Source organism: Oncorhynchus masou, chromosome 19 (assembly GCF_036934945.1).
Source record: "Oncorhynchus masou masou isolate Uvic2021 chromosome 19, UVic_Omas_1.1, whole genome shotgun sequence".
Lineage (NCBI taxonomy): Eukaryota > Metazoa > Chordata > Actinopteri > Salmoniformes > Salmonidae > Oncorhynchus > Oncorhynchus masou.
Window position 1 is genome coordinate 19045290 of NC_088230.1, and position 121896 is coordinate 19167185.

General features: G+C 41.8%; 5 protein-coding genes across 18 annotated transcripts in view; 4 read left to right on the plus strand and 1 right to left on the minus strand.

Annotated features, from left to right (window-relative positions):
• The window catches only part of LOC135505941 (uncharacterized), an 11986-nt gene extending 6671 nt beyond the window's left edge, over nucleotides 1-5315 (plus strand). Inside the window, exons 1-11 of one of the 4 annotated variants that reach the window (XM_064925209.1) lie at nucleotides 1355-1491; nucleotides 2172-2191; nucleotides 2370-2564; nucleotides 2704-2909; nucleotides 3158-3202; nucleotides 3363-3378; nucleotides 3772-3972; nucleotides 4076-4278; nucleotides 4370-4405; nucleotides 4613-4658; nucleotides 4870-5315. In XM_064925209.1, coding sequence (XP_064781281.1) covers nucleotides 1484-1491; nucleotides 2172-2191; nucleotides 2370-2564; nucleotides 2704-2909; nucleotides 3158-3202; nucleotides 3363-3378; nucleotides 3772-3972; nucleotides 4076-4278; nucleotides 4370-4405; nucleotides 4613-4658; nucleotides 4870-4982 — 1089 coding nt within the window. In that variant the 5' untranslated portion in view covers nucleotides 1355-1483 and the 3' untranslated portion in view covers nucleotides 4983-5315. Of the gene's footprint in view, nucleotides 1-1354; nucleotides 1492-2171; nucleotides 2192-2369; nucleotides 2565-2703; nucleotides 2910-3157; nucleotides 3203-3362; nucleotides 3379-3771; nucleotides 3973-4075; nucleotides 4279-4369; nucleotides 4406-4612; nucleotides 4659-4869 lie in introns of those variants that run through there. The other 3 variants (XM_064925207.1, XM_064925206.1, XM_064925208.1) reach the window with 3 other exon arrangements.
• A 19512-nt stretch (nucleotides 5316-24827) lies between these two features.
• On the plus strand, nucleotides 24828-28781 carry LOC135505942 (uncharacterized). Of its 3 annotated transcripts, none has more exons than XM_064925210.1 (10): nucleotides 24828-24933; nucleotides 25676-25695; nucleotides 25864-26058; nucleotides 26198-26394; nucleotides 26643-26687; nucleotides 26848-26863; nucleotides 27256-27456; nucleotides 27560-27762; nucleotides 28105-28150; nucleotides 28389-28781. In XM_064925210.1, exons 1-10 carry the CDS (start codon nucleotides 24926-24928, stop codon nucleotides 28487-28489), a joined length of 1032 nt encoding a protein of 343 aa, XP_064781282.1. In that variant the 5' UTR covers nucleotides 24828-24925; the 3' UTR covers nucleotides 28490-28781. The 3 variants fall into 3 exon arrangements, with proteins under 3 accessions (XP_064781282.1, XP_064781283.1, XP_064781284.1); XM_064925211.1 differs by having other exon boundaries at nucleotides 27265-27456; XM_064925212.1 differs by lacking the exon at nucleotides 25676-25695 and having other exon boundaries at nucleotides 24834-24933.
• An 18330-nt stretch (nucleotides 28782-47111) lies between these two features.
• LOC135505943 (uncharacterized) lies at nucleotides 47112-75792 on the plus strand. Of its 5 annotated transcripts, none has more exons than XM_064925214.1 (18): nucleotides 47112-47719; nucleotides 49771-49906; nucleotides 65387-65581; nucleotides 65725-65921; nucleotides 66008-66070; nucleotides 66474-66493; nucleotides 67403-67596; nucleotides 67740-67936; nucleotides 68023-68076; nucleotides 68479-68494; nucleotides 69404-69598; nucleotides 69742-69938; nucleotides 70025-70078; nucleotides 70483-70498; nucleotides 71416-71610; nucleotides 71754-71956; nucleotides 72055-72092; nucleotides 73206-75792. In XM_064925214.1, the coding sequence occupies exons 2-18, from the start codon at nucleotides 49822-49824 to the stop codon at nucleotides 73285-73287; spliced, it is 2001 nt and encodes a 666-aa protein (XP_064781286.1). In that variant the 5' UTR covers nucleotides 47112-47719; nucleotides 49771-49821; the 3' UTR covers nucleotides 73288-75792. The 5 variants fall into 5 exon arrangements, with proteins under 5 accessions (XP_064781286.1, XP_064781287.1, XP_064781290.1 ...); XM_064925215.1 differs by lacking the exon at nucleotides 73206-75792 and adding an exon at nucleotides 72267-73198; XM_064925218.1 differs by lacking the exon at nucleotides 49771-49906 and adding an exon at nucleotides 47839-47851 and having other exon boundaries at nucleotides 47113-47719.
• Nucleotides 75793-82466: 6674 nt separating this feature from the next.
• On the plus strand, nucleotides 82467-89489 carry LOC135505947 (uncharacterized). Of its 3 annotated transcripts, XM_064925224.1 has the most exons (12): nucleotides 82469-82762; nucleotides 82875-83047; nucleotides 84018-84087; nucleotides 84176-84242; nucleotides 84345-84472; nucleotides 84612-84681; nucleotides 84782-84991; nucleotides 85253-85291; nucleotides 85460-85588; nucleotides 88356-88409; nucleotides 88525-88716; nucleotides 88853-89489. In XM_064925224.1, the coding sequence occupies exons 3-12, from the start codon at nucleotides 84079-84081 to the stop codon at nucleotides 89068-89070; spliced, it is 1116 nt and encodes a 371-aa protein (XP_064781296.1). In that variant the 5' UTR covers nucleotides 82469-82762; nucleotides 82875-83047; nucleotides 84018-84078; the 3' UTR covers nucleotides 89071-89489. The 3 variants fall into 3 exon arrangements, with proteins under 3 accessions (XP_064781295.1, XP_064781294.1, XP_064781296.1); XM_064925223.1 differs by lacking the exon at nucleotides 84018-84087 and having other exon boundaries at nucleotides 82467-82762; nucleotides 82952-83047; XM_064925222.1 differs by lacking the exon at nucleotides 84018-84087 and having other exon boundaries at nucleotides 82468-82762.
• Nucleotides 89490-91185: 1696 nt separating this feature from the next.
• coq8aa (coenzyme Q8A, genome duplicate a) lies at nucleotides 91186-121067 on the minus strand. Of its 3 annotated transcripts, none has more exons than XM_064925220.1 (15): nucleotides 120960-121067; nucleotides 107966-108123; nucleotides 107114-107509; nucleotides 106953-107019; nucleotides 101251-101313; nucleotides 98507-98632; nucleotides 96319-96404; nucleotides 95897-96037; nucleotides 95098-95179; nucleotides 94671-94764; nucleotides 93486-93627; nucleotides 93219-93326; nucleotides 92957-93022; nucleotides 92775-92861; nucleotides 91186-92586 (listed from the first exon to the last, which is right to left on the minus strand). In XM_064925220.1, the coding sequence occupies exons 2-15, from the start codon at nucleotides 108104-108106 to the stop codon at nucleotides 92293-92295; spliced, it is 1893 nt and encodes a 630-aa protein (XP_064781292.1). In that variant the 5' UTR covers nucleotides 108107-108123; nucleotides 120960-121067; the 3' UTR covers nucleotides 91186-92292. The 3 variants fall into 3 exon arrangements, with proteins under 3 accessions (XP_064781292.1, XP_064781291.1, XP_064781293.1); XM_064925219.1 differs by having other exon boundaries at nucleotides 101239-101313; nucleotides 120960-121066; XM_064925221.1 differs by lacking the exon at nucleotides 101251-101313.
• Nucleotides 121068-121896: the final 829 nt, after the last annotated feature.

Consider the following 121896-nt stretch of genomic DNA (forward strand, 5'->3'; position numbering starts at 1 on the left):
TATATGAACTAGATCCGTGCACGTTAAACTGCAGGACAAGATATCTTTTGACTCAATAAAACTGCCTTTTGTTACAACTGAAATCCACTCTGTCCAGCGCCCGTGATTTGGTCTCGACTCTCCAGTATTTAAACACTAACAACTCTCACCAACAGATGCACACACAGACATGTTGTTGAGCTGTATACTTACTGTCCCTTTGTGCATCTCTCTTTCAGATCTGCCATGCACTCCACCACAGCCACAGCCTCACCCAGAAGTGCATACACTGGGCTTATCAAGACTGACAAAGCAGAGATAGGTGGCTGACAAGGAAAAATAAAACAACATACACTCACATACTTATTACTCACAATGCAAATAATGTTTAATTAAATCAAATCAAATTTTATTAGTCACATGCACCCAATACAACAGTGAAATGCTTACGAGCCCCTAAAAAACAGTGCAGTTTAAAAAATATACGGATAAGAATAAGAGCTAAAAGTAACAAGTAATTAACCTATGAATGAAAGTTTACAACGTAGGTGCACAGGTTGAGAATTGACACATTCAATACTACTTTGCACACTCTTGCCTGCATAATGGCTGCTGTGGCTACTGGTAGCTAGCATGAGACGAAAAGGGAAGTTTTTACGTAAAACTAGCAGTATTTCAATCTTCTTGATAGAGCAATGTGGACGACGGTAACATTTGGAGTACAGTGGCATATCCCATCCCTGCATTGAGGTACGTTTTCTAATCATTATCTGCCGCAGGCTCCATGGTGTCTTGAAACCATGATTGCGTTCCGACCTCAGTGTAGGCAGTGTAAACAAGCACAGCTGAAGTCAGTATCTTCTGGCAAAGAGAAACACTAAAGTATTCATTCTCCATATTGCATACCTTTTTAGAGATGACTTCATTCCTGAAATGCCCTCTTCGCGGACACAACAAACAAGATTCTCATCTCATTCACCACAACTGAAAAGGGGACCTTTTCTTGCAGCCGACCAGTAGAAACTGGTTTTGTGTTGAGCAGACGCAAAACAGATTCCAGATCAGCTACTTCTACCCTACATGCATTCCCCCACATGGCCCCCAAGCCTTGTAGCTGGTCCAGAGACAGTGTCTAATTAACAACAATATCACAATTTAATCACTAATATGTGATTTCTGTATGAATAATACTCATAACGTTGGTGACAAGTTATATCATTTTTTATTTTATTTTTTACTTTTACAATGAATGTTAAAGAGGCTTTTAAGTTGTTTTACAGGCGAATGGTTAACTACGGCCAGTTGAATGCCAGATGAGAGAACAGGTGATGGTGCAGTTCTAAAAGCCTCCTATAGTGTCTCTTGAATATGAAAGTGAAACTGTTTCTGATAAAACCATCTCTTTTCCCTCAAGCTGTGTGCTTTTTCACTTTCCTCTGGGCATCAAAGAAGGTAGTCAGATAGTCTTTCAATAGTCATCATCCAAAGGAATTCACACACCATTATGGTTCAGTAAGTCAATTTTCCTCTTTACATTTAGCACTAACTTAGACATGATACAGTTAAAGGCGGATCTGATCTGTGTAGTTTTTGTTCAATTGATATCCAGACTTAAACATTGAAGACTGATAATAATTTCCTAGTTGATTTTTAAAATCTTTTTCCACTAATTGGTCTTTTGGAGAAACATATCAGCTTTTTTTTTCAATATTTGGTCTAAACTTCAGAATTAGTGTGCTTGTTAAATGAGGCCATTATGTATCAGTTTAGTTGTTCTTAGCAGTGCACCTGTCTGAACTTGTGCATTGCTCATTGTTCACCCTTCATTGAGTTCTTATTTAACACCACTATGCTTTATGAATAAGTCAAAGTGATGTGGTGTGTATAGGCTACTGGTGCAGACAAGAACATATAATGGGATTTATGAAGCTAGTTATATGGGTGTAAAATAGATGTCAGCAATGCACTTTCTTGTTTCCTTTAGATCACATGGACAAATAAAGGCAAGAGGGGAGGTGGGATTGAGACCGCTTATCTTATCTCAGAGGGATATGTCATGTCAGTGAAAGTGAAAGACGACTTGAAATATTTACGTTGTCTGCACACTGGTTGTTATATTATACAGTAATATATGTATTTTATTGTCTGTTACATGTTAATACATATTTGTTCCCTGTTTACTCCCCTTACATATCTACAATGGAACGCAGAGGTAATTATTTTAACAGGACACAGACCTACCACTTATTTAAATAATGTTTCAGGCCAGATCTCAGATTTTTCAGGCCATAGCTTATAGTTGTCTGGGCAGTGATCTAAACTAAAACATTGCTACTTTTAGTTTTAAGGTCTATACTTGACTTTTCTTTTTTTAATCCATTACAAAACAGAGGTGCCAAGGATGATGAGGTACTACACCATCACCACCGGCAATACTATGGATTCTCATATCCAGTTTATGAGACAACTTGGAGGAGGCTTCACTGAAGTGATGTCACCAGAGCAGAGTGATGTCATCATGGCTTTCTGTCCCATCGTCTCTCGTGCTGGTACTGATATTGAGGCAGCACAGCAGCAGATTCCAGGTAGCCAAACCTCAAAGTATCTTCCAAAACTATATTACTGTCTCTTCTATCTCCATATCAGAGTTGATCTAGATAGAACATGTGTCAGGTGGCTAATGACATGAATAAATGCTTTGTTTGTCCCTCATTCTTTTGACAGATGGTAAAGATGTCATTCTGGTAGTCCTGCATCACTATTTTAACCCAGACTGCACTGTACCTGACAGCAGCAGACTAGTGACCAGAAGTGATGTAATACTCACAGTGGACTGTCTGTTCCATGAGAGTAAGGGAGGACTACTGAACTGTCCTCGCAACAAAGCAGCAGTTGGTAACATTCTGAACCGGCTGAACAGGAAGCCAAAGGTAGTTCACCCATGTTCTGTGTATATCTGTCATTCAGTCAGGATCATTCATGAATTGGACACACAAACCAGACTCAGTTGGTTAGCAAAAACAGTGCATGCAAAAGCAGATATTTTAACTGAAGCATTTTATTACACAGGGTCCAAGAGTGTAAATAATTTGTTTTCATTTAAATATGAGTATTTGTTATTTTTAATGAAAGTATATTGAACCACTTTATTCAGTGTATTGCAATATTTTATTCATAGGTGGTAGATATCAGCATTGACATCCCTGATCACAGAAACAGTCCGGTATGTATATTTTCATTTTAGGAGTTGCCACTTAACAGCTGACAACATTACCAACAATTGTTAACCACTATATGGATGTTTTTAGTCTGATTCATAGTTAATTTTTTACAAAGTTTAAAGAGATCCATTTTTTATGTAATTTGTAACCTCTCTGTTGCAGCATACATTTCTTCGAGGTAAGTACTAACTATAAATCATACATTAATATGATGTATATGTACAATATCTACATTCCTTTGTCATATAAGATATTGGGGGATCAATGTTGATTCCTGTAAGAAAAACAGACTGCAAACTGATTATGTGGAAGCATTTTGACTTCAGTTGGAAAACCACATCCACCACTTTCTCATTTCCAAGAACTATTATGAAGGAACTGCCTCCCGTCTCGTTTCAGAGACATAGTTCATCTTGACTGGATTGCCATATTACCAAATAAGCACAGTGGACTACTAGTGTGTTCTTCCCCTTGAACTAGTTTGATGTAATACAATTAAACATATAAAGCATTATATCTAGATAGACAATATGAAGAAAATGTAGACATTATTCACACTATGTCTCTATAGGGATGTCAGGGATGGTGAGATTCTTCATATTTGTGGTTGGCAATACCTTGGGTGCTCATGTGGATTTGACAAGACATCTCGTCATCAGAGGAGGCTGTACTGAAGTGATTTCACAAGAGGAGAGTGATGTCCTCATGGCTTTCTGTCCCATCGTCTCTCGTGCTGGGACTGATATTGAAGCAGCACTGCAGCAGATTCCTGGTAATCTAGTCAGGGCAGGGTCAATCCATCCAAAATTAATTGGAAAAGGCAAACAAAATAAAATGGTAATGAGATGAAGTGTATTTTGTTTTCCTTTTGACAGCGGGTAAACCTGTCATTCTGGTAGTACTGCATCACACCTTCAACCCAGACTACACTGTACCTGACAACAGCAGACTAGTGACCAGAGGTGATGTAATACTCACAGTGGACTGTCTCTTCCATGAGAGCCAGGGACTATTGGAGTGTCATCGCAATGAAGCAGCAGTCAAAGAGATTCTGAAGAAGCTTAATATACATCCTGAGGTAAAAGCTCATCACCGTCATTTTTTCTCTCACTTTGTTAGTTATGTACTATGAGAGCTAAAGATAATGTTTTAATATTTCTTTCTTTCAGACTGATTCTGGATCTGTCTGTATGGGTCTGCTCATGGTATGAAAAACCAATGCAAATGACAAAATACATCAGCATTATACTGCATTATACCCTCTCAACCAATTTTTGTATTGGGATTTTTTTATATTTTTTATGCAGAGGTCTACTTGTTGCTTGTAATGTAGTAAATATACAGTACAAACGCCATACTATTCTGAGGATTCTGAAGCCAATGTGTCTTTTTCCAATTGTTTTAATTTCCAGATGGTGTGTTCCTGGATCCTTGATTGCATCTGGGCAGTCAGGCGTTGTAAGTCCATCATTAAGTAAAGCTAAATTCTACAACATTACACTATTTACAGTTGCTTATGTTCACATTATATTCATAACTAATAACTATGTAATCCATATGTAGTTGTTGGTAATTATGACATGTTTTTATAGAGGTTATATTGTTTGCATTTCAGAAACATTGACTGTATTGTGATAATTGTACTTTACTGTAGCTAACTGACATACAGCTTTTTATGTTTTCTACTCTCTTACAGGTTGCCAGAGATCACCATTTGTTGTTGGGCTCATTATGTTTATTGTTCTTTTGTGTTTGGTGGTATTTTTGATTGTTTCTTTCTAGAAACAATGAGGTTTATCATAACCTAATGGAAATGGAGCAAGTAGGTCTAAACAGCAACAGAGGAATAAACTGTAGACTACACAGACAACACAGATAAACTGACTTAATTATACATTAAAAATAATGAATACAGCCTAATAAAGCACCTACTCTTATCTATCTATCTCATGTAATATTGTAGGACTACTCTGATAGTATATTCTGTGTTGCACTTTGTTCTGCTTTGACTGCCCTTCTTTTAAATATTAAAGTCATTGAATTACAGTTGCTTTATGAGTGAGCCTTTGATGAAGCACAAATAGTCATCAAATCTAATAAAATGTATTTTATATAGCCCTTCGTTCATCAGCTGATATCTCAAAGTGCTGTACAGAAACCCAGCCTAAAACCCCAAACAGCAAGCAATGCAGGTGTAGAAGCACGGTGGCTAGGAAAAACTCCCTAGAAAGGCCAAAACCTAGGAAGAAACCTAGAGAGGAACCAGGCTATGTGGGGTGGCCAGTCCTCTTCTGGCTGTGCCGGGTGGAGATTATAACAGAACATGGCCAAGATGTTCAAATGTTCATAAATGACCAGCATGGTCAAATATTAATAATCACAGGCAGAACAGTTGAAACTGGAGCAGCAGCACGGCCAGGTGGACTGGGGACAGCAAGGAGTCATCATGTCAGGTAGTCCTGAGGCATGGTCCTCTGCGAGAGAGAGAAAGAAAGAGAATTAGAGAGGGCATACTTAAATTCACACAGGACACCGGATAGGACAGGAGAAGTACTCCAGATATAACAAACTGACCCTAGCCCCCCGACACAAACTACTGCAGCATAAATACTGGAGGCTGAGACAGGAGGGGTCAGGAGACACTGTGGCCCCATCCGAGGACACCCCTGGACAGGGCCAAACAGGAAGGATATAACCCCACCCACCTTGCCAAAGCACAGCCCCCACACCACTAGAGGGATATCTTCAACCACCAACTTACTATCCTGAGACAAGGCCGAGTATAGCCCACAAAGATCTTCTCCATGACACAACCCAAGGGGCTTACACTTGGACATCATTACACTTGGACATTAAGAACATGAACCTGTGTTGGGATAGGAGTGATGCTGCGTGGTTAACCAAGTATTTACCAGTTGTGAAGTTGTAAATACCAGTTTGCACTCGTTGAAAAATGCTGATTGGCTAATGACGAACAAGCTGCGTCAACCGTAAACTACAGCTATGCATAGCTGCAGTAAGTAGGCGTGCTGGGTGTGCTGCCGCACCCCCTGAAAAATTAAAATCCAAATATATATATTAACTCAGCAAAAAAAGAAATGTCCTCTCACTGTCAACTGCGTTTACTACAGCAAACTTAACAAGTGTAAATATTTGTATGAACATAAGATTCAACAACTGGTAGTTGCGTGGTAAGAAACAGAAGGAAAAAAACACAGCTAAATCAAAACCATCTAACATCTACAGCAGAGCTTTCGACACACAAATTCCTTTCAACATACCCGCTACTTTCAACATACCTACTACTTACATTTTGACACACCCACTTGCCCATATTCCAGTTCCCATATTGTTGCTGCAGCTTCACCTTTCCCGTTCTCTGAGATCACTCTCTTGACTGTAATGAAAGATACATCATCTGGCTTCCACCATAGAGGTACTATAATTTATGGCTACCACCTCTACTACATCCTTTAAATATCCAAAAACTCATCCCTCATTCATTGAATTGTTCCATTCATTAAAAAGGAGTAAAAGAGTACAAGAGCTTTCTATTGATGATAGTAGGCCTCATAGTGAAGGTGAAAGATTCTCATTGGAAACAGTCACACAGAAACAGTCACAGGTTGTTATGTAACTAATACTTTATTTCTATTTGTTTATTTTTCCTACAGAACCAGAATGGATAACACAAGTAATTTTCACTAGTACATAATGTCTTTAAATAATTTTGTTATTTATACTATTATAGTCACCTCCAAAATGATTGCCACCCTTGATAAAGATGAGCAAAAAAGACTGTATCAAATAAATAACACATACTGAGCTATATTGTATGCTCCAAAAATGTTTGACAAGTATTTTATACTAATACAATTGTTTAGAGAAAGATTTTATTTAACAAGTAAATATAGATGTCAAAATTGATGGCACACCTAAAGATTATTATACACTGAGTGTACAAAACATTCGGAACATCTGCTGTTTCCATGACAGGGTGACAGGGTGACTGGGTCCCTTTGAACGGGGTATGGTAGTAGGTGTCAGGCGTACCTGTTTGAGTGTGTCAAGAACTGCAACGTTGCAACGCCATCAAGAATGGTCCACCACCCAAAGGACATCCAGCCAACTTAACATAACTGTGAAAGCGTTGGAGTTAACATGGGCCAGCATCCCTGTGGAACGCTTTCGACTCCTTGTAGTTCCCATGCCCCGACAAATTGAGGCTGTTCTGAGGGCAAAAGGGGGTACAACTCAATATTAAGAAGGTGTTCCCATGGCTTCCTCTGCCACTGGGGTATAAAAATGACATAACAGGCATGTAAAATCCATTTGTCATCGATCATCATGGGGAAAGGCAAAGAACTCAAAAATGGAAAGAGAAATGGTTGTTGACCTTCATAAATCAGGGAATGGTCACACAAAACAATAGTTAAAAAGAACACAGTAAACAAAGTATCAATGTAAGTGTTTGTTATGTACTTGAGTGAAGACCCAAAAGCGGTTTAACAGAAACAGAGTTCTTTTAATGAAAAAACAGGAATGGCATAGATCCTCTTCCGACGTTGTCAATGGCACAATAGACTACCCGCAGAGAGGGCGACAAATTAAACATAAAGTCCCTCTGATGAATAGCTGGGTAGCGGCGACAGGCTGCAGGTCGCTCTGGGTCGGTGCGGGTCACAGAGGAACGGTGGTAGCTGATCACACGTAGCATATGATGAACTAGACACGGTGCAAACAAAAGATAGTTAGTAGTGTACAGGATGCACCTGCCAGGCAGACTCCGACAGGATAGGACTAGGAGGAAGCAAACGAGACGATAGCTTGCTTCTGGCATGAGAAACACAAACGAGAATCTGACACCGAAAGTAGCAGGAACAGAGAGAGAAATAGAGACCTAATCAGAGGGAAAAAAGGGAACAGGTGGGGAAAGGGTGAACGAGCTAGTTAGGGGAGATGAGGAACAGCTGGAGAAGGAGAGAAAGAGAAGGTAACCTAATAAGACCAGCAGAGAGAGACAGAGTTAAGAGAAAGGACAGGCACAGACATAATAAGACATGACAGTGTTATCAAGCAGGGACTGCTACCCAATCCCAAATTGACTCCTATCACCTAACCACTTCGGACTTCGTGTTCGTGTTCCCAAGGGATATTGGTTACTGCTAAAGAGTACTGCCTGCATTGATAGCTGTGCTTGCTGTGTATCTTGAGTGGAAACCTGCCATGAACTGCCATACTTCACAACGGGAATATCTACGAGTAGTGAGTAACCACAACGGTGTGATTCTTCGGGACTTTATGTGTGTCGTCATTTTTTTGAGCTCCAACGCGCGCCAACGGATTATTAAGCAAGATTTAAATAATTTGGACGTGGGTTGTGCACGACTCATTGGGGTTTATTCTTTTTTATTTATTTGGTCTGGTGCATTGAAAATGTAATAATACCCATCTTGAACCTTATGTATGTTGTCTTGGTGGAGTCATTTCCTGTTTCAATTTCATTTAATGCATGGGAAAGTATACCCTTATACAATAACAAAAACCTATAATCATTCCATCTGAAGTTAATACCATATTTGTCATCACCTGTAGATAGTTGACAAAAGGGCTTCAATATTATTTAGTCTGGAGATCAACATCTATTCTGGTAGTAGGACACTGTATTTTGATGTCCACATAGAATATAAAGGACATGGTGTACCAACCCTTATGAACACAGGATTAGCCCTCCTTGGTTCTGTTTTATTCAGTACAGCAGTGTAGTATTGTAGCAACTCGAGCAGTGTAGCAGTAGCAGTATTTCTGGGGCCACATCCACCATCATTGTCCACGAATAGCCACACAAAGACAGAGAACGCTTGCTTTGCAGTGACGTTGCAGCAAATCTACGCTCTGGATGCTGATATAATGTAACCTTTCTAACCGTGCACTGAATCAAAATCAAATCAAATGTATTTATAAATCCCTTCTTACACCAGCTGATATATCAAAGTGCTGTACAGAAACCCAGCCTAAAACTCCAAACAGCAAGCAATGCAGGTGTAGATGCACTACATGCGCTCAAACAACTTGGCTACACTGTAGCCACCTACTGATTTAATTGTTTGATACATTTACATTGTGAAATGTCTACCCGTACAGTACACTTCCCTTAGCAAGGTTACCTTCCATTTCTCGCTGTTTCAGTCTCCTTCTGTCATTCCGACCTTGCCGTTAAGCATGTTTACACTGAGCTGCACTGAGGTCAGAACACAATCATGGTTACATTAAGACACAGTGGAGTCCATGTGAGACATAGGTAGGAAAACGTAGGGATGGTATGTGCTAGGGGTGTGCCGACATGGCCATACTCGTATTTGTAATTGTATCTGTAAATTGACAGTTGATAGTCATATCGGATCGGATGACAGTCGTGATAAAAAAAAAAACTGTTTGAATATTCCTGAGTAGATGTTTGTAAAATTCCCCCCTGTACATTCTCACTGCAAAAAAGCTGCAGATTAGGAGCAGCGAGCGGAGGGGTGCTTGTCACGCCCTGACCTGAGATATGTGTTTTTTTTAATGTTGGTTAGGTCAGGGTGTGACTAGGGTGGGTATGCTAGTTTTGTATTGTCTAGGGTTTTTGTATTGTCTAGGGTTTTGTAATTCTATGTTGGCCTGATATGGTTCCCAATCAGAGACAGCTGTTTATCGTTGTCTCTGATTGGGGATCATATTTAGGTAGCCATTTCCCTTTGGTGTTTGTGGGATCTTGTCCATGTGTAGTTGCCTGTCAGCACTCGTTTGTATAGCGTTTCGTTTTTTTATTTTGTTAGTTTGTTCAGTGTTCATTCTCTTGATAAATAAGAATGTACGCACACCACACTGCGCCTTGGTCTGATCTTTATAACGAACGTGACAGTGCTTGTGCGTGTCCTCAAGTCACTTCGTCAGAACGCTCATCAGCATTTCATATATTTTCCCTACCCTTGCCCCGCTTGTTAGATATTATGCACATTGATAGCTTGATAGCAAACATCCTCACCATGTGATTTATCATAGTAGCAGGCAGCAGCCATCTAAATAGTGGAGGCTCCTCAGAGGAGGAAGGGGAGGACCATCCTCCTCAGTGAATAAAACTACACTAAATATATTCACATCACCAAATTATTTATTAAAACAAACTGTTTTGCAATGAAGGTCTACAGTTGCCTCAACAGCACTCTGTAGGGTAGCGCCATGGTGTAGCTGGAGAACAGCTATATTCTGTCCTCCTCTGGGTACATTGACTTCAATACAAAACCTAGGAGGCTCATGGTTCTCACCCCCTTCCATAGACTTACACAGTAATTATAACAAGTTTCAACGGACATCCTCCAACCTATTAGAGCTCTTGCAGCATGAACTGACATGTTGTCCACCCAATCAAAGGATCAGAGAATGAATCTAGTTGTCAAGGGATTCTTCTGTTGAAGGAGAGGCGGACCAAAACGCAGCGTGATTATTGTGATACATCTTTAATGAAGATGATAAATGAACAATATACAAAACAAGAAATGTGGAAAAAACCAATACCAGCCCTATCTGGTGAAACAAACACAAAGACAGGAACAATCACCCACAAAACCCAACACAAAACAGGCTACCTAAATATGGCCCCCAATCAGAGACAATGACTAACACCTGCCTCTGATTGAGAACCATATCAGGCCCAAACACAGAAACAGACAAACAAGACATCCAACATAGAATGCCCACACAGATCACACCCTGACCAAACAAAACATAGAACATACAAAGCCAACTATGGTCAGGGTGTGACACTAGTACATTACATTTAACATTTAAGTCATTTAGCAGACGCTCTTATCCAGAGCGACTTACAAATTGGTGAATTCACCTTCTGACATCAGTGGAACAGCCACTTTACAATAGTGCATCTAAATCATTTAAGGGGGGGGGGTTAGAAGGATTGCTTTATCCTATCCTAGGTATTCCTTGAAGAGGTGGGGTTTCAGGTGTCTCCGGAAGGTGGTGATTGACTCCGCTGTCCTGGCGTCGTGAGGGAGTTTGTTCCACCATTGGGGGGCCAGAGCAGCGAACAGTTTTGACTGGGCTGAGCGGGAACTGTACTTCCTCAGTGGTAGGGAGGCGAGCAGGCCAGATGTGGATGAACGCAGTGCCCTTGTTTGGGTGTAGGGCCTGATCAGAGCCTGGAGGTACTGCGGTGCCGTTCCCCTCACAGCTCCGTAGGCAAGCACCATGGTCTTGTAGCGGATGCGAGCTTCAACTGGAAGCCAGTGGAGAGAGCGGAGGAGCGGGGTGACGTGAGAGAACTTGGGAAGGTTGAACACCAGACGGGCTGCGGCGTTCTGGATGAGTTGTAGGGGTTTAATGGCACAGGCAGGGAGCCCAGCCAACAGCGAGTTGCAGTAATCCAGACAGGAGATGACAAGTGCCTGGATTAGGACCTGCGCCGCTTCCTGTGTGAGGCAGGGGCGTACTCTGCGGATGTTGTAGAGCATGAACCTACAGGAACGGGCCACCGCCTTGATGTTAGTTGAGAACGACAGGGTGTTGTCCAGGATCACGCCAAAGTTCTTAGCGCTCTGGGAGGAGGAAACAATGGAGTTGTCAACCGTGATGGCGAGATCATGGAACGGGCAGTCCTTCCCCGGGAGGAAGAGCAGCTCCGTCTTGCCGAGGTTCAGCTTGAGGTGGTGATCCGTCATCCACACTGATATGTCTGCCAGACATGCAGAGATGCGATTCGCCACCTGGTCATCAGAAGGGGGAAAGGAGAAGATTAATTGTGTGTCGTCTGCATAGCAATGATAGGAGAGACCATGTGAGGTTATGACAGAGCCAAGTGACTTGGTGTATAGCGAGAATAGGAGAGGGCCTAGAACAGAGCCCTGGGGGACACCAGTGGTGAGAGCGCGTGGCGAGGAGACAGATTCTCGCCACGCCACCTGGTAGGAGCGACCTGTCAGGTAGGACGCAATCCAAGCGTGGGCCGCACCGGAGATGCCCAACTCGGAGAGGGTGGAGAGGAGGATCTGATGGTTCACAGTGTCGAAGGCAGCCGATAGGTCTAGAAGGATGAGAGCAGAGGAGAGAGAGTTAGCTTTAGCAGTGCGGAGCGCCTCCGTGATACAGAGAAGAACAGTCTCAGTTGAATGACTAGTCTTGAAACCTGACTGATTTGGATCAAGAAGGTCATTCTGAGAGAGATAGCGGGAGAGCTGGCCAAGGACGGCACGTTCAAGAGTTTTGGAGAGAAAAGAAAGAAGGGATACTGGTCTGTAGTTGTTGACATCGGAGGGATCGAGTGTAGGTTTTTTCAGAAGGGGTGCAACTCTCGCTCTCTTGAAGACGGAAGGGACGTAGCCAGCGGTCAGGGATGAGTTGATGAGCGAGGTGAGGTAAGGGAGAAGGTCTCCGGAAATGGTCTGGAGAAGAGAGGAGGGGATAGGGTCAAGCGGGCAGGTTGTTGGGCGGCCGGCCGTCACAAGAAGCGAGATTTCATCTGGAGAGGGGAGAAAGAGGTCAGAGCACAGGGTAGGGCAGTGTGAGCAGAACCAGCGGTGTCGTTTGACTTAGCAAACGAGGATCGGATGTCGTCGACCTTCTTTTCAAAATGGTTGACGAAGTCATCTGCAGAGAGGGAGGAGGGGGGGGAGGAGGATTCAGGAGGGAGGAGAAGGTGGCAAAGAGCTTCCTAGGGTTAGAGGCAGATGCTTGGAATTTAGAGTGGAAGAAAGTGTCTTTAGCAGCAGAGACAGAGGAGGAAAATGTAGAGAGGAGGGAGTGAAAGGATGCCAGGTCCGCAGGGAGGCGAGTTTTCCTCCATTTCCGCTCGGCTGCCCGGAGCACTGTTCTGTGAGCTCGCAATGAGTCGTCGAGCCACGGAGCGGGAGGGGAGGACCGAGCCGGCCTGGAGGATAGGGGACATAGAGAGTCAAAGGATGCAGAAAGGGAAGAGAGGAGGGTTGAGGAGGCAGAATCAGGAGATAGGTTGGAGAAGGTATGAGCAGAGGGAAGAGATGATAGGATGGAAGAGGAGAGAGTAGCGGGGGGAGAGAGAGCGAAGGTTGGGACGGCGCGATACCATCCGAGTAGGGGCAGTGTGGGAAGTGTTGGATGAGAGCGAGAGGGAAAAGGATACAAGGTAGTGGTCGGAGACTTGGAGGGGAGTTGCAATGAGGTTAGTGGAAGAACAGCATCTAGTAAAGATGAGGTCGAGCATATTGCCTGCCTTGTGAGTTGGGGGGGAAGGTGAGAGGGTGAGGTCAAAAGAGGAGAGGAGTGGAAAGAAGGAGGCAGAGAGGAATGAGTCAAAGGTAGACGTGGGGAGGTTAAAGTCGCCCAGGACTGTGAGAGGTGAGCCGTCCTCAGGAAAGGAGCTTATCAAGGCATCAAGCTCATTGATGAACTCTCCGAGGGAACCTGGAGGGCGATAAATGATAAGGATGTTAAGCTTGAAAGGGCTGGTAACTGTGACAGCATGGAATTCAAAGGAGGCGATAGACAGATGGGTAAGGGGAAAAAGAGAGAATGACCACTTGGGAGAGATGAGGATCCCGGTGCCACCACCCCGCTGACCAGAAGCTCTCAGGGTGTGCGAGAACACGTGGGCGGACGAAGAGAGAGCAGTAGGAGTAGCAGTGTTGTCTGTGGTGATCCATGTTTCCGTCAGTGCCAAGAAGTCGAGGGACTGGAGGGAGGCATAGGCTGAGATGAACTCTGCCTTGTTGGCCGCAGATCGGCAGTTCCAGAGGCTACCGGAGACCTGGAACTCCACGTGGGTCGTGCGCGCTGGGACCACCAGATTAGGGTGGCCGCGGCCACGCGGTGTGGAGCGTTTGTATGGTCTGTGCAGAGAGGAGAGAACAGGGATAGATAGACACATAGTTGACAGGCTACAGAAGAGGCTACGCTAATGCAAAGGAGATTGGAATGACAAGTGGACTACACTTATCGAATGTTCAGAACGTTAAGCTTACGTAGCAAGAATCTTATTGACTAAAATGATTGAAATGATTCAGTACTGCTGGAGTAGGCTAGCTGGCAGTGGCTACGTTGTTGACACTACACTAATCAAGTCGTTCCGTCGAGTGTAATAGTTTCTACAGTGCTGCTATTCGGGGGCTAGCTGGCTAGCTAGCAGTGTTGATTACGTAACATTACGTTAAAAGAACGACAATAGCTGGCTAGCTAACCTAGAAAATCGCTCCAGACTACACAATTGTCTTAGATACAAAGACGGCTATGTAGCTAGCTAGCTACGATCAAACAAATCAAACCGTTGTACTGTAATGAAGTGAAATGAAAATGTGATACTACCTGTGGAGCGAGGCGGAATGTTGACCGGGTTGTTGAAGTTCAATTCGGAAGACGTTGGCTAGCTGTTGGCTAGCTAGCTAGCAGTGACTCCTACGTTAAGGACGACAAATAGCTGGCTAGCTAACCTCGGTAAATTAAGATAATCACTCTAAGTCTACACACTCTAAACTACACAATTACCTTGGATACGAAGACAGCAAAGACAACTATGTAGCTAGCTAACACTACACTAATCGAGTCGTTGAGTGTAATAGTTTCTACAGTGCTAGTGGACGTTAGCTAGCTGCTGTGCTAGTGGACGTTAGCTAGCTGCTGGGCAGAAAGCAGTGTAGACTACGTTAGGACGACGAAATACGATAATTACGCAATTATCTTTGATACAAAGACGGCTATGTAGCTAGCTAAGAAGAAATTGCTAAGATTAGACAAATCAAACCGTTGTACTATAATGAAATGTAATGAAAAGTTATACTACCTGCGGACCGAAGTGTAGATGTGTAGATGCGACCGCTCGCTCCAACCCGGAACGTGAATGTACTGAAGGCATAAACTATAGCTAGCCTGCACTGCAGTGCATAGCATGTGGTGAGAAGTTGACTCAAAGAGAGAGAAAGATAATAGTTGAACAGTTTTGAACAACTTAATTTTAACCAAAATGAAGGAGAAGCAAGATAGAAAAAGAGAGTTATATATTTTTTAATTTAAATATAATTTATCTAGTTTAGCCTACTCAAACACCCGGCTCAAACAGAGAGGGATGCTATGTTAGCTTTCTGGCTATGGCTATCCAACATTGGAATTCTTCAAGTCAAGGTAAGCTTTTGATTTTATTAATTTATTGCCACCAAGGCCCGCTAGTGTAACTGCAAAATTGCTTGTTGACTGTACACTGTACTGCATGATTGTAGCAGATTTACTAATGCTTTAGTTCTTGTAGTTCTCGTTGACTATGACGTGACAGAGATGTACGATATGTGTAGCAGTTAGCGGTCGTGATATGAAGGTTTGGCTTGGAAAGGTTTTTCGCCTGGTCAAAGACAGCTGATATTTTGTGCACTGAAGTCCACAATTAAATGGTAAAGGTGAGAGGAGGAGAGTGCGTAGATAGTTGCGCGAGGGAATTATATATACAATGAGCAAAGTGATCATTCTGTTTTTATGTGGCTGTTATGAAAGTGAATTGTGTTTGCGTGTGATCAGGGGTGCACCTACGTTATCGTAAACTTTTATTCATAGGCTAGGTTGTAGCAACCTCATGATGGGTACGGTAAAAATTCTAGTATAATGTTGTTGCCTAAACCTATCGATGTTACATTGAGTTGGGTGAATGGAATATGAATTACAGTCATCCAATATGCTGCCATGCTCATTAAAAAATTAATCTTAAACGGGACACCGACCGCCACTGAATCTAAATGATCAGACCAAAAACATGAAAGGAAAACTGATAGGGTGAAATTATGAAGCAAGTGGCTGGAGAAATACAGCTTCACTCTATCCAATCAGAGCAGGAGGATCAATGTACAGCCCGTCCTTGTTTTTACAGACAGCCAGTTGAGTTCTACAGAAATTTGCCCATATCTGTTATGGTACTCATTTTGTCTGACAATTCGGCACAATCCTAGTATATGCCACTGTACTCAAAATGTTACCTTTTCTACACTGATATATTGAGAAGATTGAAATACTGCTAGTTTTACAGAAAACTGCCCTATCAGTAGCCACCACAGCCATTTAGAATGGCAGTGTCAGCCAATCAGCTCCTTTGTTGTTCAACTCTACGAGATTACTTCAATCCCTCTTTGCGGAGACAACAAATGAGATTTTCAACTCCTTCACCACAACTGTAAAAGGGGCAGTTTCTTGCATCCAACCAGTAAGAACAGGTTTTGTGTTGAGCAGAAGCTAAACAAATTCCAGACCAGCTACTTCTACCCTATATGCATTCCTCCACATGGCCCCAAGCTTTAAAGCTGTTCCCGTGACAGTGTCAAACAATACTGGATGTGATTTCTGTATGAATAATACTCATAGCGTTGGTGACAAGTTATACTTTTTCCTTTTACAATGAATGTCATAAAGGCTTTTTAGGTTGTTCCACAGGCTAATGGTTAACTAGGGCATGCCAATCTTTAACCAAATGCCAGTTGAAAAAACAGGTGATGGTGCAGTTCTAAAAGCCTCCTATAGTGTCTCTTGAATATGAAAGTGAAACTGTTTCTGATAAAACCATCTCTCCCTCAAGCTGTGTACTTTTTCACTTTCCTCTGGGCATCAAAGAAGGTTCACACACCATTATGCTTCGGTAAGTCAATTTTCCTCTTTACATTTTAGCACAAACTGACACAGGATACAGTTAAAGGCGGATCTGTATCGTTTGTTCTATTTATATCCGGACGGATGATAACTGAGACGGATAATCATTTCCAAATTGATTGTCACAGAATGAGTCATGGCATCATTGGCTGCGTTTAAATAGGCACCCCAACATGGATCTTTTTTCGACTAATTGGCCTTTTGAAGAATCAGATCAGCTCTTTAGTCAATAATTGGTCAAAACTTCAGAATAGGTCTGCCTGTGTAAATGCAGCCATTATGTTGCAGATGAGTTGTTCTTAGGAGATCACCTGTCTGAAAACTCATGCATTGCTCATTGTTCACCCTTCATTGAGTTCTTATTTAACACCACTATGCTTTATGAATAAGTCAGTGATGTGGTGTGTATAGGCTACTGGTGCAGACAAGAACATATAATGGGGTTTATGATTCTAGTTATATGGGTGTAAAATAGATTGACTTTCACTTTTCACAGCAATTGACTTTCACTTGTTTCCTGTAGATCACATGGTCAAATAAAGGCAGGAGGGGAGGTCGGTGGGAGACTGCACAGCTTATCTCAGAGGGATCTGTCATAGTCAGAATGAAAGATGACTTGAAATATTTACACTGGTTGTTATATTATACAGTAAGACATGTATTTTATTGTCTGTTACTTGATTAATAATTTCTTGCCTGTTTATTCCCTTACAGATCCACAATGGAAGGCAGAGGTAATTATTTTAACAGGACACAGACCTACCACTTATTTAAATAATATTTCAGGCCAGATCTTAGTTTGGGATTATAGTGGTCTGGGCATTGATCTAAACCAAAACATTGCTACTTTTGTTTTAGGGTCTAATACTTTTCTATTTTTTGTCCATTACAAAACAGATGTGCCAAGATTGATGAAGTACTACACCATCACCACCGGCAATACTATGGATTCTCATATCCAGTTTATGCAACAACTTGGAGGAGGCTTCACTGAAGTGATGTCACCAGAGCAGAGTGATGTCATCATGGCTTTCTGTCCCATCATCTCTCGTGCTGGTACTGATATTGAGGCAGCACAGCAGCAGATTCCAGGTAGCCAAACCGCAAACTATCCTCAAACTATACTACTGTCAATTTTACCTCTTCTATCTCCATATCAGTTGATCTAGATAGAATGTATCAGGTGGCTAATGACATGAATAAATGCTTTGTTTGTCCCTCATTCTTTTGACAGAGGGTAAAGATGTCATTCTGGTAGCCCTGCATCACTATTTTAACCCAGACTGCACTGTACCTGACAGCAGCAGACTAGTGACCAGAAGTGATGTAATACTCACAGTGGACTGTCTGTTCCATGAGAGTAAGGGAGGACTACTGAACTGCCCTCTTAATGAAGAAGCCGTTAAAGAAATTAGGAAGAAGCTTGACATACATCCTGAGGTGAAGCATCAATTTATCAATATCTTCACTCTGTTGTTGGCAAATCTGAGTGGGTGGGGTTTGCACTTTTGGGATTATTGTATTGGTTCCATTTTGTCAGGTAAGCTAAATAAAGAAAAAAACTAATATGAGTTGATGATGTACTGTGATAACTTATCTTTTTGTGCTTCTTGCTTGTTTTTCTAAAGACCAAAGACCAGATGGACAGTGTGGTATGCCAATATCTTTTTCATTTGACATTTCTAACATATTATGCTATATCCTGTCTAATATATTTTTTCTTCTTTTTTTTCCAGTGGAGGATTTTCTCTGTCTGTTGTACAATAGTTGTAATCTTGGCCATTGGGACTTTTTTAAAGAAAATTATTTCAGAGAAATATGCTTAGCTTTTTGGCTGCATGTCTGTTCCAACAGTGAATCAATGATAACCTCACAACTGTGGAAGTGGGGCCAATTCTAAACATGTTTCCCAACAGATATACATTTTTCTGATGTGATATCCTTCAAAAATAGTAAAAGAGCATAGAGGACTTGCCACTTGCTTTGTGTCATTTCTCCCCACTTACGACAAAATACAAATGATCAAATTCAAAAGACCTGTAACCACAGTTACTGCCAGCTGGCTACTGAAGCTAGAGTTGTTCTTGCAGTAAATGTTTTCTATCCAATCAGGCAGTGAGCATTCACACCAATTATTATTTAAAGTTAATTCACAGTCAATTCTGGAGTTCACTGTACTTGACAGCAGCAGACTAGTGACCAGAACTGATATAATACTCAGTGTGGACTGACTGTCTGTTCCATGACAGCCAGGGAGGACTGGGATTGATACTGAAGCAGCACCCCAGTTGCCTGGCTACCTAAACTCCTTGCTCCGCCCAAATGCTACGCCACGCCTAAGGACGTTAGTTTCTGGATCTGAGTACCTCCCTGACAATTTCTAGAATGCAAACACATTCTAACCATTCTGATTGATGTTAGAAACCAATGGGTTGGGCCAGAGCCATTTTGACAGTTAGTCATTGGCTTTGATACTCTGATTGGTTAGAGATTATCCCATCACTGATTACTTTGTTTTGTACAACACCCCTCATTTTGACGTCACTACAAACAATGCTTACCCTACTAGCTAAGTAACTACTACGTAACTATTACTAAGATGACACTTGTCTATAGCAATTCATGGAACTGAACCGGTCACTTGATCAGAGTTTAGTGTAGTACTGCATCACACCTTCAACCCAGACTCCACTGTAGTTGATAGCAGCAGACTAGTGACCAGAGATTATGTAATGAAGACTGTTAACCTTCTGTTCCATGAGAGCAAGGGAGGACTACTGATGTGTCGTCACAATAACAAAGCAATCACAAATATTTTGAAAACAATAAAGAAACAGAAAGGAAGCAAGGGCGGTTGCTGCAGCATTTCCTTATGAAAGGTCCAAAGAGTATTTGTTGGTCCGTGGTTTGTAATGAGGAGCAAACAGACTCTGCACTTGACACATTTATGAAATGACTTAATCCTGTTACTAATATGAAATGCACCCTTAAAGAACATGACTGTAAAAATGGTTAAATCCCTGTGGATTGATGAGGAATTTAGAATTGGTATGGTTAAAAGGGATGAGGCAAGAAGGAATGGCAAATAAGTCAAATTTAGGCATGACATGCCAGCATCAAAACGCTGATACTACACATCCAAGTATATCTGCCCAAATTATGAAAGACAAGCATTGTCATTTTTAATTCTGTAAAGTGAGTGTGGAAGAAGTGAAATGTTTTGTTGTTGTCTATCAACAATGACAAGCCGCCGGGGTCTGACAACTTGGACTAGGATGCAGGAGCTGCTGAAATCATCAATAACTCGAGCTAAGGAACTCAGGGAGCTTATAGCTAACCAAGATAACAACAGAGAGGGAGCCTACCGTGTGGAAGGCATAATGAGAGGAACAGTAACCGAAGTCACCGAATCAATGGGGTCCATACACTGGACAACCCAGAGAGGGAAACTACCAGTGTTATAACTGCGGAATTCCCAGTCACTATGCCAGATATTGCACGAAACCACTCTCCCCGCAGCAACAACAATGGAGAGAAAGAGGACGTGGAGGAGCACCAGGAAGAGGGAGAGGAAGAGGAGGACCCTCTCCTAATCACATGCAGCAGCAACAGCAAGATTACAACCAACCACAGTTCCAAAGTATGGCAGGGAACACCATGCCCTGGCCATGTAGATGCCCACCACCCACGGCAGGAGAAGGGAGACAACATTTTCAACAGCACACTGAACCAACTATGATGTGTGAAGTTGAGGGTGTCCCCCATCAGTTCCTGGTAGACACAGGATGCACCTATTCTACTATCAAGTTCCCTCAAATACTACTGAAAGTGTAGTGGAAGTATCCACCAACCCTCCCTCTTCAACACCTGATCGCCCAGTAAGAATTATGATGATGCCACTCCTGCCGACGCCCACGCTGTCTGAAACCCAAGAAGTGTACTGGCTAAAGTGCCTATCCACAGGCCCTGCCACCCCTCACATCCAGTTTAAGTTCAACCGACTGAAAACTCAAATTTACACCATGCACCCGTATAAGACTCCCCAAGCTGATATCCATTGCACACTCAATGTAACAGAAACTGATGACTGCCCCTACACTACAGACTGGGACGAAGACATGATGCACCTGACCCCACCTATCAGGTGTTGTACCATTGTGTGTGGCCTAGAGGGGGTGGCAGCACCGGTCATCCTATGACCAAGGAACCTCCATGCACCCCTGGCCTGGAGGCCTGAAGCATTAACAGCCATAGCACTCCTGAAAACAGATCTATCAGCGGCAGCAGCGCTGATTGCACCTGACTACAACAACAAGTTCCATTTGGATGTTTCTGAAAATGAAGGATTCACCTCATCCGTTCTTTTCCAGAAACAAGAGGGGGAGAGAAAGGTATTGATGGAGGTAGGACAGACAACATGTTCCAGATAAGTTGCTGCAGTGGCAAAAGCTATTGTCATCCATTGGTGATCCACACCCATCATGGCGAGGCTGCATATCTGATGAGCAAAGAATTCACGTTCAGTGCTGAAAGAAAAACCAAGATCCAGAACAAATGCACACAGTCACATATCACGTTTGTGAACACCGACAAAAACATGGCTGAAGCACTCAACGCAGAAGAAGGACTGCCCCACTCTTGTGCTGAAAGAGCGGCACAAGAACTAAAACTGAGACCAGACCTGAAGAATGAACCACTGACTAATCCCGACCACTGGCTGTACACTGATGGCTGCTGCTACAATGGAGAAGAAGGAAACACAGCAGCCTATGCAGTGGTACAGCAACTCCCAGACGGCTCACATGTCACCCTTGAATCAGCCATCATCCCTCAACCAGCACCTGCCCAATTAGCTGAAATCATCGGATTGACGCAGGCCCTCATCAGAGGAAAAGGAAAGACTGTGAATATCTATACAGACTCAGCCTATGCCCATGGAGCAGTCCACACTGATGGACCCAGAACTTTTACGAGAAGCACATGGCCCCACACACGAAGGCAAACTAAAGACCCTTCAAAAGGTCTCGCACATCTGGTGGCACCCTCATATGATTAGAAATGACTGACTTATTTTGTGACGAATGCAACATATGTGGCAGCCACAACCCAAAGAAACCATATCAAAGACAAATGGGCTCATACCCAGTTTCTAATACATGTTTTCAGGACATTAGTACAGACTACACCTACATGGGTGCCGATAATGTAACCAAAGGGAAACGCTATCTCCTAGTTATGGTAGATAGATTCTCCAAATGGGTAGAAGCAATACCAACAGAAAAGGGGGATGCTAGGTCAGTCGTTAAGTGGCTACAAACCAAACTAACACCCAGGTATGGCAACTAAGCCTCACCAGGAGCAGGCACCCATCTCTCTCCTCATGAGATAATGACTGGAAGAGTCATGCCTGGTCCACCAAGGGAGGGAGGTCATATGCCCGCTCTTGATGTACAACAAATTGTAATGTCTGATTATGTGAAAAAACTGACGGTTCTCTCTGCAGCACTCTCTACCCAGGTTCACAAGGTCCAGGAGGGGGAGCTGCCGGGGGACACGCCACCACTGAAGGTAAAGGTTGGTGACTGGGTGAGGGTTAAAGTCCAGAAGAGAAAGTGGCTGGAACCCAGGTGGACTGGACCGTACGAAGTGAAGGAGGTTACTTCACACGCAGTCCAGGTCAAAGGTAAATCAGGCGCACCTTGGCACCACCTTACACATTGCACCCCAGCCCCAACTCCTTCCAGAACACTGACTGAAGTCAGAGCTGATTTGAGCGGCCTAAATTCGATTCCAAATGAAGACAATCCTTACTCAGGTGATGCGGCATCAAACTCCGCCTCCCCTGAAAAAGGAACCTCACCCAGTTAGAGGGACATTTCTCCCTCCCTGGGTGAGGCTGGGGATATCTGGCCCCTTATTTGTGATATTCTTACTGATATTTGGGGTGTCCCTGGTCACCTTCACATGGTTAATTGAACAACTATTTCACCCTGCCACATCACATACACTTACCCCTACCCATGTCCCTAACTCCGTTCCTGATATCACTCCCTCCAATCACTCCCGTCCCAAACGTAGCAATACACCTACAGACCCACCATGCACACCAGACAAGGTTAGAAGCACCACCTTATGTATACCCACGAATGCAACCACCAACATTTCACTATAGTTTTCACGTCTAGTAGACGTGAAGAGGTGGATTTGTCATGTATATATATGTAAACATTCATACACATAGCTCATATATTATACAGCGCTAAGCTAATCTGCCTGACTCAAGTCATTTCACGTACCCCTGCTAAAACAGGAACCAGGTCACTCTTCCGGAAATAAAACTACCCCCTCAGCTCTGATGTTTCACGACCCCCTCTGCTCTCCTGTCTCACTGTCCCCTGACACACAAATATCTTGTTGGATAAAACACACACATCCCCCTCTACTGGTCGAGTGCTCAGAGCAGAAGACTCTGCTCTGCACCAATGGGGCTACTGCTATGGCTAGAGCAGATCCGTCTATAACCCTTCGGGACCAGTCAGAAGACCGACACGACAAGACTCTACCTACTTTATTCTATGTATAAAAATGAATGTAAACCTTTGTATAGGTCTCTTTTTCACCTGACTCCTTACCGAGTTATATGAACTAGATCCGTGCACGTTAAACTGCGGGACAAGATATCTTTTGACTCAATAAAACTGCCTTTTGTTACAACTGAAATCCACTCTGTCCAGCGCCCGTGATTTGGTCTCGACTCTCCAGTATTTAAACACTAACAACTCTCACCAACAGATGCACACACAGACATGTTGTTGAGCTGTATACCTACTGTCCCTTTGTGCATCTCTCTTTCAGATCTGCCATGCACTCCACCACAGCCACAGCCTCACCCAGAAGTGCATACACTGGGCTTATCAAGACTGACAAAGCAGAGATAGGTGGCTGACAAGGAAAAATAAAACAACATACACTCACACACTTATTACTCACAATGCAAATAATGTTTAATTAAATCAAATCAAATTTTATTTGTCACATGCACCCAATACAACAGTGAAATGCTTACGAGCCCCTAAAAAACAGTGCAGTTTAAAAAATATACGGATAAGAATAAGAGCTAAAAGTAACAAGTAATTAACCTATGAATGAAAGTTTACAACGTAGGTGCACAGGTTGAGAGAATTGACACATTCAATACTACCTTGCACACTCTTGCCTGCATAATGGCTGCTGTGGCTACTGGTAGCTAGCATGAGGACGAAAAGGGAAGTTTTTATGTAAAACTAGCAGTATTTCAATCTTCTTGATGGAGAAATGTGGATAAAGGTAACATTTGGAGAACAGTGGCATATCCCATCCGTTTTCTGATCAATATCTGTCACTGGCTCCACGGTGTCTTGACATAACCATGATTGCGTTCCGACCTCTGTAGGCAGTGTAAACAAGCGCAGCTGCAGTCGGTATCTTCCGGCAAAGACAAACGCTACAGTATCAATTCTCCATATTGCAAACCTTTGAGATGACTTCATTCCTGAAACACCCTCTTTGTGGATACAAGAAACAAGAATCTCATCTCATTCACCACGACTGTAAAAGGGGCAGTTTCTTGCATCCAACCAGTAAGAACAGGTTTTGTGTTGAGCAGACGCAAAACAGATTCCAGATCAGCTACTTCTACCCTATATGCATTCCCCCACATGGCCCCCAAGCCTTAAAGCTGTTCCCGTGAGAGTGTCTAACAATACTGGATGTGATTTCTGTATGAATATTACTCATAGCGTTGGTGACAAGTTATGTTAGTTTTTCTTTTTTACTTTTACAATGAATGTTAAAGAGACTTTTTAGATTGTTTCACAGGCTAATGGTTAACTACGGCCAGTTGAATGCCAGATGAGAAAACAGGTGATGGTGCAGTTCTAAAAGCCTCCTATAGTGTCTCTTGAATATGAAAGTGAAACTGTTTCTGATAAAACCATCTCTTTTCCCTCAGGCTGTGTGCTTTTTCACTTTCCTCTGGGCATCAAAGAAGGTAGTCAGATAGTCTTTCAATAGTCATCATCCAAAGGAATTCACACACCATTATGGTTCAGTAAGTCAATTTTCCTCTTTACATTTAGCACTAACTTAGACATGATACAGTTAAAGGCAGATCTGATCTGTGTAATTTTTGTTCAATTGATATCCAGACTGAAACAACAGAAGACTGATAATAATTTCCAAATTGATAGGCACACCGTATAAGTATTAGTCATGGAATCATTGGTTGCGTTTACACAAATGACACAATAATCTTTTTCCACTAATTGGTCTTTTGATCAATCAGATCAGCTCTTTAGTCAATAATTGGTCAAAACTTCAGAATTGGTCTGCCTGTGTAAATGCAGCCATTATGTTGCAGATGAGTTGTTCTTAGGAGATCACCTGTCTGAAAACTCATGCATTGCTCATTGTTCACCCTTCATTGAGTTCGTATTTAACACCACTATGCTTTATGAATAAGTCAGTGTTGTGGTGTGTATAGGCTACTGGTGCAGACAATAACATATAATGGGGTTTATGATGCCAATTATATGGGCGTAAAATAGATGTGAGCTATTGACTTTTAGTTTCTTGTTTGCTGTAAATCACATGGTCAAATAAAGGCAAGAGGGGAGGTGTGTGGGAGACTGCATAGCTTCTCAGAGTGATGTCATAGTCAGAACGAAAGTGAAAGACAACTTCAAATATTTCCATTGTCTGCATACTGGTTGTTCTATTATACAGTGAGATATGTATTTTATTGTCTGTTACATGATTAATAAATATGTTTTCCCTGTTCACTCCCCTTACATATCTACAATGGAACGCAGAGGTAATTATTTTAGCAGGACACAGACCTACCACTTATTTAAATAATGTTTCAGGCCAGATCTTAGGTTAGGCTTATAGTTGTCTGGGCAGTGATCTAAACCAAAACATTGCTAGTTTTAGTTTTAAGGTCTATACTTGACTTTTCTTTTTTTAATCCATTATAAAACAGAGGTGCCAAGGTTGATGAGGTACTACACCATCACCACCGGCAATACTATGGATTCTCATATCCAGTTTATGAGACAACTTGGAGGAGGCTTCACTGAAGTGATGTCACCAGAGCAGAGTGATGTCATCATGGCTTTCTGTCCCATCGTCTCTCGTGCTGGTACTGATATTGAGGCAGCACAGCAGCAGATTCCAGGTAGCCAAACCTCAAAGTATCTTCCAAAACTATATTACTGTCTCTTCTATCTCCATATCAGAGTTGATCTAGATAGAACATGTATCAAGTGGCTAATGACATGAATAAATGCTTTGTTTGTCCCTCATTCTTTTGACAGAGGGTAAAGATGTCATTCTGGTAGTTCTGCATCACGTTCTTAACCCAGACTGCACTGCACCTGACAGCAGCAGACTAGTGACCAGAAGTGATGTAATACTCACAGTGGACTGTCTGTTCCATGAGAGTAAGGGAGGACTACTGAACTGTCCTCGCAACAAAGCAGCAGTTGGTAACATTCTGAACAGGAAGCCAAAGGTAGTTCACCCATGTTCTGTGTATATCTGTCATTCAGTCAGGATCATTCATGAATTGGACACACAAACCAGACTCAGTTGGTTAGCAAAAACAGTACATGCAAAAGCAGACATTTTAACTGGAGCATTTTATTAGACAGGGTCCAAGAGTGTAAATAATTTGTTTTCATTTAAATATGAGTATTTGTTATTTTTAATGAAAGTATATTGAACCACTTTATTCAGTGTATTGCAATATTTTATTCATAGGTGGTAGATATCAGCATTGACATCCCTGATCACAGAAACAGTCCGGTATGTATATTTTCATTTTAGGAGTTGCCACTTAACAGCTGACAACATTACCAACAATTGTTAACCACTATATGATGTTTTTAGTCTGATTCATAGTTAATTTTTTACAAAGTTTAAAGAGATCCATTTTTTTATGTAATTTGTAACCTCTCTGTTGCAGCATACATTTCTTCGAGGTAAGTACTAACTATAAATCATACATTAATATGATGTATATGTACAATATCTACATTCCTTTGTCATATAAGATATTGGGGGATCAATGTTGATTCCTGTAAGAAAAACAGACTGCAAACTGATTATGTGGAAGCATTTTGACTTCAGTTGGAAAACCACATCCACCACTTTCTCATTTCCAAGAACTATTATGAAGGAACTGCCTCCCGTCTCGTTTCAGAGACATAGTTCATCTTGACTGGATTGCCATATTACCAAATAAGCACAGTGGACTACTAGTGTGTTCTTCCCCTTGAACTAGTTTGATGTAATACAATTAAACATATAAACATTATATCTAAAAAGTGTGAATAATGTCTACATTTTCTTCATATTGTCTATGTCTCTATAGGGATGTCAGGGATGGTGAGATTCTTCATATTTGTGGTTGGCAATACCTTGGGTGCTCATGTGGATTTGACAAGACATCTCGTCATCAGAGGAGGCTGTACTGAAGTGATTTCACAAGAGGAGAGTGATGTCCTCATGGCTTTCTGTCCCATCGTCTCTCGTGCTGGGACTGATATTGAAGCAGCACTGCAGCAGATTCCTGGTAATCTAGTCAGGGCAGGGTCAATCCATCCAAAATTAATTGGAAAAGGCAAACAAAATAAAATGGTAATGAGATGAAGTGTATTTTGTTTTCCTTTTGACAGCGGGTAAACCTGTCATTCTGGTAGTACTGCATCACACCTTCAACCCAGACTACACTGTACCTGACAACAGCAGACTAGTGACCAGAGGTGATGTAATACTCACAGTGGACTGTCTCTTCCATGAGAGCCAGGGACTATTGGAGTGTCATCGCAATGAAGCAGCAGTCAAAGAGATTCTGAAGAAGCTTAATATACATCCTGAGGTAAAAGCTCATCACCGTCATTTTTTCTCTCACTTTGTTAGTTATGTACTATGAGAGCTAAAGATAATGTTGAAATCTTTAATTCTTTGACAAACTGAATCTGGATCTGTCTGTATGGGTCTGCTCATGGTATGACAAACCAAAGCAAACGACAAAATACATCAGCATTATACTCTCTCAACCAATTTTCGTATTGAGATTTTCTTCTTTTGTATTGTTGGTCAAAGTCCTATTCAGAGGTCTACATGTTGCTTGTAATGTAGTAAATATACAGTACAACCTCCATACTATTCTGAGGGTTCTGAAGCCAATGTGTCTTTTTCTAATTGTTTTAATTTCCAGATGGTGTGTTCCAGTGTCCTTGATTGCATCAGAGCAGACAGGCGTTGTAAGTCCATCATTAATTAAAACTAAATACTACAACATTACACTATTTACAGTTGCTTATGTTCACATTATATTCATAAGTAATAACTATGTAATCCATATGTAGTTGTTGGTAATTATGACATATTTTTATAGAGGTTATATTGTTTGCATTTCAGAAACATTGACTGTATTGTGATAATTGTACTTTACTGTAGCTAACTGACATACAGCTTTTAATGATTTCTACACTCTTACAGGTTGCCAGAGATCACCATTTGTTGTTGGGCTCATTGTGTTTATTGTTCTTGTTCTTTTTTGTTTGGTGGTATTTTTGATTGTTTATTTCTGGAAACAATGAGGTTTATCATAACCTAATGGAAAAAGAGCAAGTAGGTCTAAACAGCAACAGAGGAATAAACTGTAGACTACACAGACAACACAGATAAACTGACTTAATTATACATTAAAAATAATGAATACAGCCTAATAAAGCACCTACTCTACATATCTATCTATCAGGATAGTATATTAGTTTAAGATGGCATGACGCTCATGTAATATTGTAGGACTACTCTGATAGTATATTCTGTGTTGTCACTTTGTTCTGCTTTGACTGCCCTTCTTTTAAATATTAAAGTCATTGAATTTCAGTTGCTTTATGAGTGTGTCATTGATGAAGCACAAATAGTCAAACACTGTACCTGACAGCAGCAGACTAGTGACCAGAGGTGATGTAATACTCACAGTGGACTGTCTCTTCCATGAGAGCCAGGGGTAGGAGTGATGATGCGTTCTTAACCAATTGGGAAGGTGGTATTTACCAGTTGGCAAGTCGTAAATACCCGTTTGCACTCGTTGAAAAATGCTGATTGGCTAATGACGAACAAGCTGCTTCAACCGTAAACTAAAACTACAGCTATGCATAGCTGCAGTAAGTAGGCGTGCTAGGTGTGCTGCCGCACCCCCTGAAAAATGAGAATCCAAAAGTAAATATATATTGACTTAGCAAACAAAAGAAACGTCCTCTCACTGTCAACTGCGTTTATTTTCTACAAACTTAACATCTGTAAATATTTGTATGAACATAACAAGATTCAACAACTTAGACATACACTGAACAAGTTCCACAGTCATGTGACTAACAGAAATGTAATAATGTTTCCCTGAACAAATGGGGGGGTCAAAATCAAAAGTAACAGTCAGTATCTGGTGTGGCCACCAGCTGCATTAAATACTGCAGTGCATCTCCTCCTTATGGACTGCACCAGATTTGCCAGTTCTTGCAGTGAGATTTTAACCAACTCTTCCAAGGCACCTGCAAGTTTCCGGACATTTCTGGGGGGAATGGTCCTAGCCCTCAACCTCAGACGTGGTCCTAGCCCTTACCCCCAGACGTGCTCAATGGGATTGAGATCCAGGTCTTTGCTGGCCGTGGCAGAACACTGACATTCCTGTCTTGCAGGATATCACGCACAGAACGAGCAGTATGGCTGGTGGCATTGTCATGCAGGAGGGTCATGTCAGGATGAGCCTGCAGGAAGGCTACCACTTGATGGAGGAGGATGTATTCCTTGTAACGCACAGCATTGAGATTGCCTGTAATGACAACAAGTTCAGTCCACCCCAGACCATGACTGACCCTTCACCTCAAAATCGATCCCGCGCCAGAGTACAGGCCTCGCGTAACGCTCATTCCTTCGACAATAAACGCAAATCCGACCATCACAAAACCCCGACTCGTCAGTGGAGAGAACTTTTTGCCAGTCCTGTCTGGTCCAGCGATGGTGGTTTTGTGCCCATAGGTGACATTGTTGCCGGTGATGTCTGGTGAGGACCTGCCTTACAACAGGCCTACAAGCCCTCAGTCCAGCCTCTGATAGTATTTGACCTTTTCTCCACTGATATATTGAGGAGATTGAAATACTGCTAGTTTTACAGAAAACTGCCCTATCAGTAGCCACCACAGCCATTTTGGCTGACACTGCCATTCTATCAGCTCCTTTGTTGTTCAACTCTACGTGCCATTCTGGTAGCTATCATGGGGACGAAAAGGGAAGTTATTTGGAGTACAGTGGCATATCCCATCCCTGCATTGAGGTACGTTTTCTGACCAATATCTGCCGCCGGCTCCACGGTGTCTTGATATAACCATATTTACGTTCCGACCTCAGTGTAGGCAGTGTAAACAAGCGTAGCTGTAGTCAGTATCTTCTGGCAAAGACAAACACTACAGTATTAATTCTCTGTATTGCATACTTTCTTTGAGATTACTTCAATCCCGAAACGCCCTCTTTGTGGAGACAACAAATTAAATTCTCATCTCATTCACCACAACTGTAAAAAGGGGCAGTTTCTTGAGGCCAACCAGTAAGAACAGGTTGTGTTGAGCAGACGCAAAACAGATTCCAGATCAGGTACTTCTACCCTACATGCATTCCCCCACATGGCCCCCAAGCCTTAAAGCTGTTCCAGTGACAGTGTCTAACAATACTGGATGTGATTTCTGTATGAATAATACTCATAGCGTTGGTGACAAGTTGTACTTTTACTTTTCTTTTTTACTTTTACAATGAATGTCGTAGAGGCATTTTAGGTTGTTTTACAGGCTAATGGTTAACTAGGGCATGCCAATCTTTAACCAAAGGCCAGTTGAAAAAACAGGTGATGCTGCAGTTCTAAAAGCCTCCTATAGTGTCTCTTGAATATGAAAGTGAAACTGTTTCTGATAAAACCATCTCTCCCTCAAGCTGTGTACTTTTTCACTTTCTATAGGGCATCAAAAAACATAGGCTGATTGTCTTTCAATAGTCATCTTCCAAAGAAATTCATACACATTCGTACATTTATTGCTTCGGTAAGTCAAATTACCTGCTTACATTTAGCACTAACTGACACAGGATACCGTTAAAGGCGGATCTGTATCGTTTGTTCTATTTATATCCGGACGGATGATAACTGAGACGGATAATCATTTCCAAATTGATTGTCACAGAATGAGTCATGGCATCATTGGCTGCGTTTAAATAGGCACCCCAACATGGATCTTTTTTCGACTAATTGGCCTTTTGAAGAATCAGATCAGCTCTTTAGTCAATAATTGGTCAAAACTTCAGAATAGGTCTGCCTGTGTAAATGCAGCCATTATGTTGCAGATGAGTTGTTCTTAGGAGATCACCTGTCTGAAAACTCATGCATTGCTCATTGTTCACCCTTCATTGAGTTCTTATTTAACACCACTATGCTTTATGAATAAGTCAAAGTGATGTGGTGTGTATAGGCTACTGGTGCAGACAAGAACATATAATGGGGTTTATGATGCTAGTTATATGGGTGTAAAATAGATGTCAGCAATTCACTTTCATTTTCTTTGTTTTCTGTAGATCACATGGTCAAATAGAGGCAAGAGGGGAGGTGGTTGGGAGACTGCATAGTTTATCTCAGAGTGATGTTATAGTCAGAATGAAAAATGACTTGAAATATTTACATTGGTTGTTATACTGTGATATGTATTATATCATATGTTACATGATTAATATCTTTTCCCTGTTCACTCCACTTACATGTCCAGAATGGAACGCAGAGGTAATTATTTTAACAGGACAAAGGCCTACCACTTATTTAAATAATGTTTAAGGCCAAATCTTAGGTTAGGCTAATAGTTGTCTAGGCATTGATCTAAACCAAAACATTGCTACTTTTAGTTTAAGGGTCTATACTTGACTTTTCTCTTTTTTGTCCATTAGAAAACAAAGATGATAGATGATAAAGATGTCATTCCAGTAGTCCTGCATCACTATTTTAACCCAAAGTGCACTGTACCTGACAGCAGCAGACTAGTGACCAGAAGTGACAGTCCACTGTGAGTATTCTATGTTTTCATGAAAATCAGGGAGGACTACAGAACTGTCCTCACAATGAAAAAGCAGTTAAAAATATTTGGAGGAAGCTTGACATATGTCCTGAGGTGATGAATCAATTTATCAATATCTTCACTCTGTTGTTGGCAAATCTGAGTGGGTGGGCTTGCACTTTTGGGATTATTGTATTGGTTCCATTATGTTGGGTAAGCTAAATCAAGAAAAAAACTAAATATGAGTTGATGATGTACTGTGATAACTTATCTTTTTGTGCTTCTTGTTTGTTTTTCTAAAGACCAAAGACCAGATGGACAGTGTGGTATGCCAATATCTTTTTAATTGGACATTTCTAACATATTATGCTATATCCTGTCTAATATATTTGTTCTTCTTTTTTCCCCGGTGGATTTTAAGTGTCTGTTTGGGTATAGTGTCTGTTTGGGTATAGTTGTAATCTTGGCCAACTTTTTTTTAAAGAAAATTATTTCAGAGAAATATGCTTAGCTAGTTGGCTGCATGTCTGTTCCAACAGTGAATCAATGATAACCTCACAACTGTGGAAGTGGGGCCAATTCTAAACATGTTTCCCATCAGATATACATTTTCTGATGTGATATCCTTCAAAAATAGTAAAAGAGCATAGAGGACTTGCCACTTGCTTTGTGTCATTTCTCCCCACTTACGACAACACACAAATGATCAAATTCAAAAGACCTGTAACCACAGTTACTGCCAGCTGGCTACTGAAGCTAGAGTTGTTCTTGCAGTAAATGTTTTCTATCCAATCAGGCAGTGAGCATTCACACCAATTATTATTTAAAGTTAATTCACAGTCAATTCTGGAGTTCACTGTACTTGACAGCAGCAGACTAGTGACCAGAACTGATATAATACTCAGTGTGGACTGACTGTCTGTTACATGACAGCCAGGGAGGACTGGGATTGATACTGAAGCAGCACTGCAGTTGCCTGGCTACCCAAACTCCTTGCTCCACCCAAATGCTACGCCACGCCTAAGGACGTTAGTTTCTGGATCTGAGAACCTCCCTGACAATTTCTAGAATGCAAACACATTCTAACCATTCTGATCGATGTTAGAAACCAATGGGTTGGGCCAGAGTCATTGGCTTTGATACTCTGATTGGTTAGAGATTATCCCATCACTGATTACTTTGTTTTGTACAACACCCCTCATTTTGACGTCACTACAAACAATGCTTACCCTACTAGCTAAGTAACTACTACGTAACTATTACTAAGATGACACTTGTCTATAGCAATTCATGGAACTGAACCGGTCACTTGATCAGAGTTTAGTGTAGTACTGCATCACACCTTCAACCCAGACTCCACTGTAGTTGATAGCAGCAGACTAGTGACCAGAGATTATGTAATGAAGACTGTTAACCTTCTGTTCCATGAGAGCAAGGGAGGACTACTGATGTGTCGTCACAATAACAAAGCAATCACAAATATTTTGAAAACAATAAAGAAACAGAAAGGAAGCAAGGGCGGTTGCTGCAGCATTTCCTTATGAAAGGTCCAAAGAGTATTTGTTGGTCCGTGGTTTGTAATGAGGAGCAAACAGACTCTGCACTTGACACATTTATGAAATTACTTAATCCTGTTACTAAAATGAAATGCACCCTTAAAGAACATGACTGTAAAAATGGTTAAATCCCTGTGGATTGATGAGGAATTTAGAATTGGTATGGTTAAAAGGGATGAGGCAAGAAGGAATGGCAAATAAGTCAAATTTAGGCATGACATGCCAGCATCAAAACGCTGATACTACACATCCAAGTATATCTGCCCAAATTATGAAAGACAAACATTGTCATTTTTAATTCTGTAAAGTGAGTGTGGAAGAAGTGAAATGTTTTGTTGTTGTCTATCAACAATGACAAGCCGCCGGGGTCTGACAACTTGGATAGAAAATGACTGAGGATAATAGTGGACGATATTGCCATTCCTATTTGTGTCAATGGTGTGCGTACTGGGAGTGGAGTCAGGTGCAGGAGAGCAGAGAGTTGAGAAACAGGCGCACACTTTATTGAGGCAGGAGAAACCAACAGCCAATATGCAAAAGTGCAACACGCGCAAACAGTCACAATAATTATGTTCAAACAAATAAACATACCTCGTGAATAAAACACGGAACAAACAAACACTAGTCTAGCGCATCAAAATTGACATGTAACACAAACAATTACACACAAAGACATGAGGGGGAGCAGAGGAATAAATACATGTAGTGTGATTGGGGAATGAAAACCAGGTGTGCAGGGAACACGCCAAAACAAATGGATAAATGAAAAATGGAGCGGCGATGGCGAGAAAGCTGGTGACATCAACCGCAGAACGCCAACGGAACAAGGAGACGAGCAAACTCGGCGGAAGTCGTGACAATTTGCCATATTTTCAATTTAAGCCTACTAGAAAGTGTGTGCCCTCAGGCCTGGAGGGAAGCAAAAGTCATTCCGCTACCTAAGAATAATAAAGCCCCCTTTACTGGGTCAAACAGCCAACCAATCAGCCTTTCACCAACACTTAGTAAACTTTTGGAAAAAAATTGTGTTTGACCAGATGCTATTTTACAGTAAACAAATTGACAACAAACTTTCAGCATGCTTATTGGGAAGGACATTCAACAAACACAGCACTTACACAAATGACTGATGATTGGCTGAGAGAAATTGATGGTAAAAAGATTGTGGGGGCTGTTTTATTAGACTTTAGTGTGGCTTTTGACATTATCGATCATAGTCTGTTGCTGGAAAAACACAAGTGTAACGGCTTTACACCCCCTGCTATATTGTGAATAAAGAGTTCTGTCTAACAGAACACAGAGGATGTTCTTTAATGAAAGCCTTTCCAACATAATCCAGGTATGCTCTACCTTCTTAACAGCACTATTAACAAGGCAGGTCCTACCGGCACTAGTTTTGTAGCACCTGGACTATTGTTCAGTTATGTGGTCAGGTGCCACAAAAAAGGACTTACAGGCTGACTACACCGCTCACGTCACATGCGCGAGTGTTGTAAAATCATTTTAGTAATCTATATTATTCAATTATTGCACCCGCACTGCTTGCGCGCACCAACAAGCATCTGCCTTGCCAAGGGCTAAAATAGAAGTCAATTCTATTTCTGACGCTGATCACGCTGCAAGTCCTGCCTCTCCCATCTCCTCATTGGTTTATAGAAGCAGGTATTCACGTGCCATCTCCTCATTGGTTATACCCACATGGGTGACTGAAAGACGAACGAGGTCAGTGGTGGTAATGCACCTAATTTATGAAAGTTGCCAATCGCAATATAAAGTCAAGAGAAGAAAAAGCCTGGAAGGAGAGATGACTAGAAATGATTCTGTTGACCATTTTATATGTGGATTAATTGGTGGAGTAGAGGACCTTGTGCATTTCAGGTAAAATAACAACTCAATGTTTATATCCCAGGACAAATTAGCTAGCAACAGCAAGCTAGCTAAATAGGACAAATTAGTTAGCAAGTGCAAGCTGGCTAGCTAAATTGCCCAAAATGTTAAATGCTTTTCGACCTGTCCCCAAATTAATATGATTGGTTAAGAGTTTGTTTTGACATTTTAACCTGTGTTTCGTGATCGCATTTGGTGTGGGGGGACAAAATATATTTAAGCACGATGGCGCACTCACGCAGACGGTTTGGGTTTGGTGTTAGGAAAATTGCAATTGGCTCAGAACAGGGCAGCACGGCTGGTGGCCTTGGCAGCAGCTAATGGGGATCCATAATAAACACAAATACAAGAGACCAGGATGTGCACACTCACCTCAATATAAAATGGATGACAGAACCAACCTGTTATTAGAAGTGTGTGAGACAGTGTAATCAGCAGTAATACATAACACCACCCTAATTATTGGCTTTTTGGAAAGCATTCTGACAGTGAAAGACAAGCTAAAATAAATCAATTGTAAGAAGTACCCAAGCTATTTACTTGGGACTGATATTGAAGCAGCACTGCAGCAGATTCCAGGTAATCAATATGAACGCTTGCCCTAGATGTAGGGAGCTCATACGTGCCTAAAGGTCATTAAATATGACTGATATTGGATCATACAACAAATGTGGATAGCAGTAGTACACACAAAACACTATCCTGATAATGGCATGTTTCATCGAGCACCACACATTGTCTTGGCCTTTGCAGATAACGCGCAGAGGGGTGCGTGTGTGTCCTCAATTTGCAGCGGGCTGCCATGTTTGCTGTCACTTAGTCAGAATGCACATCAGCATTTAATATTTTTCTCTACTCTTGCCCCGCTTGTTAGATAATATGCACATAGATAGCTTGATAGCAAACGTCCTCACCATGCGATTTATCATAGTAGCAGGCAGCAGCAATCTAAACGATCAGACAGAAAACGTGAGGAAAACTGATCAGGTGAAATGATGTAGTGTTAGGAGAAAGTTAGAATAACAGATTGGCATGATTGTGGACTACAGGAAAATGAGGACCAAACACGCCCCCATTCTCATCAACGTGGCTGTAGTGTAGCAAGTTGAGAGATTCAAGTTCCTTGGTGTCCACATCACTAACAAACTATCATGGTCCAAACACACTCAGTCAGTCGTGAAGAGGGCACAACAAAACCTATTCCCCCTCAGGAGACTGAAAAGATTCGGCATGGGTCCTCAGATCCTCAAAAAGTTCTACAGCTGCACCATCGAGAGCATCCTGAATGGTATGGCAACTGCTCGGCCTCCGACCGCGAGGCACTATAGAGGGTAGTGCATACGGCCCTGTCCATCACTGGGGCCAAGCTTCCTGCCATCCAGGAACTCTCTACCAGGCAGTGTCAGAGGAAGGCTCTAAAAAACCCAAGTCATAGACTGTTCTCTCTGCTACCGCACGGCAAACAGTCCCGGCGCGCCAAGTCTAGGACCAAAAGGCTTCTTAAAAGGTAGACTCAGCAATATGACGTAGATGTAGATCGTTAACAGCATAGTGGGACAATATCTGCAACAACTAAGAGCATTGAAGGGCAAGGCTCAACTTCTGTTTTGGTCCTGTGGCTCTAACAGGGTGGAGTGAACCCATGCACATGCGCATCTTCGTTCATCTTAATATCTGCAGTGCTGCTCGTGGCAACTTCATTTAGCTGAGTCTGCCTTCAAGCATCCTAAATAACGCCATAGATTTACAGAAAAAAAGGCAACTTGAAAGAAAAACATGTCAAATCAAATTGCATTTGTCACACGCGCCGAATACAACAGGTGTAGACCTTACAGTGAAATGCTAACTTACAAGCCCTGAATCAACAAGGCTTTAAGAAGTTAAGAAAAATAAGTGTTAAATAAAACATTTAAGTAATAAATAATTCAACAGCAGCAGTAAAATAACAATAGCGAGGCTATATACAGAGGGTACCGGTACAGAGTCAATGTGCGGGGGCACCGGATAGCTGAGGTAATATGTACACGTGGGTACAGTAGAGTTAACTATCGATAGATAATAAAGAGAGTAGCTGCAGCGTAAAAGAGGGGTCTGGCTAGCCCTTTGGTTAGCTGTTGAGGAGTCTTAAGGCTTGGGGGTAGAAGCAGTTAAAACCTCTTTGGGATAGACATGCTGCGAGCTGCCCACCTTCACAACATCCGGTGAAATTCAAGCGTGAAATTCAAAAATACAAAAATCGTAATATTAAACATTCATGAAAATACAAGTGTACATGCATCATTTAAAAGCTTAACTTGTTGTTAATCCAGCCGCTTTGTCAGATTTCAAAAAGGCTTTACGGCGAAAGCATACCATGCAATTATCTGAGGACAGTGCCCAGCACACAAAATCATTAAAAACATTTTCCAAACCAGCAGAGGCGTCACAAAAGTCAGAAATAGCGATAAAATAAATCACATACCTTTGTTTGCAATCTCAAGTGTCCCAGCTACATAACAAATGGTCCTTTTGTTCGATTAAGTCCTTCTTTATATCCCAAAAAAGTCAGTTTAGTTGGCGCGCTTGATTCAGTAATCCACCTGTTCCCCTCGTTCAAAATGCATACAAAGTAATCCCAAAAGTTACCAATAAACTTTGTCCAAACAAGTCAAACAACGTTTCTGAACAATCCTCATGTACCCTAATATGTAAATAAACAATCAAATTTAAGACGGAGAATAGTGTGTTCAATACTGGAGATAAATAACGAAGTGCGTACCCTCATCCACGAGCGCCACAAGACTACAGTCAAAATGAGAGCAACCTCGAAAAACTACAAATTCCAGCTAATTTAAAAAAAACAAGCCTGAAACCCTCTCTAAAGACTGTTGACATCTAGTGGAAGCCATAGGAACTGCAATCTGGGAGAGTTTCCTTTGATTTTCCCATAGACAGACATTTGAATGGGTGATGACCTCAATTTTTTATTCTGGATGGATTCTCCTCGGGTTTTCGCCTGTCATATCAGTTCTGTTATACTCACAGACATTATTTTAAAAGTTTTAGAAACTCAGAGTGTTTTCTATCCAATACTAACAGTTACAGTGGGGCAAAAAAATATTTAGTCAGCCACCAATTGTGCAAGTTCTCCCACTTAAAAAGATGAGAGGCCTGTAATTTTCATCATAGGTACACTTCAACTATGACAGACAAAATGAGAAAAAAACATTCAGAAAATCACATTGTAGGATTATTAATGAATTTATTTGCAAATTATGGTGGAAAATAAGTATTTGGTTACCTACAAACAAGCAAGATTTCTGGCTCTCACAGACCTGTAACTTCTACTTTAAGAGGCTCCTCTTTATCCTCCACTTGTTACCTGTATTAATGGCACCTTTGGCACGTTTGAACTTGTTATCAGTATAAAATACACCTGTCCACAACCTCAAACAGTCACACTCCAAACTCCACTATGGCCAAGACCAAAGAGCTGTCAAAGGACACCAGAAACAAAATTGTAGACCTGCACCAGGCTGTGAAGACTGAATCTGCAATAGGTAAGCAGCTTGGTTTGAAGAAATCAACTGTGGGAGCAATTATTAGGAAATGGAAGACATACAAGACGACTGATAATCTCCCTCAATCTGGGGCTTTTTTGGTAAAAACTCAACTCGTCATGTTTGGAGGACAAAGAATGCTGAGTTGCATCCAAAGAACACCATACCTACTGTGAAGCATGGGGGTGGAAACATCATGCTTTGGGGTTGTTTTTCTGCAAAGGGACCAGGACGACTGATCCGTGTAAAGGAAAGAATGAATGGGGCCATGTATAGTGAGTGAGTGAAAACCTCCTTCCATCAGCAAGGGCATTGAAGATGAAACGTGGCTGGGTCTTTCAGCATTACAATGATCCCAAACACACCGCCCGGGCAATGAAGAAGTGGCTTCGTAAGAAGCATTTCAAGGTCCTGGAGTGGCCGAGCCAGTCTCCAGATCTCAACCCCATAGAAAATCTTTGGAGGGAGTTGAAAGTCCGTGTTGCCCAGCAACAGCACCAAAACGTCACTGCTCCATGCAGATCTGCATGGATGAATTGGCCAAAATACCAGCAACAGTGTGTGAAAACCTTGTGAAGACTTACAGAAAACATTTGACCTCTGTCATTGCTAACAAAGGGTATATAAAAGTATTGAGATAAACTTTTGTTATTGACCAAATACTTATTTTCCACCATAATTTGCAAATAAATTAAAAATCTTACGATGTGATTTTCTGGATTTTTTTCTCATTTTGCCTGTCATAGTTGAAGTGTACCTATGATGAAAATTACAGGCCTCTCATCTTTTTAAGTGGGAGAACTTGCACAATTGGTGGCTGACTAATACTTCTCTGCCCCACTGTATATGCATATCCTAGCTTCTGGGCCTGAGTAACAGGCAGTTTACTTTGGGCACCTCAGTCATCCGAACTTCCCAATACTGCCCCCTATCCATACAGAAGCTTAAAAAGTTCAGTTTCACATAAACATTTTTTTATAGAGTGCCGAGGCTGGGATTCAAACCATACCCTGTTGTCTGAGAGTGCAATGGTTCCCAACTCTACCTGCTGCGCTACCAATCAAGTGCAGTAATTTGAAAACATTTGAACTAGATTTCTAGGTACGGTGTCCAGTAGAGGTCGGGGTTTGAAAGAAACTTTGAATCGAAGAAAGCACCCGGAACCACGGCGAAATCAATGGGATCTTGCATTTTGCAACGCCCGGTTTGAAAATGCACGTGATCTAAATGAAGCTTCGGACGTCATTGACCATTTGATAATGTTACTTTAAAACGATCTTTGGTACCTTGTATCGGATCAGTAGTGCTTTCAAAACTGCTTCGGAGGTGCTGTATCAATCGTCCCATCACTAATTAAAAAACACAACCAACTCATTCAACTTTTTTATGGATCAGTGTCTCAATAGCTGTGGCTCAATATGCATAACATGATTAAAACAACAATTTAAACAACAACAAAAAAATTCAGTACAATAAGTGTCTTATTTGGGCAGAAAGCTTAAATTCGTTAATCTAACTGTATTGTCCAATTTACAGTAGCTATTACAGCAAAAAAATACCATGCTGTTGTTTGAGGGGTGCACAACAACAAAACCCTTTTCACCGTGACAGGTTTGATAGATTCACATTTGAAGGTAAATAATTTACTTACATTCTGAAATCTTTCTCTGATTTGTCATCCTAAGGGTCCCAGAGATAAAATGTAGTGTAGTTTTGTTTGATAAAATCATTTTTCATATCCTAAACAGGTCCATATAGTATGCACGATTGATTTTGTATTTCCACTTGTTCAACTTGCAAAGAAAGAAATCTGTGAAAATCTAACGCTAAACGTTGTTTCAACCAGTCAAATTACGTTTGTATTTATTCCTCAGACACTCTAAAAAGCCTACAAGTAGAGGATGGTAAGTGCTTTACAGAACAATGAGACTTAGGACTTGGGATCAGCAGCAGAATTTTGTGTAGTGTGTGTTCTGGATTCTGTAATTGTAAATAGAGTGTGCATTTAGATTTTTTTACTTTGTTTGTGGTTTGTAGTGTGTTTACTTATGACATTAGATCAGTGTTGGCTGCTAACTTGGCCATTATCTTAAATATTTCACTTCTGTGTTTGGAGACATTGGATCAGCATTCTTGTCGCGTCTCCTGTTTGTACACTTTATGTAGGGAAGCTAATGATCCGTAATGTATGACATTCCTAGGAGTGTGTAAACTTGTATTTTTTATTAGCATAGCATTTTTGTAAGTTTTCTATAATTAAGTTCTTGAAAATGTATCAATTTACCAATTCGGCCACTTGGGTAGATTTGGGCAAATCGTGAAGGACACCTGGGTGACTTCATTCTAAATGTCATGCAGCTTGAAGTTCTTGAAGTTATCATTCTGAAACTTTGCACATACACTGGTGCCCTCTTGTGGACACCATCTGAATGGTCACCAAAGATGATGGTACAAAAGTATTCTGGTATTTTCTTTTACCAGATCTAATGTGTTATATTCTCCTACATTCATTTCCACAAACGTCAAAGTGTTTCCTTTCAAATGGTATCAAGAATATGCATATCCTTACTTCAATGCCTGAGCTACAGGCAGTTAGAGCAAGGCTGCAGGCTTCCGAGCGAAGAGCTATCCCGACACTCACTGAGATATGTTTGGAGTTTGCCAAAGATTATCCATTATATTGACCAGGAGCCAGTTTCCCAAAAGCATTTTAAGGCTAAATTCATCTAATGAACATAGTAGCCTTAAGATGCTTTTGGGAAAACGGGCCCAGATACTTAAGTGGCCGCTCTAAAATCTTGAAATAGAAATATATATATATATATATAAATAAATAAATAAATAAATAAATAAATATATATATATTTATTATACACAGGGTGTGTAAACTGTGTAATGAAATACTTACTTGCAAGCTACCTCAACATAGCCCTTGATCATGACTCTCAATTCCATTACATTACATGTCACTGGACGAAGGCGTCTTCTGTAGGAGGGAGTTTTGTTAAGAGGCTCGACGCATGGTTTGAACATTAACACGCATTGCTTGAGGTACAGTTTTGCAAGCTTAAGGACCTTATTAAATTGATACACACCTTTATAGGGTTAGTGTTCCCACAACGCCATTTCTCCATGTTACAGGTTGTGTTTACGGAAAACAGATGGAAGACAGAGTCGACTTCCTGTGCTTGTAAGGCATGACGCTGGAGACAGGAAGCAGGTACAGGGAGAACATTTAATCAACTACAGAAATAAAACAGGACAGGACCAGCGTCTAGACAGGACAAAGTAGCGAAATCAATGCTGACACAGGGAATAACGTGAGGAACAGACAGATGAAGGGAAGACAATCAAATAATAATAATAATAATAGAGTTCAGGTGGGTCCAATGAGGCTCTGGTGCGTGTAACGAAGGGGACAGGTGTGGCCATCCAACAGCTGGGACATGCGTCTTTGGAAATGCTCAGGACCGGAAGCGATTCCAAATGGCAAAACATTAAAACAGTAACGGCCAAACGGTGTTATAAACGTTGTGAGTGTCCTACTCTCTGATGACAGCGGTATCTGCCAGAAACCTGAGCGGGCATCCAGCTTTGTGAAGACTTGTGAGCCATCCAACTGAGCCAGTGACTGCTCCACTGACGGTAAGATGTGTCTCTCTCTACAGAGTGCCTCATTCAAGTTAGTCATGTCCACACAGATCCTTATGTCCCCATTGGCTTTTGGGACCACTACCATCCCTGCACACCAGTCTGTGGGACTCTCTATTTTAGACACCGCCCCAATTTCTTCCATCCTCCCCAACTCTTCCTTTACTCTGGCCAATAAAGGGATAGGCACCCGGCGGGGGGTGGTAAGGGCATAGGGGACAGCATCCTCTTTCATGCAGATTTTGTAGTCACCTTCTAACCTTCCTAGACCAGAAAACACTGTGGGGAATTTCTTTTTGAAAACCTCACCTGGGTCCTCCAGTTCGCTCACTCTCTCAATGAGTTGCAATGCTTCAATTGCTGGCAGCCCCAGCAATGGTCTGGCTAGAGAGTCAATGACGAAGACAGGCTGGATGGCACTTTTGCCTTTACTCTACAGTTTAATCACCAACTGCCCTACCACTGGTAATATCTTATCACTGGGCCCGTACAGTTGTTTGTTTGTAGAGAGCAAAGGGCCATCTCTACTATAGCTATACAGCCTAGTTGGGATAGCTGTCACTGCTGCCCCAGTGTCTAGTTTAAATGACACAACCTCCCCATTGAGTGTAATGTCTGAATGCCAGCCTCATTGTTTTCCTTTACTTCTCCCAAAAAGATGCTGTCCTGCTGTACCTCCTCTGAGACCTCATGCATTTGCTTTAATCGACAGACAGCTGAAAAGTGTCCTCTCCTGTGACATTTCCTGCATTCCGCATCTCTTGCTGGGCAATCTTTCCATCTGTGGAAAGGGGATTGTTGATTTCTCCACATCTGTCTCTGTTCTCTGTTCCCCTCTGTTTTTTTTAGCTCAGTATGAAAATGCATTTATTTCCTCACTCTCTTCGCTCTGCAAGGAGCTGCTGTCGCGCAGCATCGTCTGCTGTCTTTTTACTGTCTCACTCTGCCGAACCTGGTTCACAGCTTTGGACAAGGTAAGCTGGGAATCCAACTGTAACTTTTCAGAAAGTGATATATTTCTTATTCCCACTACAATCCGATCTCGGATGAGCTCTTCCCTGAGCGCACCAAACTGACAATGTTCTGCTAGAACAGCTGTGATAAAACTGTCGGTGGTTTCACCCTGCTCCTGTTTGCGCATATTAAACCTAGCTCTCTCAAATATAATGTTGTGTCTCCCTACAAAATGTGTTTCAAAAGTCTTTAACGGCACTGTAGTTAAGTTTCTCTTCCTCGTTCAACGTTGAAGCATTTAATATATCCTCGGCTTCATCACCCATAGAGTAGATCAGTATATTAACTTGAAATGCCTAATTTTTCACGTTTAAGCCTGATGCTACCCTGTAACTTTCAAAGTGCCTGATCCATTTCGGCCAGTTTTGAATGTACATACAAACAAAATTCTCCAGGGGACTAATGCGAAATCCTTCATCACTAGCCACTGGCCTGTCCGTGTTTGCGCCAGAGCCCGTTGAACTTGGAGTCGCGAACCCTGAAATCCCGCCAGCTTCTTCGTCTTGCAACATGTTGCTTAGCAGTAACTTAGTCCTTGCTCGTTAGCTAGCAAAATAATGATATGCTCTGTTTTATCTCTAACACTGTGCCCTCCCTGCTTTGAAACAGCCTGAAAGTATGATTTACTTGGTACGTCCTTCACGTTTATGTGATTATTAAAACCACTTCTGACACCATGTAGTATGATCTAAAATAAGGACGTGCGACAACGAGGTTCTAGGGACTGCTGAAAAAGAACATGGATCCATACAGGGCTCTGTTAGCTTACAGAGTTACACCACTGCATCATGGGCCGTCGCCTGCAGAGCTCCTGATGGGCAGGAGGCTGCGTTCCTCATTGCCTCTCTCGCCGGCTCAGCTTAAACCCCGATGGCCTAACAGGAAGGCCATCGCTGAGAGGGACAAACATCTAAAACAAACGCAAACTGGGGACTTTAATTGGAGACACCGTGCTAAGGAGTGGCCAGAGCTGGCCGAAGGTCAACGTGTGTGGATTACAAACACAAAGACACCAGCAATAGTGCTGAGGAAAGCGGATGCCTCGCGCTCCTATGTGGTGGACACAGGCTCAGAAGAGGTACGAAGGAACAAAACACACCTCAGAGCTCTTCCAGATCTACCAGCCACACAGACCTACCAGCCACACAGACCTACCAGCCACACAGATCTACCAGCCACACAGATCTACCAGCCACACAGACTGAGGCCACAGAAAATGCACAAAAGGAGGGTGAAGGAGAGAGAATGCTCACGGAGCCACAAGCGCACCCAAAAAGGGATGTGAAGCCACCAGAGTGGCTGAAAGACTATGTTACGTGAAGAGAAAACATACTGTTGGAGACCATACCCAGCAAAATGAGACTGTACCTAAGTTAATGTTCATACTGTGTGATTTAATGCTTTCATACTGTTTCAGGATGGGAAGTAGCAGATTAGAGAATAATACTGGTTTCCAAATTGCAATTCAGTTATGCTTCAGTGGTTATGCATGTTGAGTTCTTATTCATGGGAGAGGGGAAGATGTAGTAGGATGTCCCTTGGGGGTATCCTTACCTAGGTAGGACATGTGAGGGTTAGGTTAATAAACATGCTGGAGCTAGAACCTCGTTGTCGCGCGTCCTTATTTTAGATCATACTACACTAGAAGCACAAGCATTTCGCTACACTCGCATTAACATCTGCTAACCATGTGTATGTGACAAATACATTTTGATTTGATTTAATTATGACAACTTCATAGGACATCCTCCAGCCTATCCGAGCTCTTGCAGCAGGAACTGACATGTTATCCACCCAATCAAAGGATCAGAGAATTAATTTAGTACTGAAAGCGTTAGCTACAGCTAACTAGCACTGAAGTGTATAAAATGTGATGAGTAGTTGACTCAAAGAGAAAGAAAATAGTTGAACAGTTTTGAAAATATTAATTTCTTCCATAATGAAAGAGAAGCAAGAGAGAAAGAGAGATTTTTTTCACACTATAAAAGTTTGTGTTTCTTACATTTACATACGACTAGTTTCTATTTTCTTAGCATGTTGGGCCTAAATTGTGTTAGCCACTAACACTAGTTAGCTAGCTAATAAATGTACTGATTCTGAGCAAATTTAGCCGCTGTACCTCCAGATTATACCAGGGATGGTGTGACCTAAATCAGCATGTTGTTTGTGCAACATTATCTTCTAAATCAAAGAGGACTACACAATGCATGAGTACATGAAGTAGCTAAGAGAAAACATTAAATGTAGCCAAAGATTATAGGGTCCCCTAGAAAACACTGACCATCACTTTGGTTCCTACCCTGTCACAATAACTCCTCCCTGGCATTTTCATTCGTTGGCATGTTAAACACTGTATTCAAAGTGCCCCCTATTATATTCTAACTATAGAATAAGAATAATCATTATATTTCCATGATTCCAACAGTTTCTCTAAATCTCAATTTTAAAATAAGGCCTAAATGGTTTTCCCATATCATGCTGCACTTTGTGGCAATGTGGAAATTATCTAAAATGAGTGCAGGGAGCATAAATGTATAAAATATTTTTGGTTTAAGTTGAAGTTAACAGTATAAAACAATCAGAATAGAGAAAGACCCATTGAAATCACTTAGAATGTATGTGTTGCCACCCTAGGTTCACACACAACTCATAAAACAAATGTAGAACTTGTATTATTCAAAAACATAAAATATATATTTTTTTATACCTGATAAGATATTTTTGGCCATTTTGCCAAGGCCTAGCTGACAGACTATTTTGATGATGTTATGACAAACTATTTTGAAAACCAGTCAAAACACACAGCTAGCTACTGTTACTGTACTTAATGTAGCTAGCTAGCTAAGTTGTTAGCCAACTCTACTAACGTGATGTAGCCTAATGCACTGATCTTACCTGCTACTACTAGATATTCCAATCGAAAACAGCAGACAACAAAACTTCTGATTTCAGAAAATGATAACATAAGCCGCTAAAGTTTAAAAACGTTACAGTTTTTACAGAGGAGAAGAGACGCTCCTCTTCTAGTTCCGGCCAATTCTATAACTATTTTCTCATTGGTCAATTATTGGTTACGTCTTGGTTGCACAGGCGTCTCAGATTGGTGAGTTGGTGATGAGTGCAATTATTGGTTACTTGTTGGTTACAGCTATATGATTTGTTGTCGCAACCAGAAATGTCCTTGACTCACCGTTGTCAGGGGGCGCCAAGGATGCTACTGACACTTGCACCATATATATATATTTTTAACTAAACCAAGCTAGACCCCAGGCTGTCGTTTCCAATGAGAACACATTATTCGTAAATTGGCTCTGGCTATGTACTCCGATTTCAGAGCGCTATTGTCTGAGTGTGCCAGAGCGCAGTATAATTGATGAATCGACTTCCGCTCAGCACCCGTTTTAGCCAATTAGCTTGGGTGCTTGACTGCGGTTGTGAGGTCAGAACGCTTGGATCAAGCCTACTCCTCGGTCAGATCGTTCAGTGACCGTGTGCGCAGTAAACGCTCTAAATTTACAAATGACAATCTGACAACGCTCTGAATTTACGAAAACCCTGAGCGCATTCTGGCACTCCAGATTTAATTTACGAACACACCCATGGTGAGCAGAGCCAAGCACAAGCTACCAACATCCTATTGGCGCGTTCTAGCATGTCTCTGGCTATTTCCATTAGGGAAAAAGCCTATTCTGTGAAGTAAGCGTGTGCAATAACACAATGTGCTTTTGCAATCCTTCTAAACAACGCGATTTTTAAAAACGTTTGCAAAGGGTAAAGTCTACCAAACTTAGTCCACTCTGTTCATAACAGAATGTCGGACAAAATCCATCTTGTTTCATCTTCCTGGGCTTCCTCTCACTACCATATTTGCGAGTGGCAACTTCAAGCACGTTTATACATCCGGTTAAATATCTGTCTCATTGTTCTATATGTGCGTTTCAAGAGTGAAAGTAAGAGCAGTACAGACAGACAGATCAAGTTAAAATAATACGACTTTGATCTGGTATTTGACGACGCTCTCATCTAAACCTGCTGTTTGTGACTACTTTGTTTATTTTCTGTCTTGGTTGACATCGTGACAATATTGTGCGGTAAGTAGCTAAACGAATTGATATTCTTGAATTGCACATCTTTTTCTTGCCTCAGCCACAATCGATGTAATTGGCTATGTATTTCAATAACAAGTGAAGCTTTCTGTGTTGCTTTGCAGGGTCCGTGAAATAGTAAGTCAATGAACTCACAAATTCATGTAGATTATTATGGTAAAACCAATCAATATTTGCATTTTGTATTGTTGTGACAAGAATGAGCTGTTGTGAAAGAAACCAATAAAAACGAATAGATCAATTATTTTGTCAGAGCAAAAGAGTGTTGGCTGAATATGCGTTGAACGTTATCCCCGACAAACGGGCTGTGGACACTTTCACTTTCTGATTACCCGAAATCCGGAGGATGTTTCAAGCGTGAAAGTAGAAGCAGTACAGACATGTTAATATCACTTTTGATCTGGTATTTCATGACCCTCTCATCCAAACGTTGGGACTAGTTTGTTTATTTTCTCTGTTGATTGACATCGAGAGAGTATTGTGCAGGTAAACAAATTGATATTATTAAATTGGACATATTTGTCTTGCCCCAACCACAATGTAATTAGGCTATGTACTGTATTTCCATGTATGGGTAGCTGCAGCACAATATGGCAATCTGAAGTATTGGCGAGTGGGTGTGTCGAAAGGAGTGTGTGTATGGAAATCAAGTCGGCTAGTTAGGCAGATTTGTTGCTACCGTTTTGCGTGGCTGATTGGGCTTGACGACGAGTAAATCGGAAACCACTGCAGCAGTGTTGTATCAACGTACTTGCCGATTTAAAGTGCTTCAAACTGGGTATCATGGTAGTGTCGCAGGCGGTAGCTAAGGTGGCCATTTTTTATCCACGGGATTTATTTAAAGTACAATAGCAGCCTGGCATACACAATAAATAACACATTTTGATAACCATCTATACTGAACAAAAATATAAACGCTTCATGCAACAATTTAAGGATTTTATTGAGTTACAGGTCATACAAGGAAATCAGTCAGGGGGGGGGGGGGGGTGTAGGCCCACCCTCTTGGGAGCCAGGCCCAGCCAAACAGAGTTAGGTTTTTTTTCCACAAAAAGGGCTTTATTACAGACAGAAATACTCCTGTTTCATCAGCTGTCCGGGTGGCTGATCAGATGATCCCGCAGGTGTAGAAACCAGATGTGGAGGTCCAGGGCTGGCGTGGTTACACGTGGTCTGCGGTTGTGACGTACTGCCAAATTCTCTAAAATGATGTTGGAGGCAGCTTATGATAAAGAAATTAACATACAATTATCTGGCAACAGCTCTGGTGGACATTCCTGCAGTGAGCATACCAATTGCATGCTCCCTCAAAACTTGAGACATTTTGTGGCATTGTGTTGTGTGACAAAACTGCACATTTTAAAGTGGCCATTTATTGTGCCAAGAATGAGGTGCACCTGTGTAATGATCATGCTGTTTAATTAGCTTCTTGATATGCCATACCTGTCAGGTGGATGGAATATATTGGCAAATGAGAAATGCTCACTAACAGGGATGTAACATTGGGGAGAAATGAGCTTTTTGTGCATATGGAACATTTCTGGTATCTTTTTATTTCAGCTCATGAAACATGGGACCTACACTTTATATTTTTGTTCAGTGGATGTCGCCTTGATACATACTTGCATGCATGCATGCATACATACATACATACATACATACATACATACATACATACATGCATACATACATACATGCATACATACATACATACATACATACATACAGTGCGGCAAAAAAGTATTTAGTCAGCCACCAATTGTGCAAGTTCTCCCACTTAAAAAGATGAGAGAGGCCTGTAATGTTCATCATAGGTACACTTCAACTATGACAGACAAAATTAGAAAAAAATCCAGAAAATCACATTGTACAATTTCTTTATGAATTTATTTGCTAATTATGGTGGAAAATAAGTATTTGGTCACCTACAAACAAGCAAGATATCTGGCTCTCACAGACCTGTAACTTCTTTAAGAGGCTCCTCTGTCCTCCACTCATTTCCTGTATTAATGGCACCTGTTTGAACTTGTTTTCAGTATAAAATACACCTGTCCACAACCTCAAACAGTCACACTCCAAACTCCACTATGGCCAAGACCAAAGAGCTGTCAAAGGACACCAGAAACAAAATTGTAGACCTGCACCAGGCTGGGAAGACTGAATCTGCAATAGGTAAGCAGCTTGGTTTGAAGAAATCAACTGTGGGAGCAATTATTAGGAAATGGAAGACATACAAGACCACTGATAATCTCCCTCGATCTGGGGCTCCACGCAAGATCTCACCCCGTGGGGTCAAAATGATCACAAGAACGGTGAGCAAAATCCCAGAACCACACAGGGGGACCTAGTGAATGACCTGCAGAGAGCTGGGACCAAAGTAACAAAGCCTACCATCAGTAACACACTACGCCGCCAGGGACTCAAATCCTGCAGTGCCAGACGTGTCCCCCTGCTTAAGCCAGTACATGTCCTGGCCCGTATGCTAGAGAGCATTTGTCTGTCAAATTTCTTGTTAATAACGCCTGAAGGTATATCGGTCATCTGTACAAACAATAGTACGCAAGTATAAACACCATGGAACCACGCAGCCGCGATAGCGCTCAGGAAGGCACGCGTTCTGTCTCCTAGAGATGATCATACCTTGGTGCGAAAAGTGTAAATCAATCTCAGAACAGGTAAAAAAGTATCTATATCCACAGTAAAACGAGTCCTATAATGACATTACCTGAAAGGCCGCTCAGCAAGGAAGAAGCCACTGCTCCAAAACCGCCATAAAAAAGACAAACTACGGTTTGCAACTGCACATAGGGACAAATAGCGTACTTTTTGGAGACATGTCTTCTGGTCTGATGAAACAAAAATAGAACTGTTTGGCCATAAGGTTTCTTGGAGAACTCTTGCCCAAGAATAACCTTGCATCGACAGTTCTTCAGAATTCTAAAATATTATTTAAATGTATAGAAAGCCTGCAGATGTGTCCCTTTCATAGCACACAGCAAATTGACCAGTGTTGATTTGTCAGTGTAACATTTCTAGTGTCGATGCAATAATTAAATTAACAATTAAATTAACACTCAGTGGTGTAAAATAACCCCACTGTTGGTGTTAATAGCCAGCATTGAACCAAAACCATGGCCATTATTATCATATTTCCCAGAATGCTCTTTTGCAGGTAGATTTTTAGAATAGTTTGTTTTAATATCTATGTTTTTGCATGTGCAGTACCAGTCAAAAGTTTGGACACACCTTCTCATTCCAGGGTTTTCCTTATTTTTTACTATTTTCTACATTGTAGAATAATAGAGAAGACATGAAAACTATGAAGTAACACATATTGAATCATGTAGTAACCATAAAAGTGTTAAACAAATCAATATATTTTACATTTGAGATTCTTTAAAGTAGCCACCCTTTGCATTGATGACAGTTTTGCACACTCTTGGAATTCTTTCAACCAGCTTTATTCTTTCAACCACATCACATGATTCCTGCCGCAAGCTCTGGACCATTACACCGGATCATCGCAGCTAGCTAGCTGTAATTGAGTGGCTACTGTTAGCTAACGCCTCTGTCCCGAAGCAAGCACGAGTTAGCCTTGAGCTAGGCCCATACCTCTTTTGCCAACTGGCCTGGACCCTTTATTGTCAACACGGAGCCCCGCCTATCCATCACGACTGGTCTGCCAATGTAATCGTCCAGTGTGGTTTCAACAGGATTTTTTTTATTTTTTTATTTCACCTTTATTTAACCAGGTAGGCTAGTTGAGAACAAGTTCTCATTTGCAACTGCGACCTGGCCAAGATAAAGCATAGCAGTGTGAACAGACAACACAGAGTTACACATGGAGTAAACAATTAACAAGTCAGTAGAAAAAAAGGGCAGTCTATATACATTGTGTGCAAAAGGCATGAGGAGGTAGGCGAATAATTACAATATTGCAGATTAACACTGGAGTGATAAATGATCAGATGGTCATGTACAGGTAGAGATATTGGTGTGCAAAAGAGCAGAAAAGTAAATAAATAAAAACAGTATGGGGATGAGGTAGGTGAAAATGGGTGGGCTATTTACCAGTAGACTATGTACAGCTGCAGCGATCGGTTAGCTGCTCAGATAGCAGATGTTTGAAGTTGGTGAGGGAGATAAAAGTCTCCAACTTCAGGGATTTTTGCAGTTCGTTCCAGTCGCAGGCAGCAGAGTACTGGAACGAAAGGCGGCCAAATGAGGTGTTGGCTTTAGGGATGATCAGTGAGATACACCTGCTGGAGCGCGTGCTGCGGATGGGTGTTGCCATCGTGACCAGTGAACTGAGATAAGGCGGAGCTTTACCTAGCATGGACTTGTAGATGACCTGGAGCCAGTGGGTCTGGCAACGAATATGTAGCGAGGGCCAGCCGACTAGAGCATACAAGTCGCAGTGGTGGGTGGTATAAGGTGCTTTAGTGACAAAATGGATGGCACTGTGGTAAACTGCATCCAGTTTGCTGAGTAGAGTGTTGGAAGCAATTTTGTAGATGACATCATCGAAGTCGAGGATCGGTAGGATAGTCAGTTTTACTAGGGTAAGTTTGGCGGCGTGAGTGAAGAAGGCTTTGTTGCGGAATAGAAAGCCGACTCTTGATTTGATTTTCGATTGGAGATGTTTGATATGAGTCTGGAAGGAAAGTTTACAGTCTAGCCAGACACCTAGGTACTTATAGATGTCCACATATTCAAGGTCGGAACCATCCAGGGTGGTGATGCTCGTCGGGCATGCGGGTGCAGGCAGCGATCGGTTGAAAAGCATGCATTTGGTTTTACTAGCGTTTAAGAGCAGTTGGAGGCCACGGAAGGAGTGTTGTATGGCATTGAAGCTCGTTTGGAGGTTAGATAGCACAGTGTCCAAGGACGGGCCGGAAGTATATAGAATGGTGTCGTCTGCGTAGAGGTGGATCAGGGAATCGCCCGCAGCAAGAGCAACATCATTGATATATACAGAGAAAAGAGTCGGCCCGAGAATTGAACCCTGTGGCACCCCCATAGAGACTGCCAGAGGACCGGACAGCATGCCCTCCGATTTGACACACTGAACTCTGTCTGCAAAGTAATTGGTGAACCAGTCAAGGCAGTCATCCGAAAAACCGAGGCTACTGAGTCTGCCGATAAGAATATGGTGATTGACAGAGTCAAAAGCCTTGGCAAGGTCGATGAAGACGGCTGCACAGTACTGTCTTTTATCGATGGCGGTTATGATATCGTTTAGTACCTTGAGTGTGGCTGAGGTGCACCCGTGACCGGCTCGGAAACCAGATTGCACAGCGGAGCCCTGCCTATCTAAGGTCTTCGAAAGCCAAGTCAACAATCAGGTCACTGACCATCTCGAATCCCACCGTACCGATGGTCAGTGACCTGTTTGTTGACTTGGCTTTCGAAGACCTTAGATAGGCAGGGCAGGATGGATATAGGTCTGTAACAGTTTGGGTCCAGGGTGTCTCCCCCTTTAAAGAGGGGGATGATTGCGGCAGCTTTCCAATCCTTGGGGATCTCAGACGATATGAAAGAGAGGTTGAACAGGCTGGTAATAGGGGTTGCGACAATGGCGGCGGATAGTTTCAGAAATAGAGGGTCCAGATTGTCAAGCCCAGCTGATTTGTACGGGTCCAAGTTTTGCAGCTCTTTCAGAACATCTGCTATCTGGATTTGGGTAAAGGAGAACCTGGAGGGGCTTGGGCGAGGAGCTGCGGTGGGGGCGGAGCTGTTGGCCGAGGTTGGAGTAGCCAGGCGGAAGGCATGGCCAGCCGTTGAGAAATGCTTGTTGAAGTTTTCGATAATCATGGATTTATCGGTGGTGACCGTGTTACCTAGCCTCAGTGCAGTGGGCAGCTGGGAGGAGGTGCTCTTGTTCTCCATGGACTTCACAGTGTCCCAGAACTCTTTGGAGTTGGAGCTACAGGATGCAAACTTCTGCCTGAAGAAGCTGGCCTTAGCTTTCCTGACTGACCGCGGGGACTATTCGATGCTATTGCAGTCCGGCACAGGATGTTTTTGTGCTGGTCGAGGGCAGTCAGGTCTGGAGTGAACCAAGGGCTGTATCTGTTCTTAGTTCTGCATTTTTTGAACGGAGCATGCTTATCTAAAATGGTGAGGAAGTTACTTTTAAAGAATGACCAGGCATCCTCAACTGACGGGATGAGGTCAATGTCCTTCCAGGATACCCGGGCCAGGTCGATTAGAAAGGCCTGCTCACAGAAGTGTTTTAGGGAGCGTTTGACAGTGATGAGGGGTGGTCGTTTGACTGCGGCTCCGTAGCGGATACAGGCAATGAGGCAGTGATCGCTGAGATCCTGGTTGAAGACAGCGGAGGTGTATTTGGAGGGCCAGTTGGTCAGGATGACGTCTATGAGGGTGCCCTTGTTTACAGAGTTAGGGTTGTACCTGGTGGGTTCCTTGATGATTTGTGTGAGATTGAGGGCATCTAGCTTAGATTGTAGGACTGCCGGGGTGTTAAGCATATCCCAGTTTAGGTCACCTAAAAGAACAAACTCTGAAGCTAGATGGGGGCGATCAATTCACAAATGGTGTCCAGGGCGCAGCTAGGAGCTGAGGGGGGTCGGTAGCAGGCGGCAACAGTGAGAGACTTATTTCTGGAGAGAGTCATTTTCAGAGTTAGTAGTTTGAACTGTTTGGGTATGGACCTGGAAAGTATGACATTACTTTGCAGGCTATCTCTGCAGTAGACTGCAACTCCTCCCCCTTTGGCAGTTCGATCTTGACGGAAGATGTTATAGTTGGGTATGGAAATCTCTGAATTTTTGGTGGCCTTCCTGAGCCAGGACTCAGACACGGCAAGGACATCAGGGTTAGCAGAGTGTGCTAAAGCAGTGAGTAAAACAAACTTAGGGAGGAGGCTTCTGATGTTGACATGCATGAAACCAAGGCTTTTTAGATCACAGAAGTCAACAAATGAGGGTGCCTGGGGACATGCAGGGCCTGGGTTTACCTCCACATCACCCGCGGAACAGAGAAGGAGTAGTATGAGGGTGCGACTAAAGGCTATCAAAACTGGTCGCCTAGAGCACTGGGGACAGAGAATAAGAGGAGCAGGTTTCTGGGCATGGTAGAATATATTCAGGGCATAATGCGCAGACAGGGGTATGGTGGGGTGCGGGTACAGCGGAGGTAAGCCCAGGCACTGGGTGATGATGAGAGAGGTTGTATCTCTGGACATGCTGGTTGTAATGGGTGAGGTCACCGCATGTGTGGGAGGTGGGACAAAGGAGGTATCTGGGGTATGAAGAGTGGAACTAGGGGCTCCCTTGTGAGCTAAAACAATGATAACTAACCTGAGCAACAGTACAGTGCCTTGCGAAAGTATTCGGCCCCCTTGAACTTTGCCACCTTTTGCCACATTTCAGGCTTCCAACATAAAGATATAAAACTGTATTTTTTTGTGAAGAATCAACAACAAGTGGGACACAATCATGAAGTGGAACGACATTTATTGGATATTTCAAACTTTTTAACAAATCAAAAACTGAAAAATTGGGCGTGCAAAATTATTCAACCCCTTTACTTTCAGTGCAGCAAACTCTCTCCAGAAGTTCAGTGAGGATCTCTGAATGATCCAATGTTGACCTAAATGACTAATGATGATAAATACAATCCACCTGTGTGTAATCAAGTCTCCGTATAAATGCACCTGCACTGTGATAGTCTCAGAGGTCCGTTAAAAGCGCAGAGAGCATCATGAAGAGCAAGGAACACACCAGGCAGGTCCGAGATACTGTTGTGAAGAAGTTTAAAGCCGGATTTGGATACAAAAAGATTTCCCAAGCTTTAAACATCCCAAGGAGCACTGTGCAAGCGATAATATTGAAATGGAAGGAGTATTAGACCACTGCAAATCTACCAAGACCTGGCCGTCCCTCTAAACTTTCAGCTCATACAAGGAGAAGACTGATCAGAGATGCAGCCAAGAGGCCCATGATCACTCTGGATGAACTGCAGAGATCTACAGCTGAGGTGGGAGACTCTGTCCAATGGACAACAATCAGTCATATATTGCACAAATCTGGCCTTTATGGAAGAGTGGCAAGAAGAAAGCCATTTCTTAAAGATATCCATAAAAAGTGTTGTTTAAAGTTTGCCACAAGCCACCTGGGAGACACACCAAACATGTGTAAGAAAGTGCTCTGGTCAGATGAAACCAAAATTGAACTTTTTGGCAACAATGCAAAATGTTATGTTTGGCGTAAAAGCAACACAGCTCATCACCCTGACCACACCATCCCCACTGTCAAACATGGTGGTGGCAGCATCATGGTTTGGGCCTGCTTTTCTTCAGCAGGGACGGGGAAGATGGTTAAAATTGATGGGAAGATGGATGGAGCCAAATACAGGACCATTCTGGAAGAAAACCTGATGGAGTCTGCAAAAGACCTGAGACTGGGACGGAGATTTGTCTTCCAACAAGACAATGATCCAAAACATAAAGCAAAATCTACAATGGAATGGTTCAAAAATAAACATATCCAGGTGTTAGAATGGCCAAGTCAAAGTCCAGACCTGAATCCAATCGAGAATCTGTGGAAAGAACTGAAAACTGCTATTCACAAATGCTCTCCATCCAACCTCACTGAGCTTGAGCTGTTTTGCAAGGAGGAATGGGAAAACATTTCAGTCTCTCGATGTGCAAAACTGATAGAGACATACCCCAAGCGACTTACAGCTGTAATCGCAGCAAAAGGTGGCGCTACAAAGTATTAACTTAAGGGGGCTGAATAATTTTGCACGCCCAAATTCTCAGTTTTTGATTTGTTAAAAAAGTTTGAAATATCCAATAAATGTCGTTCCACTTCATGATTGTGTCCCACTTGTTGTTGATTCTTCACAAAAAAATACAGTTTTATATCTTTATGTTTGAAGCCTGAAATGTGGCAAAAGGTTGCAAAGTTCAAGGGGGCCGAATACTTTCGCAAGGCACTGTATACAAGGCATATTGACATTTGAGAGAGACATACAGCGAGGCATACAGTAATCACAGGTGTTGAATTGGGAAAGCTAGCTAAAACAGTAGGTGAGACAACAACAGCTAATCAGCTAGCACAACAACAGCAAAATGGCGTTGACTAGGCAACGGGGCCGACAGATAAAACATAAACAAGCAGAATGGAGTACCGTGATTAATGGACAGTCCAGCGTGCATCAGCTATGTAGCCAAGTGATCAGTGTCCAGGGGGCAGGGAAGCTGGATTGGTGAGTGTTAACCAGGTTAAAAAAACTAACAATGACTAAATAGCTTGTAGCTAGTTAGCTGGTTAGCTTCTGGAGGTTCTTGAGTGTGTTCTAAAAATTAAAAATAATAGCGATTCCGTATCACATTGGGTGAGGCAGGTTACCGGAAGGTATAAACAAATTAAAAATCGAAAAGAGATAGAGAGTAATTATGGGCCCAGTGAGTGTTTGGGACGCGGCGATTCAGACGGTTAGCAGGCCTGTGCTAACAAGCTAACAGTTAGTAGGCCGGGGCTAAACAAGGTAGCAGTTAGCGGACCGGGGCTAAACAAGCTGGCAGTTAGCAGCCCAAAATAGCAAGCAAGGAGATAGCAAGGGTTAGAGAGTTTGGGGGACGTCGCGATGGGGTGAGTCTGTTTATTCCTCTTCATGCGGTGACATCGATAGACCGGTTGTGGGTCCGGGTATTGTAGCCCAGGAGTATGCTACGGTGGTAGGTATTGTAGCCCAGGAGTCTGCTACGGTGGTAGCACAGGGGCTCTGGCCGAGCTAGCTTCAAGCTAAGTGGGTGGAAACGCTAGCCAGGAGTAAATCATCCGGGGTTGTGATTTAGCTAGATAGCTAGTTGTAAAGATCCAGCTGAAAGATGTTCCGTTTGCGGTGGGAATCCGGGGATAAAAAATAAATAGATCCGTTATGCTCTGGTTAGAGTCGCGTTGTTTGAACTGGCGAGAGCTTTCCGAGCTAAAGGTTAGCTGATGACCGGTTAGCTGAAGACCGCTAGCATAGCTGGTAGTTAGCTGGCTAGCTTCAGTTGAGGGGTTCCCGTTCCGAAGTTAATATAAATACTTAGGAAAAATAGCTGCATTGGGTGAGGCGGGTTGCAGGAGAGTATTTGGAAGCTGAGGTTTAGCAAAATGTTTTAAAAGATATGCGAAGAAAAATATGTAAAAACGAAAAAAGACGATATATACATAGGGACACGACACGTCTTACTGCTATGCCATCTTTTCCGCTGCGATGTCGCCGAAGACCGATCTGCTAGCCCCGGCCCGCTAACTCTCATTTGTTGACTTCTGTAACCATAAAAGCCTTTGTTTCAGCACACTCCGCCAACCCTGATGTCCTAGCCGTGTCTGAAACCTGGCTTAGGAAGGCCACCAAAAATGCTGAAATTTCCATCCCCAACTACAACATTTTCCGTCAAGATAGAACTGCCAAATGGGGCGGAGTTGCAATCAACTGCTGAGATAGCCTGCCGAGTTCTGTCATACCATCCAGGTCTGTGCCAAAACAGTTTGAGATTCAATCTTTAAAAATCCACCTTTCCAGAAGTAAGTCTCTCACTGTTGCCGCTTGTTATAGACCCCCCTCAGCCTCCAGCTGTGCCTTGGACACCATATGTGAATTGATTGTCCCCCATTTATCTTCAGAGTTCGTACTGTTAGGTGACCTAATCGGGGATATGCTTAACATCCCGGCCATCCTACAATCTAAGATAGATGCCCTCAATCTCACACAAATTATCAAGGAACCTATCATGGACAACCCTAAATCCGTAAACACGGGCATCCTCATAGATATTACCCTGGCCAACTTGCCCTCTAAATACACCTTTTCTGTCTTCAACCAGGATCTCAGCAATAACTGCCTCATTGCCTGCGTGCGTAATGGGCCCGCGGTCAAACGACCACCCCTCATCAATGTCAAATAGCCCCTGTAATATGAAACTTTTTAGGGAAGTTAGGAACCAATATACTCAGTCAGATAGGAAAGCAAAGGCTAGCTTTTTCAAACAGAAATGTGCATCTTTTAGCACAAATTCTCAAACGTTTTGGGACACTGTAAAGTCCATAAAGAATAAGAGCACCTCCTCCCAGCTGCCTACTGCACTGAGGCTAGGAAACAACAAGCATTTTTCTACGATTGGCCATGCTTTCCACCTGGCTACCCTGGCCAACAGCTCTGCATCCCCCGCAGCAACTTGCCCAAGCCCCCCTCCTGCTTCTCCTTCACCCAAATCTAGATAGCTGATGTTCTGAAAGAGTTGCAAAATCTGGACCCCTACAAAATCAGCTGGGCTAGACAATCTAGACCCTCTCTTTCTAAAATTATCCGCCGCAATTGTTTCAACCCCTATTACTAGCCTGTTCAACCTCTCTTTCGTATCGTCTGAGATCCCTAAAGATTAGAATGCTGCCGCGGTCATCTCCCTCTTCAAAGGGGAGACACTCTAGAACCAAACTGTTACAGACCCATATCTATCCTGCCCTGTCTTCGAAAGCCACCGTACCTTCTCCGCTATGCAATCTGGTTTCCGAGTTGGTCATGGGTGCACTTCAGCCACGCTCAAGGTCCTAAACGATATCATAACCGTCATCGATAAAAGACAGTACTGTGCAGCTGTCTTCATCCACCTGGCTAAGGCTTTCGACTCTGTCAATCACTGCATTCTTTTCGGCAAACTCAGTAGCCTTGGTTTTTCAAATGACGGCCTCGCCTGGTTCACCAACTACTTCTCAGACAGAGTTCAGTGTGTCAAATCGGAGGGCCTGTTGTCCAGACCTCTGGCAGTCTCTTTGGGGATGCCACAGGGTTCAATTCTCAGGCCGACTCTTTTCTCTGTATATATCCTACCGATCCTTGACTTCGGCGATGTCATTTACAAGTAGAGTGCCTCCAACACTCCGACTCAGACTACATGCAATTTGCTATCACAGTGCCATCCGTTTTGTCACCAAATCCCCATTCACTGCCCACCACTGCGACCTGTATGCTCTCGTTGGTTGGCCCTCGATTCATATTCCTCACCAAAGCCACTGGCTCCAGGTCATGTATAAGTCTTTGCTAGGTAAAGCCCCGCCTTATCTCAGCTCACTGGTCAACAAAGTAACATCCACCCGTAGCACGCGCTCCAGCAGGTATATATTTCACTGGTCATCCCCAAAACCAACACCTTCTTCTTTGGCCGCCTTTTCTTCCAGTTTTCTGCTGCCAATGACTGGAACGAATTGCAAAAATCACTGAAGCTGGAGACGTATATCTCCCTCACTAAGTTTAAGCATCAGTTGTCAGAGCAGCTTACCGATCACTCCACCTGTACACAGCCCATCTGTAAATAGCCCACCCAACTACCTCATCCCCATATTGTTATTTTTTTTGCTCTTTTGCACCCCAGTATCCCTACTTGCACATCATCATCTGCACATCTTTCACTCCAGTGTTAATGCGAAATTGTACTTTATTTCGCCACTATGGCCTATTTATTGCCTTACCTCCCTAATCTTATTACATTTAGACACACTGTATATACATTTTCCCAACTTGTTATTGACTGTACGTTTGTTTATCCCATTTGTAACTCTGTGTTGTTGTTTTTGTCTAACTGCTTTGCTTTATCTTGGCCAGGTCACAGTTGTAAATGAGAAATTGTTCTCAACTAGCCTACCTGGTTAAATAAAGGTGAAATAAAAATAAAATATATTTTTTTAAAGGTAGTCACCTGGAATGCATTTAAGTTAATTTGTGGAATTCCTTTCCTTCTTAATACGTTTGATCCAATCAGTTGTGTTGTGACAAGGTAAGGGTGGTATGCAGAAGATAGCCCTATTTGGTAAAAGACCAAATCCATATTATGGCACGAACAGCTCAAATAAGCAAAGAGAAACAATAGGCCATAATTACTTAAGACATGAAGGTCAGTCAATGTGGAAAATGTCAAGAACTTTGAAAGTTTCTTCAAGTGCAGTCACAAAACCATCAAGCGCTATTAAACTGTCTCTCAATGAGGACCGCCACAGGAAAGGAAGACCCAGAGTTACCTCTGCTGCAGAGGATTAGTTCATTAGCGTTAACTGCACCTGTCAGCAATTGGGTGCAAAGTTATAGCGGAGTCAGAAGCAGGACACAGGTATTGAGTAACATAACTGAGTTTACTCAAAATATCAAGCAAAATTCCAAATAGGACCATACAAAAAACACTGGCACATAACACAACCACTAACGATATAAACAATCACGGACAGAACATGAATGTATGCCAGAGGGTTAAATAAGGAACGTGATGTGTAATAGAAACCAGGTGTGTGTGTAATACAGACAAAACAAAACGAAACTGAAACATGGATCGATGGTGACTAGAAAGCCGGTGACTTCGACCGGTGACTTCGAACACCACCCGAACAAGGAGAAGGGCCGACTTCGGGGACGTCATGACAGCACCTCAGAAATTGCAGCCCAAATAAATGCTTCACAGAGTTCATGTATCAGACTTGTCTCAACATCAACTGTTCAGAGGAGACTGCGTAAATCAGGCCTTCATGGACAAATTGCTGCAAAGAAACCACTACTAAAGGACACCAATAAGAAGAGACTTGCTTGGGCCAAGAAACACAAGCAATGGACATTAGACCAGTGGAATCTGTCCTTTGGTCTGATTAGTCCAAATTTCTGATTTTTGATTCTAACCGCCTTGTCTTTGTGAGATGCAGAGTAGGTGAATTGATGATCTCCATATGTGTGGTTCCCACTGTGAAGCATGGAGGAGGAGATGTGGGGGTGCTTTGTTGGTGGCACTGTCAGTTATTTATTCAAGTCACACTTTTTTTAGCTGCTTTTTGTTCTATGTTGCTATGTCTGTATGCTACGTCTTGCTTGTCCTATGTTGCTATGTCTGTATGCTATGTCTTGCTTGTCCTATGTTGCTATTGTCTATATTGTAATTGTTTTTAATAACCTGCCTAGGGACTGTGGTTGAAAATTAGTGTTGAATTTATTATGGATTTATTATGGATAAATGAATAAACAATATCCCCATTCTAAATAGAATTGTATCTAGGTAAACTTATACTCTGTTTTATAAGTAATAGACAATATGAGTTCATGAGAAGGAATTGTGTGACAGGACAAGGAGTAATAAAAAGTTAATGAACACCATTCCAACTAGGCAGGAACAAATGGGTTGTGGAATGTATAAACACATAAGGTCGTTAGCCTATGGTTGACCCAACTGAAACTTAGCTCTGGGATTTTTAGATAAGGCAGTGAGTGCATTCCTAGGTTTGCTGTTAATTATAACTGTCAGTTCAGTGGTGATCGATAATGTTGAGGGGTCAAAAGTTATCTGGGAGTGTGTTAGTAAGTTAGAATGAACTTTTCACCTTACTTTGTCCCGGTCGAGAGGAGGGGATTCTGTAAAAGCAGTGAAATTACGTCATTGTCTGTATATAAACTGCTGCACGTGATTAAGTGGCAGCGCGCTCCGAGAATAAATTCTATTACCTATTATTTAAAGACTGGTCTGCGTCTATTTTATGCAAACAAGAAATCTTACAAATTCTCATAAAATAGATTAAGGGCTTTCAATTGATGAAAGCACATTGGTATAATTAAATTATACTAACAATTAGCCGGCTGGCTAAAATCGGCACTTTTACTGAAACTTTGATTAATGTGCACTGTCCCTGTAAAAAAAAAAACCTCAACTCAACCAGCATGACTACCAGAGCATTTTGCAGCGATATGCCATCCCCTCTTGTTTGCGCTTAGTGGGGCTATCATTTGTTTTTCAACAGGACAATGACCTAAAACACACCTTCAGGCTGTGTAAGGACTATTTGACCAAAAAATAGTGCTGTGCTGCATTAGATGACCTGGCCTCCACAATCACCTGACTTCAACCCAGTTGAGATGGTTTGGGATGAGTTGGACAGCAGAGTGAAGGAAAAGCAGCCAACAAGTGCTCAGCATATGTGGGAACTCCTTCAAGACTGTTGGAAAATCATTTCCCCTGAAGCTGGTAGAGAAAGCCAAGAGTGTGCAAAGCTGTCATCAAGGCAAAGGGTGGCCTCTTTGAAGAATCTACAATATATTTGGATTTGTTTACCACTTTTTTTGGTTACTACGTGATTCCATATGTGTTATTACATAGTTTTGAAGTCTTCACTATTATTCTGCAATGTAGAAAATAGTAAAAATAGCAACCCTTGAATGAGTAGGTGTGTCCAAACTTTTGACTGGTACTGTATGTTGATTGATTAATTATCCTATGCTACTCAAATATAAATAACATACATTTTGCTTTGCTATTCCAATCTGTTACTTGGATGTTTTGCAACCATTACTGAAATTGTTGTTCCAGTTTAGATGTTTTAAAGGGGCAATCAGCAGCTGCTATCCCTATTGTTGGACTTATAAATGAATGACATGTACTCAATGAATCTTGAAGAATATAACTTATAAATGCCTCATGAGTTTAGTTGTCGTACCCATTCAGAACCCAAAATATAAGCTTGTTTTGTGGGTTTGTAAGCAAAGTAAACATGAACAAACACTATATAACCTCAAAACATGTTTAAAACTATCATTGTTATATCATGTATGGTCAGTCCTTGCATGCATAGCTTTGTATTTGAGAGAGGTTATATTTCTCCAGCCCCATCCCTCAGCTTCTTACCAAAACAGGGGGGATACTTTGCTACCGTTTCAACTACTGATTGCTGCTTTATGGCAGTCATTCTGAATGCAGGATACAGGTGAATAAAAGTTTCAAATGTTGGATATCACCTCTCTGTCTGGATTCCAATAGCAATTACACATCACTTTGCAAGCCAGCATAATGTGACTTGCAGGCCTGACGTGGGCTGTAAACTGAGTTTCAGAACACTATATTAGAGTCAAACTAGGCCCTCAAAAGAAGGCCTTACAAAATATGTATTGTCTTAATGAATAATATTTTAATGACGACATGTTCACTTATGATCTCACATGGTTAAGGCCACAGGTTGGAAAATTAATGAATGCAACAACCATGTCTCTGTCACTAGCAAACAAAGTCATGAGTGGTACTGGTAATTCAAAAATGTACTCGAAAGGCATCCTGGGAAATATGGAAATAAGGCTATTCAATTCCAGTCCTGGAGAACCAAAACATTTCTGGTTTTGTATTTTTCTTTGGTTCTTTTAAGAACCATCCAATTTATGGTTTTCAGAGACCCATAGGGGTGTCAAAGTCATTCCATGGAGGGCCTAGAGTCTGCTGGTTTTTGATTTCTCCTTTCAATTAAGACCTAAACAACCAGAGGAGGGGAGTTCCTTACTAATCAGTGACTTTAATTCCCAAATCAAGAACAAATGAGGAGAGAAGTCGCAGACACTCGCACTCTGTGGAATGAGTTTTCCCTATAGCATCACTCTCAAGAACCGCACTGCGAAGTTCCGCTATCTCCAATTTTATTGCATCGCTCTGTTCTCTGAACTTATCTTGCTGTACTCATTTTGGCAAGATCTTCTTTCCTTACATCATTTTGTCGGTGCTCATCAATTTTAGCAGACACTGCCTGTGAAGACTTAACAAGGGATTCCCGCAGGATAGTTAGATGTCTTTATTGTAGCTGAGGCTTCTAGTACAATTTAAGTTAGCCTACAACGCTGCCGTTTAGGGTCTCATGAGGGCATAACACAGCAGCTCACTGTCACCAGTAGCTTAACTGAGGTGACATCACCAGAGGAGAGTGTCGTCATGGCTTTCTGTCCTACCATCTCTCATGCTGGGACGGATATTGAAGCATCACTGCAGCAGATTCCAGGCAATTCAGTAATCTGACCAAATTCCTTTGACAGTTACTTTCTTCCATGTTTAGATGGGTAGAAATACAAGTAATTAACAATGGCAACAGTAACTTATGCATGTTATTACATTCAGCATACGTTGCTAGGCTACTCATATCCATGGTTAAGAGTTGACGTGTATTTTGTTTCCTAAACCTGTCATTCTTGTAGTGATGCACAAAGGTTGTGTCTGAAAACAATAAGCCTACTAGCTATCAGTTTGCGCTGGTCGTGGCGCTGTCCATTATCCTAAATAATTGTGCGCAGGTATATAGTTTGCGCTGATCGTGGCGCTGTCCGTGTTTCTGAATGTTTGCGAGCCCATAGAATGTTTGCCCCGATATCTACTGTAGTTTGTGCTGCTGTGGCGCTGGCATGGTGCTGAATGTTTGTGCACCAGTCGAACAGTTATGGTCCCCAATTGGTCAATCACACCGCGATATCACCAGGACTTTGCTAAAAGTTCCACTATCTCCAACTTTTTGCATCCCTCTGTTCTCTGAACTTATTTGTCCATGCTCATTTGAGCCAGATCCACTTTCCTTCCATTGAAAATGAATGGGCTCTGTCATTTTGTCGGTGCCCATCAATTTTAGCGGACATTGCCTGTAAGGGCACAGCAAGTGATTCCCGCAGGGTAGTTAGATGTCTTTATTGTAGCAGAGGCTTCAATACAATTGAAGTTAGCCTACAACGCTGTCATTTAGGGAACGTGCAACTGAGATCCATCATGATGGCAGGCTGTAAGACTCTTTGAATATTCTTATGTTGTAACTGAGGTGTCACAGTTGCTTAACCACATACTTAAACCATATCTTTATTATTCTATAGAGTTGAAGATGGAGAAGTTCTTTACCATTCTGACTGGGAATACTCTGGGGTCTCATGAGGAAATAAATCGCCGGCTCACTACAAAAGGTTTAACGAAGGTGACGTCATCGGCGGAGAGTGATGTCATCATTGCTTTCTGTCCCATTGTCTCTCGTGCCGGGACTGATATTGAAGCAGCACTGCAGCAGATTCCTGGTAATCTTGGCACCCAGAACCAAGTGTACTGTAACAGTCTGTCATCAGAGACTATTTCCAGATCAACAATATCCATAAAGAAACTTCTCAAAAAGTTGAATCTTATTCCAAATGCTCTTATTTGTCCCTCACTCTCTTGACAGCTGGTAAACCTGTCATTCTGGTAGTGAAGCATCACACCTTCAACCCAGACTACACTGTACCTGACAGCAGCAGACTAGTGAACAGAGAGGATGTAATACTCACAGTGGACTGTCTCTTCCATGAGAGCCAGGGACTATTGGAGTGTCATCGCAATGAAGCAGCAGTCAAAAAGATTGTGAACATAATGCTGCCAATGGTAATGTAGTTTATTCGGTGGGGTAATGCTAACACCAAGTAGCACCTCCCTGCATACTTACCTATACTGTGTATTTTAACTTGCAGAACGACTGGGAGATTATTGAAACCAGTGAAGCCAGTGACGCCCTTGAGCATAAAATCTTGGAGGTATTTTTTTCTAATTTCAGAGTTTGCTACTTTGCTCAACGGCTGATGTGAGTGTACAACTGTACAAAAATATACAATGTATTATGCTGGTGTCCAGACACTTTCCTAGGAATGATTAAATATATTTAATCTGGACTGTCAAGACCACATTAGACCACTTAGTTAAAGCCTGGGCATTAGCTCTGGGAGCTAAAAACAATCAATAAGCAATCAGCAGGGTTACTAATTACATGGCTACACTGGACCCCCTGTGACCTCCTCTCTGTAGCAACCCCAGCAGCTAATAGACATTGAATGGGTGATCAGAATGAGTCACAGCACAAAAAAAACAGTTAACTTTTATACAAAATTAAGAGAGTTTACTTTTTGGGGTATTTTCTGAACTTCTCTCTCTCTGTTGCAGCAGGATTCTCCAAAAGGTAAGTAAGTACATGTTATAGGACTGATATTGAAGCAGCACTGCAGCAGATTCCAGGTAATTCAGTAATCTGACCAAATTCCTCTGACAGCTACTGTCTTCCATGTTTAGATGGGTCGAAGTAAAAGTAAGCGACAATGGCAACAGTAACTTATACATGTTATTACATTCAGCATACGTTGCTAGGCTACTCATATCCATGGTTAAGAGTTGACGTGTATTTTGTTTCCTAAACCTGTCATTCTTGTAGTGATGCACAAAGGTTGTGTCTGAAAACAATAAGCCTACTAGCTATCAGTTTGCGCTGGTCGTGGCGCTGTCCATTGCCCTAAATAATTGTGCGCAGGTATATAGTTTGCGCTGATCGTGGCGCTGTCCGTGTTTCTGAATGTTTGCGAGCCCATAGAATGTTTGCCCCGATATCTACTGTAGTTTGTGCTGCTGTGGCGCTGGCATGGTGCTGAATGTTTGTGCACCAGTCGAACAGTTATGGTCCCCAATTGGTCAATCACACCGCGATATCACCAGGACTTTGCTAAAAAAGTTCCACTATCTCCAACTTTTTGCATCCCTCTGTTCTCTCTGAACTTATTTGTCCGTGCTCATTTGAGCCAGATCCACTTTCCTTCCATTGAAAATGAATGGGCTCTGTCATTTTGTCGGTGCCCATCAATTTTAGCGGACATTGCCTGTAAGGGCACAGCAAGTGATTCCCGCAAGGTAGTTAGATGTCTTTATTGTAGCAGAGGCTTCAATACAATTGAAGTTAGCCTACAACGCTGTCATTTAGGGAACGTGCAACTGAGATCCATCATGATGGCAGGCTGTAAGACTCTTTGAATATTCTTATGTTGTAACTGAGGTGTCACAGTTGCTTAACCACATACTTAAACCATATCTTTATTATTCTATAGAGTTGAAGATGGAGAAGTTCTTTACCATTCTGACTGGGAATACTCTGGGTCTCATGAGGAAATAAATCGCCGGCTCACTACAAAAGGTTTAACGAAGGTGACGTCATCGGCGGAGAGTGATGTCATCATTGCTTTCTGTCCCATTGTCTCTCGTGCCGGGACTGATATTGAAGCAGCACTGCAGCAGATTCCTGGTAATCTTGGCACCCAGAACCAAGTGTACTGTAACAGTCTGTCATCAGAGACTATTTCCAGATCAACAATATCCATAAAGAAACTTCTCAAAAAGTTGAATCTTATTCCAAATGCTCTTATTTGTCCCTCACTCTCTTGACAGCTTGTACACCTGTCATTCTGGTAGTGAAGCATCACACCTTCAACCCAGACTACACTGTACCTGACAGCAGCAGACTAGTGAACAGAGAGGATGTAATACTCACAGTGGACTGTCTCTTCCATGAGAGCCAGGGACTATTGGAGTGTCATCGCAATGAAGCAGCAGTCAAAAAGATTTTGAACATAATGCTACCAATGGTAAGGTAGTTTATTCGGTGGGGTAATGCTAACACCAAGTAGCACCTCCCTGCATACTTACCTATACTGTGTATTTTAACTTTCAGAACGACTGGGAGATTATTGAAGCCAGTGACGCCCTTGAGCATAAAATCTTGGAGGTATTTTTTTCTAATTTCAGAGTTTGCTACTTTGCTCAACGGCTGATGTGAGTGTACAACTGTACAAAAATATACAATGTATTATGCTGGTGTCCAGACACTTTCCTAGGAATGATTAAATATATTTAATCTGGACTGTCAAGACCACATTAGACCACTTAGTTAAAGCCTGGGCATTAGCTCTGGGAGCTAAAAACAATCAATAAGCAATCAGCAGGGTTACTAATTACATGGCTACACTGGACCCCTGTGACCTCCTCTCTGTAGCAACCCCAGCAGCTAATAGACATTGAATGGGTGATCAGAATGAGTCACAGCACAAAAAAAACAGTTAACTTTTATACAAAATTAAGAGAGTTTACTTTTTGGGGTATTTTCTGAACTTCTCTCTCTCTGTTGCAGCAGGATTCTCCAAAAGGTAAGTAAGTACATGTTATAGGACTGATATTGAAGCAGCACTGCAGCAGATTCCAGGTAATTCAGTAATCTGACCAAATTCCTTTGACAGTTACTGTCTTCCATGTTTAGATGGGTAGAAATAAAAGTAATTAACAATGGCAACAGTAACTTATACATGTTATTACATTCAGCATACGTTGCTAGGCTACTCATATCCATGGTTAAGAGTTGACGTGTATTTTGTTTCCTAAACCTGTCATTCTTGTAGTGATGCACAAAGGTTGTGTCTGAAAACAATAAGCCTACTAGCTATCAGTTTGCGCTGGTCGTGGCGCTGTCCATTGCCCTAAATAATTGTGCGCAGGTATATAGTTTGCGCTGATCGTGGCGCTGTCCGTGTTTCTGAATGTTTGCGAGCCCATAGAATGTTTGCCCCGATATCTACTGTAGTTTGTGCTGCTGTGGCGCTGGCATGGTGCTGAATGTTTGTGCACCAGTCGAACAGTTATGGTCCCCAATTGGTCAATCACACCGCGATATCACCAGGACTTTGCTAAAAGTTCCACTATCTCCAACTTTTTGCATCCCTCTGTTCTCTGAACTTATTTGTCCGTGCTCATTTGAGCCAGATCCACTTTCCTTCCATTGAAAATGAATGGGCTCTGTCATTTTGTCGGTGCCCATCAATTTTAGCGGACATTGCCTGTAAGGGCACAGCAAGTGATTCCCGCAAGGTAGTTAGATGTCTTTATTGTAGCAGAGGCTTCAATACAATTGAAGTTAGCCTACAACGCTGTCATTTAGGGAACGTGCAACTGAGATCCATCATGATGGCAGGCTGTAAGACTCTTTGAATATTCTTATGTTGTAACTGAGGTGTCACAGTTGCTTAACCACATACTTAAACCATATCTTTATTATTCTATAGAGTTGAAGATGGAGAAGTTCTTTACCATTCTGACTGGGAATACTCTTGGGTCTCATGAGGAAATAAATCGCCGGCTCACTACAAAAGGTTTAACGAAGGTGACGTCATCGGCGGAGAGTGATGTCATCATTGCTTTCTGTCCCATTGTCTCTCGTGCCGGGACTGATATTGAAGCAGCACTGCAGCAGATTCCTGGTAATCTTGGCACCCAGAACCAAGTGTACTGTAACAGTCTGTCATCAGAGACTATTTCCAGATCAACAATATCCATAAAGAAACTTCTCAAAAAGTTGAATCTTATTCCAAATGCTCTTATTTGTCCCTCACTCTCTTGACAGCTTGTACACCTGTCATTCTGGTAGTGAAGCATCACACCTTCAACCCAGACTACACTGTACCTGACAGCAGCAGACTAGTGAACAGAGAGGATGTAATACTCACAGTGGACTGTCTCTTCCATGAGAGCCAGGGACTATTGGAGTGTCATCGCAATGAAGCAGCAGTCAAAAAGATTTTGAACATAATGCTACCAATGGTAAGGTAGTTTATTCGGTGGGGTAATGCTAACACCAAGTAGCACCTCCCTGCATACTTACCTATACTGTGTATTTTAACTTTCAGAACGACTGGGAGATTATTGAAGCCAGTGACGCCCTTGAGCATAAAATCTTGGAGGTATTTTTTCTAATTTCAGAGTTTGCTACTTTGCTCAACGGCTGATGTGAGTGTACAACTGTACAAAAATATACAATGTATTATGCTGGTGTCCAGACACTTTCCTAGGAATGATTAAATATATTTAATCTGGACTGTCAAGACCACATTAGACCACTTAGTTAAAGCCTGGGCATTAGCTCTGGGAGCTAAAAACAATCAATAAGCAATCAGCTGGGTTACTAATTACATGGCTACACTGGACCCCCTGTGACCTCCTCTCTGTAGCAACCCCAGCAGCTAATAGACATTGAATGGGTGATCAGAATGAGTCACAGCACAAAAAAAACAGTTAACTTTTATACAAAATTAAGAGAGTTTACTTTTTGGGGTATTTTCTGAACTTCTCTCTCTCTCTGTTGCAGCAGGATTCTCCAAAAGGTAAGTAAGTACATGTTATAGGACTGATATTGAAGCAGCACTGCAGAAGATTCCAGGTAATTCAGTAATCTGACCAAATTCCTCTGACAGCTACTGTCTTCCATGTTTAGATGGGTCGAAGTAAAAGTAAGCGACAATGGCAACAGTAACTTATGCATGTTATTACATTCAGCATACGTTGCTAGGCTACTCATATCCATGGTTAAGAGTTGACGTGTATTTTGTTTCCTAAACCTGTCATTCTTGTAGTGATGCACAAAGGTTGTGTCTGAAAACAATAAGCCTACTAGCTATCAGTTTGCGCTGGTCGTGGCGCTGTCCATTGCCCTAAATAATTGTGCGCAGGTATATAGTTTGCGCTGATCGTGGCGCTGTCCGTGTTTCTGAATGTTTGCGAGCCCATAGAATGTTTGCCCCGATATCTACTGTAGTTTGTGCTGCTGTGGCGCTGGCATGGTGCTGAATGTTTGTGCACCAGTCGAACAGTTATGGTCCCCAATTGGTCAATCACACCGCTATATCGCTATATCACCAGGACTTTGCTAAAAGTTCCACTATCTCCAACTTTTTGCATCCCTCTGTTCTCTGAACTTATTTGTCCGTGCTCATTTGAGCCAGATCCACTTTCCTTCCATTGAAAATGAATGGGCTCTGTCATTTTGTCGGTGCCCATCAATTTTAGCGGACATTGCCTGTAAGGGCACAGCAAGTGATTCCCGCAGGGTAGTTAGATGTCTTTATTGTAGCAGAGGCTTCAATACAATTGAAGTTAGCCTACAACGCTGTCATTTAGGGAACGTGCAACTGAGATCCATCATGATGGCAGGCTGTAAGACTCTTTGAATATGCTTATGTTGTAACTGAGGTGTCACAGTTGCTTAACCACATACTTAAACCATATCTTTATTATTCTATAGAGTTGAAGATGGAGAAGTTCTTTACCATTCTGACTGGGAATACTCTGGGGTCTCATGAGGAAATAAATCGCCGGCTCACTACAAAAGGTTTAACGAAGGTGACGTCATCGGTGGAGAGTGATGTCATCATTGCTTTCTGTCCCATTGTCTCTCGTGCCGGGACTGATATTGAAGCAGCACTGCAGCAGATTCCTGGTAATCTTGGCACCCAGAACCAAGTGTACTGTAACAGTCTGTCATCACAGACTATTTCCAGATCAACAATATCCATAAAGAAACTTCTCAAAAAGTTGAATCTTATTCCAAATGCTCTTATTTGTCCCTCACTCTCTTGACAGCTGGTAAACCTGTCATTCTGGTAGTGAAGCATCACACCTTCAACCCAGACTACACTGTACCTGACAACAGCAGACTAGTGAACAGAGAGGATGTAATACTCACAGTGGACTGTCTCTTCCATGAGAGCCAGGGACTATTGGAGTGTCATCGCAATGAAGCAGCAGTCAAAGAGATTCTGAAGAAGTTTAATATACATCCTGAGGTATTCTATAATTTGTACACTATTTTAAATACAATGTGACTCTATAGAACACATTTTATACAAGGAGAACCAGTTTGAATTCCTTGTTATTTTTTCAGATTGCAGTTTCTTCCTTTGACCCTCGTATCATCATGCGGTAAGTATATTAATTGATATTATTGTTTACATGAACACAGGTCACATCAAGATAAGATGAAAGTACAATTTCAAATGTTATGTTAGCTTCAGTAATCAAAATTGAATTCTGCAAATTGATGCCACACTAGCTCCTAGTTGTACTAACTGTTAATTGTTCCTGGGTGTTTTACAGTGTGAAGAAGACAATGATGCTGACATTGCTTTTATGAATAACTGGAAGATTAAAGGGATACTTCGGGATTTTGGCAAGGAGGCCATTTATCTCCTCCCCCCAGAGTCAGATGAACTTGTGGATATGATTTTCATCTCTCTGTGTCCAGTATGAAGGAAGTTAGACCTAGTTTCATGAGCCAATGTTGACTAGCATTAGCACAATAACTAAGTCGACGTGTCAACGTTTGTTGAACGGATCAGACCAAGGCACAGCGTGGTATGCGTACATTCTCTTTATTAAAATAATGAACACCGAACAAACTAACAAAATAACAACCGAAACATGACGCTATACAATATTGTGCTGACAGGCAACTATACATAGTCAAGATCCCACACCAGAAAGTGGGGAAAAGGCCTGCCTAAATATGATCCCCAATCAGAGACAACGATAAACAGCTGTCTCTGATTGGGAACTATATCAGGCCAACATAGATATACAAAAACCCCTAGATCTACAAAAACCCTAGACATACAAAAAACTAGAGTACCCACCCTAGTCACACCCTGACCTAACCAAAATATATAGAAAACAGAGATATCTAAGGTCAGGGCATGACACTATGGGTTTCTGCTAGCATGCTATTCGATACCCATAGCCTTCCAGTCATTGCGCTAACGCTATTTAGTAATTGCACAAGCGCTAGTTAGCAACTTCCTTCAAACTGCACACAGAGACATAAAATTGTATCCACGAGTTCATCTGACTCTGGGGAAGTACATAAAGGGGCTCTTTGTCAAAACTCCAAAGTATCCCTTTGATGAAAAACATATCCAATGGATGTTTAGGATTTAGGATGACACAACAAGGGCCTGACTCTCATAAAGCTGAAGGATATTAGATTTATATCAGGACAAGATACTGTCAGTAACGTCTGATTTGGTTTTGTTTCTTTAGGTTGGCAAAAGATTGGTTGGCCAGAGTGACTTGGCCTACAACAGTTGAAGTGCCTGTTTGCAATCATGAAGTGCAACATTAAGATGAAGCACATTGCTCCCCAGCCTTTAAGATATAATAATGAGCGAATAAGTGGATTGAAGTCTGATTTTGAAAAATGTCTATTCATAGTCAAAACATTTGACAATTTAACCCTAGAAATATAACTAACTATAAGCATTAGAATATGCACTTATAGCCTAAGTGAGTCTAGAACAACTAAAGTGTGTTTTGTCAAAATTGCTTAATAATTAACTCCATTAATGTGGATAACTATAAAGATAATGTAATATAATGCTTGAGACAACTTTTGATGGGAGTATAAATAAATATACACTACCTGCCAACAGTTTTATAACACCTACATTCAAGGGTTTTTCAATATTTTTACTATTTTCTACATTGTAGATTAATAGTGAAGACATCAAAACTATGAAATAACACATATGGAATCATGTCGTAACCAAAAAAGTGTTAAACAAATCAAAATATATTACATTTTTTTTAGATAATTCAAAGTAGCCACCCTTTGCCTTGATGACAGCTTTGCACACTTGGCATTCTCTTAACCAGCTTCACCTGGAATGCTTTTCCAATAGTATTGAAGGAGTTCCCACATATGCTGAGCACTTGTTGGCTGCTTTTCCTTCACTCTGCAGTCCGACTTATCCCAAACCATCTCAATTTGATGCGAAATTCCATCACTATCCTTCCTTACACAGCTTGGAGGTATGTTGGGTCATTGTCCTGTTGAAAAACAAGTGATAGTCCCACTGAGCCCAAACCAGAGGGGATGGCATATCGCTGCAGAATACTGTGGTAGCAATGCTAGTTAAGTGTGCCTTGAATTCTAAATAAATCACAGACAGTGCTTTATGGTGGAAAATACACATGCGGAGATCATCCATTCACCCACACCACGTCTCACAAAGACACGGCGGTTGGAACCAAAAATCTCCAATTTGGACTCCAAACCAAAGAATACATTTCCACCGGTCTAATGTCCATTTCTCGTGTTTCTTGTCCCAAGCAAGTCTCTTCTTATTATTGGTGTCCTTTAGTAGTGGTTTCATTGCAGCAATTAAACCATGAAGGCCTGATTCACACAGTTTCCTCTGAACAGTTGATGTTGAGATGTGTCTGTTACTTGAACTCTGTGAAGCATTTATTTGGGCTGCAATTTCTGAGGCTGGTAACTCTAATGAACATATCCTCTGCAGCAGAGGTAACTCTGGGTCTTCCTTTCCTATGGCGGTCCTCATGAGAGCCGGTTTCATCATAGTGCTTGATGGTTTTTGCAACTGCACTTGAATAAACTTTCAAAGTTCTTGAAATGTTCTGTATTGACTGACCTTCATGTCTTAGAGTAATGATGGACTGTCATTTCTCTTTGCTTATTTGAGCTGTTCTTTCCATAATATGGTCTAGATATTTTACCAAATAGGGCTATCTTCTGTAACCCCCCCACCTAGTCACAACACAACTGATTGGCTCAAACACATTAAGAAGGAAAGAAATTCCACAAATTAACTTTTAAGAAGGCACACCTGTTAACTAAAATGCATTCCAGGTGACTACCTTATGGTAGTCAGTTGAGAGAATGTCAAGAGTGTGCAAAGCTGTCATCAAAGCAAAGGGTTGCTATTTGAAGCTCAAATATAAAATATATTTTGATTTGTTTAACCCTTTTTTGGTTACTACATGATTCCATATGTGTTATTGCATAGTTTTGAGGTCTTCACTAGTATTCTACAATGTAGAAAATAGTACAAATAAAGAAAAACCCTTGAATGAGTAGGTGTTCTTAAACTTTCGACCGGTTGTGTGTATATAAATATACATACTTTATTATGCTACATACTGTGATTTTGCAGACACAGGGTTGATCATAATCATGTGGCATTTCAATATAGCTGAAATTGTATTTTTGTTGTTGTTGCATTACCACATTATCCTGAAGTGTTTTGGCTCAATGGCAGCCCTGGCACTTGTGTGTGAAATAAAGAGAAATATAACTACTCTAACATCAACAGCTGTAACCTACTAAACCCACGTGGCATATAAGCTATTATTCAAGAATCAATAGATATATCAGGTTTGAAGGTAAGACCCAGGTACAGACAATGTTGAAGTAACAAAAGTGTATTAAATCGAACACGGGCAGGCAAAGGTACTGGACGGCAGGCAGGCTCAGAATCAGGTCAGGCAGAGGTCGGTAATCCAGAGTAGTGGGGCAAAGGTACAGGAAGGTAGGCAGCCTCAGAGCAGGCAGAAAGGTCAAAACCGGGAAAACTAGGAAACGGGCGCTATGAACAGGACAGGAACACGGGGAAAACCACGGATAGGTCTGAATGAACGAAACGAACTGGCAACAGACGAACCGAGAAGACCGGTATAAATACACAGGGGATAATGGGGAAGATGGAGGGGGTGGAGATAATCACAAAGTCAAGTGAAACAGATCAGGGTGTGACAAGGGGCCTATTAAATTACTATTCAACAGAATTGAATATCTCATTTTGTATCTTTTAATAAAAATGAATTAACACTTCTGAGGGAGTGTCAATTTGTGTCAGCTGCATGTATTTTTTCTTCATACTGTACAAAAAAGGAGCGTGGGCAACCCTTCTTTCCTCAAGCCTTATTTGAGGTCAATAACTATTGTTCATTGTGTTGAATTTCATTTAATCATAATGTAATCTGGGGTGGAAAATTCTAAACGTAATCCTTGGGACGTCCCAACTCTGTAACGGCAGATCTCTTCGTCTGAAGAGGAGTAAGGATCGGACCAAGATGCAGTGTGGTAAGTGTTCATGATGATTACTTTAATAAATAAACTGAACACTATGATATACAAAACAATAAATGTGAACATGAACGAAACCGAAACAGTACCGTGTGGCGACAAACACTCAAAAAGAAACAAACACCCACAAACCAACAGTGAAACCCAGGTTACGTAAGTATGATTCTCAATCAGAGACAACTAACGACACCTGCCTCTGATTGAGAACCATACTAGGCCGAAACAGAAACCAAACAGAAAAACAAACAGACTGCCCACCCCAACTCACACCCTGACCATAATAAATAAAGACAAAACAAAGGAAATAAAGGTCAGAACGCGACAAACTTTCATTACCCCATTGATTGGATGCTATACTTTATTAGACGTTGCGAGATGGAAATGTGTCTTCTGCTTTTATCCTAATCCCCCATATACACACACACACATGTACACACACATATACACACACAAACACACATTAGGTTGGAGAGGTTTTAGCAGCCGCAGTGCAGCACCCAATGAGCAGTTTAGGGGGTTTAGTGGCTGACCAGTTACCAACACCTGCGCCCAATGGTGGTTCAAGCTTGTATGGCTCCCTGGGCGAATCCCTCTCTTCAGCCCCTGTTAGGGTTCATTCCTGTTTCCTTGTCAATCATTGGTGAAATTAGCATTATGACAATATATTATATACCTTTGAGACTAATTAGTCTCGCAGCTTCAATCCTAATATTCTCCTCTGAAGTCAAATAGATTAGGCAAATCCCCTGGATCCATTTGATCCCAGGGATGGCCTGCTAAAGGGACAAACAACTTCTGAGGTTCCTGGAATGCTGGTGGGGTGAGCCTGTCTATACTCCCATTTCCTCTTGAGTCCTGGGAGAAACTACACGAGTTGAATAACAAATGGGATTAAAAGAAACCAAAAATGTACCAGTATCATTTTCAGCATGATTTGTATGAGCTTCCACCAACACCATCATTCCAGCATGTTCATGAGCAGTTACAGTCATTTTCTTACAAATATAAGCAGTAACCAAAATCCCCAAACCTCCCACAAGTATAGGAATAAACAATGAAAACAGAGTCAACAACTTTTCCCATCACATTTCCAAATTGAGCATTAAACCAGTCACCAACTTTGTCAAAAACAGATTTTGCAGATTTTGAGAGTTTTACTATGATCAGAAATCTTAGCAATTATTGCAGTCATATTCTCAGAGTCAGGGAGGAGCATAATACAATTTTCAGGATCAATAATACCTAGTACGTTACAGTGTCCTCCTTCCTTCGCCAAAAGCTGATCTAAAGCCAACTCGGCTGATTGCTTTCAGATTTTGGACATCTAACGAGAGTTGGCTTAAATTCATATGGGCCTGTAAATAATAGGTTAAATTGTTTACCCACTTTCCTAGGGCAGCCACACCCCAGGAGGGTATGATTGACATACCAAAATCTCACCCAGGTGTAGGACATGACCATAGGCTTCCTGATTGTCTAGGATGAGTCGTTTGCCACGCTGCAGTACCCCAGAGTTGGTTTTACCTGTCTCATTGAAAAGATCGGTGACCGGAATTCTTAACATGTACATTTCTGTTCTCCCCAAATAACAACACCCCCCCCCCCCCCATCCAGAAGGTAAAGTGAGATACCCCTTATCACTGCATAGCCACATCCATCCAAAAGGTGCTCCCATGCCTTCCTCTATCCTAGAGGTTTACACCTGTCACCTGTTGCTGTACATCTACTACACTAAAATCCCCATTTATCATAGTTTCTCCTATCACTATACTCTTCTCTCAGTTGACCCGTATGTACACGACAAGCTCTAGTATCTCCCATATCTTCCATCTACCACATTAGGTAAGTTTGTTCCCTTCTTGTGACCACCCCAACATACATATCCCCAAATGTTTAACAGTCTTTCTAGCCAAGCACTTTATTATACATAAAGCAACAGCAAAACACAGTAGTCCTACCAGGAGTGGAACAATCATGGCAGACAGGAACATCATTACCTTACCCATCACGTTTCCAAATACACCATTAAACCAGTGTCCACTTTGGTCAAAGATGGTGTTGTCAGCATTTCACAGAGTACCTCCTAATTTAGCCAGGTCATTTATAATAGCTGTCATGTTGTCAGAGGAGTCAGGAAGCAACATGACACAGTAATCCTCATTGTTTATTCCAAGGGACCTGTAGGCTGCTCTGTCTTTCATCTCGGGTCACTACTGCCTTCACATTTGCACAATTAGTGATAACTGAGTAAAACCCTGTACTATCAAATTAGTAAGGGCCTGCATGGAGTATGCCAAATGGTTAATCCCCGTACCCTTTACTACAACTCCTGCACCTGGAAAGATTACTAGGGCTGCCATCTCTACCTGAGACGGCACATGTCCACAAGCTTCATTATTTTGAGCCACTGCTCTTTTAGCTCTGCCAATCGATCTGAAACTAATTTGCAAAGAATTGTTCAGCAGCTCAGAAGCAAGTAATGTTGTTACTGTCAGTTCAGTTTCCCCCAGATAATAACACCCTCTCCATCCCATGGGGGGGGGGGGGATGTAGCCAATACCCCCACAGATCCAGAGATGATCCGGAGTTGTCCCCATGCCTTTGCTTATGTTTGACATATTTACCCTAGTTATCAGTTGTTGCCCATCTAGCACATCAAAACTACTGGTATCTGTTTTTAGGCCTGTGTAAGACAGGCAATTAGTGGTGTTTCCTACATCCACATTCCCTGAGTTGCAGATACAAACAGGGAAAGTTATTGTGGGTTTTAATCCTGTTAACACAACATCTCCTTTATCATTTAGGGGCTTTACACTACAAGTCAAATACTCTCCCCATTGTACTTTTGGAGGTCCCATGCATTTAATCAGATGGGAATTGTTGCCTGGTTGTACGCTAGGAACCTTCTCCTACCTTGGCCATTTAGTCTCAATGTGCCCACTCTCCTTAAATTCTTTAGCTGCATCTGTACTATTACCTAGTGCCTTATTGGATAATCCATTTTCCCATGTTACTTCCTTCCTCCTAGTGACCAACATCAGAATAGTATAATTGCTGTTTCTTTGTCGAACCCTGGTGTTGTTCCATTGCATAAAATTGAGTAATTAACAACCAAAATCATTCTTTCCAATTGGTACTGCCTGGGTTCCCGACAGAGAGGCTGTGGGGGTGGGTTTCTGGAGAATCATTACCTGTGTGCCAGATGTGTTCCCCCTCCCCTGTAATCCTATGTATGTCACTGATTTCCCCCATTTATTATTCTCCACATCCCCGTCCACAAAGGGAACAAGTAGGATTTGGAGAGCAATAAATACTCTGTATGTGTTTTTCCATGGTTGCGATTTTCTGGTTTCACAACCATAGTGTGTGTATGTGTATGATGGTGTCCTTGACATCTGATGACTCTTCAGGTTCTGTGGCTGAACCCTCTGTTGGTTCTTCTGACCTTTGGTCTCAGCCTTCTGCTCCTGTCCTTTGGCTCGGACCTTCTTCCTCCTTCAGATGTTCTCGGGGCTCTGCTCTCCCTTCCTCCAGTCGCTCATCCATGGCTTCCACTCTGGGAGATGCTTGCAATTGGAGAGATGATGCTAGCCGGACCTCTGCTCTACCCGCAGCGCTGTTGGTGTTACCATGGTTACCTGGAACAGACCCATCCATCGTGGTTGGTTTCATTTTCGCTTGTGGACCCTGAGTTTCACCCATTCTCCAATGTTTATGGGTAGCTCGTCAGGGTCTTCGCCTGGGATTGGTTCTGCTGCTTTCCTACTGTGAGAGAGGAGAAAACTTACAACAGAAGTTAGTTCCTTCATTTACTCAAGATGGTCGCACTATATCTCAGTTATGTCTATCTGTCGGTCAGTCATAGGTCTCACCCCTGGGGTGTTCATTGGTCGTCTTGGTCGCCTTTGTTAAGGATGCTGCACATTTTAATGGGGACATGGCCTATTTATTGCCTTACCTCCCTTATCCTACCTCATTTGCACATGCTGTATATAGACTTTTCTACTGTATTATTGATTGTATGTTTGTTTATTCCATGTGTAACTCTGTGTTGTTGTATGTGTCAAACTTTGCTTTATCTTGTCCAGTTCGCAGTTGCAAATGATAACTTGTTCTCAACTAGCCTACCTGGTTAAATAAAAGTGAGAAAAAAATAAATCCTAATGATATATCGTAAGAGTGTAGAGTAATAGTAATATGTTATACACCAGTGGTGGTGATACAAAGTAACATTTTATGAACAAATACGTTCAACCTATTCAAATAATTTCTGTCCTATTCCTAATTTTTTTATTCCACTATTGGGCCATTACCCAATAAACCCTGCCATAATCCATAGACAACCAAACAATGAAACATACAACGCACTATACATAAACAACTCAACTCATTCACTTGGTAAATCTCACACAGAATTACCACTATTCATAAACAACTCAACTCATTCACTGGGTACCTCTTCAAAATAAACACTACTATATAATAAATAACTAGTATTTATGTAATAGTCGCCCGCATTACAACCCAAAATAAAATAGATGATTAACGCTGAACCACCTCTTCAAAACCAAAATAACCAGTATAAAATGAGGTGATTATTATTTCTGAACCACCTCTCTTAAAGAAACTAACTAGTATTACAGTAATGATCTCTTCACATTACAACTCAAAATAAAATAGAAGTGTCACGTCTGCTCCCGCTCTTCCCTTCCCCTGGCGCTTGAGGGCGCCAGATTACCCACATCACACGTTCCTGCCATCCATCACTCACACCTGCCTTTCCTCGTCACTTGCATCAGCGTTATTGGACTCACTTATCACATGTTCATTTCCTCCCCTATATTTGTCCTTTCCCGTTCCCGGCTGCTGCATTGATTGCTTTTTTGTCTTAGTTTCTGTTCGCTGACGCTATGCTTGACTCGTTATATATGTCCGTAATTAAATGTTTTACTCCTCGTACCTGCTTCGCCTCTCCAGCATCATTACATTTGACAAGGAGAGATGAGTACCTCTCCAAAACCAAAACTAGCATTGATAATGGCTGCTCGCATTATGCACCCAATATAAAAATAGATGATCATTACTGAATCACCTCTCAAAAAATAAAAAGCTAGTATTTCAGTAACGGTCATTACTACCCAAAATAAAAATGTAAATCATTCATCCTATATTGACAACATGTATTTCACCAATAGTCCGTTACGTAATTTCTCCAAACTAAAATCTGACTATGTCATATTCAAAGTCTATGCTTTAGATTGAGTGAAATACATACATACAGGAAATACATACAGTGCCTTCGGGAAGTATTCAGACCCCTTGACTTTATCCACATTTTCTTATGTTACATCCTTATTCTAAAATGGATAAATAAATAAAAAATCAGCAATCTATACATGATACCCCATAACGAGAAAATTAACACAGGTTTTTCGAAATGTTTGCTAATTTGTTAAAAATTACAAACAGAAATGCCTTATTTACATAAGTATTCAGACCCTTTGCTATGAGATTCGAAAATGAGCTCAGGTGCATCCTGTTTCCATTGATCATCCTTGAGATGTTTCTACAACTTGATTGGAGTCCACATGTGGTAAATTCAATTGATTAGACATGATTTGGAATGAGGTCAAAGGAATCCGTAGAGCTCCGAGACAGGATTGTGTTGAGGCACAGATCTGGGGAAAGGTACCAAAACATTTCTGCAGCATTGAAAGTCCCCAAGAACACAGTGGCCTTCATCATTCTTAAATGGAAGAAGTTTGATGTCATGCCTTTTATTGACTCCTGGTATGTCATTTGATTTGCTAGTGAGCTGATAAATATCATCTCAATGGTGCAGACAAACTGTAAGTAATCAAGATCAAGAGGAAGGCGTTGCATGCCCGCTGCAATCTGTACAGGAGCTTGTCCATAATGTGTCTCCCCATCGCCTGTGAGGACACATACACATTGTAATTTGAAATAATGTCACCCAACCAGCTGGTATGTTAATAAGTGATCAGCAATGTTCAGAACATGGGGCCACTGGTCAGGCCGTCTGGTTAAGTAGCCAATATAAAAAAAATCCTAACTGGAGGCGCATTTCCTAAAAACAGCAGAGGAAAAGGGATAAATGGGCCCAAAATCTGTCTTCTCCAGCAGGTGGCGTGTTTTCGCTCACCAAGCGATGAACTTTTGTATGGAGGTCAATGAGAGGGTGTCAAATTTGGTTAACAAAAAAATTAATTATTTGCTACGTGCGGCTTTTGATTGAATATAAGTTCCTTAGTGCTTAGGTTGTTACGAGTGTACTGATATAAGTAGGACACGTGACATCCCGGTAACTTTGAGAAAAAAACACTTTATATAGGCGCTGTGCCTGTTATCACATTGGTATCTGCTCTCTCATTGGCTAGAATGGTCCACCTGGTCTTGCCTCGTCCCGACAGCACTCCTGTTTAAAATACATTTATTTTCATTGTTAGGGTGGCCAATGGAGTATCTGGTCAATATAATGGATAATCTGTGATATGTACCTTCATCGATTTCCGGCTACTTTCGGTTTACCACTCAAACGCACCCAGTGCCTACAAGTGTGACGTCCTGGATAAGCAGTTCCTGTATTATCCTTGCTATTCGGGATGCTTGGAACGTCTCAACTCTGACGTTACACCATTAAAGTTTATATTTTAAATGGTTATGATACTTCTTTTTACAGATCGATGTTAAGGTAAGGGTTATGGTTAAGGTAGGGGTTAGGGTTTAAAATGTGGACGTCCCAAGGATCCCGAACAGCACTAAACCTTTCTATTCTGTCTTTGGCTTTGCTTTCACTTTACTAGAAATCATGTCAGTACAATTTCTGGTAAAGGACACCGATACTTTGCTGTTTTTGACGTCCAACTCATCCAACCCACAGTCATTGCATTAAAAATACATCTAAAACCTGTGACGGTTTCGTATGGGCCTGTCTGATCTTGGCAGCGTGATAAAGTTCGATATTAAACAGCAGCAGGTGAGTTGCTATTCATAATTTTCATGCCTCGATTCGTGGCCTATGAATGATTAGGCACTAGGACAAACTCATTTTCACGATTTCACTTATATACTCAAAATCAATACATTGTAGCACGGTTTTTGGACTCATTCAGTAGTTTTACCAAATTAAGTAGATTCATGATGAAAAATAAAGTTAAAATTATAATTTATATTCCTAAAACATACATTAAAATTATACTGTTTCTGCTCCCTGATGTTATGGATTTTTGATTTATAGCCCAGTTTCAAAATACCGGTTTTAGATGTCCAAATTCATTGTCAATATGCTGAAATAAATCGTTATATGGAAGAAATGACATAACAATTAATCCCTAAACACACTACTCACTTATTTGAGGTAAAATGATGTGTATTTCCTGTAAATCATATGTGGTGAAAACGTTAGTTTGTTTAATGTAATACGTTCTGTATACCGTAGGGAATTTTGTGTAATATAAAATTGTCAAAATAATTAAATATAAGCTGATAAAAAACAATAACATATGTGTTATGGGTGTAAGATGGCACAGTGATGCCATCTGTTGGTAAATGTTCATTACTGCAACTCTTATGTTTTACCGGGGTGCTTGAGATACCCGGATGTGTTGTGTCATTCAAACAATATGTCTTACTACTTTATCCATGGATAGTTAAAAAAATGCCCCTAACCACAATTTAACCAGGTGCTCTAGACTAGAGCTTCTATAGTGACTGTGTGCCAGGCTGAATGTTTGACGTCGACTATACCTTGTCACTATTATTGGAATCGTAAATTCAATATCCAGGCTTAGCTTACTCAATATTTTGCAACATGTAAAACATTGCAGATAAATTGTATATTGTAGGCTACTTCACAATGCATGTTTTTTTCTGAAAGTGTTGTAATGTTGTAACGTGCCCAGACTAGTAAACATACCCTCCTTAATGCGCTGTTACCATAATGACAGGTCAGAGCAGCTGGGATCAAATCCTATTTTCCTACAGCAGCATCAGTGTGAAAGTACAAGTATGAGTCAGGTAACTACAATGACATTATACAGTAACATTAAGCAGCTGTGTAAACCTGTGAACAATGCTTTGGACTAATAAATAGTCTTCCTCCTAGGCAAGGACAATGAGTTTGGAAGAGCAAATCAGGAGCCTCTCACCAGTTGCAGCACAAGCCCTGGCAAGTAAGTTAACATGAAACACCATGGAACATCTGACTGAGCTTTATGCATTGTGTTGTCAGTCGTTGTCAACTGTGTTCCTAATTACATCGTTTGTTTTTATAGTTGCTGAAATTACAGATGACATTGACATTCAAGAGTTAACAAGAGCAGATCTGAACGAACTTCTGCCAGGCTTTCATCATTTAAAACTTAGAAAGAAGATCAGTGAACTTATAAATAAATCTAAACAGGTTGGTATAGCCCCAATAGCTTCTAAAGCTACTGTACCACTTCTGGAATCATTCACTAGTTACTAGAATGTTTGATTCAATGTGCGATTCCATTGGATGTACTAATTCCCCTGTTTTCTGTAATATTTCTGATTCTTAGAACACAGCTAAACCTATTGCTTTAGTTCTTAACAAGCTAAGGGAATTCCTTCCGGTTGATGTCATGGAGAGTAAGTCCCTTTTCAAAACAATTCAGCATAGCTGTCACCCAATACAGTTTTGGTGTATCTTTGGTTGTGATTGTATGCACTGGTCACTTTCTTCTTACAGATGCACTTGTTCCCGGGGGAGTGTTACATGGCTACTTACCTATTCTTAGAGATTTGGAGAAGCAGCTGGCCGAAGCCCTGTACTTCATTCAGGCACACGTTGGTTTGCTCGAGAGCTACATTAGAGAAGAGTCCATGGAGGCTCAGAGCAGTGCTGCATCTCCATCAGTTGACTCTGCTACAGCAGGAAACCAGCCATCAAATGTTGAGGGTAAATGACTTAACTGCTGTGTTAGCTGCAGCACAGTGGGTTTCATTCCTCATTCTTCATGAATCAAAAGACGGTAGATGATGGCATACAAATCATAAACACTGTAGAAGATTTCATGAATAGTATACTTTTGTTGAGAAGTTAAACATTCAAGGCCTAGGTTGGCTTCAACTAGTGGCACTGTAATGGCGCTCGAACACAGTCCTGTTTTAGCCTGAAAGAACCCCAGTTAACGGCACTAATCCTTCAATCTTTTTTTAGTCCAGAAAACATCTGTTAATCGCACCTCAGGATCATCAGGTAACGCAAAACCTTTAACAGGGCACTTTATTGTCAAAATGTAATAATTCTACAGATGTTATTAAACCCTTTTACAGCTTGCAAAGCTAACCACAATGACTTGCAGACTCACAAGAATGTGCTGCAATACTGTTGATTTTAATTCATAGTATTTTATGTGGTCCTCAGCCTTATGTGCCGCTGACAGCCAGCCCAAACAATACAGAACAGAAGTGTCTGGTGCGCCGAACAGACCCACCTTCAAAGAAACTCAAGATGAGACCTCAATGTCACACTCTCATACTTCAGGAGCAGCTGGTAACCTACAGTTGAAGTCGGAAATTTACACACACCTTAGCCAAATATATTTAAACTCCGTTTTTCACAATTCCTGACATTTAATCGTATTCAACATTCCCTGTCTTAGGTCAGTTAGGATCACCACTTTATTTATTTTAATAATAGTACAGAGAATGATTTATCAGCTTTTTATTTCTTTCATCACATTCCCAGTGGGTCAGAAGTTTACATACACAATTAGTATTTGGTAGCATTGCCTTTAAATTGTTTAACTTGGGTGAAATGTTTTGAGTAGCCTTCCACAAGCTTCCCACAATAAGTTGGGTGAATTTTGTCCCATTCCTCCTGACAGAGCTGGTGTAACTGAGTCAGGTTTGTAGTCCTCCTTGCTCGCACACTCTTTTTCAGTTCTGCTGACAAATGTTTTATGGGATTGAGGTCTGGGCTTTGTGATGGCCACTCCAATACCTTGACTTTGGAAGTTTGCTTGGGGTCATTGTCCATTTGGAAGACTCATTTACGACCAAGCTTTAACTTCCTGACTGACGTCTTGATGTTGCTTCAATATATCCACATTTTCTTTCCTCATGATGCCATCTATTTTGTGAAGTGCACGTCCCTCCTGCAGCAAAGAACCCCCACAACATGATGCTGCCAACACCGTGTTTCACGGTTTTTATTTTTTTATTTCACCTTTATTTAACCAGGTAGGCTAGTTGAGGACAAGTTCTCATTTGCAACTGCGACCTGGCCAAGATAAAGCTTAGCAGTGTGAACAGACAACACAGAGTTACACATGGAATAAACAATTAACAAGTCAATAACACAGTACAAAAAAGGCGAGTCTATACATTGTGTGCAAAAGGCATGAGGAGGTAGGCGAATAATTACAATTTTGCAGATTAGCACTGGAGTGATAAATGATCAGATGGTCATGTACAGGTAGAGATACTGGTGTGCAAAAGAGCAGAAAAGTAAATAAATAAAAACAGTGTGGGGATGAGGTAGGTGAAAATGGGTGGGCTATTTACCAATAGACTTATGTACAGCTGCAGCGATCGGTTAGCTGCTCAGATAGCAGATGTTTGAAGTTGGTGAGGGAGATAAAAGTCTCCAACTTCAGGGATTTTTGCAATTCGTTCCAGTCACAGGCAGCAGAGTACTGGAGCGAAAGGCGGCCAAATGAGGTGTTGGCTTTAGGGATGATCAGTGAGATACACCTGCTGGAGCGCTTGCTATGGATGGGTGTTGCTATCGTGACCAGTGAACTGAGATAAGGCGGAGCTTTACCTAGCATGGACTTGTAGATGACCTGGAGCCAGTGGGTCTGGCGACGAATATGTAGCGAGGGCCAGTCGACTAGAGCATACAAGTCGCAGTGGTGGGTGGTATAAGGTGCTTTAGTGACAAAACGGATGGCACTGTGATAAACTGCATCCAGTTTGCTGAGTAGAGTGTTGGAGGCAATTTTGTAGATGACATCGCCGAAGTCGAGGATCGGTAGGATAGTCAGTTTTGGGGCGTGAGTGAAGGAGGCTTTGTTGCGGAATAGAAAGCCGACTCTTGATTTGATTTTCGATTGGAGATGTTTGATATGAGTCTGGAAGGAGGGTTTACAGTCTAGCCAGACACCTAGGTACTTATAGGTGTCCACATATTCAAGGTCGGAACCGTCCAGGGTGGTGATGCTCGTCGGGCATGCGGGTGCAGGCAGCGATCGGTTGAAAAGCATGCATTTGGTTTTACTAGCGTTTAAGAGCAGTTGGAGGCCACGGAAGGAGTGTTGTATGGCATTGAAGCTCGTTTGGAGGTTAGATAGCACAGTGTCCAAGGACGGGCCGGAAGTATATAGAATGGTGTCGTCTGCGTAGAGGTGGATCAGGGAATCGCCCGCAGCAAGAGCAACATAATTGATATATACAGAGAAAAGAGTTGGGATGGTGTTCTTCGGCTTGCAAGCCTCCCTCTTTTTCCTCTAAACATAACGATGGTCATTATGGCCAAACAGTTCTATTTGTTTCATCAGACCAGAGGACATTTCTCCAAAAAGTACGCTCTTTGTCCCCAGTTGCAAACTGGTCTGGCTTTTTTATGGCTGTTTTGGAGCAGTGGCTTCTTCTTTGCTGAGCGGGCTTTCAGGTTATGTCGATATTGGACTCGTTTTACTGTGGATATAGATACTTTTGTACCTGTTTCCTCCAGCATCTTCACAAGTTCCTTTGGTGGTGTTCTGGGATTGATTTGCACTTTTCGCACCAAAGTACAATAATCTATAGGAGACAGAACGCGTCTTCTTCCTGAGCGGTATGACGGCTGCGTGGTCCCATGGTGTTTATACTTGCGTACTATTGTTTGTACAGATGAACATGGTACCTTCAGGCATTTGCAAATCGCTCCCAAGGATGAACCAGACTTGTGGAGGTCTACAGTTTTTTTTCTGACGTCTTGGCTGATTTCATTTGATTTTCCCATGATGTCAAGCAAAGAGGCACTGAGTTTGAAGATAGGCCTTGAAATACATCCACAGGTACAGCTCAAATTAACTCAGATAATGTCAATTAGCCTATCAGAAGCTTCTAAAGCCATGACATAATTTTCTGGAATTTTCCAAGCTGTTTAAAGGCACAGTCAACTTAGTGTATATAAACTTCTGACCCCCTGGAATTGTGATACAGTGAAATAATCAGTCTGTAAACATTACTTGTGTCATAATCCTTTAATGATATTTTGTAATTGGACACAATTATTGTTAAGAAAGTGTGTGATTTTAAATTAATACTTTCAGATAAGATGTCCTCATCTTGGTGGGATATTGAACCTCCAAATAAGAAACAAGCAGGTGAGACTAATCAATATGATACTCATCTTACCTCCTAATTTCTAAAAATACAAATATGGTGAATTATTATATTGGCGTTGTATAAAGTGTGAATTCATTTTTTTGTCTTGAACAGTTAAAGTCCATTCACAAGTCTGTGGAAAAACCCTGAACACTCACCTTGCACTCATGAAACAAGTGGATGATCTGGCAGTAGGACTAAAGCGAGAGGAGACCAAACCAGAAGACTGCCAAGTCATAATAGTCTTCTGTCCTATTACATCTCGTGTGGGAACAGACATTGATGCCGCCATGAGCAATGTTCAAAGTAGGAAAGCCCTTTAAGATTACAGCATGAAAGTAACTCAACAGGATGTATTGGTCCATATTGTAGAATGACTGACTCTAATGAAAAATACATTTTTACGTGGAAGTACTAAATATTTAATTGTCTCTCTCAACAGGTAACAAAGATGTCATTCTAGTGGTGATGCACCATACTTTTGATCACTGCTTTGTCACAAGCCAGAGATATGCATCTCACTACATAAACGTAGTGGAGGAAGTTAATGTTCTCTTCCATGACTCTTTGGGACTTCTGCGTTGTGAAACAAATGATAAGGCAGTGACTCTCATACACAAGGCCTTACTCAAAAACAGCAGCACTACTTACAAACGTTAAGTGCCCCCTGGTGGCAACAAAGTAGTGTCTGAAGTTTAACACGCAAACATGATTTAAAAACCTCATTCTACCATTTCAAGGCGTTGGTAATTCATTCTAGTTCAGAATAAAGCATGTCAATCTGTGTAGTCAACCAAATGAATGACTGTTGATACTCAAGCAGGACTAAATTAGATGTCTCACTGTAGAACAGCTGGTGTAAGGGAATCTTTGCAGTAGCTGACCTCCAAGCATGCCCTCTTAACACTACCAATCATGTGGGATGCCTCGTGTGAATTTCAGCTTTTCCTTCTTTTGGTATTAGAAGCACTTAATGTTGTTGGATGTACTTTTAACAAATGCTTGTCTATGTCACTACTCAATAAGAGATTGAAAAGTTGTAACTACAGTATCATTAAATTATATTTAATTTGCTTACAGATGTCCTAATCTATGAAAATAATTCAGAACAAGTAAGAAAGTGTTACATCAAATATTGAATAACTTAGTAAGAATGACGTTGATCTGTTTTTTCCCCCAAACTGTGATCAACAGTATATTCAGATCCCTTGACTTTTTCCACATTTTGTTACGTTACAGCCTTATTCTAAAATGGATTAATCTACACAATACCCCATAATGACAAAGCAAAAAATGTATTAAATAACGGATTATATCACATTTACATAAGTACTCAGACCCTTTCCTCAGTACTTTGTTGAAGCATCTTTGGCAGCAATTACAGCCGAGTCTTCTTGGGTATGACGCCACAAGCTTGGCACATCTGTATTTGGGGAGTTTCTCCCATTCTTCCCTGCAGATCCTCACTCTATCTGGTTGGATGGGGAATGTTGCGGAACAGCTATTTTCAGGTCTTTCCAGAGATGTTAGATCGGATTCAAGTCCGGGCTCTGGCTGGGCCACTCAGGACATTCAGAGACTTGTCCCAAAGCCACTCCTGTGTTGTCTTGGCTGTGCTCTTAGAGTTGTTGTCCTTTTGGAAGGTAAACCTTTGCCACAGTCAGGCCCTGAGCACCCTGGAGCAGGTTTTCATCAAGGATCTCTCTGTACTTTGCTCTGTTCATCTTTCCCTCGATCCTGACTAGTCTCCCAGTCCCTGCCACTGAAAAACATCCCCACAGCATGATGCTGCCACCACTATGCTTCACTTTAGGGATGGTGCCAGGTTTCTTCCAGGTGTGATGCTTAGCATTCAGGCCAAAGTGTTCACTCTTGGTTTCTACAGACCAGATAATCTTGTTTCTTATGGTCAGAGTCCTTTAGGTACCTTTTGGCAAACCTCAAGCAGGCTCTCATGTGGGCTGCCTTTTACTGAGGAGTGGCTTCCATCTGGCCACTCTACCATAAAGGCCTGATTGGTGGAGTGCTGCAGAGATGGTTGTCCTCCTGGAAGGTTTTCCATCTCCACAGAGAAACTCTGGAGCTCTGTCAGTGAAAAATTGGGTTCTTGGTCACCTCCCTGACCAAGGCCCTTCTCTCCTGATTGCTCAGTTTGGCCGGGCGGCTCTAGGGTCTTGGTGGTTCCAAACGTCTTCCATTTGAGTGTTGGAGACCACTGTGTTCTTGGGGACCGTCAGTGCTGCAGACATTTTTCGATACCCTTCCCCAGATCTGTGCCTTGACACAATTCTGCCTCAGAGCGCTACAGAGAATTCTTTTGCCCTCATTGTCTTGGTTTTTTGACATGCACTGTCAACTGTTGGACCTTTTTATATAGACAGGTGCCTTTCCAAATCATGTCCAATCAATTACATTTACCACAGGTGGATTCCAAGTTGTAGAAACATCAAGGATGATCAATGGAAACAGGATGCACCAGAGCTCAATTTAAAGTCTCATGGCAATGGGTCTGAATACTTATGTAAATAAGATGTTTTTTATTTTTAATACATTTGCGAAAAATTCAACAACCTGTTTTCGCTTTGTCATTATGGGATATTTTGTGCAGATTTTGAAATGTTTTATTTAGTCCATTTTAAAAAGTCAAGTGGATGAATACTTTCCCAATGCATCATTCATTCATGTTTCATGAGGAACTTGTCTCTGTAGATGGACTTAAAGCTAAATAAAATGTAAGTTGCTCATAGTTCTTATTTTCATAAAAAAGCAAAAGTGTTGAATCAAATATTTAATCACAACCCTTGTATTAAGAATGCCATTGATTAGAAAATGTAAAAACCATGTTTTTCAAACTTCTGATATCAATATAAAGAGACAAGCGTTATTTATTTCTAAATATCCTAGAAAAACTATAGGCACATTTGCATTTATTCACACCAAGTGATTTAGGATCACTTTCATCTTGCCTCAACTGTCTTTCCATCACAAAGTAAATGGCAAAACAGTTGTTAGTGTTTTCTAAACTGATACAAACCCTGCAGTTGTCGTCGTCGTCGTCCCCCCGATGATAAAGGAAAACCCACTCAACATGACACACAAACAACACTGGTGCTAAAACACTCCATTTTTGTGCTACAGGTCCAGAGTAAAGTAGATCAGTCAATGAGAACACATGTTCTTATTTCCTCTGGCACTGGAAGTAAACCCATCTCCCATGATCCATCCATCAACCACATCCAACTGATGTCTTGAAAGTGCCATCTCATTGATAAATCTACTATGATATTTCAGGTGGCCCGAAATGTAATGCCTTTCTTATAAGGACAGGCTAAATAGGAGATTGTCCTCAAATCTTCTCCCTCAACAGGAATTGGTCTGTACCCTGGTAACGTGTGTGCACTATGCATAAGTGTGACTTCAACTCCCTTTCACGCATTTGTTTTGTCCTCATAGGACACTAGCACTACTTCCACATTCTGGAAAATATAGGTGATCAACAGTAAGTAGGTCACTGTTCTTCAATACATTACCTTGTGTTTTATGCCCATTAGATAGTATCATGTCAAAAGAAACCAAATGTCTTGATTTCACAATCGCTTTAGAATTCTCGCTCGAGACACACATCATAGCATTCATCCCAGTTAACTCAACCTATACAACCAACCATCTCATACGTCTTGTGAATATGTTAATATACTCCAAATAACACAACAACAAATACAGATTCTTGTTCGGGGGAGGGACGAGGAAAAGTGGCATTAATATACATTCAATTTACAGCAGAGCAAGTCTGGCTAGGCTGGTTCAACATCCCTCCCTTATAGTCCACACCCTCTCTAACCCTGGTGCCGTTGCCCTGCGATTGGCCCTCTGCAGTGTCCGTCACTGGCTTGGTCGGTTGGGGCGGTCCCTCCAGTAGTTGTTATAGGCCTCCTGGAACATGTTCTTGCAGCTGAGCTTGGCGTCGAGGCGGGAGCAGATGAGGAAGGAGCCGCCCATCTTGCGGTGGAGGGAGTAGGTCTCCTCGGGGGGCGGGGTGAGGCGCTGCTTCAGCATCACGGGGATCAGGTTGTGGATGCGCTCCGTGGTGCTCTGGGCCCCAAAGTTAAAGGGCTCCGTGGAGGCGAAGGCCTCGCCCAAGATCATCACCGCATCCACATGGGCGTTCTCCATGGACTGAGGGACGTGCAGAACATACTCAGTAATAACCAGAGTGTGTGTGTGTATTTTGAAATTAAGTTAAGTGTTCACTACCAAGTTTATGCCATAGATTAATGAAGGGCCTTCTCAATTCATTTTGACTAAATAAAATGGTATACAGCATTATTGATGCATATGTGTTGAGAAAGAATGAAGTCATTCACCTTTGACTCATAACCGGTGAGGAACTTCATGTCTCTTGATCTCTTCAGAACCCCCTCTCTGTCTCCCTCTGCTGCGGACTTGATCAGCTGGTTAAAACAAGAAATAAAAGATGTCACACACATAGAAAGAAATCATTATGGTCAGTTATGTTTTGTTGGGGGGATATAGCCCAATAGCTCACCTCAATGTAGATGTCAGTGAAGTCTTCACTAAATCCTCTCGTTGCACCGAAATCTAACAACGCAACCTATGGATGAAACAGTAGCAATGTTTCGTTATTTGAAGCATTCAGCAAAATCGTGCTACTCGATGGGGGTTACTGTATAGACTTGACTCTACAGAAGACACGGTATTTACATTTAAACAGAAAGGACCTTTAGGAGGGTCATCAAAATCAGTGGACTCTAATGATGAAATTGATAAGAGTTAAAAGGCAGACTCACCCTGTGTGTCTGCGGGTCGTAGAAGAAGTTGGACCAGTTGGGGTCAGTCTGCATGTATCTGAACTCAAACAGCTCCCTCAAACACAGCTTCAGGATATTCTCACAGATCTGACAGAGAGAGAGAGAGAGACAGAGAGAAATCTCATTTTTCATTCTGCAGTGTGGCCACCAAGGGGCATTATTACACTGGTGTTTTGGTGTATGAGGCGACAGAGAAAGGAGGTTGTTGTGGTGGCGTTATTGAATAAAGTTGCAGCATGCGCTGACCTCGTTCTTGAGTTCCTGAGAGAGTTGTTCAGCCTGGTCCAGAGGGAAGCCTGGGACCAGCTCTGTGGTGAGGACGGCGTTGCTGCTCAGCTCATCTATTACATCTGGCACGTAGAAGAACGGGTGGTCTTTCAGCAGCTCCCTGTACCAATCACATGTATGCAACACTCGTCAGACACAGGAACAACAACATGCAGCTACTGCTGGATAAGTCAGCAATTAGGACTAAACGGGAGTATATGTACATTATTTGTGACAAAGATGCACAGGACCTTTAGTTTGCAAATAGCATTATAGTCCCACTATGTGAGTTTAAAATATCACATAGTAGGACTACACAGATTTATCAGTGCAGTGTAGGGCTCCTGAGTGGCGCAGCGGTCTAAAGGCACTGCATCTCTGTCCAAGAGGTGTCACTACAGTCCCTGGTTAGATTCCAGGCTGTATCACATCCGGCCGTGATTGGGAGTCCCATAGGGTGGTGCACAATTGGCCCAACGTCGTCAGGGTTTGGCCCGGGGTAGGACGTCTTTGTAAATAACAATCTGTTCTTATGACTTGCCTAGTTAAATAAAGGTTAAATAAAAATAAATTAAAATCAGTGAGCGTCCTCAACAACAACAGCTCAATGCATCGCCACAATCCCTCAAATAACCATCCAGAGTCTACACTAACTCCATGTGCTTGGGCTGTAGAAATCACTGTTTAATGGGGAGGGTGAACCATGTACTGTATGACTATGCATAGAAGGGAGAGGTGTCACTGTCCACGGTCAAGGTGAAAAGCATGTCATCCACAGCAGGTGTGTACTGTGTGTAACAGGAGCCCCCTCTCTGGACATAAACCCTCACCCTGCCTGCCCGTCAACAGATCATGGAACGGGGACATGAGGAGAGGGCATGCGGACGGAGTGCTTGTTGTCTCCTTCTATTATTTCTAGTATGTCTAAATTTAAAAGCTGGCTGCAAGCCAAATGGTGCACCTTCATATCGAAACCTAATGCTCCCCAGAGGGCTAGAGCGGCTATTCTTAGCCCCTGAAGGCCAACTTCATCCAAAATAGAGCAATTGTACCCCCTTCACTTTTCATTTCAGGAGCAGAGCAGTGACTTAGGTTAGATGATGAAAGTAGTTACAGGGAGGTGGTCTTTAAGAAGGAGCACATCTTGTTGTTTTCATTACTCACTTGAATTTCTTGGCACATTTGGCCTCTCTTATGTAATCACATTCCAGCGCCAGCTCTCTGCTCATCACCTCAATCAAATGCTCAGGGAAAAGACCTGTACAAAATTTAAACAGAGGGAGAGAGAGAGAGGGGGGGGGGGTTGATTATAATTTCTCTTCCACGTAGAGGATGTGTGCTCCAATCATTCCTGGCTCAGTGGAAGCCCTGACTGATGGGAACGAGTCACCCTACCGAGGACCAATGATGGCCTCTCTCTGCTGTCTGTGACACTGCATGATAGTGTTTGCTTATAGGGAGGGGAGGGGGGCTGGAACATCCCCATTATTGTGAGCCATGTCATACATGTGATTAGACTATGTCATGCTATGTCAGTTGTGTATAGTATGAGCCCACAAATAACCCATTCAATCCTTCCAGGGGTCATCACCTTCAGGCAGCGCATTGCTCATGGTGAGGAGGGTCATCAGGTTGTTGACGTCACTGTCGATGCTCTTAGCCACTCCGGGGTACTGCATGGGACAAACAGAGCAGGAGAAACAGCATGATAAAACAACCATGTTTACCAGTTTGACATAAACCTGCCCTGACGTGAAGACAAAACACTGCCATGACATTGTATATGGGACATGATAATGGAGCACTTAGCTCCCTTGTCTATATACAATTTGAGATAAACCTATACAGTTTATAACAACAAACATGCTTTCCATGCTGTAGGTCTTTTGACTGGTGAACATGTGGGAAGAGCTTACTCTAATACAATTTAGATAAACAATACTGAGTTGACACGCAAGATTCCCATGTGCTTAAAAAGTTGAATACATTAAAAAAATAGACTTGTTTGATTTCTTCTTGAAAAGACGAGCACTGCCTTAAATGCAGCCATGAGAACAGCAGAAAAGTGATCCGATTGCAGAGCGAATGCTGGTGGTCACTGCTGACATTCAACATCGGTCATCTCTACACTGTGGACCTCTACAATGTGACTATGCAAGATACCTTTAATGAGGTTGTAAAAAGCCTCTACTATGTGCGTTAATGTGAGCTTGTACTATTACCAGGGGGTTATTTAGGAGGGTGCAACGTTACATTTCAATCTGAACGTTCTGTATTGTTTCTAAATGAGAGTCTGTCATATAGAGTAGGGAATCATGTCCGCTCAGCTCTATTCCTTACATTTCTATCTGTAGCTCCAGAAGAAGCAGCAGCAGGTTTCTCTATCTCACCTGGATCTTCATGGCCACCTCCTTGCCGTTCTTCATTTTAGCCAGATGGACCTGTCCAATGGAGGCCGCAGCAAACGGCCGCTCCTCAAACGACTCCAGCTTGTCCCTCCAGTTAGGGCCCAGGTCATTGTTGATGGACTTCTGCAGGGACAGGAGCACAACCACACATAAACCAATGGCAGCTCCCTCAATAGTGTGTCTGTCACGGAGATGGGAGTTAGTCTTCAGTTATGGACCCTCATCAATTGACTGGGGTTCAACAGATCTGATCGTAATCTGTTTTTCACTTGTCTTACTGACTGACTAATGATTCAGAGAGCTGTGTGATACTCATTTGTTTTCCAGTACCTCTTTCTAGCAAGAGGCTAAAGGACTAGTCGGGGGGGGGGCTTAAGAGCAGGTTATTAAAGGTGAAACCTTACCGTCATCTGTTTGATGGGCATGAAGTCTGCACTCTGTCTCACACGCTCAAAGATCTTGGCCAGCTGGGGGTTGATGAAGGCATCATCTGAAGGCGATGGACAGAGGAGAGAGATGAAAGTGAATGACTGATCAAAGTAGAATCAGACTGACATCCAACAGTCAGAACAAAACATGAGACAAGCCATGTTGTTCCTGTCTGTCAACCTGTTCATTACACTATTCACCAATACAGGACATGAATTCACAGGTCTTAATCGCAGTATCCTGTTCAGTTCAACTCCAACACGTTGAGTAATAAATTAACAATCACAGGTCTAGAAATCATCTTTAAAACCTTGGTGCCTCTGAGTCTTTATCACGGTTCAATCACAGAGATTAAGTCCTTGCCAGTGTTCACTAAACGTCTCTGGGAGGCCAACACATTTGGCACAGCAACAATCTTCACATAGCTTTAGCTGGCAGTGCCTTAAAACGGTCCCTCAAATGTATTATAGCAACAACGATGACTTTAAATATTAACCAAAACAACGTGGTGGGAGCTGGGTTGCACAGCATTGTGGGAAAGATCTATAACCGGGTCACCATTCCGACAACAAGTGGAAAAAGGCAGCAGATGAGAATGGCAAACAGATGAAATAGAACCCAAAACACAGTGGTCAGTGGGGACCTGAGGTCTTTGCTTTCTGGTACGAATGGGGTAGATACTCCTGCCAGACCCGGCTGATTGTGAGTGAGGGCGACTTTAGTATTTAGTTAAGCAGAACACATTGAAGCGTCGGCTGCACTTAATAAATGAAGTAAGAGTGATTTGACCTTTGTCTTACTGTAAATTACAGTGATTATCATCATGTGTATTTGTCCTAACTTGTATGAGGACTGCTGAACAGACACGTTTTTCTGTTATGATTAGACAGCCATGGATAAATGCAACAACCTTCCTAGAATACCAAGCCAGTTTGAAAACCAGTTTTATCTGAAATCATTCAACACGTTTTAGAACAAAGGACATTAGCCTAGACACTATCAGTTTACACAGGGAAATATCAGCGGAAATATCAGAGGAACGGTCACTTCAAACTCAAAGGTCGCAGTTCTGACATAGTTGGTGGCTTATTTTTAGCCCTGGCAATGCCTTGGCTGTTGCTGTCCATCAATAGTAAATTTGGTACCTGTCACACAACTGACATGGGAATGGCGGGAGAATGCCATTTATTTATTTAACCTTTATTTAACCAGGCAAGTCAGTTAAGAACAAATTCTTATTTACAATGACGGCCTAGGAACAGTGGGTTAAACTGCCTTGTTCAGGGGCAGAACGACAGATTTTGACCTCCTCAGCTTGGGGATTCGATCCAGCAACCTTTCGGCTACTGACCCAACACTCTAACCACTAGGCTACCTTCCGCCCCCATTGCCCTGTGCATTGAGTTGCATTAATCTTATGCTGGGTCTGTGACACTGTTTACCAGCTAGCTGGAGCAGTTAGAAACCCTTTCTCCCCTATATCCTACACATTACAATGCTCAGGATTTGTGATCATCTCCATGGTGACCATGCAGACTTATAGGCAGGCTTGGCTGGATAGCGACTACTCAAATTAGGGGCTTGAGGGGTAAGCTTCCCTCTAAAGCTGTACCTGCGTGCCAAATTTAGAGCACTAATCTGACTCAGCGCCAGGCAGCGCTATGAGAGAGGTAACCGCTTTGCGTGCCAAAACTCAGAAGGGCGGGCAAGGCTGTGTGCAGGGGGCAATCTATTTTTAAAATCAGAACCCCACTCACATTCCCAAAAACAAACAACCCAGCCCAGATAGACAAGCAGACAAGTTGGCAAGCTAGGAGACCATTAAAAAGTCAATGTCAAGGGCAACACAGCAGGGTCCAGCCAGGCTAAAATAAGTGTTGTGTGTTGTTGTGATCTGACCAGAGGTGTGGTGAACTGGGAGATGCATGAATAGATAGATGCCAGTGAGGTGGGAGAGGCCAGAAATAACTCTGATCTACAGGGGCTGGAGGGAGGCCCAGTAGAGGTTATGAAGATGACTCATGAGTGCCGTGACACTAGGGATAAGGGTCATGAAGCCTGCCACGCTGCAGCACAGTAGACACAGCTGAAGAGGGCAGTAAAACAGAGGGAATGGCCCAGACACAAATAAAACACACAGGATCAAGGTTTGCCAGTAGTCACCTTGAATGCTGAGCATCTGGCCCAATTTGAGTGCGGCTCCGCGGACCTTGCACAGCGTCCTGACGATCCGCTCTGCGTTAGCCTCTGATAGGAACGGACTGGAGTCCAGAACGGCCTTCTTGTCAGCTGAGGGGAGAAATAACAGTCAGCTCTATGCTAAACTCCAAGGTTGGAGTAGAAAATGTAGTTGTAGTGATTATCCTGGTGAGAGGCAAACTAATGTTGAATCTCATGGGTTTTGTGGATAGATAATGCTTTCATAAATAGCATCTAACGGCAACACTATTTACTCAAACCAGTAGTGATTCCTGACGGAGAAGAAGGCCTAATGCGGTGAGAGAAGTGTCACTTCCACACTATGGATACTCTCTCAAGACATGGTAGAGAACACCAGCGCTCTTCCTGACACCCTGTCCAGAGCACCCCATTCCCATCTATCAGAGAGACAACTAAAACGTGTTTACTAGAAGACTGCCAAGACGTGAATTGTGAATGTCTTTCCTGACAGTACTGTACAGTTTGTTTCGTCCATATTCTGTTATTGTATCAGCTTGTACGATATAACATATTCACTATAGAAAACTGGGCATTTTCATAAACCAACGGTCTTGATTAAAAGCAGGCTAAAAAATATATCTTCCCGTCCTAGGCAGCGTTTTGTGTAGCAGAAGCAGCCTGTCTGGTTTGAAGCCCCCAGATGCCCTCAAGCAGGGAGAGAGAGGCACGCCTGCCAGGCAGCCCAGGTGGAGTGAGGGGGAGAATGTGTGTCAGTGGGCCACACTGTGACATCAACAGCAGGAGCAGTGCGTATTAAGGCTTTATGAGCAGAAGGAGATTTTAAAAAAGGACTAACTTCAGGCACACTGCGGCTACTCTGTCTGCTGCTACTCTGTTTCCCCCCAGAGCGCTCTTCATTAGCAGAACTTTAGAGAGCAGTGCACTGGATAAAGTGTAGACTAAAGTCCCCCACCGTAGATCAAGATTTTTTTTTTCTTATGCACTCTGATGACAAACTCTACTCCACCACTACATACTCGCTCTGTATTGTGCAGAAATGGTGCTCATTATAGAATGAATGTGTGCTTGAATACCATCTATGACTTATCAAGTTTGACTCATCAATCGGGATAATTTCTGATTAATCCAAGGAGTTAAGGTTGATCTCAATTTAAAGCCCTAGATTCAATGTACTGTATCTCTTCCTGGGTTTTAAAGGAGACAATGAGCACAGTCACATGCACACAATAATATGACTATTGTTGATAGTCAGACTAATATAATAGTATGTTTAAAACGTTTACATGCTTTGCAAGAAGAACAATTTCCCCAATAATCCTCTTTACATGGACACATCTGAAATCAGGCCACCTGACAAGACTTTTGATAAATGCAGAAAATTGCCAAATCATGTGATTTTTTTTTTTTGGCGAAGCCTATTTGATTTGGAGTTTGGACATATAAAGTTTGCATGGGGAAAACTATTGATGCGTACTTTTAGTTTTTCCAAACTAATTTCACTCGCGCAAAAGAGGGAGGCAGGCGCTACCGGTGCTGACACATGTGCAGATGAAATACACCACTGGAACACCCATTCAGTGGTTTACATATCCCAATAATTCAAAAGAAAAACCAGGTATTGTAATGGCGCATGCTCACTTCGATTATGACCTCACGCCGATTAGGATAAGCAGAGTGTTTCTATGACTATTACATATTATGGCGGTAGGCAGACTAAGTTTAATATCAAATTATTAGTGTGCATGTAAATACACGCAGAGTACATTTATACGCACAGTAATAATTCAAAAGTAAAAACAGAGTATGGAGGTAGGCAGACTAAGTAACAGTCATAGAAACACCTTACACTGCTAATCTTAACATCGGCCGAAGGTCAAAATTGAAGTAAGCATACGCCTATTTAAAACACCTGGTATTCTGAGCAATCTTTCAAATGATTAGGACATGTAAACACCCTAGTTGGCGTTTCAGCGGTGGATTTGATCTGGGCATGTGCCAGCACCAGCAAGCCTCCCTCTAGCGTGAGGAGTTCAGAACAACAGAATGTATGTGTTTTAGAAGTCGTTTGCACACACACATTGAAATCAGAATCAAACATTGCTTCCCAAAAATAAAATGGTCGCTGTGGTAGAACGTTTATTTTGACTGGTGATTTTCTGCCTTTATCATAGTACTATCAGGTAGTCGGATTTCAGACACGTCCATGTAAAAAAGGAGTATTAGGGAAATCATTCTTCTTGCAAAGCATTATATTAATCTGATTATTCACAATAAAATTGCATTATTGTGTGCATGTTACTGTACTAATTGGCTCTGTGAATGGCTTTATAATATCCATCTCCCCTGCACTAGATTAGACTGCTAAACCACCTCCACTTATTTTTTGTAATCGCGAAGACCACACTCATCAACTGAGCCCAACTACAGTAGAGTCTAAGAACTATAGCCAAGTGTTCAACTACAATGAATTATGATAGGAATTATTATGCCTCTGCATATCTGTATAGGTGACATATGTCCAATGCATGCAAATTAAATAGGTTACAATGTAATTCTTAGATGAATTAAATCATGTCAGACATCTCGAAGGGGCATTGCCTGCATGTTACCTCTGGGTAAGTGTCTAGTACGTGAGTGTGCATGCTTGTACACGTAATGTGAAACATAAGCCTGTTTCCAGTTACCGTAGAAATCAGTTTATGTTAAACAGTTACCGTTTTCCTCACTTGGCCTCATACTCTTCTTGGCTACCTCAGCCAGTGCTCCAAAGCCCAGCCCTACAGCAAGACCTGTAGACACAACCCACAGTGTTAACAATCACACAACAATCCATCCTGAGATAACATGATGTTAAGATCTGGGTCATTCAGTAGGGTACAATGTACGGGACGTTCAGATAGAAATATTTTGTGTAGAACAGACATGGTTCTCTGTCATGTAGCGTAAGGAATCATATCAGCTTTATATACGTAGGGTGTCCAATCAAAATTGCTTCTTTTGACAGATGGGTAAAATCATGTTAAATGTGCATTCGGAAAGTAGACCCCTTCTCTTTTTATTCTAAAATGGAATAATAAAATAAAATAATAAATACTTATTTAAAAAAAAAAATGGCAATCTACACACATTACCTCATAATGAAGAAGTGAAAAAAGGTTGACATTTTTGCACATTTAAAATTAAAAACAGCAATACCTTATTTACGTAAGTATTCAGACCCTTTGCTATGAAACTCGAAATTGAGCTGAGGTGCATGCTGCTTCCATTGATCATCCTTGAGATGTTTCTACAACTTGGGAGTCCACATGTGGTAAATTCAATTGATTGGACATGATTTGTAAAGGCACGCACCTGTCTATAGAAGGTCCCACAGTTGACAGTGAATGTCAGAGCCAAAAACCAAGCCATGGGGTCAAAAGAATTGTCCGTAGAGAAAAGTACAGAGAGATCCTTGATGAAAACCTGCTCAGGAACTCAGACTGGCTCACCTTCCAACAGGACAACGACCCTAAGCACACAGCCAAGACAACACAGGAGTGGCTTCGGGACAAGTCTCTGAATGTCCTTTCGTGGCCCAGCCAGAACCAGGAATTGAACGCGATCTAACATCTTTGGAGAGACCTGAAAATAGCCGTGCAGCAACTCCCCATCCAACCTGACAGAGCTTGAGAGGATCTGCACAAAAGAATGGGAGAAACTCCCCAAATACAGGAGTGCCAAGATTGTAGAGTCATACTCAAGAAGACTAGAGGCTGTAATCTCTGCCAAAGGTGCTTCAACAAAGTACTGAATAAAATTGTCTAAATACTTAGGTAAATGTGATATTTCATTTTTAATACATTTGCAAAAATGTCTAAAAACCTGTTTTTGTTTTGTCATTATGGGGTATTGTGTGTAGATTGATGGGGGGGGGGAAAGTGTTGAACTCATCTTCTCGAATCCGAAGGACATAAAACAATAGAGGAAAGACGGATATCGATTTTGAGACATGGCATTAATTCCAATTCTTTTTGAAGATTTCTAGCAAAAACAAGAGTATCTGTGAAATGTCAATGGAACACTGAGCGTATACCAAGCTTTTAACATGTAATACAACTCGTTTCATGCCAATCTTGTGACCTGCGGACACAACTTTGAAGACGACGACCACAAAATGCACAATCCTCAAAAGCTGTTACGAGAAACCTGCTCCGCTATGTCAAAAGAGCCCAGTGCTTATTATTGGATGTATTAGGTTAATTAGGTTATGAAATCTGACTTTTAGGATATCATCTTAATAATCTGTTAGAGAAAGACCCCACTGAACGGTTCAGCACATTTACAATCATATGTCTTGGTAAAATGTATTTAATAACATTGGAATTTCATCAACAAAAATTTTTCTGGGCAGAGTGGGCAGACACCCAACTATACGTTATTTCTGTCTACAGCATTCCGATGATTGTGACCTCCTTAAGGCAAACCAGCCTTTGATATGTACATTTTATGTACATTGATATGTACTTATTTTCCATATTGTACAGAACATCCCAGGTACACCTATAAATTGCTTCCCACAGCCTTTTGCTTCCCCATGATACATCAGTCAGGTCAAATCAGTTCCTGGTCGATCATGGGACATTTACTTATGCCACTCTAGTCTATTTAAGACACTGATGGAGTTCAGTTCAGACTTTCAGTTACATACAGATGTTATCTTAAAAAATTAACAGAAGTTTAGTATAAATAAACATGTAGAAGGTATTTTTGGTGTCAGTGATTATTTTACCTTTTTTTATAACAGTCATCTATTAAATAATCACACCTTTTCCTCTTTGGATCTAAAAATCAAATCACAACAGCTAACTAACAGTGAAATGCTTACTTACGGGCCCCTCATCAACAATGCAGAGAGAAAGAAAAGAGAAGTAATAGAAAAGTAATAATAAAAGTCATAATGAATACACAATGAGAAACGATAACTTGGCTATAAGCATTGTGCACCAGTACCGAGTCGATGTGCATGAACAAACAAAATCCCTTTGCGATTCATTCTGGCTTAGTTCTCTACTTTCTAGTCAATAAGCAAGTAGGAAAGTGGGCACAAAAAAAACGAATATGGGGGGCATCCATATCTACAGCACAGAATGAAGATCACCGCTCACTGGCTCATTCCACAGCATTTAAAATGTTCATCAATAGTGCTGAGTTCAGAACATTTTATACCACAACTCACACGGCACAGAAACAAGCTTGGGCACAGGCCAGGCAGTTCAGCCTTCCTACACCACACTAGTATGTTATATAACTCCACCGTGAAGTAATACTCTCCATAAGAAATCACTGTGCACAAACCAGCTGAGGACTCCCCTGAAATGCTGTTAAGTTAAATGTGGTGGACGAGTGTGCACCATCTGAACCAGTGACCTTTGATAGATATCCAAAACAAGTCCAGTCTTGTCCCCTTCAGCCAGCCGTACCTGTGCTCCCAAACACCACTGTGTGTAGTGTGTAATCTTGTCAATGATTGAGTAGCACTTCCTACACTGGAGAGATCCCTAAGGGTTGTTGACAGGACACAATTGATAGTGTGCATATATATATGTGTGCATATGTACATGTCAATATATATATATTGATAGTGTGATATATACACACACACACAATCAATTGTATATATATATACTAATCAAATCTGGCTTCAGATATTTATTCTCTGAAATATGTTCAGCAACCGATTTCTTCACAAACGTTACGTTGTCCTCTAAATAAATCGAAGCAACACATTCAGGAAGCTTCACCATGATATTAGGATATCTTGTTTACACCCATAGACCCCCTCAGGATTGCTATTTTCTTGGTAAACTGCATCCAATCATAGCTCAACTTCCTAAGCAGTAGCTGACTAAGTCCTTCTGTCAGTCAAGTCAAAGAATCCTGCAGATGTTCAAAGGGGTGACACTGAGTTGTGCCATCAGCTCCTGACACGGTCATACCTCAAAGCTGCAGGCTCACCCTGATCACCTTACAGAAATAGATCACCCTGATCACCTTACAGAAATAGAGAGTTTTGTTTATGCCGAAAAATAGATGGCGTGTTAAGGACATGACAACAACAGCGGGGCCTGGGGGTTCATAAAAAGACAACTGGTCAGACAACTTCTGAACATCCTGCTAACTTCAGCGGTAAGACGACAATCTCTCAATGGAAGCATCCATGTGTGGTGTTTCCTGAAGCATCATGAGTACATGTCAAAGGGAACTGAAACTCAGAGAGCATGGTGTTAATTTATGTATCCATAATCCAACCAACAATAACAACCAGGAGAGAACAGAACAGGAAACCTGCATGGCTTGGTGTTCTCTCACATTGGTACACCGACTAACAGACATCAGGAACTGGATAGCCTGTCAGCAACTGTATCTCAACGTGTGACCAGTTGATGGTCAGTCCTCAGGGGACAGTATAGCACTTTTCCCCTGGAGGAGCGGGCCTCTGGGCTTGGTTGCCAGCCTACCAGGTATTCCTCCTGAGCCATGATGGGGAGGGAGAGCAGACCAATAAGGCTCCAGAATGCTGGACTGACAGGTGTCCGTCTATCGAGACCCACATCACTCAAATGCCCCCAAATCCGGCAACCCTGATTTCCAGCTGAATGATGCAGTGATCCGTCAGCAGATCCCTCTCCGAGACCCGCCCCGCCCCCCAACCTCCCATGATGCTTGTGGTAGTGCGGTGCCCTGACAGAGAGAGAATGCCGGAGCTGGCTCTGTAATGTATACAGAAGGTGCCAGGGCCATGTATGGACCGAGAGTAAACAGGTGCACCTAAGTGGCTTTCCTCTCGCTTGTGTATCGGCTCGCTGCGTGGATCTGATAACCACCCAAACAGCCACAAAATGTGGAGCATGCTGGGAGAGAGATGGATGACCCAGGCCGGGGCAGGCCAGGGCCAGCTGTCAGTCCAGATCCCAGAGATCAGCTGTACCCAGGCCAGGATATCAGCTAGAGATGCTGCTCACATTAATCCCGCTACCCCCTTTATCATAACATGAGCTCTGACTCATTCAGCCTCTGCTGCCTACATCTGTAGTGCTCTGTCCTCCTCCTGTTCAGTCACAGGCCAAGGTGATGTGGTGGGACGCTCAGATATCATAGTGCTTACATGACAGACAGCTCGTTGCATCCCATCTACAGCTGTAGTAGATGGAATACTGTACACACACACAGCATATATTTATACTCCGGACACCAACATTGCTCATCCTAATATTTCTATATTTCTTCATCCCATTCTTTGACTTTTGAATTTGTGTGTATTATTGTGTACTGTTAGATATTACTGCACTGTTGGAGCTAGGAACACAATAATTGTGCTACATATTGCGGATGTGACCAATACAATTAGATCTTCTCAACACCATATCAATACATCCTATCCATCTACAGGTAGCCAAATAAAACTGCCTTTCATGACATAAAACACTTCTAAAACCATGAAAATAAATATCATTCACACTGACAAAAAACAGGAGCTTTAAGCTAGTGTAGTACAGGTCAGATTGATAACAGTAAAGGTGTCTCTCTGAAGAGGCAGAAGCTAACTGGCACTAGCAGACTAGTTAAGAACTCCCTAATAGCTAATCTGCAGTCTGCTTTGCAGGCCTATTACTGGTCAAAGTGCAGATTAACCTCCTAGCCTCAATCTGTCCCTTTGGCTGTCAAGGGAAGAGGACAGGTCTCAGAGAACTCACTAACAACCCTAAACCACAACTTATACATTACAGGAGCATGCACAGAGCATCTACAACTCCACACGAAAATGCACAGAATGGGATTGATTGACAGCAACATCTGTTCACACCGTAGTCACAACACTCTAGACAACTAACCTTCACATCACCTAGCGCTGTCCAGACACCCTAGAATTCTGGAAAGAAACAATACAAACTATCCACCCTCTTGGGTCACCGCATTCAAATCTCCCTGTCCCTCTGCCTTCTTGGAGAGCTCTCATCATCGACCATCCCCCCTTAACGATGTAAGAGGGTTCAAAAATACATGCTCTAATTGTAAATATTGACACTGGTTACAGCAATGATGGTCACTAAACGTTTTTAGGTACCAGAGAAGGTTTGGCATGTGATCAGTTGTACAATACTTTTCCTTTAATGTGATGTTTGGATGAAATGAAAAGGGGGATAAAAGGTGAGCTCAAGCAAGAAACAAAGATGAAATAAAGCACTATTTCTGTCACTATGCTGATGTCACCAAATCAATATTCCCAAGTTACGAGGATCAAGTTCTTAACACTCACAGCAATGTAGTCAGCAGCAACATGTTACTGATCCAATAAAATGTTCAGTACCTTCCCCTCCTGAAAATAACAACATAATACACTTGACATTTGTAAGAGCACAGTAGAAAACAAAATAATGTGTAGCCTTACCTCCAAAATTGGCCAGTCTCCCTAACCGTGTCACGGGTACCTTTCTCTCTCGTGCCCTCTCACTGAGCTAAAACAGAGACAGAACAACACAATGGTAGACAAGATACACACTCAGCACATCTCGGAGTCACAGGTAACAGTGAGATGAGGTGTAGATGTACCATTTGTTTGTGTGGTTTCTCGTTCCTCTTGGCCTCCCTGGCCTTCTCCATGTCCTCGGCCGTGAGGCCCCCAACCCCCGAGCGGTCCTGGTGATAGGAGCGGTAGACGCTATAGGATCGGTAGGAACGGCTCTGTCCTGAGAACTGGCTGCTGGGGTCCTTGTAGCCATCAAAGAGCTTGGATTTGACTGAGACCTGGCCATTGTATGTCCCGCTGGTCGCTCCGTCTGCGCTCTCTGTCCTCTCCGATGAGAAGCCCCCCTCATCCCGGAACCCTGACCCCACGTGTTCCCCACTGTCCATGTTGCTTCCTTCTGCTCCAGAGAAGTCATACTTGCTGTCCATGTCTGCTGGGAAGTCATCAGACGCACTCTGCTGCTGCTGCCCACCAAACTCCTTAAACAGATACACAGAAGTGAAAGGGGTCAATGAGGAGCTTGGTGTGGTTTCACTAGTATGGATAGGGCCAGAGATTTTCTTGACCAGGAAAAACTCAGCTCAAGATATTTTCAGGTCATCCGAAAAACATTTAAATGTATAAATCTGATCTCGAGTCAAACTGTATTTACATCCCAGCATGCTTTGCTTTGTGGGGGCGTAGTTCTCCATTGTACTATTCCGATCAAATAACTCAGCCTTGATAATATTCCAAAACTCTATGAATCAACCTTTTGTTGCACTTACTCTAAATTAGACTAGGCACAAAGGAAGGATAGGAAGCTATTTGACACTGAAGCTCTGTCATTCATTTTAGATCTGGCTACTGGAGGTGTTGTCTGACAATGAAGAATACAGAATCTTTGTAACAATCACGGATGTCCAATACCCCCATTCATCTCCTGCTGTGCCCACCTGCATCTTCTGCATGGCTACTCCCATGCTCTGGGCCATGGCCTGGGCTCCTCCATTACGCAGGGTGTTGGCCTGAGTCTCCATGATGGCCTGGCTCAGCTTGGTCAAGCCACGCATCACCAACATCATGTCGCCTGCCATGATGGTCTCCCTCACACCTAGAACAGAGACGTGGAAAGATTACATGAAAGGGGGTTACATAAAGCCGACAGTATGTACATACATGCAACAGTCTGAGGCTAGATGGACTGAAAGTAGTCGTGCTGAAAGTCTTCTTGTAGAATCTAAGACAAACCTTCATAACAGTAAATGTCAATTCCTTAGTGAATATAACAGCGTGACAAAGGGAAATGACATTAATCATACTCGTGGAATGAAAATTGTGTAAGGACGACGGAGGACGTGAAAGTCACACCACTACAGGCCATTGGCGGAGGTTTAAGTCTCACATGCTAATAGCCAGCTATCAGGTCAGCACTGCTGTCAGTCAACAACAAGAGAGTGCCTGGTCAGGCAGGCAGCAAAACACAGCTGTTATCAACGCTCATCACAGCCAAGACAACCTCGCAAAGGTTAAACATGTTTTCACTCAAGGGAACAAACATTTAGGTAATGACTTCCAACGCCAGGGCTACACCGGGAATAATAGGTGTTATGTTACAACAAACATGAGCATGTTTCAGCTTTACAGTAAGATTATCTGGAAGAAAACAAGAAGGCTTCGCATGGAAAGTACCCTTGCCTGGCTCTTAGTGCCGGACCATATTATTCATTATTTTGAGCTATATTGTAGAGTCATATATCATCCAGCAGTGAGTGAAATAGAGAAAGGCCACTGAAAAGTATAATATCTGCCCTTTTCAAATCTCATCGCTGTAAATTACAAAACTGGGCTGACCTTAAAGGTCGGACGCTGCAATCTATCTCAATATAATTTCTGGGTAACAATTAAGTACCTTAACTGTCTGTGATTGAAAATCAAATTAAATGATGGTTGACACAGCAGAAATAAGTATTCCATGTTTATGTATTCTTATTGGTTGGTTGAAGTTACATACAGTGCATTCGGAAAGTATTCAGCCCCTTTCACTTTTTCCACATTTTGTTACGTTACAGACTTATTTTAAAATGGATTCAAAAATAATAAATTCCCAATCTACAATACCCCATAATGACAAAGCAAAAACAGGGTGATAAACATTTTTGCAAATGTACATAAAAAAAAAACAGAAATACCTTATTTTACATAAGTATTCAGACCCTTTGCTATGAAGCTCGAAAGAGCTCAGGTGCATCCTGTTTCCATTGATCATCCTTCTACAACTTGAGTGGCGACCACTTGTGGTAAATTCAATTGATTGGACATGATTTGGAAAGGCACACAGCTGTCTGTATAAGGTCCCACAGTTGACAGTGCATGTCAATTCAAAAACCAAGCCATGAGGTCGAAGGAATTTTCCATAGCGCTCAGAGACGGGATTGTGTTGAGGCACAGATCTGGGGAAGGGTACCAACATTTCTTTGCAGTGTTGAAGGTACAAGAACACAGTGGCCTCAATCATTCTTAAATGGAAGAAGATTTGAACCACCAAGACTCTCTAGAGCTGGCAGCGCGACCAAACTGAGCCATCAATAGAAGGGCCTTGGTCAGGGACAATATCAAGAACCCAATGGTCACACTGACAAGCGCTCCAGAGTTCCTCTGTGGAGATGGGAGAACCTTCCAGAAGGACAACCATCTCTGCAGCAATCCACCAATCAGGCCAGACGGAAGCCGCTCCTCAGTAAAAAGCACGACCAAAAGGGCACCTAAAGGACTCTCATACCATGAGAAACAAGATTCTCTGGTCTGATTTAAACAAGCTTGAACCATTTGGCCTGAATTCCAAGCGTCATGTCTGGAGGAAACCAGTCACTGCTCATCACCTAGCCAATACCATCCCTACAGTGAAGCATGGTGGTGGCAGCATCTTGCTGTGGGGATTTTTTTCAGCAGCAGGGACTGGGAGACTAGTCATGATCGAGGGAAAGATGAAGGGCGCAAAGTACGGAGAGATCCTTGATGAAAACCTTTTCCAAAGCACTCAGGATCTCAGACTGGTTCACCTTCCAACACGACAACGACCCTAAGCACACAGCCAAGACAACGCAGGAGTGGCTTCGGGACAAGTCTCTGAATGTCCTTGAGTGGCCCAGCCAGAGCCCGGACTTGAACCTGACCTGAAAATAACTGTGCAGCGACGCTTCCCATCCAACCTGACAGAGCTTGAGGGGATCTGCAGAGAAGAAAATGGGAGAAACTCCCCTAATACAGGTGTGCCAAGCTGTGTAAAAGGTTTGTATAATTATGTAAATGTAATATTTCAGTTAATTTTTTATACATTTGCAAACATTTCTAAAAAGCAGTTTTTGCTTTTCCATTATGTAGGTAGTGTGTGTGTGTAGACTGCTCAGGAAAACAAAACAATTTAATCAATTTTAGAATAAGGCTGTAACGTAACAAAATGTGAAAAAAGTGAAGGGGTCTGGATACTTTCCGAATGCACTGTATCATTAAGATATTATGCAATTGGTCATGCTTTCTGATTGGCAGAGATCGTGAATGTAAACTCTCCCCAGTCTGATTTTGACATGCAAGCGGTAGGTCACACTCCGAAATACTGTTCACTACTTTCATATTTAAAATGTGTACTAGTTCACTATCTACATGTCCTGATGTGTGTGCGCACACACACAGGATTCTTTTAGTTCAGCTCATGAAACATGGGACCAACACTTTACACGCATTAGCTCCCTGCTAATTCAGTTATTTCCATGCTAACAGACAAATTCTGAATCAGCCTAGGATCCAACCCGGGGCTATAGTGACCCTTATGAACGGTGATGCAGTGCCTTAGATCACTGTGCCACTCGGGGGTCCTGCACATTAACATGCTTCATTGTGTCTGTCATCAGGTACTTATTACGTTTATTGTATTTAGTACTATTTTTGTCATTGTTATGATGTTTGACTTCAAAATACCCAGTCTGATATTGACATGCAAGTGACGACTCACGAATGTACAGCCATCAACAGATGGTTGTCCTGCACATTTAATGTGAGTAAACTACCAATCAACTGGGCTCACTGGCTGGACAGTCCTTTCTTTAAAAACACAATGCAAGAGAGGTACGAAGTACGATAAGATCTGCTACATTAGCAAAGAGAAATTTCTCAAGAAATCATTTTGCTAGGACTGTCTGGGTGTTGTTTTAGCAAATTTATTGAAAATGAAAAATGAGATCTGTTTACACACACACACACCAATACTTTATAGAAGCACCTTTGGCAGCGAGTACAGTTGAGTTTTCTAGATGTCTAACAGCTTGCCACACCTGCATTGTGCAACATTTGCCCATTATTCTTTTCAAAAATGTTTCAACCGCTGTCAAATTGGTCGTTGATCATAGCTAGCCTCTTTGGCAAAGGCGTGCCGCTAGCGACCCACCTCGACAACATCCGGTGAAATTGCAGAGCGACAAATTCAAATGACAGAAATAGTCATAATAAACATTCATGAAAATACAAGTGTTATACATTGCTTAAAAGATTAACTTCTTGTTAATCCAGCTGCTTTGTCAGATTTCAAAAAGGCTTTATGGCGAAGCATAACATGCGATTATCTGAGGACTTGCGCCCTGCACACAAAAGCATACAAACATTGTCCAACCAAGCAGAGGAGTCGCGAAAGTCAGAAATAGCAGTAAAATAAATCACTTACCTTTGAAAATCTTCCTCTGGTTGCAATCACAAAGGTCCCAGCTACATAACAAATAGTCCTATTGTTTGATAAAGTCCTTCTTTATATCCCAAAAACTCAGTTTTGTTGGCTCGTTTTGTTCAGTAATCCACTGGCTCAAAGGCGGTCAAAACATGCAGACAAATACAGCCTAATAGTACCGGTAAAGTTTGTCGAAACATGTAAAACGATGTTTATAATCGACACCCTGAGGATTAGTTATCTAAATAATCGATAATATTTAAACCGGACAATAGCGTATTCAATAGAAAGGAAAATGAATGAAAGGTGCACACACAGTCACGTGCGCAAACCAGTACTGCATGATTCCCAAGTCCTCTGACCAAAAGGTATTTTTCTTCATCGATTTTCAGAAAACAAGCTTGAAACCATGTCTGAAGACTGTTGACATCTAGTGAAAGCCATAGGAACTGCAATCTGGGCCCTAACCCATTACACCATCAACAGGCATTCAATGGAAAACCACTTACATAAAAAAAAATCCCACTTCCTGGATGGATTTTCCTTGTTTTTTTCGCCTGCCATATCAGTTCTGTTATACTCCCATTATTTTAACATTAGAAACTTCAGAGTGTTTTCTATCCAATGCTACCAAGTATATGCATATCCTAGCTTCTGGGCCTGAGTAACAGGAAGTTTACTTTGGGCACGTCATTCATCCAAATTTCCTAATACTGTCCCCTATCACTAAAAAGCTAGACGACCATTTTCAGGTCTTGCTATAGATTTTCAAGTAGATTTAAGTCAAAAGTGTATCTCGGCCTCTCAGGAACATTCACCATCTTCCTGGTAAGCAACTTCAGTGTAGATTTGGCCTTGTGTTGTAGGTTATTGAATTAATCTCCCAGTGTCTGGTGGAAAGCAAACACTGGGAGCATATCGCCACTCAACTCATTTTTTTTAACCTGAAACTCCTCCATCCTTAATGACAAGCATACCCATAACATGGTGCCACCACCACAATGCTTGAAAATAGAGAGTGGTACTCAGTTCCTGTTGCAAAAAGAAGGCATGTTTTGGAATATTTTTGTACAGGCTTCGTTCTTTTCACTCTGTTAATTGGGTTAGGGCCTCATGGTGAAAACCCTGAGTGGTTTCCTTCCTCTCCGGCAACAGAGTTAGGAAGGACACCTGTATCTTTGTAGTGACTGGGTGTATTGATACACCATCCAAAGTGTAATTAATAACCTCCCTGGTCTTTGTGGTTTAATCTGTGTTTTAAATGTGACTGAGGGACCATAACGATAATTGTATGTGTGGGGTACAGAGATGAGGTAGTCACTACACTAAATCATGTTAAACACTTATTGCACACAGAGTGAGTCCATACAACTTATTATGTGACTTCATAAACAAATGTTACTCCTGAACCTATTTATGCTTGCCATAACAAAGGGGTATTATACAGATTTTCATTTTTCATTTATTTGTATCAAAAAATAAAAAAAATGTAAATCATTATTTAACTTTGACATTATGGGGCATTGTGTGTAGGCCAGTGACAAAAAAACATCTCAATTTAAGAAAATTTTCAATTCTGGTTGTAAGACAAAGAAAATGAAGAAACGGTAAAGTGGTGTGAATACTTTCTAAAGGCACTGTATACAATTTCATTTCAAGGACGCCCTCACGCCGAGATTTTAAATCTGGAAACAAGGTCACCACCATAACTTGGCATCATTCATTTGGCAACAGAGTATCTACTGCACACTAGCCAGACAGACTTCCCCTATACTCAAAATCACACAAACCACCCATTAGAGGGTGACCGATTATGATTTTTCAACACCAATACCGATTATTGGAGGACCAAAAAAAGCTGATACAGATTATTTTTTAAATCAGACGATTGTTATATATACAGTTGAAGTCGGACGTTCACATACACTTAGATTGGAGTCATTAAAACTCGTTTTTAAACCACTCCACAAATGTCTTGTTAACAATCTACAGGCTTTGGTAAGTTGGTTAGGACATCTACTTTGTGCATGACAAGTAATTTTTCCAACAATTATTTAGAGACAGATTATTTCACTGGATCACAATTACAGTGGGTCAGACGTTTACATACATTAAGTTGACTGTGCCATTAAACAGCTTGGAAAATTCCAGAAAATTGTGTGACTTCAGGCTAATTTTCATCATTTATCAGAAGTTTGAGTCAATTGGAGGTGTACCTGTGGATGTATTTCAAGGACTATCTTCAAACTCAGTGCATCTTTGCTTGACATCATGGTAAAATCTAAAGAAATCAGCCAAAACCTCAGAAAAAAACTGTAGACCTCCCCAAGTCTGGATCATCATTGGGAGCAATTTCCAAACGCCTGAAGGTACCGCGTTCATCTGTACAAACAATAGTACACAAGTATAAACACCATGGGACCACGCTGCCGTCATACCACTCAGGAAGGAGACGCGTTGTCTCCTAGAGATGAACATATTTTGGTGCGAAAAGTGCAAATCAATCCAAGAACAACAGTAAAGGACCTTGTGAAGATGCTGAAGGAAACAAGTAGAAAAGTATCTATATCCACAGTAAAAACGAGTCCTATATCAACATAACCCGAAAGGCCGCTCAGCAAGGAAGAAGCCACTTCTCCAAAACCGCCATCAATTTTTTTTAAAGCCAGACTACAGTTTGCAACTGCACATGGGGACATTGTACTTTTTGGAGAAATGTCCTCTGGTCTGATGAAACAAAAATAGAACTGTTTGTCCATAATGACCATCGTTATGTTTGGAGGAAAAAGGGGGAGGCTTGCAAGCCGAATAATACCATCCCAACCGTGAAGCACGGGGTGGCAGCATCATGTTGTGGGGGTGCTTTGCTGCAGGAGGGACTGATGCACTTCACAAAATAGATGGCATCATGAGAGAGGAAAATGTGGATATATTGAAGCAACATCTCAAGACATCAGTCAGGAAGTTAAAGCTTGGTTGCAAATGGGTCTTCCAAATGGACAATGACCACAGGCATACTCCCAGAGTTGTGGCTTAAAGACAAAATCAGGGTATTGGAGTGGCCATCACAAAGCCCTGACCTCAATCCTATCGACAATGTGGGCAGAAATGAAAAAGTGTGTGCAAGGAGGCCTACAAACCTGACTCAGTTACACCAGCTCTGTCAGAAGGAATGGGCCAAAATTCACCGAACTCATTGTGGGAAGCTTGTGGAAGGCTACCCAAAACATTTGACCCAAGTTAAACTATTTAAAGGCAATGCTACTAAATACTAATTGAGTGTATGTAAACTTCTGACCCACTGGGAATGTGATGAAAGAAATACAAGCTGAAATAAATCATTCTCTACACTATTATTCTGACATTTCACATTCTTAAAATAAAGTGGTGAGCCAAACTGACCTAAAACAGAGAATGTTGACTAGGATTAAATGTCAGGAATTGGCTAAGGTGTACGTAAACTTCCGACTTCAACTTTGTGTGTGTGTATTTAATATTTGTAATAATGACAATTACAACAATACTGAATGAACAATTATTTCAATATAATACATAAATAAAATCTATTTATTCTCAAATAAATAATGAAACATGCTCAATTTGGTTTAAAGAAGAAAGTAAAAGCGCAATATGTACCATGTAAAAAAGCTACCGTTTAAGTTCCTTGCTCAGAACATATGAAAGCTGGTGGTTCAATATTCCCAGTTCTTCAATATTCCCAGTTAAGATGTTTTAGGTTGTAGTTATTGGAATTATCGACTATTTCTCTCTATACCATTTGTATTTCATATACCTTTGACTATTGGATGTTCTAATAGGCACTTTAGTACTGCCAGCCTAATCTCAGGAGTTGATAGGCTTGAAGTCATAAACAGCGCTGTGCCTTAAGCATTGCTGAGAGCTGCTGGCAACCCTAAGTCTAAATATTGCTGTTACATTGCACAACCTTCAATATTATGTCATAATTACGTAAAATTCTGGCAAATTCGTTTGCTATGAGCCAGGTGGCCCAAACTGTTGCATATACCCTGACTCTGCGTGCAATGAACACAAGAGAAGTGACACAATTTGCCTCGTTAATATTGCCTGCAAACATTAATTTCTTTGAACCAAATATGCAGGTTTAAAAAATATATACTTCTGTGTATTGATTTTAAGAAAGGCATTGATGTTTATGGTTAGGTACATTCGTGCAACGATTGTGCTTTTGTTAATTCGTCACCCGATTGGCTTAGAAGGTTTTGATTCTATGGTAAATTAACAGGCACCGCATTGATTATATCCAACGCAGGACAAGCTAGTTAACCTAGTAATATCATCAATCAACCATGTGTAGTTAACTAGTGATTGTGAAAATGTATTGTTTTTTATAAGTTTAATGCTTGCGAGCAACTTACCTTGGCTCCTTACTGCACTCGCGTAACAGGTGGTCAGCCTGCTACGCAGTTTCCTCGTAGAATGCAATGTAACCGGCCATAATCGGTATCCAAAAATGACGATTACCGATTGTTATGAAAAACTTGAAATCGGCCCTAATTAACCGGCCATGCCAATCAAATCGGTCGACCTCTAACACAGGCTGCTCTGCTCCAGATAAAATCTCCCAAAATTACTTTCTGGCTGGCACTAAAATAATCCTACCTTTTGCTGCTCAGACCTGACCCCGACTCTCACATCTGTACATGACGAATAAAACAACAAAATGGAGGAAAGTGTAGAATTACAATGCACAGGCATGTAATGTGTGTGTGTGTGTGCGACCGCACGTGCTTAGAGGATGTGGGGATGATTTGAGACGACTGCAGTGCATGTGAGGCTTGTTTAGTATGCACGTGATTGGCACACCCTTCTCCTAACTCAATAAGTACAAGTCTAGTCTGGGTTGCATTAACTGTGTTCTGTATCTCTGGTTCTCCACAGTGAGGCTACCTTTTGAGATCAGATACAGTAATAGGAACCATGACTGAGCCATGAGTTCCTTATGAGTTCCAGTGAGATGCACCCATGCCAGTGAAGTGACAGGCGCTTTCAAGTCTGATTTAAGACCTACTCCTGGAGTTTGGCAGAGAGAGAGCAGCTCCAGCACTTTCATCCAAATCTCAAGACTTATTATGTGACACCAGATAGATATAAAAATTGGTTGTATGCAGTGTAACTACAAGTAGGTTTGCAGTAAATAATCTGACTCAGGGACAGTGAGGTGTAAAACTAGTGTGAGCTGCTGTGACACCAGCTCGATATAAAAAGCAGAGGTTGTATGCAGTGTAACTACAAGTAGGTTTGCAGTAAATAATCTGACTCAGGGATAGTGAGGTGTAAAGCTAGTGTGAGCTGCTGTGGTAGAGTACAAAGGGAGCAGGGCATAACATTTACTTTTTGGTCCACCAGCCACTGTGGCAGGTAGATTAAACAATATATATATTTTTCCCTGCTAAAATTACACCAACATAATACACAAAAACATATGAGCATGCTTTGTAATGTTTTTAAAACAATTCATATATTACTAGTAACTTGGTATATTGTTTAAATTAATTTGTGTGTGTCTTTTAACCAACATTTCCCAGATATTTAAGGGCAGGAGGGTAGCGCGACACGACATGTTTGTGCCTGTGAGATTGAGTCTGACTAGTAGAAGCGTTGTCTTCTCTTCCCTAGCAGTTGAAACTCAAATAGACAAACAACCTAACTTGAACATAACAATGCAAATAGTCAAGAAACAGTTCAAGTAAATTAAAATAAACTTATGTGAGCAGCTCTTCACTTGCGCACAGCCCCAGCCAGGCGGTGTTGCAGCACGAAGAGGAGTAGGCTATATAGGATTCATAGTTTTGACTTTGTGCAAATAATTGACCAGCTATGAAACAAAACGGCAGAAATACTTAAACTGCAGCATTTATTTTACTATAAAATGTGATACTACAATACTATTATTATTCACAAATGCAAGTGAAATGCTGTGGAGTGTCGCCTTGTTAACGTCCAGAAGCTTTAGTTGTGTCAATTTCCCTTGAAAACCAGATGCATCCGGTTGTTCCCAACCCGCTGAGGGTGATTCGAAGGGAGTAGGAGGAAACACCTTTCTGTACCTTGGCAGTTCAACTCACAATGAACCTGTTTAGGCTAGGCATGTGGGAGTGCCATAGCATTCCACTGCTTTATGATTTAGCCTAGTTATTCAGTAGGCCTATTTTTTTTACAGCTGTATGGGTGATGCCAAACCTCAACACAAACGGCTTTTGGACCAATAGGATGCATTGTTGCTCAAGTCAAAAGGGGGAAAGTTGGTTCTCCGTTCAAAACCATTTTTCTCAGTCAGAGCACCTTTTTATTCCCAGAGTTCCCAGTTGTCTTGAATGCACTGAAGTCTGAGATTTGAAGTCTGAGATTTCCGAGTTCCCAGTTTTTTGGAATGCAACATATAGCTTGAAAACTTGACTGCTGACATGCAAAACATTTTGGGACTGTATCAACCAGCGGTCTAATTAAAAAGAATAGCAAAGGACTGTTGAGTGGCTTATTCCTGAGGTCAATTAATGCTTTTGTAAGACAATTCATTGAAAGCAGTCTGTAGGTCAGAGCCTGGTTCACATGCACGTTGCTATTCAGAGAAGGAATGTGTTTGTGTCAATCTGTTGCAAAACATAAGGATATTGCCAAGCTACAGTTAATTATGTAATAAAAGACTGAATTGTGCAAGTTCCCATTTGATAAAGAGGAACAGCTTGTCTAACTGAAGATAATATTTTTAGCAGTGGAAATTGTTATCTTCCACATTTGTGCTGTTTACATTCACCTACACTACTATCCAATATATCACCACAATTTTCCTACTGTTCCTGCCAGTCTAAGAGCCCACGTGCCTAGCTCTGCACGGCAACAATGACCTCTCCTCATGAGATAGATAGGCTACTTGAGTGTGAGTGTAAACAACAGGACATATCAGATAGCGGAAACCAGGGTGAAAAAGTGATTATGAAGAGCAGCCAAATACAATGAGCTCTGTGCATTCAAATTGCCATCGATAAAATGCAATTGTGTCTGTTGTCCGTTGAGTATGGTTGCCCATACCGTAACTCCACGTCCACCATGGGGCACTCTGTTCACAACATTGGTGCATACTGCTGCATACTCACCAGACATGGAGAGTCAGTTAAGAACAAACTCTTATCTACAATGGTGGCCTTCCCCAGGCAAACCCTAACGATGCTGGGCCAATTGTGCGCCGCCCTATGGGACTTCCAATCCCGGCCGGTTGTGATACAGCCTGGAATCGAACCAGGGTGTGTAGTGACGCCTCCAGCACTGCGATGCAGTGCCTTAGACCGCTGCGCCACTCGGGAGGCCTACATGCCATCAATCTTATCTAATGACACCTTGGAATGGACCTTGACCTATAGCACATACCATAGCTGCCACTTGATGTTCAACATAAGATAGCTCTCTCTCTCTCCTTGAGGTGGCCTCTGCACCAAAATCAACATGAGATTTAATCTGCAACTACAGTATGATTGGATATGATTGCATTAAGTAGGCCACTGCTTTCTCTATTGATCACATTGATAAAAGCAACCATTGATTACAATACGAGACAGCTATTAAATCCAGAATTTAAAGTTACAAACCATGAAAAGAAGGCAATGCAGTTGGTTAACAACCCAATCACGCAAACTATCTGCTTTACAATATGACAGTCAAAGCTTGTACTGTACAATTTAATTAGTATTTTAATAATGCATACACATTTAATGTAGCCTATTTGCAGACACATACTGGTAGGTAGTCCTCCACCAGGCCTGTAGTCTACATGTGGCACGACTGACACTGGTACAGAATGTTGTTTATGGGCCAGCTGAGCTCCTCTTCTAGCCCTGGCCTTTGTGACCATTGACAGAGCTTTGTCCTTCAAGCAAAACTACCAATATAGCGTAGATGATTCTTCGTAATGCTCATGATTTGTATTTATTTTGGATCCCCATTAGCCAAAGGAGCAGCTACTCTTCCTGTGGTCCAGCACAATTAAGGCAGTTTATACAATTTTAAAAACATTGCATTCACAGATTTCACAACACATTGTGTGCCCTCAGGCCCCTACTCCACCACAACCACATATCTACAGTACTAAATCCATGTGTACGTATGTTATCGTGTGTGTGCCTGTGCCAATGTTTGTGTTGCTTCACATTCCCTGCTGTTCCCTAAGTTCTTTCTTATCTGTTTTTTTTAAATCTAATTTTACTGCTTGCATCAGTTACTTGATGTGGAATAGAGTTCCATGTATTCATGGCTCTATGTAGTACTGTGTGTCTGTTCTGGACTTGGGGACTGTGAATAGACCTCGTGTCCAATTTGTAAGTCGCTCTGGATAAGAGCGTCTGCTAAATGACTTAAATGTAAATGTAATGTTGTGACATGTCTTGTGGGGTATATATGGGTGTCTGAGCTGTGTGCCAGCAGTTTAGACGGACAGCTTGGTGCATTCAATATGTCATAAACGAAAGTAGTGATGAAGTCAATCTCTCCAGCCGTGCTGCCTGGTTCTGAGCCAATTGTAATTGTCCTAAGTCTTTTTTTGTGGCACCTGACCACACGACTGAACAGTTGTCAAGGTGCGATTACTCTGCCTATTATGGAAATGGACTGCTTCAAAACACAGTTGTCATTCACGTCTACAAGCTGATTGAAATGCATGCAGGAAAATGTGCACAAATGACCTACTGTTGGCCAAATGTCACACCAACTAGCAGAGAATGCATTAGCCAGAAGATTCCGACCTTAACTGGGCGCTTGCTTTCTGGCGCACATGAAAGTTTGATGCCAGTTAGTTACATGTTGTATTACTTCCACTGTGCATCATGACTGAGTCTAGACAAACAGGCAAACAACAACATCGACTAAGCAGGTGAAGTGGCCAGTAAAAATGTTTGGATTTCGTCAAAGACTTGCATAACATATTTCGGCACGACGTAAGTAAACTATCTAACGTTAGGCTGTTTGTGTTCACCGACATTAGGATAAACTATAAAGCTATTCTGATAACATTGGCCAGCTATTCTGAACTCGGACGTGATGTAGCTAGTTACAATAGCTAAATATCGTGGAGTTGAGAATTAGGTCACGTTTCAAGGCAGATTAGATGTGTTTTTTTCGCCAATGCTGCAATGTCCAAATTGTCAAATTAATACGTATTTATTCCATTTTTCTACTTGTAATATGGAAAATAATACACTTACCCCCAGTAATTGTGAATGTCTGGTTGTCTTGTCAATGCTACCTCGTCCCCCAAAGGCCTAAACAGTGTGTCTTGTCTTCCACCATGAGGTAAACACTGTTTACCTACGCTAAACCGTGATTGTGAGAGTCCTTTTACCCCGCCTCTAAACACCTCCTATTGGTCGTGCGATAAGCGAAGCAGGTTTTGGAGAGGTGGTGGCTGAATCCTGATCCCTCATTGGCCAGTCTTCCAAGAAAAGGGTGTACTCTCCGAGTTTAAAGCCAATGAAAAGTCAGAACCCCTTTGAAAGGGCGGGCTTTGCTCTGGACAGAAAACTAAAGAAGCTACTTTTAACCACGTACAGTTTACACATGAGAATAGCTAGACCTTCTCTATCATGTATCAAAAAAGTCACATTTCACAAACTAAACGTGTCTATTAGAGAGATACAAGTCACAGAGGATCAATTGATTTTATTGGTTGTCTTACAGGAATGTAGTAGTCTAGAAGACCATCAAATTAAATGATTCCCTCAAAGCCTGGTTCCTCTGTATGTTTCTTCCTATGCTCCTGCCTCTCTAGGGAGTTTATCCTAGCCACCGTGCTTCTACATCTGCATTGCTTGCTTTTTGGGGTTTTAGGCTGGGTTTCTGCATAAGCACTTTGTGACATCTGTTGATGTAAAAATGGTTTTATAAATACATTTGATTTGGAATTTTAAAATTTACCGCCGCCTGCTGGTGGTTTTTCGGAAGTTTTCCTCTTCTCATAACGTTTACACATTTGCTGTACCAATATCAGTCAAGAGATGGCGTACGTGACGGGCAAATTACATTACCTTTGTAAAATATAGTTGCGAGAACAATAACTGTTGAAGAATTTCGGGAATTGGACTACACGTTTTCATTCAGTTCATATTTGTATCTAGTCTATTTATAGAGTTCATCATCTGAATC

Excerpts from the sequence above, each read along its gene's own strand:
- LOC135505947 (XM_064925223.1), top strand. The coding sequence starts at position 82,994 with ATGGGCCTGTCTGATCTTGGCAGCGTGATAAAGTTCGATATTAAACAG. Across the intron at positions 84,473-84,611 it reads TTATAAATAAATCTAAACAG|AACACAGCTAAACCTATTGC; the intron begins GTTGGTATAGCC and ends TCTGATTCTTAG. Across the intron at positions 84,992-85,252 it reads CCAGCCATCAAATGTTGAGG|TCCAGAAAACATCTGTTAAT; the intron begins GTAAATGACTTA and ends ATCTTTTTTTAG.
- LOC135505943 (XM_064925214.1), top strand. The coding sequence starts at position 49,822 with ATGGCCAAGACCAAAGAGCTGTCAAAGGACACCAGAAACAAAATTGTA. Across the intron at positions 49,907-65,386 it reads GAAGACTGAATCTGCAATAG|AGTTGAAGATGGAGAAGTTC; the intron begins GTAAGCAGCTTG and ends ATTATTCTATAG. Across the intron at positions 71,957-72,054 it reads AGTTTAATATACATCCTGAG|ATTGCAGTTTCTTCCTTTGA; the intron begins GTATTCTATAAT and ends TTATTTTTTCAG.
- LOC135505942 (XM_064925210.1), top strand. Across the intron at positions 25,696-25,863 it reads ATCTACAATGGAACGCAGAG|AGGTGCCAAGGTTGATGAGG; the intron begins GTAATTATTTTA and ends ATTATAAAACAG. Across the intron at positions 27,763-28,104 it reads AGCTTAATATACATCCTGAG|ATGGTGTGTTCCAGTGTCCT; the intron begins GTAAAAGCTCAT and ends TTTAATTTCCAG.
- coq8aa (XM_064925219.1), bottom strand. The coding sequence starts at position 108,106 with ATGGCAGGCGACATGATGTTGGTGATGCGTGGCTTGACCAAGCTGAGC. Across the intron at positions 107,020-107,113 it reads AGAAACCACACAAACAAATG|CTCAGTGAGAGGGCACGAGA; the intron begins GTACATCTACAC and ends TCTCTGTTTTAG. Across the intron at positions 96,038-96,318 it reads TGCCCATCAAACAGATGACG|AAGTCCATCAACAATGACCT; the intron begins GTAAGGTTTCAC and ends CTGTCCCTGCAG.